General features: G+C 36.2%; 25 protein-coding genes and 3 pseudogenes across 28 annotated transcripts in view; 11 read left to right on the top strand and 17 right to left on the bottom strand.

Moving 5' to 3' along the window:
* Nucleotides 1-2,319, top strand: part of LOC149380244 (P-loop containing nucleoside triphosphate hydrolases superfamily protein) — a 4,663-nt gene extending 2,344 nt beyond the window's left edge. Inside the window, exons 9-15 of the mRNA XM_089602590.1 lie at nt 1-79; nt 189-305; nt 449-1,017; nt 1,097-1,232; nt 1,337-1,405; nt 1,495-1,632; nt 1,729-2,319. The exon at nt 1-79 is cut by the window's left edge and continues 3 nt beyond it. Of these exons, the coding sequence (XP_089458716.1) occupies nt 1-79; nt 189-305; nt 449-1,017; nt 1,097-1,232; nt 1,337-1,405; nt 1,495-1,632; nt 1,729-1,842 (1,222 nt within the window). The 3' untranslated portion in view covers nt 1,843-2,319. The remainder of the gene's footprint in view (nt 80-188; nt 306-448; nt 1,018-1,096; nt 1,233-1,336; nt 1,406-1,494; nt 1,633-1,728) is intronic.
* A 1,487-nt stretch (nt 2,320-3,806) lies between these two features.
* On the top strand, nt 3,807-6,082 carry LOC149380243 (F-box family protein). 2 transcript variants are annotated; one of them, XM_089602932.1, is made up of 6 exons: nt 3,807-4,135; nt 4,355-4,509; nt 4,594-4,681; nt 4,908-5,050; nt 5,126-5,256; nt 5,375-6,082. In XM_089602932.1, the coding sequence occupies exons 1-6, from the start codon at nt 3,954-3,956 to the stop codon at nt 5,498-5,500; spliced, it is 825 nt and encodes a 274-aa protein (XP_089459058.1). In that variant the 5' UTR covers nt 3,807-3,953; the 3' UTR covers nt 5,501-6,082. The 2 variants fall into 2 exon arrangements, with proteins under 2 accessions (XP_089459058.1, XP_089459057.1); XM_089602931.1 differs by having other exon boundaries at nt 5,341-6,082.
* A 494-nt stretch (nt 6,083-6,576) lies between these two features.
* On the bottom strand, nt 6,577-8,480 carry LOC149380242 (reticulon-like protein B5). Its single transcript, XM_089602933.1, has 5 exons — nt 8,239-8,480; nt 7,496-7,676; nt 7,244-7,385; nt 7,080-7,149; nt 6,577-6,989 (listed from the first exon to the last, which is right to left on the bottom strand). Exons 1-5 carry the CDS (start codon nt 8,417-8,419, stop codon nt 6,826-6,828), a joined length of 738 nt encoding a protein of 245 aa, XP_089459059.1. The 5' UTR covers nt 8,420-8,480; the 3' UTR covers nt 6,577-6,825.
* A 13,628-nt stretch (nt 8,481-22,108) lies between these two features.
* Nucleotides 22,109-23,762, top strand: MAKR5 (membrane-associated kinase regulator). The gene is made up of 3 exons (XM_089602406.1): nt 22,109-23,142; nt 23,263-23,325; nt 23,424-23,762. Exons 1-3 carry the CDS (start codon nt 22,386-22,388, stop codon nt 23,489-23,491), a joined length of 888 nt encoding a protein of 295 aa, XP_089458532.1. The 5' UTR covers nt 22,109-22,385; the 3' UTR covers nt 23,492-23,762.
* Nucleotides 23,763-35,011: 11,249 nt separating this feature from the next.
* LOC149380240 (late embryogenesis abundant protein At1g64065-like) lies at nt 35,012-35,790 on the top strand. Its single transcript, XM_089603695.1, has one exon. It carries the CDS (start codon nt 35,122-35,124, stop codon nt 35,761-35,763), a length of 642 nt encoding a protein of 213 aa, XP_089459821.1. The 5' UTR covers nt 35,012-35,121; the 3' UTR covers nt 35,764-35,790.
* A 5,010-nt stretch (nt 35,791-40,800) lies between these two features.
* On the top strand, nt 40,801-41,769 carry LOC149380239 (late embryogenesis abundant protein At1g64065-like). The gene has a single exon (XM_089603897.1). It carries the CDS (start codon nt 40,939-40,941, stop codon nt 41,584-41,586), a length of 648 nt encoding a protein of 215 aa, XP_089460023.1. The 5' UTR covers nt 40,801-40,938; the 3' UTR covers nt 41,587-41,769.
* Nucleotides 41,770-46,785: 5,016 nt separating this feature from the next.
* LOC149380238 (late embryogenesis abundant protein At1g64065-like) lies at nt 46,786-47,698 on the bottom strand. Its single transcript, XM_089603083.1, has one exon. The coding sequence runs from the start codon at nt 47,568-47,570 to the stop codon at nt 47,010-47,012; it is 561 nt and encodes a 186-aa protein (XP_089459209.1). The 5' UTR covers nt 47,571-47,698; the 3' UTR covers nt 46,786-47,009.
* Nucleotides 47,699-54,066: 6,368 nt separating this feature from the next.
* ABCG8 (ABC-2 type transporter family protein) lies at nt 54,067-57,376 on the top strand. The gene is made up of 2 exons (XM_089603080.1): nt 54,067-56,017; nt 57,146-57,376. The coding sequence occupies exon 1, from the start codon at nt 54,188-54,190 to the stop codon at nt 55,988-55,990; it is 1,803 nt and encodes a 600-aa protein (XP_089459206.1). The 5' UTR covers nt 54,067-54,187; the 3' UTR covers nt 55,991-56,017; nt 57,146-57,376.
* Nucleotides 57,377-59,043: 1,667 nt separating this feature from the next.
* On the bottom strand, nt 59,044-61,406 carry LOC149380236 (anthocyanidin 5,3-O-glucosyltransferase pseudogene; annotated as a pseudogene). The gene is made up of 3 exons (XR_016294158.1): nt 61,142-61,406; nt 60,981-61,042; nt 59,044-60,759 (listed from the first exon to the last, which is right to left on the bottom strand). The product of XR_016294158.1 is annotated as an anthocyanidin 5,3-O-glucosyltransferase pseudogene (transcript).
* LOC149380235 (UDP-glycosyltransferase 88A1-like) lies at nt 60,993-62,750 on the top strand. The gene has a single exon (XM_089603081.1). The coding sequence runs from the start codon at nt 61,040-61,042 to the stop codon at nt 62,561-62,563; it is 1,524 nt and encodes a 507-aa protein (XP_089459207.1). The 5' UTR covers nt 60,993-61,039; the 3' UTR covers nt 62,564-62,750.
* A 1,345-nt stretch (nt 62,751-64,095) lies between these two features.
* LOC149380234 (anthocyanidin 5,3-O-glucosyltransferase pseudogene) lies at nt 64,096-65,937 on the bottom strand (annotated as a pseudogene).
* Nucleotides 65,938-66,478: 541 nt separating this feature from the next.
* Nucleotides 66,479-68,380, bottom strand: LOC149380233 (UDP-glycosyltransferase 88A1 pseudogene; annotated as a pseudogene).
* Nucleotides 68,381-68,712: 332 nt separating this feature from the next.
* LOC149380232 (SNARE-like superfamily protein) lies at nt 68,713-70,211 on the bottom strand. The gene is made up of 4 exons (XM_089602935.1): nt 69,927-70,211; nt 69,741-69,855; nt 69,229-69,347; nt 68,713-68,914 (listed from the first exon to the last, which is right to left on the bottom strand). The coding sequence occupies exons 1-4, from the start codon at nt 70,148-70,150 to the stop codon at nt 68,863-68,865; spliced, it is 510 nt and encodes a 169-aa protein (XP_089459061.1). The 5' UTR covers nt 70,151-70,211; the 3' UTR covers nt 68,713-68,862.
* A 527-nt stretch (nt 70,212-70,738) lies between these two features.
* LOC149380231 (protein SGT1 homolog) lies at nt 70,739-73,979 on the bottom strand. The gene is made up of 10 exons (XM_089603138.1): nt 73,679-73,979; nt 73,080-73,149; nt 72,720-72,844; nt 72,495-72,612; nt 72,052-72,148; nt 71,910-71,975; nt 71,596-71,731; nt 71,431-71,516; nt 71,235-71,339; nt 70,739-71,123 (listed from the first exon to the last, which is right to left on the bottom strand). The coding sequence occupies exons 1-10, from the start codon at nt 73,836-73,838 to the stop codon at nt 71,016-71,018; spliced, it is 1,071 nt and encodes a 356-aa protein (XP_089459264.1). The 5' UTR covers nt 73,839-73,979; the 3' UTR covers nt 70,739-71,015.
* Nucleotides 73,980-75,970: 1,991 nt separating this feature from the next.
* LOC149380230 (Pentatricopeptide repeat (PPR) superfamily protein) lies at nt 75,971-78,927 on the top strand. Its single transcript, XM_089603074.1, has one exon. It carries the CDS (start codon nt 76,171-76,173, stop codon nt 78,838-78,840), a length of 2,670 nt encoding a protein of 889 aa, XP_089459200.1. The 5' UTR covers nt 75,971-76,170; the 3' UTR covers nt 78,841-78,927.
* A 56-nt stretch (nt 78,928-78,983) lies between these two features.
* Nucleotides 78,984-80,907, bottom strand: LOC149380229 (NADH-ubiquinone oxidoreductase-like protein). The gene is made up of 2 exons (XM_089603075.1): nt 80,478-80,907; nt 78,984-79,585 (listed from the first exon to the last, which is right to left on the bottom strand). The coding sequence occupies exons 1-2, from the start codon at nt 80,788-80,790 to the stop codon at nt 79,377-79,379; spliced, it is 522 nt and encodes a 173-aa protein (XP_089459201.1). The 5' UTR covers nt 80,791-80,907; the 3' UTR covers nt 78,984-79,376.
* Nucleotides 80,908-85,532: 4,625 nt separating this feature from the next.
* On the bottom strand, nt 85,533-86,847 carry WRKY27 (WRKY DNA-binding protein 27). The gene is made up of 3 exons (XM_089604114.1): nt 86,408-86,847; nt 86,215-86,325; nt 85,533-85,815 (listed from the first exon to the last, which is right to left on the bottom strand). Exons 1-3 carry the CDS (start codon nt 86,845-86,847, stop codon nt 85,533-85,535), a joined length of 834 nt encoding a protein of 277 aa, XP_089460240.1.
* Nucleotides 86,848-92,213: 5,366 nt separating this feature from the next.
* Nucleotides 92,214-95,422, bottom strand: LOC149380227 (Tic22-like family protein). Its single transcript, XM_089602372.1, has 8 exons — nt 94,905-95,422; nt 94,748-94,845; nt 94,588-94,667; nt 94,409-94,450; nt 94,202-94,332; nt 93,930-94,110; nt 93,659-93,837; nt 92,214-93,064 (listed from the first exon to the last, which is right to left on the bottom strand). Exons 1-8 carry the CDS (start codon nt 95,225-95,227, stop codon nt 92,584-92,586), a joined length of 1,515 nt encoding a protein of 504 aa, XP_089458498.1. The 5' UTR covers nt 95,228-95,422; the 3' UTR covers nt 92,214-92,583.
* A 749-nt stretch (nt 95,423-96,171) lies between these two features.
* Nucleotides 96,172-100,341, top strand: LOC149380226 (dnaJ protein ERDJ2A-like). Its single transcript, XM_089602373.1, has 11 exons — nt 96,172-96,424; nt 96,958-97,165; nt 97,282-97,377; nt 97,526-97,646; nt 97,741-97,847; nt 97,978-98,195; nt 98,286-98,463; nt 98,549-98,668; nt 98,903-98,989; nt 99,088-99,198; nt 99,348-100,341. Exons 2-11 carry the CDS (start codon nt 96,980-96,982, stop codon nt 100,176-100,178), a joined length of 2,055 nt encoding a protein of 684 aa, XP_089458499.1. The 5' UTR covers nt 96,172-96,424; nt 96,958-96,979; the 3' UTR covers nt 100,179-100,341.
* A 1,537-nt stretch (nt 100,342-101,878) lies between these two features.
* EMB1417 (Pentatricopeptide repeat (PPR) superfamily protein) lies at nt 101,879-103,719 on the bottom strand. Its single transcript, XM_089602213.1, has 5 exons — nt 103,470-103,719; nt 103,235-103,333; nt 102,988-103,131; nt 102,682-102,894; nt 101,879-102,586 (listed from the first exon to the last, which is right to left on the bottom strand). Exons 1-5 carry the CDS (start codon nt 103,551-103,553, stop codon nt 102,185-102,187), a joined length of 942 nt encoding a protein of 313 aa, XP_089458339.1. The 5' UTR covers nt 103,554-103,719; the 3' UTR covers nt 101,879-102,184.
* A 510-nt stretch (nt 103,720-104,229) lies between these two features.
* Nucleotides 104,230-107,989, top strand: LOC149380224 (uncharacterized protein At3g49140-like). 2 transcript variants are annotated; one of them, XM_089602573.1, is made up of 12 exons: nt 104,230-104,504; nt 104,588-104,681; nt 105,063-105,109; nt 105,202-105,427; nt 105,539-105,641; nt 105,719-105,786; nt 105,891-106,064; nt 106,166-106,291; nt 106,655-107,014; nt 107,238-107,390; nt 107,486-107,581; nt 107,656-107,989. In XM_089602573.1, exons 2-12 carry the CDS (start codon nt 104,601-104,603, stop codon nt 107,758-107,760), a joined length of 1,539 nt encoding a protein of 512 aa, XP_089458699.1. In that variant the 5' UTR covers nt 104,230-104,504; nt 104,588-104,600; the 3' UTR covers nt 107,761-107,989. The 2 variants fall into 2 exon arrangements, with proteins under 2 accessions (XP_089458699.1, XP_089458698.1); XM_089602572.1 differs by lacking the exon at nt 105,063-105,109.
* LOC149380223 (NAD(P)-binding Rossmann-fold superfamily protein) lies at nt 107,957-109,593 on the bottom strand. The gene is made up of 2 exons (XM_089602574.1): nt 109,199-109,593; nt 107,957-108,653 (listed from the first exon to the last, which is right to left on the bottom strand). The coding sequence occupies exons 1-2, from the start codon at nt 109,588-109,590 to the stop codon at nt 108,059-108,061; spliced, it is 987 nt and encodes a 328-aa protein (XP_089458700.1). The 5' UTR covers nt 109,591-109,593; the 3' UTR covers nt 107,957-108,058.
* A 394-nt stretch (nt 109,594-109,987) lies between these two features.
* Nucleotides 109,988-113,523, bottom strand: LOC149380222 (DNA primase). The gene is made up of 14 exons (XM_089602575.1): nt 113,413-113,523; nt 112,943-113,088; nt 112,668-112,840; nt 112,394-112,540; nt 112,233-112,284; nt 111,951-112,125; nt 111,748-111,830; nt 111,382-111,591; nt 111,114-111,230; nt 110,851-111,010; nt 110,653-110,760; nt 110,470-110,535; nt 110,205-110,389; nt 109,988-110,115 (listed from the first exon to the last, which is right to left on the bottom strand). The coding sequence occupies exons 1-14, from the start codon at nt 113,465-113,467 to the stop codon at nt 110,014-110,016; spliced, it is 1,779 nt and encodes a 592-aa protein (XP_089458701.1). The 5' UTR covers nt 113,468-113,523; the 3' UTR covers nt 109,988-110,013.
* A 2,646-nt stretch (nt 113,524-116,169) lies between these two features.
* LOC149380221 (transmembrane protein, putative (DUF3464)) lies at nt 116,170-117,034 on the top strand. Its single transcript, XM_089603378.1, has one exon. The coding sequence runs from the start codon at nt 116,338-116,340 to the stop codon at nt 116,911-116,913; it is 576 nt and encodes a 191-aa protein (XP_089459504.1). The 5' UTR covers nt 116,170-116,337; the 3' UTR covers nt 116,914-117,034.
* A 2,623-nt stretch (nt 117,035-119,657) lies between these two features.
* On the bottom strand, nt 119,658-120,826 carry LOC149380220 (heavy metal-associated isoprenylated plant protein 12-like). The gene is made up of 3 exons (XM_089604563.1): nt 120,679-120,826; nt 120,504-120,579; nt 119,658-120,409 (listed from the first exon to the last, which is right to left on the bottom strand). The coding sequence occupies exons 1-3, from the start codon at nt 120,682-120,684 to the stop codon at nt 120,105-120,107; spliced, it is 387 nt and encodes a 128-aa protein (XP_089460689.1). The 5' UTR covers nt 120,685-120,826; the 3' UTR covers nt 119,658-120,104.
* A 2,494-nt stretch (nt 120,827-123,320) lies between these two features.
* Nucleotides 123,321-125,245, bottom strand: LOC149380219 (DNA-directed RNA polymerases II and V subunit 8A-like). The gene is made up of 4 exons (XM_089603278.1): nt 125,002-125,245; nt 124,508-124,665; nt 123,798-123,883; nt 123,321-123,673 (listed from the first exon to the last, which is right to left on the bottom strand). Exons 1-4 carry the CDS (start codon nt 125,072-125,074, stop codon nt 123,541-123,543), a joined length of 450 nt encoding a protein of 149 aa, XP_089459404.1. The 5' UTR covers nt 125,075-125,245; the 3' UTR covers nt 123,321-123,540.
* Nucleotides 125,246-130,512: 5,267 nt separating this feature from the next.
* LOC149380218 (heavy metal-associated isoprenylated plant protein 12-like) lies at nt 130,513-131,477 on the bottom strand. Its single transcript, XM_089603757.1, has 3 exons — nt 131,444-131,477; nt 131,272-131,347; nt 130,513-131,171 (listed from the first exon to the last, which is right to left on the bottom strand). The coding sequence occupies exons 1-3, from the start codon at nt 131,447-131,449 to the stop codon at nt 130,903-130,905; spliced, it is 351 nt and encodes a 116-aa protein (XP_089459883.1). The 5' UTR covers nt 131,450-131,477; the 3' UTR covers nt 130,513-130,902.
* Nucleotides 131,478-133,769: 2,292 nt separating this feature from the next.
* Nucleotides 133,770-135,665, bottom strand: LOC149380217 (uncharacterized). The gene is made up of 4 exons (XM_089604113.1): nt 135,479-135,665; nt 134,581-135,396; nt 134,012-134,457; nt 133,770-133,940 (listed from the first exon to the last, which is right to left on the bottom strand). The coding sequence occupies exons 1-4, from the start codon at nt 135,648-135,650 to the stop codon at nt 133,770-133,772; spliced, it is 1,605 nt and encodes a 534-aa protein (XP_089460239.1). The 5' UTR covers nt 135,651-135,665.
* Between the last annotated feature and the right edge of the window lie 725 nt (nt 135,666-136,390).

Here is a 136,390-nt window from a genome sequence, read left to right as displayed (position 1 = left end):
TACACATGGATTGAGTATATTCCAAGAAGGAAAAAGTGGAGAGTCTTTGAAGATGGAGACTAATGCTGAGTCTTCAAAGGTCTTTTTCTTTTCAATTCTCGAGTGATATGGTTCGAGTTTGTTGAGATGTTTTATTAAATAAATAAATAAATAAATAAATAAATGTATATCTTCCCTTGGTTTCATAGGAGGGCGAAGAAGCTATCAGCGCGAAATCAGAAGGTCAAGGACCAGAAAACAAAGGCGAAGGAGAGAAATCCCTTTCTTCCGGTAAAAAGGACAGCGAAAACACGCCTCCGGTGAAAGTAAGAACTGAGCTTAGAAGCATTCTATCTTAAAACATCATTTAAGAAGAGACATCACATAAACGTTACTTGCGCCGCGTTAAGTATGACGAGGTGTCATCTGCTCAGTTTTTTTTTCTTACGTCGCCGTGTTACTTGCGCAGGAAGTTCCGCCGGACAACGAGTTCGAGAAACGGATAAGGCCGGAGGTGATCCCGGCGAGCGAGATAGGCGTGACCTTCGCCGACATCGGCGCTCTGAGCGACATCAAGGAGTCTCTCCAAGAGCTCGTGATGCTTCCGCTGCGGAGACCGGACCTCTTCAAGGGCGGTCTCCTGAAGCCGTGCCGCGGAATTCTCCTCTTCGGGCCGCCGGGGACGGGGAAGACGATGCTGGCGAAGGCCATCGCGAACGAGGCGGGAGCGAGCTTCATCAACGTGTCGATGTCGACGATCACGTCAAAGTGGTTCGGCGAGGACGAGAAGAACGTGAGGGCTCTATTCACACTCGCGGCCAAGGTGTCGCCGACGATCATCTTCGTGGACGAGGTCGACAGCATGCTCGGGCAGCGCACCAGGGTCGGCGAGCACGAGGCCATGAGGAAGATCAAGAACGAGTTCATGTCTCACTGGGACGGCCTCTTGACCAAGCCCGGCGAGCGAATCCTCGTTCTCGCCGCCACCAACAGGCCTTTTGACCTCGATGAAGCCATCATCAGACGCTTCGAGCGCAGGTATATATACATATAAATACTACGAGGTTCCATCTCAGAACCAGCCCGTGATACTGATCAAACCTCGGTGTGTATGCAGAATCATGGTTAGTCTGCCTTCAATTGAGAGCAGGGAAATGATACTGAGAACCCTTCTGGCGAAAGAGAAAGTCGAGACTCTAGACTTCAAAGAGCTCGCAGTGATGACAGAAGGGTATAGTGGAAGTGATCTCAAGGTACATCAACATTTCCCTTTTTTTTTTTAGGAAAAGCTTAATGAACCCACATTTGATATTTGTATTCATTTGAGTATGAGACTGAACTACTTTTTCGGGAACAGAATTTGTGCATCACGGCTGCGTATCGGCCTGTTAGGGAATTGTTACAACAAGAGAGGGAAAAGGAAAAGGTAACTTTTGAAAGACTTCATTTTCTGTGTGTAAAAATATTCTTCTCACATTGACACTCGAAAACATTTCGAAACGGTGAAAAATGCAGGACAAGAAGAAGAAGAATGATTTAGAAAGCTCTTCAACCTCAGAAGAGGCTTTGGCCCCAAAAGAAGAAGACAAGGAAGAGAAAGTAATCAGTCTCAGGACTCTAAATATGGAAGATATGAGGCAAGCAAAGAATCAGGTAACACATAATACCAGCAACTTGATCTACAAGCAATCCTTTTTCCTTTTCTTTCAATGGTCCATATTCATAAACAAACATCAACACAAATTGCAGGTTGCAGCAAGTTTCGCTTCAGAGGGGTCGATAATGAACGAATTGAAGCAGTGGAACGAGTTGTATGGTGAAGGTGGTTCGAGGAAGAAGCAACAACTAACTTACTTCCTCTAAAACAGTTTCGAAAAACGAATATTAAGATTTTATTGTGTGTGTGTGTGTGTTGTGAAAGGAATGTGAAGAAAGAGTATTCGATTTTTTAGTGCACATTGAAAATCTCTACCGCCACAAATCTTCACGCCTGAGCCAAGCTTGTTGGAGTGAAATTAGTATATCTACTTAGCCATTTATTTTATATAAGTACAAAGATGGGGTGTCGGAATTTATCTAGGCCGCCCTATAAAAACCAACATCGGTCGCATATCATTTTTCATAGTAGATTTTAGTAGCTGTGTTTCATTGAATGTCATTTTCTTTTCTGGTGTTGAAGTGGTCATGAGCCAGTGACCCCTTGTAGAGCACTAGTATTTTTGTAAATTGGTTCTATAGTGTTATTATCATTATTATTATTATGATTATTAGTAGTTGTTTTAATATTTGCGCATTGTTGTTATCAAGTAACGTTAGATTAATTACAATCAATCATGATATTCTCTCATTTTCCGAAAAGCAAAACAATTGTTACTCTTTCATCAACCAAATACTTCTTGTTGGGTGCTAGAAAATGACAATTAGTTGGAGGTGATCACCGTGAAGCTTAGATGAAAACTTGAGAGTTCCGATGTTAGAGTGAAGTTTGTGATTAGAGCACAATTTTTAAGTAGTCTTGTCTGTCTCCGACGACTTTACAAATGGTGGTCTAATGTCCTTGTCCTTTCGAGTCACCTTCTTTAGTGCATATAATTGAAGAAGAGGGAAAGGAGAGTTTGAGTACACCTAGCAACAATAGGCCACTCCTCTCCTCACACAAACCCGCGGATATAGTTTTTTTAATATATATGTATACAAAATGTGGAATTATCATTTCTCAAAAAAAATAAATGTGGAATTATCTATTTTTAATATATATTTTAAATTAGGAACAAATGCGATTTTATTAATGGACAAATTAAGGGTCGAATTCAAAAATTGAGACAATAAGAATGACTAGTTCAAAACAATATAATTGAGAGAAATAATAAAGAACATGCATTTTTTTCTCGGAAGAAATGAATTTATAGGATGACGAACACTCTTCGAAGTCACGCGTCGATGACTTCGTCCTTCGCTTTCTCTCGTTGTGCCATGCCACACTGCTTGGTTTAACAGCCGTGAAGAATTCGTCAACAGATCCGAGTCTTGAGAGATAACGGCGGGCCATGTGCTGATTTCGACTTCGCGGTTGCTTTTGGAAGAAGGCGAGCCAAATTCGTCTCAAGGAGATGGGTTGGGTTCAAATGGCTTGTCTCAGGTCGATCTGTACGCGGTAAAAGAATGACGAACGACAACAATGATGTAGTTTGGTATTTTCATATGTTGTTGGGCCGCACGGGCCTTCTTAAATTATCGAGCTTTTCGGCCCAATAACATTTATGTTTAGAAAAGCCGTCTACACCCACAGTAGCACAACTCACTCATGTCATTAAAATTTTAGCTCAAATTTCATTTAATTAAAAGAAGTAATCCACCAAGTAACTAATATCACACTATTCCACAAATACCCTCTCGTAGTAAATATATACTAGATTCGTAAATTCATTTACTAAATATTAGGATTTGATCCCAAATCCAACCTAAAATCAGAAAACGAATTGCACAAAAAACGCGAAGAACACACATAGATTTATAATGGTTCACTTTCAATGCGAAAATTATATCGACTTTGTTGTTGCAAATTCTTACTAAAACTCGAAATCACGAGAAAGATGTTTACAACTCTAATGTGCTCATTACTAACAATCGGCGCACATATTATATATATACATATAGGAAAATGCTAGGGCTAAGAGATAGAGTATTTATCGTTTGAAAAAAAATATTATTTTTAAAAGAATTTAAAAGCCGCTATTTTGAAAATATTGTACCTAAAACCGTTACTTTTGTTATTTTACGGTTTTACTAAATAAATACAACGCGATAAAATTAAGCGCATTATAATATTATATACATCTTACCGGCGTTACCGCCGAATTTCTTAACCAGTGGCCTCGAACCACCGCCATAAACGCTTGATTTCCGTAACCCCAGTTTCCAAAATCCCAAATCATCGGTGCAAGTGAGCATATTTGAGTAACCCTAATTGAACGATGTCGCTAATTAAAAGATACCAAAAGCTTGGTTACAGCGACTCTATCCCCAAAAATCACCGATATTCTTTCTGCTGCAAAGAGCTAAGCTTTCTTCTCCGACACGGTTATTCCCAATTTCCCAAGAATCTGCAAGCTTTGATCTTTCAAGACGTTCTCACAGCCTTTCGTCTTCTTGCCGGGTTCGTTAATTTTACTCTCTTGATCATTTTCCTTTGGTTTAGTAGTTAATTTGAGTACTGATGAGCGAAATTGAGTTAGAATGAATAAAAAAAGGATTCGTTATTAAAAATTCAAGTTCTTGACATGCTTCTCTTGGTTTTGGTTGCACAAAAAGTTATACATATAGACATGTGTGTATATATTGAAGTAAAAACATAAACTTGATGGTGCAATCCCAGAATGCAGACAAGAAACGCGGTTTCGGAGGCTCGTTTGCTTTATCAGAGCGTTGAGGCTTCGCTTCCGAAGCAGAAGAAGAGTTTGGGTGCGGTGGAGTTTAAGCAAGCGATGATTGCTCACAAGCGCCGCTGTAAAACCCGCCAGGAAGAAAAAGGTCCAACCCCTTTTATGAAATGATAATGAGTGTTAGTATATGGTTAGGCCAATCTGATTTGTAATGGGGTTTACTTTTTTTCAGGTTCCTTGGAGTTTCCACAAGATGTTCTCATCCACATCTTTGGCTTCCTCGATCTGAAATCCCTAGCTTCCGTTGCGTCTGTCTGCTGGTAAATAGAATGGAGTTCGAAAGAATTAATTCTCGCGGCCCAGAATAAACCAAATTAGAGTTTGGGATGTCAAAAAGCTTGTCCCATAAAAATCTGACGTAACATAGATGATGAATAAATACTAGTTAATATAGTTCCAATTTCCATTACGTTGTGTATATACTTTTTTTACCCTGAAATTAGAAGTGTGTCGAGTGACGTGTCTCGTCATGGATCGTGGTTTCAGGTCCTGGAATTCAGCGGCGAGTGATGATATGCTTTGGCGTGCTCAGTACGATGCCTTCTTTGGGAATTATGAGATTAGAGCTTATCAGACAGGTGGTGGAATGAGCAGCGATTGGAGAGAGGTCTTCAAAAGAAAATATAGAGGTATCGTTTGTTTCGACTTCTTTTCTCACCGAGTAAATCATGAAAATTTGTGTTTTTGTTTTAATGTGATTTTAGGGATTTCGAAGAAAAATTTGACATCGGGTAGAGGCTACTGCGGAAACTGCAAAACGATAGTTTGGGATGTTAACATGAGATGTCCGAACGAAAGTTGTAATCGCCAAATCAAGCTTGTCTCACTTAGTCAGGTATTGCCATTTTTTTTCTGTTGTATATAGAAATGATGAATTGTTGTGGTGCGATCCTTTATCGACACTTTTCTCTGTTCACAGATTCTGAGATACATTTCGGATGATTCTTTGACAGCGATCAACTGTTCGGAGGAAGACGAGAGTGATTCAGAGGAAGATTCACCGCGGGCAATGTATAAGCATTGGGCAATTCCATTTGCAGATCATGGGGTTAGTTGCTAAACTTGACGACGTTAACTAGTAAACAATATATTGGGATTATTGTTAATTCCATCCTCATGGCTTGTGGCCGGTAAAGTACAAAGGAGAGACCGATCGTGACAAATTGTCCGAAAAGTACCTCATTTGACATCATTAAGTTATATCTCGTTGACAATCCCATCAACTATTTATTACTTACATTTGCACATCTAGTATTGTATCTTGTTCTTGATTAGGTGGAAAATTTGGTCCGGAATTGAAAAAAGAGTGGCCAGCCTTCAGATGTAATATTCTAACCGAAAGTTGGTCAGTCCTTTTTCAACTCCGGAACCAAATCCCAATGTTCTAATAAATAAGATGTACAAGAGTAATAAAGAGTTTTTTTTTAATTGTCAATGAGATATGCCTTGTTGACGTCGAATGCGGGAGTTTTTTATCACTCTGTTACTATCGGCCCGTTCATCTATCTCAGGCCAAAAACAGTAATATATTAGTCTGTTACGGAGTTAGTATATAGTGGAAATGACTTTTTGTACCTTCTTTTTAAACTTCATCCCTGAAATGCTCGTATACTTTTTTTCATTCCGTATTTCTTTATTTTTACGTGATTTTCCTTCTTGTTTACTGATCTATTTGAATACTTTTAGTTTCTATTTACAATTTCATTTAACTTTTTCTCCGCAACTTTCATGTAAAATAAAAGTAAAACTATCTCACAATTAAAAATAAAGAGATATCTATGAAAGGTTTAGAAAATTTGATATATTCACAAAATCACCATCTTAGGCATTTTTATACCTCTCACTAGTATGTATAACCAACTCTGCTTTATTCGTAAAGATGAGAGATAATATATCGTTCTTCATTTCCAAGATTACTCGTTCTCTTTCTGTCATTTAATTAAATTTAGATTTACTAGCAGAAGTGGTGTCTCATTAAAGAGTCTGCCTTGTTTTCTTATCCCCGTTGCATAAATTTGTTTACAATAATCATATTTCTGACAATTTAAACCGATATCAATCAAAAGTCCTTGCTAATTAAAATACCATTTTTTTCCTTTTAACAAATATCATTAGTTTGTTGAGGGAAACAATTATATGTCCTCTCTCTATATGATTGAAGCTTCGAAAAGCAGAAATGTTGGCACTGCGATACACCGCTATGTATTTAACTGTGTGGATCCGAACAATCTGAAGCCAAAACAAAAAAATTAATAATAAACAACAACAGCAACAAAGGAAGCAACAGAGAGAGCCTATTGGAAACAGCAGATGAACAAATCTAAGACTAAACATGACGATTAACCAATGTCATCTCTGGCATTTCTGAACCTAATTATAAGCTTCGCAACTCTCTTCCAGCTTTCTAATCCTTCTTCTTCAAAGGGCCTTTAGGGATTTTACTCAACACCTTTTCGTCGAAAACATAGTAGTGCTTCTTGAGCTCGATCGTCGCCTTCTCGGAGTACGAGTCGACCTGGTCTTCGTACTTCTCGTAGAACAAGGGCACGGTGTGAAGCACGACAAATGCTGTTGCAGAGAAATCGAAATCGGTGTTATAAAAGACCCAAGACGTGTCACAGACCGTTTTAGATTGTGAAAAATTCAAGGAGGTCTTACTTATGTAGAACAGGGTAAGGAAGTTGCACCAGTTTCCAACAATGGACAGAACCCACAAGCCGAAAATAACCTGTTAAACAGCATGGAAAATATATAGCATCAAAGAAAATCCCAGCAACTGATCATATATGCTTATATTTCCAAAAATGTAGATATCGACTTACGCCAAAAAACTTCTTTGGCTCTTTCCCTGAAGCAATGTCTTTCAGTACACCCAATCCATAATTCACTTCGTTTCTCAGCGCAGAAGCAGCTTCGAGCACGCACTGTTCAGGGAGTTTAATCTCAGGGAATTGCGGCGGAGACCTGATTTAGGGACAGACATTGTGATGTAAAAAAGAAATCCCCATACCGTATAGAGTTATTTTTCTCCAAGGAAATCGACGATGTGAGACTCTAAATGAATGTAACCTTACTTTGTGATGAAAGTTGAGGCGTTGGACCACAGGAAAAGGAGAGCCAGAGATAGTATGCATGTATGACAGAGCAGTGTTATTAAATGATACTCGAGCAACTCGAAGAGCACCCACAACACCGTGGCAGCGCCAAGAACACCACCCGAGAGCTTCTTGTTCCTCCACAGGAATACATCCGCGGCTAAAAGATTTACCTCAACATGTCAATTTTCCAGATCATCAAAAAGAATTTCAATACGTACTACATAATGAATAATATTTACTTGTTTGGATTCATTTTGTTCAAGGTTCAAGATATAAATACACAATTAAACCATATTCAAATATCATGTTATTGAATTTGATTTATTTTTCTAGAAAAACAATATGATTCCTTGCACAGTATGAATTTTTTTTAGGAATTTGTGATGTTTACTTTTACGGTTCGACTTGGAATATTAACGTTCTTCCAACTAATATCCGAAGTTTTCATTTTGTTCGAGGTTCGAGTTATAAATACACAAATAAACCACATTCTATAAGCGTGTTGTTATCCACAAATACAATCACGATCTGTCATAACACATCCTTGCTAAGCCACTAATCTATAAAACGAAAGAAATTGAGCGGACAAAACACCATTATCGATCAAATTAGACACAGTGGAGTATTCCTGTTCCATTGCAATCACAAGCGATCACGCAAAACAAATCATATATATACGAATACTTGTGTATTTAAAAAAGGATGGGAAATGTACGGACGTTTTCCACCGCCGAGGACCTTGTGGACCGGCTTTTCTCGGCCGAAGAGCCTGAAGACCTTGGCCTGAGCAGCCTCGACCTTGGAAGGCTTATCATCGGCGTCGGAGTCCGACGAAGACGACGAATCGTGGCCGTGGATCTTCTCCGTGATCTTCTCAATCAGAGACTCTGGTTCGGCCATGATCTTTTCTCACTCGAACACACACACTAACACAATGCAAAGCGATTATAGAGAGAGAAGAGTGAGTGAGAATATGAGTGAGAGAGGAACGTTTATATGGGTTTTTAGAGAGAGAGTGTGATCAAATAAGTGAACGAATCTGAGCCGTTGAAAATGGTGATGATGAGTGCGTTGGGTTTGGTGGATTTAACGGAGACCGAGGAATGTGTGCATTTTGGGAAATTTTTACTGTTTCCAACCCTTTAGTAGCTGTACCTGTATAATTACCATCTTTCTTCTCTCTTTTTTTCTTTTTCTTAATACCTTGTTTTTTTAGAATTGTTTTCTAGAATTATTTTTTATTCTAAATAAAATAAAGAATTTTTGGCAATGTACTGTTTTCTATTTGGAAATATATCTGTGTTCTAAAGTTTGTCACATTAACATCACAGATTAGAATGATGAATGAACAAATAAATTAGTATATTTTTCTTACTTTTGAGTTTAATTTTTAAAGACGTTAAGACTTCCAAGAAATTCACAAACTATTGGCTGTAAGAATGTAACTATTATTTTTAATAGTCAATAGTTTATAACTTTTTTTTTTTTTCTAAAGTCAGTTTGATGATAAAAAATAACGAGTAATGATCTTATAATATATTTCAATATTCTATTGCCTTTTTCATGTGATACGTGACTTATCATGAATTTTGAGACACATTTTACTTTTATACAGATGTTTGCACATGGACTATTTTTTATTTTGTATCATATCTTAATTTGGTAACTTTATCTAAAAACAATTAACAAAAGAAAGGGAGAAGTACATAATTTTAATAAACTCTTGAGGAATTTTTTCTTAAAACTTTAATGTGGAATCTTCATCATAAAAACAAGAAAGAAAGAAAGAAAAATAATATAGGAAAATGAGTGGTGGGTAAAAATAGGGGATCGATGTGATAACATTTCTTTATATGAATCAATGCCAAGTACAAGTAATAAAGAGTCGACATGTAGAAGCATGCATGTATAAAAAAATTGAAATTAACTACAATTAAATGGAAAAATAACTGTCCCATTTTAATTGTAATAATGAAGCGCGTGGATATTCTTCTATATATAAGTGCACAGCGATTAAATAATGTACATTTATATGTATTTATAATGTATTTATAGGAGGGTCTGTTCATGACTACAACTACAAGTCGAGGCCCAACGGCCGTTTAATTTTAACGGCTGGTCCGAATTTCATCGTTACATGTGGGTTCCACGGCGTGCGCTTTTACTGCCACACGTGGCATTGGATCTGAGATTCGCCCATTCCGAAAATCAGAATCAGAATGTAGGAACGTCTCACCAAAAGACACGTGGCAGTTCCGGAGCTACACCGTTAATGGAACATGATGGGCGTCACTTCGATAAAAATACATACATATATATATATATATATATATATATATATATATATATACATACATATATATATTACAATACAAAGTAGAGGAACTTCTTGAACTCGCTCTACTCACAAAAGCATTGTTTGTTTAACTTTAATCAACCGTGTTTTTTTTTAATTTTTTTTATTTAAGAAAACTTTTTTTTTATATATAGAAAAAATAATGGTTAGATCATAAACATAAGTAGTATTCATTCGTATCGAATTTTTTTTTATCATCAAGATAAAAATATCTCCAAAAAACTTTAAATAGGAAAATGACACATATATATCCTATGTTTTAGTGAAATATCAAGTTTAATCTTTGGTTATCAAAAATATTGAATGTGTATCATCTGTTTAATTAATATGACGGAATTATACCATAAAATAAAGAACAGAACGAATCTTTTTTTTTTTTTTTTTTTACTTTTCATCAATGTTTACTCTGACATAAAAAAATCGAACCAAACCTCAAACCAGTGTCCCAACCCGAAATTCTCAATTTTGAAGTAAAAAATAACCCCTAAATCGAAATAGACTAATAAAACTCATACCTCATGTTGTCGGTCGTTTTCTAAAAACAAAAAATATGAAATTCGTCGCAACTTACGACGAATTCCACATAAAAAAAAAGTCTAACAGGCCAAGCCACAATAAAGCGCATCAAGGCCCAAAGGAGTCAAAAGCCCATTTGAAATTGGCACAAAATCTAAGCTCGAGCCCATCCGCCAAGAAGAGAACACGCACGTGGCGTGCGCTCCTCAAAAATCGGGCGCTCGCGCGCACTGCTCCTTGCTCTCATGCTCACCAAATCACGTCGCGCGCTTCATGCCAAACGACCAAAGGCACCTCCTCAGCTTCTCAAGCATTATAAGTACCCCTCCTCAGAGAGGGCATGTACGCACAAAATTCTCTCTCAATACAATTAGTCGATTCCAGAGTCGTGAAACGTTGTCGAGGACCCTTCGCACTTGCTTTTCACTCTGATCGAACTTGATTCTCTCAAATATTCTCAAAGAATAACGGTGCCCCCACCTCACGCATAGCAATCAGACTAATATTAAGCGTCGGAGCGCGCGCCGGAGGTACCGCCTCTGTGCCCCTCTAAGCTTATTTTCTTCTTCTTTTTACTTTCATGTCTCTGCGACGAAAGAAAAACGTTTCTTGAGCTAGGGGAGGAAACTGGTGACTTTCAAGTTTTTACAGACTCGGCTCGGGCGCGGCCACTAAGTCTGGCCTTGGGTCGAACCATCTGAAGCCTTCGACGTTGTCCAATTTTCAGCGACAACACCTCCCAAGAGGTGGTTTTCTTCCATGTTCAAATTACAACTCTGGCTGTATTCACCATGATTCATGACCTTCTGTCAGTCTGTATTCTCCATGATTAAATGATTGTCTTATCGTTTTTAAATAAATTAATATATAGGGTGCGAATGAATAAGGGTAAAATGAGGTTTACATATAAATATTACAGTCAACATCAATGAAAAGTCAATACAAGGAACATTTGTGGTACTTTTATCTATTTTATTGTATAATTTTGTCATTTTAATTAAACAGATGATACAAACTCGATATTTTTAAAAACTAAAAGTTAAACTTTTTCACTAAAACAATATATATATATATATGTTTTCCTTAGTTAAAAGTTAAACTTTTTCACTAAAACAATATATATATATATATATGTTTTCCTTAGTTAAACTTTTTCAAATTGTATATATATATGTTTTCCTTAGTTATTTTGGTTGGCCAATCACTCGTATTCTCTCACTTGCAAGGCTTCAGAATTACTCAATTGAATGATAAAATTAAGCATTAACATTGCATATACATTGGATCGGGTTTCAAATAATAGTTTGATTAATACAATATTTACTCTAATCCATTTCAATCCGATTATCGAACTAATTGCAAGTGGTCATATTCCATTTAGAAGTTAAAACTGCTATTTATATTGGACCCGACCGAATCTAATATATTATTTAATTTTTTGTATTAATTAAAAAAAAAATTAGATCTACAATTTGAGTTGAACATATTAACTGCTAAAAGGTTATTTTCAAGCCAATTTGAGTTATCCTTGTAGTTATTGTATAATTAAATTAAAACAATTTAAACGAATCTAAAACGGTTTAATCCGGCTTTATTGATGTTTTTATTTGGTCCGGCCGAATCCGGTCTCAATTTTAACTAGTAAAAAAAGATTTGGTTAAGATTCAACGTTTGTTCAATTTTAATTGATCCGTGTTTATCGAGTATTATCATTTAAAACCAAGGATTTAAATTCGTTTTCGTTGCCGTTTCGAGCCTCCTGATTCACGGAAAACCGTTATGTCGACGGAAATCGAAAGGAAAAAAATATGAAAATGGCAAATGAAATACTGTTTTCGATGGAAAACCGACGTTCCGACGGAAAACCGAACGCAAAATAAACGAATACATATATATTTGTAAATATAGTCTAAATTTAAAACACTTGAAATCATTACTACTTGCATCGTTTAAGTTAAAACGGAATGTCATGTGTCACGACTTGAGATGCCGAATAAATATTTTTTTTTATTGAATACAATTTCGAAAACTAAAAATGAAGAAAACAATTAATCAAAATAAAAATAGTGGATTGTATTCGACTGTTTGTAAATTGATGATGATCAGTGTTGTTTTACCCTCCATTGGAAAATGACCGAATTTTAGAACACAACACACACAGCCTTGCTCCTCCGCCGAAGTCCTCTACGCCGTCCTCATCATCAATTTGCTTCCTCTTGATCCTTTTTGTTCTCAATAAAAAAAAAACATTAGCAAAACAAAACAAACAAATTTTGCTCTCAGGCATTTCATCAAACACTTGGCTGCAAGTCCAACCCGGCCACATTTCGCGTAGAGCAAAAGCAACGACGCCTCAACAGACGTATCACAGTGAAAACTCTAGCTTCAAAGCCATGTAATGTATCTCAAATATTTTCTTCTCGATCGACTGATGAAGAAAGTCGCCGAAAATCTCCGACTATAGTCGTGTTCAATCCCAGCTTCGAAAATCTCCACCGAAGTCTCGTTTCGTCCGAAAGTCTGTGTTTGTAGTCGAAAATAATTTGATTTTGCTCTTTATAGTAGACGAAAACGACCGACATAGAGGATGGAAACGACACGCCGTTGTCGATTTTCGAACAACAAAACGAGGAAAAACGTCATCTTAGCTTTTTTCGGCCGTTTGATGACCGAAAACGACCGCGCCGCCGATTGTCGGAAAAATTCGCCGGCATTTTAAACACTGTTTATGTCACATTACCTATTGCACGGTAAGTTACTATAAAAGCGCGACACGCTATTGGAAAAAATGGTAGTAGTTGGCTGAATCGATTACCTATTTCAGTGTGCATATTTTTAGTATAGCTCAAGAAGGATTATGTGTTAAGTATATTAATGTCAATTATCACTATTAAAAAGTTAAATGGAAGGTTTTGGCTATCATGGGTTTTTCTCTACTTTTTTACGGTATCAAAATGCCTTTAAAATGTAGGTAAATTAATAAGTTATAATTAACAATAGTATTATGAAGGACAGCTTCTTACATTTAAATTGTCTTATTTTATGATTCGACATATGGTCAAAGATGCTCATGTTGAAAATATCATGGTTGCTTTAACTGTGTGAGAGTCAATGAAAAAACTGATTTTGGTGTTTTATGTTTTTTTTTTTTTTTTTGTGTGAATCTCTATTTTGTTCATACGGCACAATCGAGTAATAAAGATTAAGTTTTGTAATCGTGATTTTAATAATAATAAAAAAAAACCATTTAATATGAGAGTGAAACAATTGAACGAGTGTGTGTGTGTAAGTAAGGAATCTCATATTCGTTAAGGGCTTTGAGCTACAATTCAAATGTAGTGAAAAAAAAAAAAAAAAAAAAAAAAAAAAATCCCATTACTGAAACTCCTTTTTACCTGAGAAATTTCCCCTAAAAGTTTGAAATTTCATCGGTGAATTTCCTTTTTTACATGGGAATTACCCGTAGAAATAACTGTATCGGATATGTTACATATCTTACATGTTATTTCCTTAAGCATTGTTATCTATTATTATATCATTGACGTATATCTTGTTACATAACTTATTTCAATATACTATGTGATGACATCCTAACATATTATACAATATACTATGTGACATACTTCGACTATACATAAACATTTCTTACAGACTATAAATAACCTTTTTTATATAGAAAAATAGCTGAAACATTTTATTATAACGCTGCATATCCAAATCACCTGGGAGGATAGAGATCGCCGTCTTAGAGTCAGACTCGATTTCGCAAGAATAAATATTCCATCTCTTCGCAAAGAGAATATATCATTTTGGATAGCCGTTAAGTCTGCTACCAGAACTGTCGAAATCTGAATCCCATTTCTGCCTAATGTCAAATGTTGCTAAATTAGAAAAGAAAGTCTTCGAAACTTTCGGACGTTGATGAATATTATGGGCCAAAAGGCTTTAGGGGCCCAAAAGGCTTTTGTTAATTTGCATTTCAACGCGTGGGAAAAACAAGATTAATTACGGGGAAATGGTCATATCTAGTAGTCATTTTATTGTTTTTGACCAAAATATTGAGTTCATTGTTTTTGGACACTTTTAGTAGTGAGTTTAGGAGAGATAAATAATTCATACCCAGTTTGTCCTTTAATTTTTATTTTTGTTTATTCAAGCCCTGAATGTTCTCTCTTCTCTCAATACCTCGCGCATCCTCAGCATCTTCCTCTCGTCCTATAACTCGCTCCTCATTCCCGCCATTTCGCGCACCAAGCCCTCACACGCGCGCTCCGCCGATTTCCTCGCGCGTCGCTCGTCGCTGTGCTCCTTCGTAAGCTTCCTTCGAGCTCGGCGTGGAGATCGGCGATCTGGGCCTGGGTTGAGTCGAGCTCCGAGGCATCCATGGCCGTGGGTCTGAAGAACGCGAGCTCCCAGAATGGCATCCTCATCTTATCTCCGTCATCTCCCAAGCTCCGATCCGAGAACGACCTCGACGGAGCCCTAAAACCCTCCGTCCCCGCCGGAATACTCGCTGCGTGCAACAAGTCGAAGCTCTTCGAGAAAGCACCCCAACTGTTCGACGAAATTCCCAAGAGGTTCGAGTTTTCCCCAGACTTTCAAAGGCATTCCTCTTTATTCATCTTTTTTTATTTTTTTATTTTTGAACTCTATTGATGACTATTCGTAGCAGAACCAAAAAGAAAATGCTATATACTTCATGACTTGTTATTAATTTTTTTTTTTTGGAATTTGGTTATTTGTTGTGCTCTACACATTCCTTAATATTTCATTCTTCTTTTTTCTGATCTGGGATTTCTATTATGAAATTCTGAAGTTTGCGAATATTCTGGTTTAAAATATATGGCTCTTCAGCGATAAGGTGTTTTCCGGAGGAAAGACTACTGCCCACATCCATCACTCATCTTTATATTTGGAGATTTTCAAGTTCTGGAGACGCTGAACATGAATGAGCTATCAGGGAATGTCCTTTGCTGGAAAATGATGAGCTCAAGAAGCAGATCAGCGAACGGCTATTTTAATTAAAAAATTACTCATATTGTATGCAGTTAAATACATAAAATCAACTATTTTAATTTCGTTTATTTCTCTACTGATCTTATGGAAAAGTTTAGATACATGTGACTTTGATTGTCTCTGTTACTGAATTTGGATTTTTAGGCTAACCCGCATGTCAAGCCTACATATAGCTTACTATCTTGCTCTTGCTACTATTTTCTATCTACAATTTCGATAATTGTAGATATGTATATCTACAATTTCGATAATTGTAGACATATATGTCTACAAATTTCTAATATAAATATCGATAATTGTAGACATATGTATATAATTATACAAATTGTAGACATACATGTCTACAATTATAGAAATTATAGATATCATGTCTATAATTATTTAACTTGTAGACATAAACATTTACATTTATTATTTTAGGGGGTAACTATTTTAGAGGGCTTGTTTCTTTTTCTTAGTATAATTTTTTTTTTGTCTTTCTTGATCTGATTAACAGTAAAAAGATTTGTATTTTTATGAAGTCCAACTACTTCAAATTATTCAATATAGATTATCCGATACAATAACTATTTTATTACTCGCAAAAGAAAATTTTGGTGGTGACACAACAAAACAGAGAATATTTAACACTGGCATGAACTTACAAGGACAATAATTAGTGTAAAAAGTAACAAAAGAATAAGTATTAATTTGAAATTGTGTCTGTAAGTGAGTGTAAATCCACTTATTTAGAAGTTATTTAGAAACGTGATCGAGTTTACAACAACTTGTTTTCCCCAATACAAGTTATAAGAGCATACATTCGAAGCTAGAAACTCGAAACCAAGACAATGACAAAGGTCCACTATCTCGTCTTCGGGGACAAATCTCGCAATTCCCTGCATATGTCAAGAAAAAAAACATGAAACTCTACACAAACAGTCCTCATATCACCAAAATTAATCTAAGATTTTATGTAATTTATAAAACTAAAGTATACAATTTTTTAAATTGTAGACTTTTATGTCTACAATTCCTGTGACTGTAGCCACAGTTCATATAATTGTGGACTTACAAGTTTACAATTATCGGAACTGTAGATATAAATGGCTACATTCACAAGAATTGTAGACATAAAAGTCTACAATTGCAGAAATTATAGATGTCGAAACTAAAAGTCAACTACAGAAATATTCGTCACAGAGAAATTTTAAGGGAATTGAATTACTTGGCACTTATCATCTAACAGCTGCCCAACAACTAAAGGAGCATTTCCCGGGTTGACCTGTGACACAAAACAATAATAAGAACAAAAAATATTCACAATTTTGGTAATAATACAATCTTAACACAATATGTAACATGAGAGAGAGAGAATATGACTATCAACTGTCTGTATGGCATAAGTCTGCACAACAATAAAAATATACAACAAAGAAATCACTGATAATTTTTTACCTTTTGGACATATCCTTCAATATAACGAAGCATGTTGCTTGTATATAGATAGTGAGTAAGGTCGGGAACGAAACCAAAACGATCGCAGACATTGATCAGAGGGCGTGCATCTGGAAGCTTTGCTTCCATTAAAAAGTTTGTTGTCTTTTCCGCATCATAGAAGTTTGATTCCCGAGTAACTCGCTCAACCTCCTTAATCTGTCCAATTTTTGCAGCTACCTCGATGTACTTGAAGTGGATATCAGGGTCCTCACCACCAAAAGTAAATTCGATTAAAAAAATGATGTGCAGGCAGGCACCTCAAGTTATCTTGTTTCTCTCATCAAAGAATATAGAGGGTACCTGGAACTCAAATACGAGTCCAAGAAGAAGTATAAATACAATTACCCCAACCCTCTAAGCTAATCCACTCACTTTATTCCGTTATATAATTGGGTTCATTCATCTTTCTAACGCTATATCCTGAATAAAAAGCAACAGACACAAACCTGAGGCAGAAAGGTACACGAGAATGACACAATCCGGAGGAAGCTCCTCGCAGATGGTGGCCATAACCTGCCAACACAACACAAAATATTGATCCAAAATCCAACCCAATCAACAAGACTGTCATGGAAAGTGACTGACCGAAATCAAATGAGTGACTGTGGGGTGGTATAGAACGGCTTTGCGGGGATTGGGCGCCAGAGTCGGATCGGCCACGGTGACATCGACAAGGCCAGAAGGGCCAGAGTGAGCGACACCGTTCTCCGACGGCTTCTTCTTCATCTTCTTCTTCGGCCGGTGGATCTGAAGGCTGATCTAACGGCGGCTAAGGGTTTTCAGGGGGTTTTGGCTTGGGCTTTGAAGGCTTTCTGTAAATGTGCGCTCGTATGGCTTGTGTGAGTTGGTTTTTGGTTTGGGTTATTTTCAACATAAAAAATAAAAGTAAAGGGCAACATTGTACTTGCTCACATGACCAACTACTAAAAGTGTCCAAAACAAAGAACTCAATATTTTGGTCCAAAACAATAAAATGACTACTAGATCCGGCCATTTCCCTTACGTGAAAACTATAAGAGCTCAATGTTCTTGTACCTGGAAATTAGGTTTATGTACATGTGTGGAACTTTATTCTAGAATATGTTCTCCTGCCAAAGAACTTTGATAATAATATAAAAAAAAGTTATTAAAAGTATAAAAATAAAGAGGACATATGCCTAAAAAAATAGAATAAAAATCAACGTGTAAAAAAATAAAAGATTATTTACGTGAACATTGATGTATCACGGTGTTTTTTTTTCTATGTTTGTTTCGCAATTTTTTTTTTTAATAATAGAACTCATCAGTGTTCTTGAACCTTGAATTAGGTTTATATATGTACATATGTGAACTTTATTCTAGAATGTGTTCTCCTGGCAAAGAAGTTAAATAATTAAAAAAAGTTGGTAAAAGTTTAAAGGGAAAATAACACATTTATACCATGTGTTTTAGTGAAATGTCGAGTTTAACCCTCGGTTTTCAAAAATGTCGAGTTCATACCCCCTGTTTAACTAAAATGACGAAATTATACCCTGAAATAGACAACAGTGTCACGAATATTCTTTTTATATTGACTTTTCATTGACGTTGATTATAATATGTATATATAAACAACAATTATCTTTATTCATTCGTGCCATATATGTAATTTATTTAAAAACTAAAAAATAAACAACAGTCTCTTAATCGTGAAGAACACAGAAAGAGGCAAATGGGTAAACATCGATAGTTAATAGTCATCAAAATCGCATATTCGAACAGAGAATCCAGAATTTAGAGTTACAATTCGAACACGGAATGAAGTCATTTCTTAGGAGGTATGAGTTTTATTATTTAATTTCAATTTAAAGCTATTTTTATTTCAAAATTGAGAATTTGGAAGTTAGGGCACTGATTTAGATTTGATTTGGTTTTTCTTATATAAGAGTTAATATCAATGAAAGGGAGATTTGTGACGCTGTTATTCATTTCAGGGTATAATTTCGTCATTTTAGTTAAACAGAGGGTATGAACTCGACATTTTTTAAAACCGAGGGTTAAACTCGACATTTCACTAAAACACAGGGTATAAATGTGATATTTTCCCAAGTTTAAAACTTAAAAGGACAAGTGCCTAAAAAACAGAATAAAAATCAACGTGAGAAAAAAAAAAAAAAAAAAAAAAAAAAAACTATTTACGTTTACGTACATTATTGTATCGCGGTTTTGAGCATTAACAAGAAGGGCAAACCTAATTTGCATTATGAAACGAGGTCGGCGACTCAACACTTGGTAGACAACATAAATAAATAAATTAAAATAGACGCAAGCCTTTTTTTTTTCAACGATCAACAAGTTATTTTTTTCCTTCTATTTTTCGCACTATTTTATTATTTAAATTGGCAAATGAAGCACAAACGATTCGGTAAGCAAACACAAATACCCCACCAATTCGCAAAATTCTTTTAAGGAATCATTTGACCGGCCAACCGTTTATGAAAAAATTTAGTTGAGTGATTGTGACTCTCACACACACACAATCACAAAAGCCATAACAAGTGTTCGGAGGCTCTTGAATCTCGATGATCGATGATGATGAGCATATAATGGAGTTTTCTTTGAAACAGCCTGAGATGAAAACAAGAAAGAAAGTAAAATCGTGATGGTAAGTATTTAAGTTTCTTTACATTTGAATACACTCCAAAGAGAGAGAGAGAGAGAGAGAGAACGGATATATAGAGGTTTCTCTGTCACCGTTGTATTTAAATTTGTTGTATATTGTACTCGTTTGTGTAATAAATTTCAACTATTTTATTTTCTTTTTCGATGCCTGTATAAAGGGTCAGGAAGTTATCGCATCTTGGAATAGTAATGTGTATATATATATATATATATATATATATATATATATATATATATTAATGTATTATATATTTTTGGTGGGATCAAAATTGTTTGTTTGTAGCTTTTACAAATTGATCCACCAGTACAGTGACGATCGATACTTAATTTATCATTCATTTTTTTAGCCACATATTTCTTAGGCAAAATTTTAATAATGAGAATAGTAATTAGACGTTTTTTTTTCCCTGTAACAATACAAATTGCCCGACATACAGATAATAAAAAATTATTCGGCTAGACAACGTACGTATATTTAATATGGATGGATAATGAGTACGTATATATAATGGACCTAAGTCTATTTTTTAAAGTTTACAGTGCGCATTATTTATATATATATATATATATGTCAATTGTATATATATTGTGTATATATATTTTCCTAAGATTACAAAGCCTATATAATATATACCATAAGAAGTTTTTCTCTATATGACAAAGTCTTGGTAATTACGACGTGCATGCCACTACTAACGGAAGTCTATATTTTTTTTCTTTGAGAAGAAATAATAATAGCGCTCTCCAATAGACCATAATATAAATCTTCAAATAAAAGTAAAAGATGGAAAAGTAAAGCTAAAAAGAAAGATGCAAAGTAGTTGTTTAGGACCACAGAGCATATGATTCGCATTATAAATTATACTTCTAGGTCATATTTATACATATATATATTATCAATATATATTTCCTAAAAAAAAAATATTAATATATATATATTATGTATATAATTTGTTTGAAAAGGAAAGATAGGGATATATTTTGATGGAAATTGACTGTGATAGGGAATTTTGCAGTATTTCCAAGCATCCAAAGCAAATACAAGAAAACCAACAAATCTATATGCACGAGAAGTAACTTTCTTACCCATTTATTTTTCCCAAATACGGTCATGAAAAAGGATACATATAAAAGGTGATAAGTCGTAATTATGTTAACATTCAATTTGTCTTCTTCCACAAAACTAAAATTGTCATGTACCACATTCTAAATTATATATGATTATAAAAAAAAACCTTCTAAATTATATATATATATATATATATATATTGACTATTTTATATATATTTAAATTATACACACGCTCTAAGTAACATAAACACCTTATCTCAATCTTATTTTTTAAGATATACATATACATATGTATTGGGTGGGTAGTTAAATTAAAAATAACAAAAGGGCCTTTCTCTAAAATATTTTTGCAGCTCTATTCAACGTTTTCATGCCCTAATATTTCTCCAACTCCAAGTCAAACCTTTTATACATCTCAGCAAAGACTAGCAAGGTTTGGTACTCGTTTTTATTTTATTTATTATTTTACAGAGAGAGAAAAGAGAGTGAGAGATATGTGGGTCCATAGGTTGAACAAGCGTGCCCAGTTGAAACCAATTTCGTTGCCTTGTAAAGAACCCAATTCTCTGACTTAGCCCAGATCTTTTAAAAGGGTCTCTCTGCAAAAAGCAAAAGGCCTTCCCTTCCTTTGCCTTTGCCTTTGTCTTTGCTTTGCCCATTCTTTTTTTTTTTTTAATCTTTGAGTCCTCTTCTTTTTGGCCTTTTTCTCTTTCATTTTTCATTTCTTTTAAGAAAGGGAAATTTCTCGTCACCATCCCATATATATTCCCTATAAACCTTCCTACATCTCTCTTTCTGTATCGAAAGACTTTGCACCAAATTACACATGTTTACAACACAAAGTGGTAAAATTGGATAACCAAAAGCCTATCTATATATATAACTATGATATAAGATATAACCCACTACACTTGATTGTTTCTTTTGTTTCTCACTACTTTGCTTTCACGAGTTTCCTTAAAGAAAAAAGTCCCTCCCTAGCGCCTTAAAAATAAAAATTAAAAGATCATTTACACAATTCTTTTGGGTGAAAATAGTTAAAAAGGAATGATAAAAGAGACAATTTTTTCTCTTTGTATTTGACTTGAGATATACGTATATTTTCAATATATTTATTTGAGATCAACTTATTGTATTCTTTCTGAGTTCTGACTGAGCCTAGCTATGTTGACGGATGGTCTAGGTAATTTGGAGAATAAATTCCAGTTAACAAAATTTAGACAAAACAAAATTGATTACAAGCAATATAGTTATGGGAGAATTGACAGGGACCGTAGATAAAAATAAATAAATAAATAAACAGTAATAATAAGCTCTGCAAAAGACTTTGAATTCGTAAGAGAGAGAGAAAGCATCTGAATCCGTAGACTTATATATATATTTTAATTATTTTTCACACACAGGTCTCGAGTCTCTGCGATAGAGATAAGTAATAATACATAGCATTTGATTTGACTGACAAAAAGCCTTCTCTATTTAAAACCACGTAACGTTAATGAAGTCAGTTTTCCATATAAACTACAAAACCACATATATTCTACAAAAACATAGCACTCTCTCTCTCTCTCTCTCTATTGTAAAGCAAAAGAAAAGAAAAGCTTTATTTAAGCTCTTTCTCTTTTCTCATCACCATTTTCGAAGTCCTTAACCATCAAACGAAGTGCAATTTAGACACCGAAAAACCTCTCTTTTTTTTCCCTTTATCTTTCCCGGTCTATAAAAAGCCCACTTTAAACCCCTGAAAATCAAGTACGTCAATTTCTCTTTCTTTCTATCTCTCTCTCTGAAATGGAAGCTCTGAACTTCCTGAAGTTTTGGAAACCAACGGTTCCGTTTCCCACTCCAGTGATCGAGATTCGAAGCAACGCCGTAATAATCGACGAAGCTCACGAAGAAGAAGACTCGTTCTTCGACCTAGAAATATCTTCTCCGAAATTCGACGAAACCAGAGCTTCCTCTGCCTCAGCCGAACCGGCTTATCCGAAACCGTCGCTTTGTCTCTCTCCGATCAATCCGATTCCGAAACGGAGAGTTCTTCCTCTAGAGCCAGCTTCAAAGCCTCAGTCTCCGATAGCTATTCTCAAATCCGCTCCGAATTTCCGATCCTTCTCGTTTAAGAAATCAAAATCCACAGAAAGAGCTAGAGAATCTGCGAGAAGACTCAACGCCGTGGAATCGCCCAAATCCGACTCGAAATCGTCGACCTCCAAAGATGTGATACAGAGATACCTGAAGCTCGTCAAGCCTCTGTACGTGAAAGTCAAGGCTAAAGCGAAGAGCGCCGAGCTTTTCGCTTCATCGCCGTCAGTTTCGCCGGCGAATTTCGTGTCGTCTCCCAAACACAGGTCGGGGATTCGTGTCGTTTGCAAGCAGTTAGGGAAAAGCAAATCGACGACGACGACCACGTCTCTACCGTCGTTCAACGCCGCTCAAACGACGACCGCGTCGTCGTCGTCTGGCCGGAGAGACGACTCGCTGTTGCAACAGCACGACGGAATTCAAGGCGCGATTTTGCATTGCAAGAGATCGTTCAATTCCTCTAGAGGTAAAAACCAGAAAATAACTAATTTTAAATAACTGTTAAAACTTAAATCTGGTCAAACCAGTCAGTCAAAACCTTGAAAATAAGATTTAAATCTGGTCTCATTTTTTGTTTTTGTTTCAGATTCTTTTCATTTATCGCGATCAACCAGTGACTCGTCTTCGATCAAGTCTTGCTCTACAACAGGTACAGTTTTTATTCTTCACAAAGCTGAGATTTTAATCTTCTTTCTATGTTTTTTTTTACATATCTTATTAAATGTGCTCTCTTTTATGATATCGCAGACTCGTATCGAATATCGCACTCGGCGAGCGAGACATCTCACGATAACTCGGCGAGAAATTCAGTCTAAAACGGTGGTCGTAGTTTTATTCATTGATTTATGAGAACATAGTGTACTTTCTGTGAAATTGATAGCTACAGAAGAAAAAAAATCAGAAAAAGGAAAAAAAAGAAAAGAAAAGAGAATATAATTTGACTCTGCTTTTTATTTTTTATTTTTTTTGTTTTTTCTCATGTGTGTCTTGTTGTAAAAAGACAAAAAGGACAAGAACTAGCGAGTAAAGTGTTCTTTTTTTTTTTTTTTTTAGTTTTTTATTTTATAAATTTATTTATTCAGTTTACTGATGATGTGATTATTAAGGGCTCTCGTGTTGGTGTATTTGAAGCGACGGGTCATCATGAAAAGTATATATTGAAGATGGCTCTGCTTAGCAATGTTGATTTGTCATAGTTATTAAAGTATATGGAATTCTTGTAGAACGAGCTTTTTTATATATGTTTATTACTTTATTATTAGATCATTTCTTTAACGTGAAAAGTGATATTTATAGTGCGAATTTTATTTCAATTCACTGTTTTTTGCAGTAAAATAGTGTAAAAAATGACGTACTAAATAGTATATCAACAAATTTGTTTTTACACTATTTATTCAAACTATTTTGATGCAACCAAATTTTTAATTATAAATTTATATCTATTTTTTTATTTTGACCTAATTTAAATTTTAAATAATATATAAAAATAAATGATTTATCTATAATTAAAAAAGAGTAATTATGATAACATTAATGAAATATATAGCATTAATTAAACACAATGCATACCAAATAAAATACACACCGATTATAATACTAAAAATACATTCTCAAGTGTATGAATTCGTTCTAGTAAGCCGTTAAGAGTGGTGCTAAGAATTTTTGGAACTATTTTACGTGGGATCTATAGTTCTCGGTCCCTTTCTTATGCCTTCGATACCTCATATCAAATTTAGTTTTTTGTGTTTACTTTAATTTTTCAAAAAAAACACACAAAAAATAAGAAAGAAAAAAACTGTCTTAAGACAACGCTGAAATGTTCATAAATGAGATGAAATCTTCGGCCTTAGGTTGAACCTCCCGAAGTCTTCCACGTTGTCCGATTTTCGTCGACAACAGAAACATTTGCAAACATTGAACTTATTGATAATTTTGATGTAAACTTTCAAAACATGATTATTAATGAAGTGTAGTCTTATTGTAATGTTTTACTTATATTTCAAAACATTGATCTTGTTGTAATGTTTTTCCTTAAAAAAAAAGTTATTAATATAGATGCAATTTATTTTACATATTAGTACTTAGGCTTGGGCATTGGAAAGAAGTGGAAATACCACTTTCCGATAGTGTGCCTTCCATTGTTTAACGGAAACGGTATTTCCGTTAGACAATTTTTTTACTTAATGGAAGGGGTAATTTTCTGATTTTTAATTAAAAATAATAATTAATAAGAGACAAATAATACCAGCCGTTATATGTGTAATTATTAACGGTTCATAATTTTTTTAATTAAAAAATACAAATACAAATGATTAATGAAAGTTAACGGAATTAATGTCTTCTGATAGCCTTCTTCCACTTCCAGAACGTCATTGAACGAGTTCCTTCCGATACCGTTAACTATGGAAATGGTACTTCCGTGAGGCGGAAAAAAAAATGAAAGTCTTCATTTCGACAAGTCCGTACCGTTAGTCCACTCTTACGGTTTCTTTTAAAACTTTAACATTAAAATACTTTTCATTTATCATTTAAATTTAATTTTTTTTTATTTTTTTATTACATAATAAAAATTAATGAAAATACCAATTTTTATTAACTCTAATAAAAAAAAATTTCACTTTCGTTGAACAACAAACAAATTGGCTAATGAAAATTCCACTTCTCCGTTACACCATGAAAAGACGCATATTTCCACTTCCTGGCTAAAGATGAGATAAGTCTTTCTCTCAACCCATCAGAGGAGTCGCATCTACTGATGGTTGACTGGACTTGGAGATTCAAATCTGACTGCTTACAGTTTAAAAAAAAAAAAAAAAAATTACTGTCTGTTGCAGCTTGGCAATTAATTTGCTATAAACTCCATTATAATATTCTTAATTGCATTGACCTCCCTTTATCCTTTCCCAATTGCTTTATGAGGCCGCCTTTGAAGCAGTGGGAAAATGGCTAATAGGAATGGATTACTACATCTTGGGTTGCTTTTTGCCTCTCTTTTTGTTGCTAGTTGGTGCAACGTGGGCTAGCCAGAAAAGAGCAAGGAAAAAAAAAGAACTTTCTTTGTTTAATATTCAATTTTGTGTCTTTATTAGTTGAGTGTTCTTTTTTTTTTAGTTACTTATATATAGAGAGGGCTTGGGTAAGTGGTAGAGAGATGGACGCTATAGCTGTGTATTTTAAAGCTGAGTTTTTTCTAATTCAATCTTAGGGTATTTTAAATTTTTTAATTAGAAAAGAAAATAAAAGAAATGCTTAATTTTTTTCTTTCGACAATAAAGAAATGCTTAGTTGAAGTTGGGTAATTTTTTAAAAAAGTTTATGTAAGAGTATCTTAAACTGAAAATTTAAAATTATAACAAACTAGAAAAGAGATTTCCAAGCTAATATATAAACATGCGAAAATGTAGTAAGAGAATTAATGAATATGTTGTAATTTTTTTATACGATAGTCCTACGTAGTCACTGCTATGGCTAATATGTAATATAATAATGTCTTTGGTTGTTATAATTCTATAAATGAAGAAAAAAAAAAGTGAGAGAATTGAACATGGCATAAAAAAGTGGACACTTTTGAAAAATTTGCAAGCTTGAAGAGGACTGTCTATTATAGAGACATAGCCACATAGGCCATAAATGACGTGATGACTAATTCCCTGACCTACAAGCAAAAATGCCAAAACCAAAATTTCCAAAGCGTCATCATAGAGTATCATATCGCAATGACCAAATAATGCCAAAATAAACCTCAAGCCATATTCAAGACCCCACCCAAAGTAGTCACAATGCACCAACCAACACTTCAACTTAAAATAAAAAAATCTCCCTCCAAATATTTTCTTATATATATAAAAGAGACCAAGTCTCCAAGAAAAGACAAATAGGATATAGGAAGGAATACACATTTCTAAGCACAATGGTCCCTCAACTCACAAGATTTTTAAGGGGTCATCAACTGAATTTCACACAAATAAAAAAAAAGGGAGTTTTGAATATGTATATATCTGTATATGGGAGTTTTGCTTAGAGTGAAAGTGACTGGTTTTGGGCCATATTTATTTACTATGTTCAAGTCATCCATCTTGTATTGTGGCAAATGACCCGACATCACATTTAAGGTCGTTGATGGGTTTTGAACATGGTATGCTTTTGTTTTGCCTGTGAGACCTCTCTTCACACAATACAAATTCATATGATATGTGTTTGATGCTCTTGGTCAACACCAAGTCAACCGAGATCGCTGTCAATAATACATTCATATAATGCAACAACAAAACCCAATTGCCTAGTCTTGTGTATAGTTTGAAGTTGAACTGAATTTTCACATCTAGTGTATTTGTTTAGTGTTGGTTTCTAGCTCATATGAGGACACAACAATTGCAATCATTCTATGAGTTGTAACGGTAGTAAATGTGATTACTTATGTTTTATTTATTTATTTATAAGTGTTGTAAGCTGATTGGCCGTAAAGATAGTAAATACAAAAAATAAGAACGCATAAATTTACTTGAAAAGACTTAAAAGGTGGAAATAAATCACAGACGAGTGAAATAATTTTAACATTAACTGTGTCGAAAAAATGTTACAATTTTGTAAGAGTGTTAAGAAAAACAACAAGAAAAATAAAATGAAAAAAGTAACAGAGCTTTAACTCTATAATTAAAAATCGCGAATAAGATCTGTAATCTCGTTAGCTTATAATTTTTCTCGCGAAAATCATATTCGTTACAACGTGATCTTTTGGTTCCAATTGCCAAACATGAAACAATTTATTTTTCCATTCGCTAAATAAATGCAAATTATGCCATGTTTTTTATGCACTACTTCTAATATATGCATTAAATTGTAACAAAATATATATTTTAATATATAAAAATGATTATAAGCACAGTAATATAAGTGTTCATAACTAACTAAATGAATTAGCTCGAGTGGCAAACACCTTCACCTATACATGTTTAAAGTCGTAAGTTCAAGTCATAAGTCATAAATAAAGGATAAAATTTTCCTAAATGCAATTAAATTATGCCAAGTTCATGTCATAAGTCATAAATACAGGACAGAATTTTCCTAAAAAAACATAATTAATTGTCTATATATACCTTATATAAATACAAGTCTAAGCTAAATTGTTAAAAATATAAAACAACATTGAATTTAGTTGGTGCTAAATCCTAAGAGGATATTGACCTAAACATGAACATTTATGAACGACTTGAGGTCCTCTTCACTCTTCATTGATTGATTGCAGAACAATATACCTTTCAAGATCCCACATTGGGTTTCTAGAGCCTTTTTCTTTATCATCATTGTTTGAGCTAGAGACAAGCTAATATATGAACTCTTTGAAGTGGTGATACTAACAGAAAAGGCAATGATTCATTGTATCAACTAGAGAGCTTGATATGTTTTGATTAATAGTGCAATGTACCAAACAAACAATGAATAAACAGGGACAAGACACCGTGTCTTAATCCTAGGGCCATCAATTGGCCATGTTTCCTCTGCTGATTATGTATCTCATTGTGTTCTTTATTGTATGTCCACATCTTAATTTGACCATAAAAATTAATGGTATTATTACTTATCACCTTGAATATGTGTCATGTTTATCAATTTTCCAACACTTTTTTTTTGTTAGTTTATTTATATTCCATGTTGCCAAGAAAAACAACATTGTTAGGGAACATTATGATTGGAAAAAGAGTTCTTGCTTCTCAAGTTCATTGGACCTTTAGTAATCACCTTGTCAAAATATATAATATTGTATACATATTATTTATTTATTTATTTATTTTAACGCGTGAAAAACAGTGCGGAGTTCAAACCTCAGGAAATGAAAGTGTATTATTAAAATGAAATATGCATGAACTAGATTTTGAGGACATAGTCATATGTATAATATTGTAACAAAAGAATAATATTAGGATAATCTGTGTGTGACACATTTCAAAGTAACTAATTCAACATAATTAATGGATGATGATCATTGGGATCTTAATATATTGCGGAGTTAGGACAAAACTTGGTCGGGTATTTGTTCCTACAGAATCAGAGTGGAATAATAATAATAATAAATAAAAAAAAGCCTTGAATCATCCACAGAGAAAAATAGAACAATCCAAAAACAAAAAAGAATGATAAAGAAGATAAGAGCAGTTTTGTTGGATCATTATCGTACAACGTACTTGATGTTGTGAATGCATGCCATATTTAAGATCACATTTAAATTAGTACGAAACATATGCTAGCAAGTAGCAATGAATTATAAATCGACGTAATAATTGTCACTTATAAACAAAACGTCTTTCCTTCACAGACACACCAGAAATGATAAAAAAAAATATGGGGTATTAGACAGATGCAGTATGCGAAGCAATTTATGCAATAAAAATTAGGGGTTTAACTTTATTGATTGGTCATAATTAGTGCAAATTCTCTTAATTCCCAACTATAATCTCAATTCCGGAATTGGACCCATATACACTAAAATCAATTACTTATTTTTCAAATTAAATATTAAACTTGTCACTGAATCCCGTAAACTTAACACTAAATCCAGTCTCTAATGATAAATTTATGACAAAATCTAGTATTTAGTGGAAAAAATTTGATGATAAAGTTTTCTTTCTTTTTTTTTTTTTTTTTTTTTTTTTTTTTTTTGGCTAAAATACATCAAAATTATAAAAATTACAAGCCCAAAAGCTTTTGGCTCCTCCATGCCCAATAAAGAGCCCAGGCTTGAGGCCGGAAAAGGCCAACCCAAGTAAGACTTTGGATCGGTCCTTTAGTAATAGCTGGGTCAACTCGTCTTCAAACCATTTTGTTATAACATCTTATTCTTATTCTGAAAATACCCTATTTTCTGTATGCATTTATTATGTCCTTATTTCAAGCTTTCGACTTTGCATTTTTCTTATCATAAGAACACCATGTTTTTTTTACCTCATTGTTATTTTCAGTTGACACTCTTGGAAATAGAGTTTATGTAGCTATTAATTCTAATCTCGACGGTATTCTTGCCCGGATATTTGGCTCAGATATTTGTTGGCCGGTAGTTATTGGTTGATGTAACTAAATAGCCAATTTAAAATTATAAATTTGCAAAATAGTTAATGTTTGTTTTAATATAGTGAAATAGCCAAAATGTGTAGTAATCTGATTTTAAAAAAAATTTATCTCAAAATTAATTTTTTTGAAAGTGCTAAATTGGTTATAATAATCGTCAAAATTTTTAATCTTATCTGTCAAAAAAATTCTAAAAATATAAATTTGACTATTTTGTTGAAAAGTTGAAACTTTGACTTTTTGTATAATTTTTCTTATTAATTTTAATAGAACATTACACTCCATTAAAGACCGTAATTCCGATTCGGACGGAACACAATTTCCATTTTGTCTTGACACCCAGGTCCAGCCTGTAGGTAGCTTCAAAATTTGCTTAATAAAAGAATTTTTAAAAGGCCATCTGATAACATTTGTATTGAATACCAATTTCAAAATAAGAAAAATGAAGCTCTCGGAATCTAAATTAGAAAAAGCTACTAGAATATAGTTTGATGTTGATGTGAAAATAAAATAAAAATATATGTCTGCTAATCATATTCATATTTCACAGGCTTGTACCTTTTTTTTTTTTTTTTTGCTGATAATATAGGCTTGTACTTGTTTCTTTTATTAAAAAAAAAAAAGAAAAGAAAAAAAAGAAGGCTTGTACTTGTTTTACCAAAGACCGTCACCACAACCGCTTGACTTGGCCTGGTTGACTCGAAACTAACATATACATATTACATAATACATGAATATTCGTACTTCTTTATTTAATTTTTTTTTTTGCTAATAAGGCAATAAAAATACGGCACGGCATTGACGTTTTCAATCAGCTTTCTTATTGGGGGTTAATATCCACCTTATTTAATTCAAAAAAATCATTTCCGAAAATTTAAATTAGATTGGTAGAAATGAAGATCCAGCGTCTAAGTAATCTTATAGATATCAATGTCCTCACAAACTATTCAGCAGCTAATTCAGGACCACCACCACCACCACCACTGGCTAGCTAGTAGCTTGTTTTACAAACAGCAGCTGAAGATATATACTTCAATATCATTAATCTTTATATTTTTTTTTATCATATAATATATCAATATATCTACTATCAAAATAAAATGGACATAGTTTGCAATTATTCCTTAAAAAAATTGGAAATAGCATATATATATATATATATATATATATATATATATATATCATTAATCTTCATATTTTTTTTTTATCAAATAATATATCAATATATCTACTATCAAAATAAAATGGACATAGTTTGCAATTATTCCTTAAAAAAATTGGAAATAGCATATATATATATACAACGTACTTTTTCGTGCAGCTCATCCTGGTTCACGTAGTTTATTTGAATCCAAAAAAATATACAAATAATTATACTTTACTATGGTTGATTAAAATGTTCTATTTAGGACTCAGACTGTAGTTTATGAATGACGCCTCCAAAATTGCAGAAAAAAATGAAATAAATATATAAAAAGTTAAAGCTTATTGGATGTAGTTATTATCCACAATCATATCAGATTCCTAATAGATTCTTGGATGGTACAGCTAAAGCCTAGCAATTTTCTTCATCCTGATCACCCTCAAGAGTTTGACTTTCCCATCAATCTCACATCATCACATCTGAGCTTCACAATCCTAGTTCCGATATCTCTCTCAAGCTGGTCCAAAACCTCGGTTTGACTGGTCAAACTAGCCGAGCTTAGAACCGCCATGGTGTCGACTTTCTTGGTGATCCGAGCCCTGGCTCGCGACTGCTCGTCCGATCACTAAACCCTTGTAGGCAAAAAAAGCCATACCAGTCTCGTACTCGTACCTCCCATAGTTTCTGTTCCTTATGGCGAACCGAGCGTTCATGACCAAACTAATCACTGAATTAGGCCTCATCGAGTTTCGAAGGTCGCGTTATCGTCGCGTCCCTGAGGCTAAACCTAGGGCTTTTGAAGCGCACGACCATTAGGGCAAAGACGAGGACGACAGTGATTTGAAATATCGTGAACGTTGCGATGGAATATCGGGACGAAGTGATTTGGAATATCGGGAAGCGAGATTATGAATATTGATCTTTTCAGTTTCCATTATTATGATCTTTTAGACTTTTTGTTTTGGTAACTAGGGTTTCTATAGAATAGCATATTGGAATGTAATAATAAGGATCGAAATAAGATGATACTGAGTTAAAAAAAAAATTATAACTTACGTGTGGTGTGGAAGGGTTAGGTTATTCCATTTTGATTTTTTAAGGGTGACATCGATTGATTGATTGATTTTATTTTCCATGGTAGGGGTTTTGTTGGGAACTTACAGAAGTAGACTTTTTTGGGTGGTATAATAGGAAATTTCAAGTGATGTCATGTTGTTAAAGAAACTTCTACTGATGTGACGTAATCGTGCACGTCAAATAAATCTGTATGTTTAAGCTTCTTCGTGGTGTAAATGTAAACAGTGAGGTATTTGAAATTTCAACTTTAGTTGTGCAATGACGCAAAACACAGGAATATCGTGGCATGTCGTACGTGTATCATTATTCTTCGCGGACTATAATAAAACGACATTGATGTTACGGGCTGAATTTCTGTGGATACTATGAATCGGATCAATTGGAAAAGTCATCGTATTGAATCTCTTTAATCAATATTCCTTTAGCCACACTCAAGATGTAGAATGAATTAAAATCCATATTTATACTCTATTCGATCGTTGAATTTATAGAAATATCTTACGATTTTATTGAAATATATTATAGAAATATTTTCTGTTATATTTGTCAGGGTTTGCAAGTCTTTTTTTATTTTTTATTTTTTATATATATATATATATATATATATATATATATTTTATATGGTTCCCAACCTTTTAGGGCTACAATCTTGATTAGTATTTTTCATTATAATTGGATCATAACTCTATATATGCTAGTGACAATTTGACTTTTTTATGATTTATCTATGATTATTTGGTCCGTAATCTATTCAATTAATAACTCAAACATTTATTCTAATAATTTCTTTACCAATAATTTCATGAGTCGAGTTTAACCAACCAATCATAATCTTGCCTATTAATAATCAGAAAAGCCAAAATCAAAAGAACAAATAGTCTCTCTAACATTTTCACTTATTCAAATTCTGTTTTCTAATTGTCTAATTATACTAATAATCACATGAATAGAATTTAATCAGCCAATCAACTATTGACCTAAAATAACAAGAAAGATGTTTATTTTTCCTAAATAAACGTGGGCAATACCACAGGGAACTAGAAATAGGTTAATCGAGCTAAAAAGATTCAATCATCTCACCTCTTCTAGCTATAGCTCATTTAATTTTAATTTTTTTTTATTGATTATAGACCAGAATTTAACTAAATAAAAAAAATAAACATAATTACAAACTAATCTCACCAGATACTATTAAGCATATTTTTTTCGCCTATCCGTTTATGAGATTGGTGTATAAGAATTTTTTGTTTCGAACATTTGGTGGGTTTAAAACATTGACATGTAACATATAGGAAACTTATTATCTCAATAGTAACTATTGTTTAAAAGAAGTATATAATATTGACCTATTAACATAATTCAAGCTCACCTTACCAAATGAATGTCTCCCATAAAGCAGATCTTAAAGCTAATTGTTTACTCCCACAAAAAAAAAAAAAATCTAATTGTTTACAGGTAGTCGAAAAGCAAACTTCAAATGTCATTGACAAGAGAATAGTACTTCTTCTTTGACAAGAATGAAAATTCAGGCATGTATTATCTGGAAAATATTCATCATTCAAGTTAGATAGATGTCCTTTACTGCTTGGAAATAGAAGAAAGGTCATTGTTTGACACTTTGACTATTCACCTAATCAAAGTCAGCTATAATGCTTCTGGTCAATTTAATCAAGGCCCCACTTATATATTCATATTCATGGTATCAAACGACATATTGGTTTTTTTTTTCTGTCGTTTGTTGCGGAAATCAAACGACATGTATACAACGGCATGTAGTATTTTCACCACCTTGTTTTATTCCCTCAAACTAATTGGTTTACTAATTCCCCCCATTCCCCCAAAAAAAAAAAAGAATTTCGGATTGCAAATTGTTGAATACCCTTTTTCTATATCCTTGCATATTTTTTCATATTAATACTTTTATATTTTAATATATTTAACTCTAGAAAAGCAATATGCGTTTGAAAACAAATTTATAACGGAGCATAAAAACTTAGCGTAAATAAATTGGACAAACGTGTCCAAATCTCAATGTAAAACAAGATTTGTTTTGAAAGTTACAAGACATTTGTATGAAAAACGACAGAAGTATAACGTTCTTGAACGACATGTATTTATAGATTGATATTTATGACATCGTCCTGGGTCCAAATTACATCATGCTGATTAACAAATTAATTCGGCCTGATATTTATGACAAACCCATGTAATATTAAAGACTAATAAAACACTGATCAAAGTTTCTGATCAGTTGAGCGATATTTCAACCTATAAGAAATTACTCGATCAATATTAGATACGCAGTGGCTGAGCTCACAACACAACAGATGATCAGCGTTTGAAAGTTTGAAACTACTCGTTGAACATCAAGATTGAGGTCAAAGATTTGCCTTTTTAAAAAAAAAAAACTTTATTCGCTTTTTCAATTTATTCAAACCATAAGCAATTATTTTACTTGTCTTTTTTTGACAATACTCCTGTTGTTCCAAGTTTATTTTCCTGAAATATATAAAAATAGCACACTACTCTCTTCACTGATCAAAATTCCAAATGTAAAGAAAGAAAGAGAGAAAAAACACTCAGCTCGCAGAACGCAATTAATACAACGACAAAGTCAAAACTGGTATGCACAACGTTGCGTAGATTAATGAGCCAAATCTTCAATTTAATATGTGTGTGTGTGAACACATCGATGCACAAAATAATAAAAAAAACAAATTCACTTACGTCCCAGTCCCACTGCTTTTATTATTATTTTATTTCCCTTTCGAAATAGTTATCAAATATTTATACACGTCCACAAAAGAGCCAACTAAGCCACACTAAAAGGAGGTGTACGTTGACAAGTGGCTCTCCAAAAAAACCCTTTCAAACCCTTTTGCTCAAGCTTCCTGAATATTAGTATGTATGGAAATAATGGAAAAAAAAAAATGTAATGCACCGCGTTGGAGTGTGAAAAATATTATTATTCAAACCCAGGACTTTAATGTGGCATTTGACCCTGATAACCTATCTTCCACGCTATCTATCACTCTCTCCCTATAAATAGCTTCCCAAATCAGACCTTAATCCCCCAAACCAAACATCCACACAATATACTCGGAAAAAAAAAATTATTTACGTACCAAATCTTCTCATCACAAAGAGCCCTAGCTAGTTATTATGGCTACAGAGACGAATGTTATTACTCAGGTTCATCCAGATCAGGCAAGATCAAACGACATCGAGTCTAATAACAACGTTCAAACTTCACGTCAAGAGCCCAAGGATTTACACATGCAAAAGCGAATGAGACGGCTGGCTTACGTCACCGTGATCGTGTTGTTGCTAACGGTCGGATTTTTAGTCTTTGCCATGACCGTCATGAGGATCAGAAGCCCCGAGTTCCGAATCCGCGCCGTCCGCGTCGAGAGCCTCGACACAGAAAACGATGAGTCGTTGCGGCTGAGACTCGGCGCCGAGGTTTCGGTGAAGAACTTGAACTTCGGGGATTTCCGGTACGAGGAGAGCTCGGTGGAGTTCGAGTATGGCGGCGAAGAGATCGGCGAGGCTTCGATCGAAGAGGGAAAAACCAAGTCTCGGTCGGCGAAGGAGATGATCGTCACGGCGGAGTTGGAGGTCGAAACCAGCCCGGGGCTCGAAAACGACGTGAGATTAGGGCTTTTGAGTGTGAAGAGCAAGGGAAAATTGAGTGGCAAGGTTCACTTGTTGAACATGTTTAAGAAGGAAAAGATTGTGGAAATGAATTGCAACTTTGTCCTTGATTTGGCCAGGAAATCGGTCCATGATTTAAAGTGTGACTAGATATATAATCATCTATATATGTTATATGTATATTATATATATATATATATATATATATATATATATATATATGTAACATTTATATTTTGCTTAGCTGTTTATGTCTTTAAACAGACGTATAATCGCCGGTGTACTATTTTTTTTTCTTCCAGAGATAAATTGTATAATCTGTGGATTCAGTTTTTGAGAAGAATATAAGCTTTGAAGATAATTTTGTTTGTCGTATGCAATGTTCCTGAAGAAAAAAAAAAATTCATCCCCACCAGCACAAAGGTGATCTAATAACGGTACGAAACTTATCGGAAGGAACACTTTTATTTGTTTTTTTTGTTTCGTATCATTTTCGTAGTTAACGGTATCGGAAGAAACTCTTTCAATAGCGTTTTGAAAGTGAAAGAAAACTATCGGAAAAACATTTCTTCCGTTAACCATTTGTATTTATATTTTTTAATTAGAAAAATTCTGAATTGTTGATAATTAGACATTTAACGAGGGGACCCCTTTAACGAGTGGTATTATTTATCTATTATTAATTATTATTTTGAATTAAAATCGGAAATTACGCATACATTAAGCCAAAAACTGCCTAATGGAAATAGACTTGATGGATAAACACGTTTTGCGTGTCCCTTGTCCCTTCTATATATAATTGAAATTAATTGCACTGAATTTGACAGTGACTTGATGACATTAATGAGTTGCAGGAATTTGCCGGCCGTGAAAAATCCGTAAAATACACTATTAAGAATACATCTAGACGTAATGGAAATGTTCAATGCATGTTTTGTATTTCTTAATTAAATCAAATAACTATTTTTAACAATTTTTTTTTTCCGTAACACTATTTTTCGTCTGTCCATGCAATATTCTTTCTCTGTAGCCAATGATACGGATTTGGGTTGATTTGTGGATTGCGTGAACTGAATCTAAAAGAAATATGTGTTATCATTTTTCATCGTCACGTTGAAATTTATTGACGAAACGCTATATATAATAATAGTAGGTGCAACTGTGCCACACAAACACACACACATATATAACATTATTTAAAAAAGGGAAAATAACACATTTATACATTTTGTTTTAGTGAAATATCGAGTTTAACTCTCAGTTTTCAAAAATGTCGAGTTCATACCATCTGTTTAACTAAAATGACGAAATTATACCCTGAAATGAATAACAGCGTCACAAATCTCCCTTTCATTGATATTAACTCTTATATAAGAAAAACCGAATCAAATCTAAATCAGTACCCTAATTTCCAAATTCTCAATTTTGAAATAAAAATAGCCTTAAATTGAAATTAAATAATAAAACTCATACCGCCTAAGAAATGAATTCATTCCGTGTTCGAATAGTAACTCTAAATCTTGGATTCTCTGTTCGAATATGCGATTTTGATGACTATCAACTATCGATGTTTACCCATTTGCCTCTTTCTGTGTTCTTCACGATTAAGAGACTGTTGTTTATTTTTTAGTTTTTAAATAAATTACATATATGGCGCGAATGAATAAAGATAATTGGTGTTTATATTATAAATATTAGAGTCAACGTCAATGAAAAGTCAATAAAAAGAATATTTGTGACACTGTTGTCTATTTCAGGGTATAATTTCGTCATTTTAGTTAAACAGAGGGTATAATTTCGTCATTTTAGTTAAACAGAGGGTATGAACTCGACATTTTTGAAAACCGAAGGTTAAACTCGACATTTCACTAAAACACAGGGTATAAATGTGTTATTTTCCCTTTAAAAAACGACAACGTTAAAATAAATAATTAAATCAATAAAACAAATAAGCCAGCATCTCGATCAATTCACACGCTATCAGCTTATTAGATTTTAAAAAGAAATATATTCACACTGTCGAACATAAAAAAAAGGGTAATAAACTGATTCTTATACGAGTTTGATTGGTGGAAACAATAAAGATAGTTTATTATTAATTGTCTATATTTAGCTTGGTTGTTGTAACAAATAGTACTTACCTAATCAAGATTCTTCCATTCTCTTATTTTTCACGTGACGCGGATGATAGTTATAGGCGGAGACAAATTTGAGAATTTTTTTTTTTTTTTTTCAGGAGGGACAAATTTAGAAAGATCATATAAATTTAAACTAAAATTATAAAAAAATTAAGGTAAAAATTACAATTTTCAAAAGATAGATCCGCCCTTGACGATAGTAAAGTGTTGATATGTTGATCGAGTAAGTAAGTGTATGGTTACAAGGGTTGCGTTTCACATGACCCACGCTATATTATGATCACTATAATCAGACAACTATAGGCGTCAAATCTCAAAATTTAGGAGAGAAAAAAACGAAGCACATCACCACAAAATCTTAATTTTCCACGAAAAACAGTCGTCTGTAGAATGATTGTCATTTTTTTTTTATAAATTTAACAAGGCGTTAATAGTGATGTTGTTGCTCGTAGTTTCTATCCCACCTAAATTTAGAGGATCACGCTTAACAAAAAAATAAATATACCATGAGCGGACGAATCGCATCAGCATAAAACTACATTTCATTGGACATATATGATCGTCGAGAAGTTAGTGATTGTTGAAAAAAAATACACAGATATTTTGACATTATTGCGGACGGATATGGCTACAAAAGCGATGGTAGAATCAAGTTTTGACATTGTTACGACTTGATCAACATTGCCGAGTTGAGCAAAACTAATGGAGAAAATGGAGTTTAGTTTGATGAAGTCGTAAGGGTTAGTCGTTGTTATTTGGTAGATGTTCTTCTTAAAGTGAGAGGTGGAGATTTATGAGTGAGCCTTTAAATAAAGTAGGGTTCACATTTTCTTTATATCTTATTGATTTGTTCTTTTTTTTTAGTAGTTTCGGATTAAGTCTTGTCAGTGGAATCAGTTTCTTGACAGGACATTATTTTGTCGGAATTTGGTTGAAATTTATCGTCTCACAGCTCTTTTAATTTCGTATTTAGCCTCAAATCGTTCAGTTATATACGTTTAGGTAAAGTCAATCAGCAGCAAACATGCTCAACTGAAGAAATGGACAAATTCCCGTTCTATTCTGAACGGATTTCGTCCTCCGTAAGTGTATTTCGTTATTTTTTTTTACCCGCTATGACTTAAAATATATATAAAAAAAACAATATATTTGAATGTTAGATCTCGAAAATGAGATATTTAAGGAACAATATCAAAAGAAAAAAAAAATGATATAAATACATTGATATACGTGATATATACATTGATATATGTACCCTTCGTGGATGGATATAATAAGGTCTTATAAATTTCAAATACGATGGGTCTCACAAGTTGAAATAGTCTCAGAATAATGGGTCAATGTTTCATCGTAATAAAGCAAAGCATTGACGTATTAGTCAAACAAACCAGCAATAAATATATTGTAACGAGATAAATTTGGATGAAATCAAATAAAAAATTGGAAAGAAAAAAAATATATATTTAGCAAATTAATATTGCGCTTGTGGTTATGTTATAAATGCTCTATTACGAAAACCCCTTATGTTATTTTTATTATAACATATAACACGATTAATTTTAATGATTTTGTATAATATTATTAAATAGAATCACTCATTATTAGAAAAATATTAAGCACTAAAATAACACAATTTATTATATCTTTAAAAGACAAAATACAATACTTTTTTTTGTTTAGTTAGTTTTCTGTAAATACGAAAAATTATTTAAAATAGTAAAATATGATTACTGACAATTAAAATTATGTCCACTATTTAAATAGTAAAAATATATAGATCAACCTATATATGTTTAGCTCTTCAATAACATTCATTTTAATTTTATTAAAAAAAATCAACAAAAGAGATGTATGACGTTGATATTCTATCAAAATTAAGAAGATAATTATGACCAATTTGAAATTTAAAATTTGCTATTTTATGATTTAAAATGATATATTTTCTTTTTGATCGAATTTAAAATGATATTCTTATACATATTAAAGAGATAATAAGATTGGAAAAGTGATAGGATAGGACATCTGTCGAAACCGAAAAAAAAAAAACTAGTATGAGCGTGAAACAGTTAGTCAGTCACACACCGGTATGATGACGTCATTATTGGTCCAACTATGCCAACTATTCGCGAATTATTTAACCAAAAACCAGTGTATATCAAAGACTCAAGCCCTGATGAATTAAGCAACTGATCGGTTCAAACGATATATTCAAAGTTCAAAGAACAAGAAAATATTGAATAAAATTATATACCCAGTGACTGAGCACACAACACATCAGATGGTTTGAAATTAATCGTGGACATTCAAATTCCATGCATGCATGTCAAAGCTTTGCCTTTATCTTATGTCTCCACTTTTTCATATTTTTTCAAAGTACCTTAATTATTTACTCGTCATTTTTTTGACATTATATTGTAGTCTGTTTCATATTTACACTATTTGCCGCTTACTGCACAAAATTCCAAAATTTAAGAATCAGTAGTCAGCTTCAAGAATAATAGTCAAAATCGGCATGCACAACAGCATATATTATTAATTATTGTACACGTTGATGCACGTACGTAGATAATTGAGCAAATCTTTTTCAATATATGTATATTAGCAACGTCCGATCACGAATCAAAACAATTAACAGGTAAAACAAATTAGCAACGTCCCAGTCCAAACTCCAAATGCCTATTCTCCTATAACCAATTATTATATATTCGCATCAACAAAAAGACCAACTAACCCACATTTAAACGTATTCAAACCCCTTTAAATCTTTTTACTCGATCTTCACGAATATATAATTACTAAAGTAATAAACTAATAGTATATAATGTGTACCGCGTTTGAGTATGTAGCATATAGTCATATACTATTATTCAATTCAAGAAAGAAAAATTAAAATAAAAAATAGTATTATTCAAACCCATGGAATTGAATGTACGGCGTTGACCGTGTCCCCTAATTCAAAACTCAAAACGCAAATTCTATTTCCCTCTCTGTCCTCTATCGCCCTCTATAAATAGCTTCCTAGTTTGAGCTTAGTCTCCCAAAACAAACATCCACAACATACACAAGTACATATAAATCGAAAGGAGAAAATCTTCTCATCACAAAGAAAAAAACAAGAAAACCCTAGCTACTCAAATAGTATTGATACAAAGAAAAGCAAACATTCACAGCATAAAAAATTACCCTTATGGCTACAGAGATGAATGCTAATCAGGTTCATCCTGATCAACCCAAATCAAACGACATAGAGTCTACATATTCAGCCAACGAAATGTCTCATGAAGAAATCAAGGATTTACACATGCAAAAACAAATGAGAAGATTGGCGTACGTCACCGCAATCGTGATGTTACTCATTGTGGTCATTTTGGCCTTTGCCCTAACAATCATGAGTATCAGAAGCCCCAAGTTCCGAATCCACTCCGTCCGAGTCGAGAGCCTCGTCACCAGAAACGACACTTCGTTACGATTAAGACTCGGCGCAGAGGTTTCGGTGAAGAACATGAACTTCGGACACTACCGGTACGAGGAGAGCTCGGTGGAGTTCGAGTACGACGGAGGAAAGGTCGGCAAGGTTTCCGTGGGAGAGGGAAAGGCCGGGGCTCGGTCGGTGAAGGAGAGGATCGTCACGGTGGATTTGGAGATGAAAGCGAGTCAGAGCCTTGAAAGCGACGTGAGATTAGGGTTGTTGAAGGTGAAGAGCAAGGGAAAGCTTAGTGGGAAGGTTCATTTGTTGAACTTGGAGATTTTTAAGAAGGAGAAATCTGTGGAAATGAATTGCACCATCGTCATCGATTTGGCTACCAAATCAGTCCATGAATTGAAGTGCGATTAGACGAAGTTTATTTTTGTCGGATATATATACACATTTTTAACAGTTCTCTTCTGCAAAGTTTTATTTATTTATTTTTTTTTTTTAATTGTCTTTTAACAGATCTGTGTCCCCGTTGTGGGCCTGTGGCATATTTTTTTGTTTCCCAGAGATAAATTGGAATATACTTTGGATTCGGTTTTCATAAAGAAATATTATTTTGATTTATTCTTGATAATAATTTTTTTTTGTCTATCCAATACTAATGCGTCGCCTAAATAGAATTACCAAAAAATTACAAAATAAATTATCTATGAATTATAAATTTATCACTTAACTCTGAAAGTTTTAAATCTGCTACCAATTTGATTAAAAATAAGACAATTTTATCATAGATGGTTTCTCAATCTATAAATCATTCACGACTTCCACGAAGATTATGAAAAGATCCCACATTTAACATGGATAAAATGATAAATAAAAAATACAGAAAAGTGGTCTTTTTAGAATTAAATTGATCAAATAAGTAATCTTATCATTAAAGTTCAAAACTTGGCATCAAATTTTTTTTTTTTTTTACTATTGATTACGTGTTGACTATAGCCTGTTTTTTTTCAAGAATTTAATTGCTCAAAATTTGTCAGTTCATAGTAATGACTTCAAGAACATATGTAGATTATATTAATTTACCGTGACTACAAATCTGAAACTAGACCTATACGTAACATCTAATGTAATCACCTTAAACCGAGTTAGAACGGAAAATGTATATGAAATATCTGTAAATATTGATCATTGATTATAACAATTTTATTCAAACAAATTTCTTTTACCCCACCACATACTTTTACTTATTCCTAATAAGTAAATATTGGAAAATAAGTTAGGCAGTTCCCAGTTCACCATTAACTGAACCATTATCTAATAAAATATTAGTTTTTTTTTTTTTTTTTTTTTTTTTTTTTTTTTTTTTTTTTACAAAGATCACCCGGCTAAAATCACCAATCTTATGATTAATTTTAATCAGTCGCGGTAAAACAAACCGATCAAAAAAAAAAAAAAAAGGTTATAAATCTAAAAAAAGAATGAAGGATGATTAGAACGTAACTAAGCATGATTTTTGCGCGCGTCTTCTTTTTATATTTATAGTGAATGGTGTATAATTAACTTTATTAAAACTGTGTTTATTTTCTGCGATTGAATGGTAACAACTAAGAACTGTTATACTATCGTTTCGGGATTGATATGTGAATGTGCGTGTCATATATTAAAGAAAAAAAAAAAGCATGTGTATCAGTTTTTCTCACGTGGAAATTCATTGGCATAAACACGATATATGAAATATACGAGTACGAGTGCAACGCGTATCCACATACAGTGACTATACCTGTGAGTATCTCGATTGATTCACATTCCCAACAACATTTTTTGTTTTGTACCAAAAAAAAAAAAAAAAATTATATGTTTTGATAAGGAATATATTCACACTGTCGAACATATATAAAGCAGGTCTCCCTAACTCTTTTCATCAAATAAGCTCTACTTGTTTGTTTTTACTTTATAGTACTTTTCTCATAAAAATATTTAAATTGTTTTCGTGGAACCCATTTAAAGACTTGCTTATGATATTCAATGATTAATTTCGGCTCACTTTGTATCGTTGTGCACGATGTATATCTGTCCGTCTCTCCTTTGTCGTTGTTATATTATCACGAGGTACTTAAAGTATTCCATTGAAATGTGTATGATATGTGCATATATGTTGATCGGATAGTTTTTTAATAGCGAGCATGATTTATAGTTTAGTCATCGTAAGGATGGGACTTATGTAGTTGTCGTTTCAATAACTATAGGGACGTTTTTAAACCGACCCACATTATGTACTTATAATTTATCAGAAACAAACACGTTTTTTTTTCCTAGAGCTTATAAGATTATTTATTTTAGAAACATCAATAGTATAAGAAGTAACTAAAGCTTTATAAATCTTATAACATCGATTTACTTAATTTAAATTGATATTCTTTAACATGTAATGATAATACTTTAGACTAACTACTGAATTTTGGCTACTATGTATTTTTGAGTTGTATGCTTGTTTAATATTCATTCCTTTGGCCTAAGCCCAAAATAAAAAAATAAAAATAAAAAGCGAATGAGTTTAAGGTTGTACTTCGACCGGACTTGAAAGCCCATATTAATGAAATTAGCCTTTCCCTCCTAGAAGTCGAATTGGCCCTGATTAGTAACGAAATCTATATAATGACTAAACAACATAGCTTTTTATCCTTTAAGGCTTGTCTTTTGAGTTGTATGCTTGTCTAATATTCATTGCTTGGGCCTAAGCCCAAAATCAATAAAAAAAAAAGCGCATGAGTTTAAGGTTGTACTTCGACCGGACTTGAAAGCCCATATCAATGAAATTAGCCTTTCCCTCCTCGAAGTCGAGTTGGTCCACTTTGATTAGTAACGAAATCTATAATGACTAAAACAACATAGCTTTTAATGTGGTATTTGCATCTTATGTCACAAATTGGCAATCTAATAGCAAATAAGTCACATGCAAAAATTTTAGAAAGTTTTAGAGGAAGATGAAGTGGTTTTTAATAAGGTATTGTAAAAATTCAGAAGACATGGAGTAACTAATAAAAATATTAAATGATTAAAGAAAGTAATTTGAAATTTGCACATGTGACACGAATGTAAATACGTGACACAAATGCAATTTTGACAACTTTGTGACACAAATGCAAAAACCCGACGAATTTGTGACATTGACGCAAATTTCCCGCTTTTAATCCTTTAAGGCATGTCTCTTGGGCCTACTCAAAAGAAGTCAGTTGGGCCCAAAATACCAATCGGTCAAATGTGCCAGACTCACTTGGATTGACAAAGATCATGTAACGCATAACATCACTTGGAAGAACCGGTCTTTTCCAAGGACCCAAACTCGTTCATAAGGTCGTCACCCACTTCTCAGATCTAGAAGAATTTGCGTCGTGATAGACTTGAAATGAGAGAGATGATTCAGCCACGTACCTTCGGGAATGAAGAAAAATAAAGATAGTAGTTGCCTATAAATTCTTTTCATTTCACGAGAAATATGAATGATTTTTCATAGAAGGATTTTTCATTCAATCGTCCGGTTCGACTCTTCTATGATCAAATTGTTGAGCTCGACCAATTTAACTTTTTTTTGCGAGATTAATAATATTTATTATTTCTTTCAATTCGCCAATTTTTATAACTTATATTCTTCCGTTCATTTCATAAAATTTGTAAACAGAAGCTAATTAATCAAAAAATTTATACGACAAAAACTTGAGATCCACAAAAATATTCAAAACGACATCCCCAAACTGAAATTTTTTTGTGATTTTTTTAATTGATTTCAGCATCAACTAGTACCTTATCGTCCTTAAAATTACAAGTTGGTCTATTTACCTAGTTGTTATTAACATTTTGAACGAGCAAATATATTTATGTAATTTATCTAAATGCGCTCTAAACAACATAAAAATACGAAAGTGAAAGAGAAAATGGTCGATTTATCTCTCATTATTATTGAGTTTTTTTTTTGTGACCATTGGTTTCTACCAAGTTTTTCTTGGTTCCATTAACGAAGCTCTCGCTCTTAGTTCAAAATTATGTTGGCTTTTGAATGTACAAGTGAATTTAGGGACCTTGGAAACATCCAATATTTATTGTCTATATATATTATCATAATTTGAGAATATTACGTTCCCATCATCATAGCTAATTTTTACTTGTTTTAGCTATTAATGTACACGTAATTTTGTCCACGAATTAATAAGTCAACTTAGATAATAAACATGGACCATGATCGATTTTCTCATTAAATTACAAAATTTATTCTTACAATTTATTATTATTGAATAACAATTATCGGAAAAGGACTATGTAATATACGTTGAAATTTGGCAACGTACTAGGGAATATAAAGTTAAGAGCTTTGAAACCAAGTTAATGGCCAAAGTATTGGATTAGGTATAAGATACGTATGTTATAGTTTACAAATGAACAAAAGCACCCCGGCCAAGTCATGATAATTCTCTACTTCAATTATCTAAATAGAGAACTATGATTCTCACTAAGAACCACATGTTTCAGATTCAGAATTATATACTATTGTACACGGGCGTAGATATTGGACACCTTAAATTAGTATTTTTTTTGTACCTTTTTCTTTTCAATTAATTTGAGGACTAAAATTGAGTCAAAAAAGGAAGAAAAAAAACTATTTGCGCTAAATCAAAACAAGATTATATTAGGGAACTAATAGCAAAGTTAATGGAAACTTTAAATGAATGTTCTTTTAGCACCGGTGGCACGTTGATTTTTCGCGTTGCACAATTTAAGTTTTAATTTATTTCTTGCGCTCTCTAATTTTTTCTACATGTATAAACTGTCTATTTACCTTAGTTAATAGTTTGTATTTGTTTTTCATTAAAAATTGCATGTTATGAACTTATGATAAATTTCTAATGCGTATGTTCGTGTTCTATCACTAGTTTTCTCATAAATTGAGATTAATATACATATACACGCGTGTGTACGCACGTGTTCAACGATTTTTAGCCGTATGTTTTTTGTTCCGAATAAATTAATATGTGATATTTTCAGATACAAATAAAAAATGATTCATTTGTTTAAAATATGAGAGTCTTCACCAAAAAAATATAAACAAAAAGCAAAAGAGGTCCCTCAAAGAGAAACTATGATTCGAAAAAACAAAAGAGAAACTATGATTCGAAAAAAAAAAGAGAAACTATGATTCGAAAAAAAAAAGAGAAACTATGAATAAAGAATAAATACAAACTTGTCGTAAAATAATATTAGTCTGGAAGAAAACAAAGTAAACACATTTTGATAATAAAAAAAAGGTAAGGTAAAATTTTGGACAATTAAAAAGCGAATGTTATAATTTTTTTTTTTTTTTTAAATGAGGGCATAAATATGCAAAAAAAAAAATTCAATATTTTTAGATTACCTATCTTTTTCTTTTATGTATATTTGCACTGTTCAACTCAATGTTACTACAAAAATTCTGGGCAGCTAAGTTAGGGTACAAATTGTAAGAATAATAATATGCCCACAAGAACACTTTTTTTTTTTCCATAAAGAGGCCACAATATTAATTGAACTGTGAAGAATATAATATTTTTTGGCCAAAAAAATTAACGCCATAAATTAAACCCAACATAAGATGAACACACAATTACCACCACATTTTAACTACAACAGATTTTGCAAAAGAAAGCTTCACAAACAGAGATACAAGCCAAGCTCTTCTACCAAATAATAAATAAAAACAAATCACAAACCTTATATATAAATTAAAACCCCATTAAATAGAAGGAAAGAAAGAAATAAAGAAAGAACAAAACATTAAAAAAAAAAATGAAATAATTGGCACACGGTAGATTTTAGTTGCAAGACAAATCTTTGACCGTCTTGGAGGAAGTATTGACCACAAAAGTACAGCTCATCTGTGTCGATCTCCTCCTCCTGAAAATCTTGAGAACATGGATTTTCCCGGTAAACTTGGCGTGAGCCGTGAGAGTCAAGCTCTTGGAATTAAGGTCACTTCTCAAGTGTGAGTCCGAAGAGACCTTGTTCGAATTCAGCGATATCGAGACATTGAACTTCTGCGTGTGGCGAGCTTTCGCTCGGCCCTTGGCTATATTGGCCACGCCAACCTCGTTACCTCTGTACGACACGATGGCCATGGTTTCCTCGAACGAGTAGCGCCCGAAATTTGTGTTCTTGACCGTGACTTGCGCTGCAAGTTTCAGGTTGAAAGGGCGATCCGAGGAGTTTGAGTTCACTCTTAGGTGTTGAACGGACACCGAGCCCAAGCGAACTCTAGGAGTCCTCACGCGAAAAATGAGGACGAAAAAGAGAACAATGATAAGAATTTGGACTATAATTGCCGCCAAGATTAATGCTAAGCATCTCGTCTTGCTTCTACGGGCTTCGATAGCCATGGCTTATAATTCGATTCACAAAAAAAAAAAAAAAAATGAATGAGCTAAAAAAATGGGAGAGGAGAGAAAAAAATGGAGATCTTGATATTTTGAATTGTGAATTGGGTTGGTATTGTGAAGAGTGGGATTTAGTGTTTTATATATAGCCATGGTCTCCTCTATATGTACGTTACATATGTTTACTTTTACAAGGCTAATATATATAATATACTATTTTATCCGAATAATTAATCATTAGAACATGTTTAACGGTCATGATTAACTTAATGTCGCACAAAGTCTAAAAAGAAGCTTCGGACTGTAAGGTTCGAATATAGTCCTGAATGATGATTGAGAGCGATTTGCAGAAATCATGGGTAGTGTATGGTATAGGTCCAAATACCTTAACTTTACGTCCTTTTATTAATTACACAGTGACTACTATCATTATAAATTTATTACAGAAAAACTAAATTTTGCATGCAATATCTCTTTGATCGGCAAATTGATGTCTTAGATTAAGTAATGGATCTCAGGCAGAGTTGCATATGCATATATTTGTGTATCAAAATAATGCAAGTACTGAATTCGAGCAATATTTTTTTCCAATTTTCAGGGCATCATTTTAGCGTGGTAAAGAGCCGTAGGACCAACAAGTTCCTTAGCTTTCAACCTAATCTTTAATTGAGATAGAGGGTAGTACACGTTTGAAATATTCGTACAGCATAAATAATAAGCACGCAAAAAAATAAATAAATAAAGAAAAGAAGAAGAAGAAAGATTCTGAGGTAACGCTGTGAGTGAAGGTGAAGCAAAATTAGATACTTTGCCAGATAGTATCCGTCAGATTATGGAGTACCATGAATATGAATAGGATCAACTAAGAGCAACTTTAATAATAAGCTAAAAGAAATTATTTGTAAATATTTTTAATTTGAAATAAGTAGCTTAATAATTGTTTTACTTATGGAGCAAATAGCTCTAATAAAACCAATGGATCACACACCCCATATGCCACTGATGTGATGTTTTCAGCAATTTTTATTTTTATTTTATTATATATATATATATATATATATATATATATATAACAATATAAATAAAAAAACATTTAGGTGAAGGGAAATAAATATCAAAGAGAAAAAAAAATAGAATTTAATAAAGAAAATATAAAACTAACATATAGTCAAAATAATGTATGTTATTGATATAGTATAATATAATATCAGTAATTATGATTATAAAATACATAAAAAAAATTATACAAAATATATTGATGAGAGAGGGAGAAAAAAAAATACAATAAAAAAAAAAAAAACAAAAAAGAAAGGCAAAGAAAAAAGGAAAAAAAAAACAAAACAGAAAGGCTAAGGCAAAAAAAAAAAAAAAAAAACAAAACAAACAACCCGGAAAGGTAAAAAAAAAAAAAAAACCGTCACGTGTCGCTAGGCAGCGACGTCACGTGACGGCCTGTGGATGAGAGTTGGGAGGAGAGTTTGTATTTATTATCTATGTTATAGATATGTGAGATATACTCAAGCAAAGTGAGAGATATTGACTTATCATTGAGAACTATTATTGCTTAAATGTGTCGTGGTTTGAGAAGTTTATGTGTCAAATGAAGTTTATGTGGTTTGAGATATTGACTTACCATTAAAGTTGCTTCATGGAGTTGCTTATTTTGTTGTTTTCATAGACTTGGACATAGTACATCAATTCTGGTTCGTTAACTAAGTAGTACGGTTGATCTATTGACAAGAGGATAATAAAAAAAGTTAAAAACCTTACTCCATATTTCCTAATAAATGATAGATTATCAATGCTATTTGGTATAAATTGTTTTTGAATTAGTATCGGGTGCATATTATAATTCTTAAATGAATGTTAAGTAAATAATCTTTGTGAGTAACGATTAAATAATTATTTATATTATTTTAGTAAATATTTTTATACAATATTTTATGAAAAAAACTATCACTTATAAATCTTATTAAATTAATATTTAAAATTTAAATTTATTTATAAATGATGATTTTTTTAATATATATTTAATTTAAAATATTATTAATCATGGGTCAAGTTAGTTTTAAAGGTTATTTTACTTTAAAATTCAATTTACTTTAAAACATTAACGATCGACTATGTTTTTAACCATTTTTTAACAAAACATAATGTAAGTGTTAAAATCTTATGATAATAAAAAAAAGGTTTGCTATAAATTATTACCAACTAACAATTCATTATCACTCTCTATTAATGACCAATAAATTATGTACACCCTAAAAAATATCACGACGACAAAAATTAAAGTAAGTCCTATCACGAGCGCTTAAATTGGAATAAAACATATTATATTCATGGACCAATTTCTTCACCAGTGAAACTTGTCATTGTATTATTTTATCCAGCTTTCCAAACTGGCATTGCAGTAAAGGGTAGTGTTAAATTGCTTGGCTGTAAATATAATGATTTAAAATAGATATGTAGCTAACGCAAAAAGTAAAGCAGAAATAAGATAAGGCAAAGCAATCAGAATTTACATTTGGCTTTTTTTTCTTCCATTCTCTAACATTTTTTAGGCCATTCAATTCCATTTTTTTAATCTTAACTTTTATGTCTTTCTTCAAAGCAAAGAAATTCTGAATTCCCTATGTTCAAGTTTCGATGTTATGTTATTCTTTAGTCTTCATTTGCGAATATGGATTAGCATTAATTTTTTTAAGGGAAAGCAAATATTAGGAAAGTGGAATTATTTATTTATGGATCTTTTAGCTATATAGTCATTTGACTTAAAGCGTTTTGTACAATAGCCAATTTTTGTAAATTTTCTGTAAATAACCACATCAACTTATTTAGAGCATTCAAAAAGACAAAAAAAAATCTAAAATAGGTGAAAATATTTTTAGATTTTTCTTTTTCTTTTAGAGTGTCGTAAATAAGTTGAGGTGACTATTTACAAAAAATTGGTCATCTAGCAATCTTTAAACTTTCGGTGGCTTATTTGACTAATTTTTATTTATTTATTTATCTTATGTCAGCTGACCTCCATAGTTGTATCTATATCACTTAGCTCGGTCTTGTATCATTAATGAAGCTTGTACTGTTTCATTCATTCTAATGAGAAAATCCGATTACTCAATTCTCCTTTATTGTTTTTGTCCTCCGATCGATCATACTATACTATGACACTGGAGCTAATCCCACATTTTTTTCTCTCTAGATTTGAGTTTTTCCTTATGAGATTGTGACTTTCAGATATCGTACTTTGATTTCATGGATTCAAACAGGGATTCTCGGACCAAACACTTGAAGAGTATTGGTATGATCGTAGCATATCTTCTTTAATAGTCCGGTCCAGTCTAAAACCAGTCAAAAAACTAAATCAACAGGTCTAAACGGTTTTAAAAAAATTAAACCGGATGGAACAAAATACGAGAAAAATCGGATCAGATCAAACCAACTAAAATGGACCATTCCATTTTAAATCATTTCAGATTGTTTGAATTTGCATTGTTTTTACCAAAGGATTTTCCATTCAATACATATCCTTAAAGGAAAACGTTGAACCAAATTCTATCGACACACATAAAGACTCGGCATAGCTAGTCTTGGAGAAATAATCATAAAAACTAACAGCAATAATTTGAATGATCAAATTTGAAGTAAATTTTTATTTTTGAATGAACAAATAACAAAGAATTTTGTATATATGGTTTCCTACCGAAAATAAAATACAAAATTCTTATACACGCTCGAATAAATGTCAGGACAAAGTAATTACCGTCGTATGTTAAGAACTTTCCAAGGCGTCCAGCAAAATACTTCAGCAAAAATTCTTTAACATAGCCATTAGCCTTAAGCAGCTTAAAATTCTTTAACAAGGCATCGAATGAATCATATCTTCAACGACGTCGACAAGGGTGGTGAATGGTGGTGATCAGCACATCGGCGAAGAAGACTATGAGGCCTTAGGCGACAAGGAGCTTCGTGAAAGACCGAGGGAAGCAACATATATACGTATGATCGATCTTGAAACTCGGTGGATTACGAGACTGCGTAGCAACAAGACTCAATGTAGCCTCGATCATTTCCAAAAAACTGGCATGGTCGCTGAGTTATTAAACTCAATTACGACGGAAGTAATTGACCTCGGTGACATTTGTGAAAGACCGAGTCAAATCGATATTGCGACGAAAAAAAACAGAGAAAAGTAACCTAGCGTCCATGACAAGGCTATTTACTTCTTCGGTGTTGGAAAAAGCTAACAGAGACCGATGAATTTCAAGTTTCCAATAGAACAGTGTGGATGAGAAGTGTATTCTCACTAGAGTTTCCTATATGAAGCCAAATATATTGATGAAATAAATTGAACAATCAATACTGAAAACTTATATATTCTCTGTATTTTCTTTATATTCAAGCTATCTGCCTATATAGGCAGAAAACATAATCATAATTTTTTTTATTACAGAAAGTCATAGTCAAGAGTATGTATTTATGAAAGGGTGTCAAATTAAGAGAACACTAAAATAACATATATATATGTGTGTTTGGTAATCAACTCAAAAAGTGTTTTTGAGTTAAAAAAAAAATAGGAAACAAAAAGTGAAAATTGTGTTTGGTAAAATTTTTGGAAATTTTTTTTTAAAATTTTTGAAGTTGTTTGTAAAAGAGTAAAGAAAATTGAAAACAAATAAAATGTGTTTTTGGAAGAAAAAAATTTATTCTCTTCTCTCCTCCTTCTCCTCATCTTCTCTTTACATTTTTTAAAAAACAAAAATGAAAACTGTACCAAACACTTTTTTCAGTTTTTTCAATTTCTCAAAAACAAAAATGAAAACTGTACCAAACAGCTTGAAAACAACTGCAAAATAATTTTTCAGTACAACTACAAAAATTAGAAAATAGAAAACAAAAACTTTTTGAGTTAACTACCAAACAATATATATTTCTATTTTTTTGGTTGACCAACGTTATATATTTCAAATGGGAATTTGCCTTACTATACTATAGTGTGTTATTAAAACTTAATTATTATAAGAATATGGTGTCTAAAACTGATATCGCAAAATCCCCTTAAAAAAATATTATATCGCAAAAATAGTTGTTTTTAAATTATAGATGATAGTTTTTCTTAATTTTTATAATTTTTTTTATAAAAATTATTTACTTTTTTGAGCTCTATTTTACTTCGTTTGTGTTATATAACAATTCTCAATAACTGTTTAGAGTTTGATTTTTTTTTTCTTTTAAAATAATTTAAAATATTCAAAATTATAATACTCTCCTCAACTTTTACTTGTACCTATATATTTGAGTAGAAAGTTATTTTTTTTCTTCATCAAATGAGTAGAAAGTTAAATGAATTCATTAGAGCCCCACTATAATATTTCCGCTAGATCTTGGCGATTCTCAGCCTTGAGTTCCGATGTGTCCCCACTTAGAAAGGCAAGCAAAGAAGGAAATAGGGAGTATCTATTTTATATTGGTCGATGTAATGTAAGTGCGAGAGGAAACGAACACAAGTTGGTTATCACTTGTCAACTCATTTGTTTTGTATTGTGTAACTTTAATTTGCTTTGGAATTTGGATATATAGATATACATAATTACATATATACAGTAGCCATACTACAAGTCTCTCTCTCACGTATGCATGCAGAGAAACTTATACGGAGAAATCACGGACGTACACCTCAATAATGCTTATATTTGTCTTCAAGTCATAAAAAATCGCTTCGTCCAAAAAAATGACAAACATGTAAAAACATCTATACGTGAGAGAGAGACTCGTGAACTAACATAGCTAGGAATGGTATGGACGATCACTGCTTTACATCTTTTATTAACTTATTTTCTTGTTGAATATAAATTGCACTATTTCCAGTCAGGCATTTCCTAACATATATATATATATCTTTTTCTTATTCTTGTAGTTACTTACAACTAAAACTTATAGATAACAAATAGTCATTCCATATTTATGATGGTTTTGATCTAATCTACTATTTTGGAGTAAAATAGTCATCTTTAAATTATTGATTGTTTAAATTTTGATCCTTTTACCATTTTTTTTAATTTGTTATATAAACAACTTAAAACATATCCACAAACTTAAGTAACGTGTTAATTTATAAAAGATATGAGACATTAAAACAATAAAAAAAATATTATTTTAATTTATAAATAAATATATTTTCAAATATTTAGGTATTGAATTCCATTGATTTTTTATTTATTAAAAAGTCTAAAATAATATAAAATAAATAGTTTGTGAACCACTGGACTAACCACGTGTATTAACATATGGTTAATAGTTAATACAGATCAGATCTTCGATTTTCTTAACATATTTTAATCACCATGATAGCAAAATTATAGTTAGATATAAAACAACGATAGAAAATTAATATATTATAGTACAGACGTCTAGCCTAGCCAAAAAAAAAAAAACACATCATTAACTACGAATTCACGTCTCAATAACGTTAATAGCTGTAAGATTATCTCATCAACAACGAGAGCAACAATAGTAGTGATATCATAATAAACATTGCACTCTCTCTCTCTCTCTCTCAATACTATTTGATCACCATATCAATATCATCCTCATTTCCTCTCTCTCTCTCTCTCTCCATAATGGAACTCCAACCCGAAATCACGTCACCACCACCACCACCTCAACTGAAAACCTACGAACTAACCGCCGCCGGAATCTCGTACACAAAATCCACGGCGGCGGCGTCCCTTTTCTTCAAAGGGAGCACCGGGACGACATCGCGGCGCCACATCCTCCGCGACGTCAGCTTCACGGCGCACCCGTCGGAGATCCTGGCGATAGTGGGGCCGAGCGGGGCCGGAAAGTCGACCCTGATCGACATCTTGGCGGCGCGCACGGCCCCCTCGGGCGGGTCCCTCCTGCTGAACTCCGCCCCGCTGGCCCCGTCCTCGTTCCGAAAGCTGTCGGCCCACGTCCCCCAGCACGACGCCGGCCTCCTCCTGCCGCTCCTCACGGTGGCCGAGACCTTCTCCTTCGCCGCCCGCCTGCTCCTCCCCGCCTCCGCCGCCGCCGACGACGTCATCTCCTCCATCCTCTCCGACCTCCGCCTCTCCCACCTCTCCCACGTCCTCCTCGGCTCCCCGCGCGGCCTCTCCGGCGGCGAGCTCCGGCGAGTCTCCATCGGGCTGGGGCTCCTCCACGACCCGGCGGTGCTCCTCCTGGACGAGCCCACCTCCGGCCTCGACTCCCACTCGGCCTTCAACGTCGTCCACGTCCTCCGCTCCCTCTGCCTCTCCCGCCGCCGCACCCTCGTCCTCTCCATCCACCAGCCCAGCTTCAAAATCCTCTCCCGCATCGACAAGATCCTCCTCCTCCACGCCGGCTCCGTCCTCCACCACGGAACCCTCGCCTCCCTCCAGTCCTTCCTCCTCCGCCGCGGCTTCACCGTCCCTCCCCAGCTCAACGCCCTCGAGTACGCCATGGAAGTCCTCTCCCACATAACTACTATTCACCACGAAAACGATGCCCACGTCCTCGTCCCGGCCGACGAACCTCCTCCCGATCCTCCAACCCGAGACGACGCGGTCTTCTACCGGAGCTCGAGGCTCCACGAGGTCACCGTCCTCTACAGCCGGCTGTGGAGGGTCATATACCGGACCAGGCAGCTTCTTCTGACCAACACTCTCGAAGCCCTTGTCGTCGGGTTGGTCCTCGGGACGATCTACATCGACATCGGGTTCGGCAAAGAAGGGATAGAGAAGAGGTTCGGTCTCTTCGCGTTCACTCTCACGTTCCTTCTCTCGTCCACCACCGAAGCCCTGCCGATCTTCATCAACGAGAGGCCGGTCATCCTCCGGGAGACTTCCGGCGGGGTCTACCGCCTCTCGTCCTACCTCGTCGCCAACACGCTCGTCTTCTTGCCCTACCTCCTCGCCATCGCGCTGGTCTACTCCGTCTCGCTCTACTTCCTCGTCGGGCTCTGCGCCACGTGGCAGGCCTTCGCGTACTTCGTGCTGGTGATCTGGATCGTGGTTCTGATGGCGAACTCGTTCGTGCTGTTCCTGAGCTCTCTGGCGCCGAACTTCATCACCGGGACGTCGCTGGTGACGGTGCTCCTCGGCGCGTTCTTCCTCTTCTCCGGCTACTTCATATCCCAGGACGGGATGCCAAAGTACTGGCTGTTCATGCACTTCATGTCCATGTACAAGTACGCGCTCGACGCGCTTCTCATCAACGAGTACGGCTGTCTCGTGTCCACGTGTTTGATATGGTACGAAGAGAATAAGGAGTGCATGGTTACGGGGAGAGATGTGATGGACAAGAGAGGGCTTCACGAGACTCAGAGGTGGACCAATATCTACGTCCTCATTGGCTTCTTCGTTTTGTATCGCGTTCTTTGTTTGCTTGTTTTGATCAGACGAGTTTCAAGGTCAAAAAAGTGAATCACAAGTCAATTACTACTCTCTCAGGTCATTTTTTTTCCCTCTTTCTAAATTATATTATTATGTGGCTGTAAGTGTGTGCATGTTTAGATAATGAATAATATGATATAATATATATGACGTAGACCAGTCACAAAACTGTAGTATGTCTTCTTTTTGATACGGTGTTTTTTTTTCCCCTTTAATTGTCATCTCCCTCAAATATGTATTTTTTTAAAAAAATCGTTTTATTTTTGTTTGATTAGCGCAATAGATAATATCCGCTTTGTTTTCTTGTGCTCACTCTCATTGATCCAATTCCTTTTGTTTCAAGAGATAAATACAAATTACAATTTTGTGGTCACGGGTGGGACGATAGCTCCTAAAGAGCAATGGTTTCAGAGAGAGAGAGAGAGAGAGTTACGAGAAACAGAATCTAAAATAATATGGACTTCATTCACATGAACTTTCACTTGTCCCCTTCGGAATACTATATTATATGTGTAAACTATGTATATATAGACACAAAATAAACATTTTTGTTTGCTTTCTCTTCTCTTTTGTGATCACGGGTTTCTCTACATATGTTCCTTTCCCGTGAACCATTATTTCTTTTGACTTTAGCCTTTCCAAACCTGCCTTGTCGATTTAGAATTGACGTACAAGTATTTTTTCTTTTCCCATTTTAATGATACTAGTTCGTATGAAAAAATTACAACAGATCTAAGCCACTGAATTTTACGTTCAATTAAAAAGTGTCACATAATTTTCATTGTATGCCAAATACAGTTTACTACTTAACTTCAAATTGTAACCATATAGGACTTCAATTAATCATAGTTAAAATATAAAACAAACTATAAACTAAAGAACCTAACAAATGTTTTTAATACCCAACCATGCTGATAGATAAAATAATAGAGCTTGAAATTATGTGAAAAAAATATTCTATTAAGAAATTAATATAAAAATATTACTTGGAAATTGAAGTTTAGAACGTAGTAGTTAAAAGCAACCAGTGATTATGAGGCGGCGTTAGGGAAATAAATGAGTCATTGAGGGCGAGGCTAAAAAAATAAAAATTAACTACACAAGAATAATAAACAATAAATATATATGAATTGGAATGAAAAACAAGGGGATAAATAGTACTGATTTCTATATTTTGCTCTACAGCTTCGGTATCCTCAGGCCACTTCTGACTTGCAGCAAGAGAGCTTACAGATTCCCTTGGCTTTGCATAAATTCTTACCACCTAGAAATATAGAGCAAAAGTGTGAAGATTCAAGTACGATGTTACACAATAGATACCATTATGGCTTGAAGAAAAAAATAATAGTAATCACTTGCACTAGTTCTGAAATTATATGCTTTCGTAATGAGCCAGTTCATCAGCAGACTACGCAAAAAGAGAGAGATTATATTTAACCACGATCTCTGCCAGAGTTTCTGGCAGTGTCCATTAATCACCATTATAATATATATATATATATATATGTGTGTATATATAATATTGTCAAACAACTCTTTTTAGATTGTTACCTAAAAAGTAACAAAGCAAAGCACGAAGACATGGCCAATGCATGCACAAGCTTCCTATTTGGTTTCTAGTTTCTACATAGAAAAACCAAAGGTAAAAAAAATAAAAAAAATAAAGATTTCCCCGTTCCTAATGAATGTTCTAAAGCAGACTCGAGTTAAGCAGCTTGGTCAAAATTTTAAATTTAGTATTAAGAATACAAGTTCTTAGAATTGATATACCAAGAGCCTAAAAAGCATACAAGTTCTTCATTTTTAGAGCCAACCAAAACGGCTAGAGGAGATTACCTTCCAGGTCATTGAGGGCGAGAATTACAAGGATATCGCTGCTCGAGTGAGGAATGAGTCCGGGTAAAAGAAACAAACCATGGTAAAAAAAATATTGAAAAAATAAATAAATGAACTTCTAAGATTTTTTTTAAAAACCAACGGTTAAAAACATGGGCCGGCTAAAGAACTAGTCAAACTGGCTCTGGGGAATGTGGGGCCAGGACCGGGGGTTCAGGGCGGAGATAGAGACGCTGGGATCCATCACGCACCGCAACATCACGAACCCGCTGGTGTACGACTACATGAAGCACGGCAGCCTGGGTTTTGACTTCTCAATAGTCTCTGAGATGTTCGGAGAGAGGTGTGTTTTGAGAAAGAAATGCCCGAGTTTCAGCGTGTCGAGCTCGTCCACGCCGACCGTGATTGCCTCGTCTCCTGGCTGCACTCTCGACACTCTTGCCCTTCATGCCGCCACGTCGTCGTTGTACAGTAGACATTGGCTCTTCAATTCTTTCTTTCTTTCTTTTTTTCTTTTTTTTTCTTGTTCCCACATGTATGTACAGGGTGTAGTCTAAACCATTACAAAACATGTTGACAAAATAATGTGCATCAACGGTTAGTTGTTGCACAACCATCCCTTTGTGAGATATCATGAATCAATTTTATTAAATTTAGCGTGAAAATAAACAAAACTAGAGAAGAGAAAGGGGAAACATAATTTCTAACTTTGCTTGATCGAGAAGAAAAAAAATATCAGGAATTCGACTAACAATAATAAGTTATATATGTTTTCAACAAAACTGCATACTTAATTATGACGTTAAGTACTCATTTTAAAAGTATTCATTGATGGATAAAATAATGAAATGAAAGGATTATTCCAAAAGTATGATTAATTAAAAGGTTTTTTTTTTCTCATTGCCTATTAAGGAGAGTTTATTCTTTCCACACTATTAAAAACAATTTTCATGACATATTCGTCATTAAATGCAATTTTTTCATGACATGTATTCTCATAAAAGTAGAATTTAGTCTTTTTAATGAAGTTTTTAGAAAAAAAGGGAAAAAAAAAATCATTCTAGCTAGTCAATACGTTTGGAATAGGAAAAAACAAGTGACAATAGCTAGTTTTTTTCTTAAAAGAAAAATTAAAAAAACTATCACCCAGAAAGAAAAAACAGAAAATTTAAAAAGTTCCAAGTGTACTGAGAGATCATCGTAACTAAGTATTACCGATTTATTTTACCACGTCAATACAAAGGACCTTTAAAAGTCGCACACTTTATTACTGTAAACACAAATCAAAACAATGCAAACTGAAGAAAGCGAACTCCAATGCAATGCATACACAATGCTTGGAATAGACATATTTGTAATCCAAAAACCAGATAGGAGCCAAATTCTCAACCTTCAACGGTTTCCCATCCAAGTCTCAGTCAACTTAGTCAACGCCGCCTTAGCCGATCCGGCGGCACAACCCCGCACCGCCTTAACCCTCTCCCTCACCTCCATCGCCTTCTCCGAGTCCATTAGCTCCCCGACTCGCTTCTCCAACTCGGCTGAACTCACCAAACCGGTAGCTGTATCATACGTCACTCGGCCGATAGCCACGCCCATCTCTCCAACCATGGCCGCCGCGTTGACCTTCTGCTCGGCGTAGAGCGGCCACGCCAGCATCGGCACCCCCGCCGACACCGCCTCCAGCACCGAATTCCATCCACAGTGAGTCACGAACCCGCCCACGGCCCGGTGGCCCAGAATGCGGGCCTGCGGGGCCCACCGCTCGACCACCCGACCCCTCTCCCTCGTCCTCTCCACAAACCCCTTGGGTAGGGCGGCGAGCGCGCTGCTGCTTGGATCCCCCGGTGGGTCCCGCACCACCCAGAGGAAACACCACCTGCACCGCTCCAGAGCCGTAGCCGTCTCGCGCAGCTGAGAAGACGAAAACGCCCCCATGCTCCCGAAGCAGAGGAACACCACGCTCCCCTCGGCCTGACCATCGAGCCATTCCAAGCAGCTCTCGGCCACGGTCTCCTCTTTTTCCTGCCCCACCGAAATCACCGGCCCGACGGCGAAAACCGGCGGGGTTTCCTTCACGCACAGCCCGGCGGAGATGGCGTGCAGAGCCCTCTTCTCCAGAGCGTCGAACGTGTTGACCACGATCCCGCTGCACTTGGCGAGATTGGCCGACAAGCGGAGGAAACGGACATGGAGCTTGGAGGACCGGTCGTGGTGCACAGATGCCACGTCGGAGGCCCGGAGACAATCCGGAGGGAATCCCGGGGCGTCGAGGAACCGGTCCCCAATGTCCCGGAAGCTCTCGTCGGTCTCGCGGTGGAGTTTGGGGAGGTGGAGAAGGAAGGCCAAGGAGGCGGCCCCGCTGGTGAAGAAGAAGTAGGTCGGAACGCCGAGCTTCGACGAGACGTCCTCGAACGCTTCGTCGCAGAAGAAGTCGACAACGAAGGCCTTGAGGCTCGACGCTTCAGAGATCTCTACCAGGGCCTCCTTCACGGCCGGGTTGTTGACGCGGGCGAGCTCGAAGTAGAGCTCTGGGGGTACGATTCCCGTGGGGACTTCGTCGGCCGGAGGAGGGAGGCGGCGGAACAAGATAGCGGTACAGGCGGCGGTGACGCCGGAGATGTAATCGGCAATGGCGGTGGAGATGGGGTCGTCGGAGTTCGAGGGAGGAGAGACGATGAGGACGGTGATGGAGAAGGAGTTTGGGTGGTGAGTGAGAACCAGCTTGGCTAGCTCTACCATGGAGATTAGGTGTCCCATTCCCGGCAATGGGTATAGAACTATTGCGTCTTCCATGGTAGATTGGTAGCGTTTTGAGTTGGGGTGAGGTATATGCCTCTTTGTACGGTATATATATATATATATAATCATCATTAATGTTTTTATAGGTGGATCTGAGAAATATGTTAAAGTCCTCAGTAGGCACGTGCCACTCCTTAATCCTCAAACAACCCTTCTTTGCACTTTCAAAAAATTAATATGCAATTAAGGAAGCGAGAAATTCAAATGCCGTATACAAACGTCGGTAAGAGGCTAAGAGCAAAAAATCACAGTCACTACTGTAGCAAGAAATCTCTATCATTTTCTACAAAGTCCATAAAAAAAAAAAAAAAAAAAAAACAAAACAAAAAAACTCTACCTCGCAAAATTATTGGAAATAATATAACCATGATTAATAAATTACCTACTCTTGTCGTTTGGTCATGGAATTCGTGTAGCTTTTGCTTTCTTTTCTGTGTACATATGCTACAAAACAAAGATAGACAGCAACAATTGTTAGTGAGCAAAGAAAAGAGAGCATTCACTGGTAATCAAATCACAACAATGGAAGGCATAGTTCTGTACCCAACAGCAGCGATTGGGCACCTAATCTCCATGGTGGAGCTGGGAAAGCTCATCCTCAATTCCGAACCCTCACTCACCATCCACATCCTCATCACCAAACCGCCGTACGACGACGGCGACAGCGCCTCGGTCATCGCTGCCGCGGCCTCCCCGTCGATGGTGTTCCATCGCCTCCCTCCGGTCCCGCTCCCTCCATCCTTCGCCGCCGCCTCTCTCCACCACGAAGCCCTCACCTTCGAGGTCCTCCGCCACAACAAGCCTCTCGTCTCCGACGCCCTCTCCGCCATCATCTCCGGCGGCTGCGCCGTCAGAGCCTTCGTCATGGACTTCTTCTGCGGCAGCACGCTCACCGTCGCCGCCGACCTCGCCGTCCCTTCCTACTTCTTCTACACCTCCGGCGCCGCCTCCATGGCTTCTTTCCTCTACCTCCCGACTCTCCACCGGAGCACCGACAAGAGCTTCAAGGACTTTCCGGAACACGAACTCATTCACTTCCCCGGAGTACCGCCGATTCCTGCTCGGGATATGCCCAAGCCTTTGTCCGACCGAGACGACTTCGCTTACCAGTCATTTCTCGAATCCTCGACTTACCTGGTAAAATCCACCGGAGTGATTGTCAACACGTTTGAGGCCTTGGAGCCGAGAGCCCTGAGAGCCATATCGGACGGTCTCTGCGTTCCCGACGGCGTTCCGACGCCGAAGATGCACTGCATAGGACCGCTGATTCACGGAAAGACGAAGACGAAGGACAGGCACGAGTGTCTGACGTGGCTGGATTCGCAGCCGAGGCGGAGCGTGGTGTTCTTGTGCTTCGGGAGCTTAGGGCGGTTCTCAGCCAAACAGCTGAAAGAAATCGCGATCGGATTGGAAAAGAGCGGCGAGAGATTCCTGTGGGTGGTGAGGAATCCGCCGCCGGAGGAGAGCCGGAATCTTGCGGCGGCGGCGGCGGTGACGCCTCCGGATCTGGATCTGGAAGAGTTACTTCCCGAGGGTTTCTTGGAGAGGACGAAGGACAAGGGATTGGTGGTGAAGAAGTGGGCTCCACAGGCGGAGGTTCTGAGTCACGGCTCAATCGGCGGCTTCGTGAGTCACTGCGGATGGAACTCGGTGCTGGAGTCGGTCTCCGCCGGAGTTCCGATGGTGGCGTGGCCGCTGTACGCCGAGCAGAGGTTCAATCGAGTCGTGCTGGTGGAGGAGATCAAGATCTCTCTTCCGATGAACGAAGACCAGGACGGGTTTGTTGAAGCGAGCGAGGTCCAAAGGCGAGTCACTGAGTTGATGGCGAGTCCGGAGGACGGCGACTCGGTTCGTGGACGCGCGATGAAGATGAAAGATGAAGCCAGAGCTGCTTTGAGCGATGGCGGGTCGTCTAGGGTTGCGTTGGCTGAACTCACTGAGTCGTGGAAGACGACTCGCGCATAGTTACTCTGAGGTTAAAATTATGAATAAGAATTGGCTGGTGAAGACAAAATTTACGCTAAGAAGTAATTATTTGATCATTTTCCCAAAAATGAATTCTATTGTAAGAGTATCATTTGATCAGTGTTAATTTCTCGTCAAATTATGGGATTACTAAAACGACAAGAGGAAATTTTTAATTATTGATCCATTGGAGGTTAGTCATTTACATCAATTACACGGTTGGTTATGGTTAGGATTTGGGATTAAGTATCCAATCTTATGGTCAAAGATTCATCAACTTTCGAGAGAAAATATAGAATGTCGGGGCAGAAGAAATGAGTATGATTTTGACATGAGAACTACCATGCTGTACAATTATTAGATCATAAGTTTGGAATAACGTGTTCGAATCATTTTCATTTTTTTAAAAGTTGACTATTTCGAGCGTTTGGTAAAACATGTAACAAACATATTTGTGTACAAGTTAAAAACCGCTTTTGAATAATATAAGAGGGAGAGAGAGAGAGAGAGAGAGAGAGAGAGAGAGAGAGAGAGAGAGTTGAAAAGCAAGTGATTCGTTGTTTTAAAATAAAATTCGTTATTTTATTTTAATTCTTAAACTATCCTTGATCAATATAAAAAAATTCCACCAAAAAAAAAACATGAATTGTGAATTTAAAATTAATCACATTTTTTTTGTTCATAGACCACGTAAAAAGATTGAGCAAAGTCCTCAAGTATGTGATTTTGCTATTTTATCTTAAATTTAGTTTAGCAATAAAACTATTAAACCTGATATATATATATATATATATATATATATATATATAATAATAATAAAAAAATTAAAAAATCTCTTTCATGAATGAAATGCAAAATTATAAAAACTTAAGTTTTCAATTCATCTCCTCCAAACGTTGTCAAAATTTGAATCACGAGCAATAACGTACTTTTCTTCTTTCTCAAGTCTTTTAGTATCATGACATTTTTTTTTAACAAATGCTGAGATTACAAATTCAAGACAGGGAGATCATAGCGTCGGAATTCGATTTCCGATTTGGCATCACCTTTAGGGAAGCCCGCTAAACGTTGGATATCAAACTCAATAGGAGATTAAAGTCAGAGAGGCTTGAGATCAAAGTAGAAGAGTTGTTTAAAATTGGTCATCTCGAATTGACCAATTTTTCTCTTCTAATGGTACTAATGACCTAACAAGCCCGAAAATTGCAGTCATGGAATTGGCATCCAAAAAAGAATGTTGGCAGTCTTCATGTCCTTGTGCACGTGCAGTGCGAAGGATGGAAACTTGATCTCGTCGGAGTGAAAAGCATGATTGCATAGTAGTTCGTATTGTGTTTTTTTTTTTTTTTTTTTTTTATTAATAAGCTTCAAAATAGATTATTAAATAATTCATTTGGCAAAAAGGGTATTATTTGACATTTCAAATTTTTATTAAGAAAAAGTCAACATATGTTTTAAATTAAGAGATGTATTTTTTTAAGTAACATTGACTAATAAACATTAAACTAATAGATAAATTTAAAAAAAGGATACACCTTATTACCGTACACAAAAAAAAAAACAACAATAACAACATTTAAAAGCTGCAAAATGTTTGAAAATAGACATTTAGAACCCAACCACTAGATACGTCATAGGTCTGGATTCTCAACCTTCAACGGTTTCCCTTCCAAGTCTCAGTCAACTTAGTCAACGCCGCCTTAGCCGATCCGGCGGCGCAACCCCGCACCGCCTTAACCTTCTCCCTCACCTCCATCGCCTTCTCCGAGTCCATTAGCTCCCCGACTCGCTTCTCCAACTCGGCCGAACTCACCAAACCGGTAGCTGTATCATACGTGACTCGGCCGATAGCCACGCCCATCTCTCCGACCATGGCCGCCGCGTTGAGCTTCTGCTCGGCGTAGAGCGGCCACGCCAGCATCGGCACCCCTGCCGACACCGCCTCCAGCACCGAATTCCATCCGCAGTGAGTCACGAACCCGCCCACCGCCGGATGGGCCAGAACGCGGGCCTGCGGGGCCCACCTCTCCACCACCCGACCCCTCTCCCTCGTCCTCTCCACAAAACCCTTCGGAAGGGCGGCGAGCGCACTGCCGCTTGGATCCCCCGGCGGGTCCCGCACCACCCACAGGAATCCCCGCCCGCAACTCTCCAGAGCCGTAGCCGTCTCGCGCAGCTGAGAAGACGAAAACGCCCCCATGCTCCCGAAGCAGAGGAACACCACGCTCCCCTTGGCCTGACCATCGAGCCATTCCAAGCAGCTCTCGGCCACGGTCTCCTCTTTTTCCTGCCCCGCCGAAATCACCGGCCCGATGGCGAAAACCGGCGGGGTTTCCTTCGTGCACAGCCCGGCGGAGATGGCGTGCAGAGCCCTCTTCTCCAGGGCGTCGAACGTGTTGACGGCGATCCCGCTGCACTTGGTCATGTTGGCCGACATGCGGAGGAAACGGATGTGGAGCTTGGAGGTCCGGTCTTGGTGCACAGATGACACGTCGGAGGCCCGGAGACAATCCGGCGGGAATCCCGGGACGTCAAGGAACCGGTCCCCAATGTCCCGGAAGCTCTCATCGGTCTCGTGGTGGAGTTTGGGGACGTGGAGAAGGAAGGCCAAGGAGGCGGCCCCGCTGGTGAAGAAGAAGTAGGTCGGGACGCCGAGCTTCGACGAGACGTCCTCGAACGCTGCGTCGCAGAAGAAGTCGACAACGAAGGCCTTGAGGCTCGACGCTGCAGAGATCTCTACCAGAGCTTCCTTCACGGCCGGGTTGTTGATGCGGGCGAGCTCGAAGAAGAGCTCTGGGGGTACGATTCCCGTGGGGACTTCGTCGGCCGGAGGAGGGAGGCAGCGGAACGAGATAGCGGGGCTGGCGGCGGTGACGCCGGAGATGTAATCGGCAATTTTTTGGGACATGTGGTCCTCGGAGTTCGGGGGAGGTGAGAGGATGAGAACGGTGATGGAGAAGGAGTTTGGGTGGTGAGTGAGAACCAGCTTGGCTAGCTCCACCATGGAAACAAGGTGTCCCATTCCCGGCGATGGGTACAGAACTATTGCGTCTTCCATGGTAGCGTTATGAGTTGGGAAGAGATGTGTGTGTGTGATTGTCACATATATACATAATAATATCATTACTAATGCTAAGTATGGCATATGCACATCCACCATTCAAGCCTTCTTTCCCTTTCCAAATGCCCGTACATCCGTCGGTAAGTAGCACCAACTTACTAAATTTGACAAAAATAACAAAATAAATACTGTAGTTAAATAGCATATGGAAAATATATTGTTTGTATGTCTAAGATTTTTGCAGTGATTATAAATGGTTAATAGGTGTTTACATATCAAGATTAGGGCTCCACAACTTGGTGGAAAATATAAGTTCTTCTGCCACCAAATTCAAGAGTGACAGTTATATGTAGGAATTGTGAGTATGATAAAATTAAAATTTTGAAAGTTAAATTAGAGATGAAGGATTATTCTAAATTATTTCTTTAAATTTGAAGAAACAAAAATGGTCATTAGTGTCAACCAGGGAAACCAATGCCCTTTTTTTTTCGTCAAGATTTTGAAGGTAACGTTGCCCACATTAGGCTAAGAGAACCCTTTAATTTTCCAATGTTTTTAATGACTATCTGGCTATAGACTATAGTTGTGGAGTTTAAGCGAATATTTAGAATAATTTTTAGATATATATATATATATATATATATATAGATATATATACATATATATATATATATGTATATATTTGAAATAAATCTATTCACATATTGACTATCTAGCTATAGTTATGGAGTTTATCATCAAACAATTGAAAGTAGTCAATCATCTAGAATCATTTTACCACAACCAGATTTAGAGATTTCAAACAATTTCCTTTTATATTATTATCATTATTATTAAAAAAAAAGATCGCGATAACTTTGACCCAAAGCGGTCGTTTAGAATTAATTGAAAACTCGGAGCTTAATACAGTATAACATTGTAACACTATCACAGTTTAGTTTTCTTTATGTTGAATGGTAATCAAGTGTTATCATGCCTTCCACGATCGGGTAAGCTCAGCCAAAGCAACCCTAGACGACCCACCATTGCTCAAAGCAGCTTTTGCTTCGTGTTTCAACCTCATCGCACGCTCGCGCACCGAGTCGCCGTCCTCCGGACTCGCCATCAACTCTGTGACTCGCCTCCGGACCTCGCTCGCTTCAACAAACCCGTCCGGGCCTTCGTTCATCGGAAGAGCGATCTTGATCTCCTCAACCAGAACGACTCGATTGAGCCTCTGCTCCGCGTACAGCGGCCACGCCACCATCGGAACTCCGGCGGAGACCGACTCCAGCACCGAGTTCCATCCGCAGTGACTCACGAAGCCGCCGATTGAGCCGTGGCTCAAAACCTCCACTTGTGGGGCCCACTGCTTCACCACCAAGCCCTTGTCCCTAGTCCTCTCCATGAAACCCTCCGAAAGCAACTCTTCCAGGTTCGGATCCGAAGGCATCTCCGCCGCCGCCAGATTCCGGCTCTTCTCCGGAGTCGGATTCCTCACCACCCACAGGAATCTCTCGCCGCTCCTCTCCAATCCGATCGCGATTTCTTTCAGCTGTTTGGCCGAGAACAGCCCCAAGCTCCCGAAGCACAAGAACACCACGCTCCGCCTCGGCTGCGAATCCAGCCACGTCAGACACTCGTGCTTCGAGTCTCCGGAGCCATGAATCAGCGGGCCTATGCAGTGCACCTTCGGCGTCGGACCATCGGGAACGCAGAGACCATCCGATACGGCCTTGATAGCTCTGGGCTCGAGAGCTTCGAACGTGTTGACGATGATCCCAGTCGCCCTCGGGAAAAACTTCGCACTGCAATCCAGAAAGTATTTGTATGACGCCGCTTTCCGGTCCATCACCGACCGTGGCATGTCGGTGGCGGGAATCAGCGGCACTCCGGGCAAGTGAACGATGCAATCATGTCCGAGATCTTTGAAGCTCTTCGAGAAGTTGCGATGGAGGGTCGGGATGTAGAGGAAGGAAGAGAGTGCGGAGGCGCCGGGAGTGAAAAAGAAGTAGGGAGGGACGCCGAGGTCGGCAGCGATCGTGAGCGTACTGCTGCAGAAGAAATCCATGACGAAAGCATGGACGGCACGGCTGCCGGAGATGATCCCGGAGAGGGCGTCGGCGACGAGGGTTTCGCTGAGCCGGTGGAGCTCGAAGATTAGGGTTTCGTGGTTGGGATAGGAAGGTTGAGAGAGGGAGACCGGAGGGAGGCGGTGGAACGTGATGAAGGGGACTCCGGCGGCGACGGAGGCGATGTTAGGGGCGGCAGAGTCGCCGGAGTTGAACGGAAGGTCGGCCATGAGAATGTGAATGGAGAGTGAGGGTTTGGAAGAGAGGATTAGTTTTGCAAGCTCAACCATGGAGATCACATGCCCAATGGCTGGTATGGTATAAAGAACTATTGCTTCCATGCTCAACCTTTGACTAATGAAATGTTTGTGAGATATAATGTGTGACTCTTCTATCTCTTATAGCAATTCTACACCTAGAATATCACTTCTATTAGTATTGTAAAAAAAAAAAAAAAACATGGTGTGTAGGTGGACACGTGAATCCTTTACTAACAAGCAGTCAATAGTCAATTCTTCTAATCTGGATTTGTACTTTTCTAGGCGGGTCACGGTTAACCTGGTTAACCAGACCACATTGGACGGTCAGCCGTTGGGTTTATAAAAAAAAATTATAAAACAAGTACTACAGTTAACCAATGGCCACAAATTATTGTTTTCCTTCACCAACGAAAAAAAAAAAAAAAAAAAAAAAAAGTTAATTTTAACCGTACAAAATAAAAACTAGCCGACCTTAAGTTTCTTGTATGGTTTCGTTTCGTTTCCACTAGAGGATTGGGACCACTACAGGTCGTTCCGCCATCAAAGAACGATTACCAAAAAAGAAATATAAATAAACATAAGAACTTGATCTCCCTTTTTAGTTTATGGCCATGTGAGCTCATATTGTCTTTGGGGTATCAACAGAGTATAATTATTTGTTTATTAGACTCGCCAGACAGAAGTATTCCATGAACCTCACCGCGATATTGTTCCTCGGAAGAATAAAAGTGAAGAAAGGAGTGGCGACTCAGCATCAATCTTGGACATATTTAAATATAACAGAGAAAAGATGTATATTTCCATTTCAGCATATGATCAGAAGTTGTTATAACCGATAGTCAGCCAAAGAAAGGGGCGTACAAACAGATCTAACCGGCAGATTGGAGACAATAAATTGTGTCGCAGAAGCGATACGACGGATTACCTCTATGCAATGCTTCTGACGTATTGGTCAAGAGACGTATCGAATAGCTCACACCTACACAGAAATCAAACAAAACCATATGAGCATTTCAACTTGTTATGATCGAATCCTAAAGAACAGAAGAATTCCCAACTAAAATGCAGCCAATAACTCAATGACTCTGCTTATAACCGGTGTCGATATTACACTTTAAAGTTAAAACCCGCTAATTCTGAGCTGGTTTCCATTTTCGCAAGGTAAACCAGACATAGAGTAGCCGCGTATAACTTTCGAAACTCCAACAGAACAAGTTAAGCCCAAACCGAAGTCACTAGATCACTGTTATATAATTTGTTAGTGTCAAACTATGATAAGGACAGAGAGTTTACTTGATCGCAGATCCAGGCGTATAGAGAGGATTCTTGACAACATATTCCACATACAAGTTGTAAATGTACTTCAAGGAATCTCTTAAATCACCGGTCCTCGGATGAGTAACCAAGATAATCTGCACATGATGAAATTGTGCTAATATCATATAACGATACGCATTATTATCATAAAGACTGATTAAGACACCCATTTCTGTGTAGAAATCACTTCAAGAGCCTTTAACAATCCTTTATAGTCAATGCAAGGATCTATAAGCAAGTTATTTTTTTAAGTAAATTAAACGCACAGGAAAATTCACATGTACAAGTTCATAGCTTGTACATAATTCATACGCATTATCACAGCTTGTAAAATTTCATAGCTTAACGAATCGAAGATTGCATCTTTAAGGCCACTTTAAATCCTCAATTTCCAAACAGAGAAAGGGGATTCAGAAAGAAACAAACAAAAAATAATAATTTCAAACGTATTGTTACTGACAGAAAAAAAAAATAGAGATCAATCAAACCTTGATTCCAGAAGGAGTTTCCATGAAACTGAGCTTGTAGGTATTCGTACGGAAGCTGTGAAAAGAGCAACCTTGACCGGGCAATTGAGGCACTCCGAGATTTCCTTTATCAGCACTGAAACCAGACAATTAGAAAGAGAAGCGAAACCAGAAAGTGATCTGAGCGAAGAAGAAGAGAAAAGGTACTTCGTGGGGTCCATCTTGGCGGTCAAGGACTTGAGAGAGAAGAGAAGACCGAACATGAGCTTGTGATCTTGCTGCTGATTTAGGGTTCGCAGTGGGCGATTCCACTCCCTGTAAAGCAGGCAAACGCCGTTGCGGTTGAACACGTACATCATGTGCGCGTTGTTCCCACTCGCCGTCGGCAACGGCGGCGACGGGCTGATCTCCGATCCCCCGAAGAATTGCATTTTTTTTTCAGAGATCTCTGTTTTATGTGATGCCTTGTAGTGGATTTGTCTCTTTTTATACGGCCATAAAAAACTTGTGACTTATACTCGTTTCTTATAGACGACTTGTCGTTTGGTATTATTCTTAATTTCTTATTGGGTTTCGAAAAGACTTGCTCTAATTTTTTTTATTATTATTATTATTACGATTGCGCCATTTTTTTATTTATTTTAGCGGTATGTTTAATGCAGCATTCTATACTTATTGTCAAACTAATACTCATCTTTTGGTTAATCCAAAAGATGAGTATTAGTTTGACAATAATCCATTTATTGTAAAAGAATAGGCAGCTAATCCATTTATTTTTTTATATATCAAATAGGAGAAAAATATAAAAGAGGCATACAATTATTGTAAAAGAATAGGCAGTTAATCCATTTTTTTAGACGATTTTTTTTTTTTTTATAAACATAGACGATATGCTTTTAAGCTAACTTTTCTATCAACTCAATATTCGATATATAAACACTGATTACAATGAATAACCCTTAAACTTCAATATTGAAGAATTTTCTTAATGTGATCACATTTGGTTAGATTGTCTCAAAAAAATCAAGCATTCCCTTTTGGAGCATACTCTTAACTTATAGAAGAAATGCCAGGATATAGTCCCATGGTAACAAAACAAGTTAGGCGCTAGTTTTATGGTACAATTCAATTGTGCAAATCTAGAAAATACAACAAAAGCATTTCATAAAAACACAAAGCAGTGTCTCAACCATAATAAGAAAGTTTCAAACTTTTAAGTACTGCTCTCAAACAAAATCAAACTTTCGAAGGAAAAAAAAAATTAAATAAAATATTGAACATCACGCTTGCTCAACACTAACTTTCCCACTTTTTCAACTCCATTCCATCCGGAGGACTTCCCTCGACCTTCTTCGTTCCTACTTCTTTCCAATTTGTCGACAGCACTGTCCCGTTTGACTCCAGCTGCGCAAAACAAAATGCCATGTGACAAGAACGAAACTTAACGGTGGTAATTTTATTTTTAATTATTAGATTCGAATCACTTAAGATTAAGATAGACACAGCTCGACTTACAAAAGATTTACTCATGGCTCTTCTCGTGTCCTCGTCGGCATCCTTGTATATCTCCCGGAAAAATTTATTCAACGCTGCGTCCCCATCAAGCTTCTCATCTTTCTCCTGGAAAACAAAACCCGAAACAGTTGACGGGTAAATAAAACCCTCGAAACTATGAATTTCATCAGCTTAATTGAGAAGGCGAGATTCGGACCTCTTTCTTGACTTCAGCTTCAAGCTTGTCCCAGTCTACTCTTTTGGGTTTCGAAGATGGGTATGATGGTCTTTGAATTGCAGAAACTGAATTCGTGGGCCGAGAATGAGTGACACGAATGTTGCATTGATTTAAGGATAATCGTGAAGGTAAACATTTACTCACCTGAAGCACTAGCGGTCTGTTGGACACCACCGTCTTTTCTGAATTCAAGACACGCCCAGTGAATGTTTTCAGCTTTGGCGAGGCGAATCTCAACTTTAGTACCCAAAACATCGTGCCTGCACTTATCTGGTATGATCTGTTCCCCGAAATTTAACGAAAACGGAAAGAAAAAAAAAATACCAGTTAATTATTATAGTAGGGTAGGGACAAAAGAAAGTTTTACAAGAACGGACATCATATCTACCACATAACATTTCTTAGATGGGTATATATTTCTCTACTTGTTATATCAGTCAATGGCTCGAAGACATTACCTTCCCAAACAAGCGAGTCTGAAAGTGATATTCATCTTCGCCGGGACGAGCGATAAGAACACTTAGCTGCAAACAAAAGGAAACAGCTGTTTCAAAAGACCTAGGAAAAAGGATTGATCAAGGACGTGTATAAAAATCATACTATTTGCTCGCCAAACTCGACTGCGACATTGTCGGCTGGTACGCCCTTGGCAAATACAGTTACAACCACTTCTTCTGGCTTCTGGTAAAACTCATGCCTGCAAAGGTTTTTTTTTACAAGATTCAATATGATCTCATCAGGTTACAAATATATTTCCAGAACTACGAATACTTTTAACGATATCTATCTTCCATAATACTTCCACGAAAAGCAACCCCATGGGGTTGGTTGAGTGGTAAGGGTGATTATGGGACCTTATCAGTCCCCGGTTCGATTTCCCTGGTACCCAACAGTTGGGCCTCATGGATTTTACTCGGGTTTGACCCGGACACCACGGTTATATTAGATATAAACAATTAAATGAAAAACAGTGGGAACAGTATGCAAAAGAAGTGCGTACAACCCAAAAGCAGAAATAAAGGACGATCACAAGTTTCTCTGACCTGTATTTTGGTTTGGGTGGAGTTACTGTGACCTGATCGGCAAGTACCTTCAGAGTCTCGACGGGCTGGGCATCTTTTGTTGTTTCAGCCAACTGCTTTTCCATAGCGGCAATCTCCTCTGAATAAATATGCAAAATCACAAACAAACGACGCCGTTTTAATCATGAGAAGCTAAAAACATCTAATTACTAAGCTTCGTAGACTTTGCCATAATGGACTACTCACCTGATATGCGTTCATCGCATTCTTTGATCATAGTAGTGAATCTCGAGTCCCCCGGTTGCAAAGAAGCACCTTTTTCCAATGCCACCTTAGCAGTCTCGTATTCCTCTAGTTTGATGCAGGCAGTTCTGTAACCAGGCATAGCAAGAATTTACAATTATTCTAAACCTCGTTAATCACGAACTTAAAATACATCACAATGCCGAAGGTATACATATGGTCTCATCAATGTTAATGGAGACTCTACACCGTACAAAAACTGGGAAAAGGGGACAAGGGTTTTGACATCTTAATATGGAAAAGGGAAGAGCTTTTGAATCTCTTATCCCTAAAACAAATATAAAAAAATAAAAAAATATGTACCCTTTTCTTAAGTAAGCTTTTGAATTCGAAGGATCCAACTCAATCGCTTTGTTTGCATCTGAAATAGCCTCTGCAAAAGAATATCGACACACGAAGAATTACGCCCAGATATTCCACAGATTTTCAACCATACCAAAAATAATATATAATAAAAAAGAAACGCAGAGATGAGATTATTTATCCTCTTAAGCATAATTCTTATACTAATCACGTAGATGACTTGAAAACGCAGAAGTGCGCACAAAATCAATTCTTTATGGCTATGGAATAATATGAATACCAACATCACGAAGGAACTCTAGGCAACCACTTGTCAGACACGAAATCATGAAAATATATATATTATATGTTGAAAAAATCATACAAATTTTAAACATCGTCAACACTTCGTAATTTCCAAGATATGCAATCTAATCGTCACAAGACTGGAGTTTAGTCCAAAGAAGGTTCGCGAAGTAAAATTGGTACTTCAAATCAAATAAAACACGACAAGAATTGATTCAAGACGAATTTATTGGAAGAAAAAATAAATTAAGAGACTTGACTTTCTCTACTGAAAAACATTCAATGGAGATTGAAGCGGATTTCCTTTGAATTACCAGTGTAATTGGAGGACTTGATGTTGGCCTGAGCACGGTCGACGTAGAGGTCAGGGTTGTTCGGGCTCAGAGCGATTGCTTCGGAGTAGAGCTTGACGGCGAGTTCGAAGTGATCGTCGATGAAAGCTTCTTTGGCTTCCTTCTCTAGATCGGACGCCATAGCCACCAGAGAGAGCGAAAGATAAACGAAGGGACTGGAATGTAGAGAGAGAGAGAGAGAGAAACAAAGTTGAAAAGACTTGAGAACAGAGAAGAGACGACTATTGAGATGGCTACGAAAGATCCCAATCCCTCATCCAATGTTAAATGAAACTAATTAGACTTATATTGGTACTTTCCTTTTATATTAATTTTGCTAGTGCTTTTGGGAAAATTAAATATTTTTAGTTCGTACATAAAATTTAAAATTTGAGTAATTTGTTCAAATAGTCCCTTTATTTCAAGCTTTATATTGGCCCATAACCAAATTAAAAGTAAAAAAAATAAAAAAAAAAATACTCCCAACCCGAATTATTGATTTTGTATGGAAGTTCTTCGAGTTCCCAACTCAATAGCAACGTCGTGGCTCAGTGAATTTAGTATACCGATTTCAATCATTTTTTTTATACAGGTTCTATTAAATATGAGGAAAAATACATTTGATTACAGTATAATAATACAAAGCACACCGTAAACTTAAGTCCGAAAGAACTTAACGCTAAATATGGATAATCGTTCATCTTGTGCATACTTCCGATAACGAGAAAAATAAAACGCACATTTAACTTCGAGCACTCATAAAGCTCTTTCAAAATGCTCATATTGGTAGATGGAAAGATCCATTCAACCGAGATCCGATGATCATAAAGAAAATTCTTCAGCTTGTATTCAGTGACGGAGCCAGAAAAACCCACCAGGGGGGTTAATTTGAAAAAAAAGTTTCAGGGGGGCTTGATTGTAAAATTTTTATAAAAATTGGGCCAAAAGTATAAATTTTCAAGTAATTTTTTTAAAAAATGAGCAAAAAATACAAAAAAAAATTGAGGAGTGGCTTAAGCCCCCCCTGGGCCTATACTGGCTCCGTCACTGCTTGTATTGATCAAAGTCTAATAGAAAATTACGACCGAGATGGGGGATGACGACTAATCTGTCTCCCATCAAAATCACAATAGAAAAAAACCAACCACGAAAAAGAGTCACCAACGATACCAAAACTCAAAACAAAAAACAAATAACCAAACAAACAAAGCATACGGTTTAAGAAAAAAAAATAAAGCCAAATTTCAAATATCACAAGTTTGTCGCCGCCTAACCTCCAGCCCCTGACACTCCTCGCCGAGTACTTTGTCATTGTTAGCATCCTCATGCTCTCTGACGCCCGCTGCAAGGCACCATCGTAACATGAGAACCGCCAATGGTGGAAACACCGACCGAGGCCTCGAGGTTTATGTGTGGGGTAGAGTTCGACCCCATTAAATAATTTGATGTTGAGCTGCCAGAGTCCAATGATCACCAAAGCCCATTTCAACAAAATGGCTTAAACAATTAATAAACGACATTTATTTATTGAATTCTGTTGATTATTGTCGTACGAATTTAACAAGACAATAGGGTCCGGCCCAACTCCATTCACGAGCTCATAATGTAGCAGCCAAAGACCATGACAAAGTCGACGTCAACGCAGGAGATGTGATCTCGCCTTGAAACCCGAAGAGTTGATGATTTCTACTGAGGCCATTCAAATATAGGAACGACGTGGCAGAAAAGAGGCGATGAAGGACGAAGTCGCCAACACGTGTCTTCGAGGATCTCGCATCTCGTCGTAATAGAAATTCTCGATGGGGTATCTATAGGAGCCAAGGGTTTGGTGATAAGTACATTGTTGGGTGGTGGAGACAATCAGGTGATCTTGGCCGAGTGAAGACGGCCGGATGGTCTTAACCGAGTGAAGACGACCCAGTGGTTTTGGCCGAGTGACGACGGCCAGGTGATCCTCTTCTTTGGTCGACCAGGTGGTCATGTTTATGGCTTTGTCTTGAAGATTTGTCAAAGAGTCTAGATTGAAAACATGCTTTGAGAGCTCGTTTGAGAGACAATCTTATGAATGTTGATTCAGAGTTTGGCGCATGAGTTTGCTTGTCTGCTCGAGCTTTGTGTATGAGCTTGATGTGTCATTATTTTTTTTTTGTATTCGGGATGTTATTTATAACATGTGAAAATAACGGCATAACAATCCTAATTAAAATTGTAATCTACCTGAAAAATACAATGTATGCAGACAAAAATTTAACTAAAATACGGAAGATACAGATAATATTTTCCTATTAATCATATAAGGTATATAATTTTGTGACTCATTTTCCTCTTAAATATAAAACACAGAGGGCAAGTAATAAAAAAAATGCTATGACACAGTCACACACGCATCACTATGTTTTGAGGCAAAAACATAGCAAAAGAACCATCATTGGACGTCATTTTATTCATTTCAAAGAATCGAAGCATCGAGTGTTATGTCCGTAGCAAATAGAGTGGCCACCAAGCTCTTCACCAACAGAAACGAAGTCCAACACAGTCTCGAAGACACGTGCCTGAGGATTCTTCTCTCACTATGCAGATCATCATCATCAGAGTCACTGGAACAATGTCTATGCGTTCACAGTCCGATCACCAAACTGGGTCTCCACGGAAACCTCTATCTGTGCAACAACCTGTTGACTCTCTACGCAAAGTGCTTCGGACCCGAAACCGCACGCCACTTATTCGACGAAATGCCTCACAGAGACGTCGTTTCATGGACCGGCTTGGTCTCGGCTTACTCGAGGAGCAGAAAGTCCAGCGAGGCGATTGAACTCTTCGGCTCGATGGTGGTCTCCGGCGAGAGGCCGAACGAGTTCACGTGCTCGAGCGTCTTGAGGGCTTGCTCCGATTCCGGAGATCTTGCCGAGGCTGGTCGTGTTCACGGATACGCCGTGAAACTCGGGTTCGGGTCCAACACGTTTCTCCTCAGCTCGCTGATGGACTTCTACGCGAAATCCGGTCTCGCACTCGCAGCTCGTAAGGTGTTCGGAGACATAAAAAGTAGCGGGGACACTGTGTCTTGGACCACGATGATCTCTTCTCTCGTCCAGGCTCGGAAATGGCGATCGGCTCTCAGGCACTACGCCGAGATGGTCCGAGCCCGAATCTCTCCGAACGAATTCACTTTCGTGAAGCTATTGGCGGCACCGAGTGATCACGGGAAGTTACTTCACACCCATTTAATTGTCCTGGGAATCAAGCTTAGTCTGGCTCTGAAGACCGCTCTCGTGGACATGTACTCGAAGTCCCGGAGGATGGTCGAGGCCACGAAGGTCTTGCACTTGACGACCGAGAAGGACGTGTTGCTCTGGACCTCTCTCATTTCAGGCTTCACCAGTAGCTTGCGAGTCAAGGAAGCTATTTCGGCTTTAAATGAGATGGAATCTTTCGGGGTAAGACCGAACGGCTTCACATATTCGAGTCTCCTGAAGGCTTGTTCGGCGGTCTCGTCGCTTGAGCTCGGAAAGCAGATTCACTCCCGGGCTATCTCGGCTGGCTTGGAGGACAACGTTTCGGTCGGAAATGGGCTTGTCGAGATGTACACCACGTGTTCGAGCCACGGTGTTGACGATGCTCTGAGAGCGTTCTGCGAAATAGCCTCGCCGAACGTCGTCTCGTGGACTTCTCTCCTCTCCGGTTTGGTCGAACACGGGTTCGAACGAGACTCGTTCGAGTGGTTTTCGTGTATGCGAAGCCGAGGACTGGAACCGAATTCGTTCACGATCTCCGCGGTTCTCCGGGGTTGCAGCGTGGTCAAGTCTCGGAGTCAGACACTGAAGCTCCACGGGCTCGTGATCAAGTCCGAACTGGGGTCGGATATGGCCGTGGGGAACGCCCTCGTGGACGCTTACGCAGCTCTCGGGATGGTCAACGAATCGTGGCGAGTTCTTAGCTCGATGAAGCGGAGAGACGTGGTCACGTACACGGGCTTAGCCACGCGGATGAACAAGTCGGGCCAGCCCGATAAAGCCCTCTCGCTCATCAAGCCCATGAGCGACGACGGTGTCAAGATGGACGGGTTCAGCCTCGCCGGATTCTTGTCCGCCTCGGCCGCGGCATCGTCGGCGGAGACCGGAAAGCAACTCCATTGCCAAGCGGTCAAATCGGGTTTCCGCGGCTCCAACTCAGTCTCCAACGCGTTGATCGACTTGTACTGGAAAAGCGGTAGCGAAAGCGACGGTCGCAGAGCCTTCAAAGAGGTATCGGAGCCGGATATAGTGTCGTGGAACGGGTTGATATCAGGGCTGGCCTCGAACGGGCTCGTCGCGGAAGCTCTCTCGAGCTTTGACGACATGAGAATATCGGGGTTCGAACCCGACTCGGTCACGTTCTCGTCGCTGCTCTTTGCCTGCAGCCGCGGCGGTCTTGTTGACCTCGGGCTCGAGTATTTCCAATCCATGAAGATCAGGTACAGAATAGCCCCGCGGCTCGATCACTACGTCTGTTTAGTGGATCTACTCGGGCGAGACGGGCAGCTCGAGAACGCCATGGAAATGATCGGCCACATCCCCTTCGAGCCACACCCTTTGATCTACAAGACGTTGTTAAGCTCTTGCAGACTCCACGGAAACTTACTCATCGGAGAAGACATGTTCCGAAGAGGCGTTCAGCTCGACCCGAACGACACGTCATTCTACTCTCTCCAGGCCAACTTGTACGACGACTCTGGTCGTGCTGACCTGGCGAAGAAGACCCGCGATCTGATGAGAGACAGAGGGTTGGTCAAGAACATGGGACGGAGCTGGATAGAGGTTAGGGAAAGAGTTCACGTGTTCGACGCGGGTGATCGGTCTCACCCGCAGATGGACGAGATCCACGGAAAAATAGTATCGTTGACGACCGAGCTGAGGGAACTAGGACTTACGACGAGTACAGGCACGGAGGGTTCGGCTTATCACAGTGAGAAGTTGGCGGTCACGTTCGGTCTTCTCAACAGGCCGCCGAATTCTCCGATACACGTCAACAAAAACATGAGGATTTGCAGCGAGTGTCACAACTTCATAGCATTGATTTCTGGGCTTGTTGACAGAGTGATCACCGTGCGAGACGGGAACCGAATTCATTGCTTCAAGAGAGGTGAGTGCTCGTGCAGAGGCTGCTGAGTAATCTCTCTGTTAAAAAAAAAAGGACTGGTGATAGGCTGATAGGTCTTGGATTTTTAGAATTGTACTCGTTGTCAGATCTATTTTCAACTCAGTGGCAGTGATTACTGATTAAACACAATTGCTTCTTGAATATCCAATACTTGAAGAACTTAATAATTTGCATTGTAGTAACATATAGTTTATGAGATTCCATCTCTTTTACAGCCACACGAAACGCTTTGCCATGACTCCATGACTACTTACTTTGCAGGTTGAAAGTAAATAATAATAATTTAAAAAAAAATGATAAATTCTAGAAAAAAAAAAAAAAAAAAAAAAAAAAAAAAAAAACGTGGCGTCTTTTGGATACAATGCGATCAACCACAAAAAAATCCAAACACAAGAGAAGTGAAAAAGGGCCTGTGAGGCGAGTCAAATGCGCATTATTAAACATGTCAAGCTTCTTGTCCCGTTATCAAACTCGGTTCAATCTAGCAAAGAGCATCTGAGGGGAAGAAAAAAAAAAGATATTGCAGATCCCGGGCTAAATTAATTTACTCTTTCTTTTCTGGCTCGGTGATGGAGGAGACTTCCGGCGGAGGAGGTAGCGGCCTTTTCGAGGAAGCCGTGAGGTCTTCGAGCGTTTTGTAAAAGTCTTGGGGAAGAGGACCGGGTCGGTGTATAGGAACATGTGGTGGAACCGGAGCGTTGTTTTCCACTATCTCGACTACATGGTCTTCAGGGACGCCCCACGGGTCCCACTCTGAAAACAAAACCCACGTCTTTATCAGTTTCTAAGTCACAGTTCAGGCAGCGAAAAAATGGAAACACGGATTGAGAGCTATACAAGAAGGAACCGAAACACAATGCCATAGAACCTAAAAATCGTGAATCTGCACGGAGCTCTAATTTATATTTATTAGTAGGATGTTCGTTGTTCAGACTATCGCAGTACATGTTTGGGATGAAAAGTGCCACCTTGTGATTTCCAAACCTCGATCCAGAAACCGAAAAACGATCAACTGATATAGGTATTTCCAATTTTAAGTAGATCATAAATTCTTATCCAAACGATTAAATGCAATCACTACAAATGTGTAAATTAAATTCAAGTAAGCCTTCTAAATCATTCGCATTAACCTATTTGATAAGCTTAAATCGACAAACACAACGGGGTCAAAATGCAGCGGTAACACAAAAGCAACAGCAGGCAATTCAATCTTCTTTCGAGTTATTCAGAACTACATGAACTTTTCTTCTACTGGAATCACAGTCCATGAAGAAACACAAATCAATTCTCTTTCAAAATATCATTCTGGCAGTAACTTAAGGTCTCTGAGCAGTATCGATTCCCAACGTTTCTAAGACAACAATCACGTTTCTAATTGTCTAAGTGAACATTCATCTTCTCAAACTCTTCCCATTTTTGTTTATCAAATCCCTGATAACAAGTATCAACTTTAACATACAGGGAAAAAAAGATTGTCTTGACCTGAGAGAACCATAATCAAAATAAAATTTTCAAATTTATCTAGATACGTCTAAATAAAAAAATCTGGTAGAAAGCTGTCTCTCTCAAATTTCAATCAATATATGGCAACCTCTACCGAACAGAGACGACATTGCAGAATAAAAGTATTTATAAAGGTACTGACCGATCATCTTGGAGATGAGAGTGAGCTCGTCGCGAGCCTCCTCGATGAGTTCCTCGACCTGGCCGCAGGCGATCCGCTTCTCGATGACCTCCCAGTCGTTCTCCTCCTGGCACACCTTCAGGCGGTGGCGCGTGAAGCTCTCGACGGCCTTCCGGTATCCCTCGTCCTCGGGAATCGCTCGGACCTCGTCGAGAGTCTTGCTGTAGAGCTCGATCAAGACCTCCCTCGCGTTCGGCACAACGTCCAGTCCCACGATCCCGGTCGTCGGCTTCACCCTCGCCAACAATGGCCGCGCAATCGCTCGCAGAAACATCTCTCTTAGGGTTTCGACGAATCTCTCTCTCTCTCTCTCTCTATCTCTCTCTCTCTCTACTGGACCGTGAAGGTATTGAATCGCAGCAAGGAAGGCCTAAAGAAGAAGAAGAAGGGCTTAGCGAGGAGAACTGCGGTGGTGTTGGAATCAATTAGGTGCGCTCGGATGTAGTTTAGTGATATTACGTAGCGAATCTTTATTCGCCACGTCAAATATGACCAAGAAAAAACGTTTGGGCTTTGATATCTGACCCACTCAAAAGCCCAACCAATAGATTACTACGCCCACAAAACAGAAAAATGTCTAGACTGATATATAGCAGAGTAAAACATCCTAGTGATTATTGCTTCTCCATAGCCGTTTTTCATACTTTATTGTAAGAATAGCAAACTTCAAATATTTATTGCGAAAATGAGGTTTTTAAAAGGGCATTCTAGCGAAATAACCAAAATGAAACTATGAAATTTGTTTTTAGCCTATGTTTCACAACTTTTAGGGAAATAACCAACATGATTATGTAGCAATAATTAAGGTATTATTTACCCTTATTTATTAATAAATTCGTCATTTTCTCTCTCTTATTTTTTTCCGACACTTTTTTTACATAAAAACTTCAAAAAACCATATCTATCTCATATGAACTCGAAATTGAGTGATTCTAAATCCTACGGATTCGTGACACCGAGATCTTCAAAAATAGATATTGTTTTTGATGAAAAATAATGTTTAATACCATAGATGTAGAAAAATCTACTTTAAATATGGAAATAACGGAAATTTTTTGAAATTATAAAAAAAATGGAAATGTAAATATGATGCATTAAACATAATTTTTCATCAAACACATTGGGTCTATTTTTGAAGATCTCGACGCCACGAATTTGTATGATTTGAAATCACTCAATTTCGAGTTCGTATGCGAAAGATACGAATTTTTTAAGTTTTGATGCAAACAAAATTATTTGAAAAAAAATAGGAAATAGAAAGTGACGAATTTAGTGACGAATTTATTAATAAATAAGGGCAAATCAGACATTAATTATTGCCACATAAGTCATTTGACTATATCCCTACAAATTGTCAAACATAGGCTAGATCCAAAATCACATGTTTAAAGTGGCCTAGTTAGTTACAAATCTCTTTTTAAAATTGAAAACAGTCATTTTTCTTCATTCTTGTACAATTTTTATTTTTTAATTTATTTACTGTTTTAGGATTAATTTACTAATTACTATTTCATTTTTAAATATAATAATTGGCTAGCTTTTGAAAATAATTACTTTAAAATAGTCATTGTTATTTTTATAATTTTGACTAAAATATATAGATTTGTAGATGTTGTAGCTCTATTTACCTAAAGGCGATATAATTGGTTAAATATTTTTTTGTGAATCACTCTAAACATTACAAAAAAGAAAAAAAAATAAGAAAAAAACAACACGATTAGATCATTGACAAATAGCATTAATCGCTAAGCAGTAGTGGAGTTTAAGTCGATGCGAAAAAAAAAACATAAAAAAACGACAAATTATATAAAATCCCCCGAAACTCCTGCATTGATCAGAGCTTGCCCTTGATATTTTTTGTTGTCAATCATTTATCACGTTTTCACCTCTTCTTGCTAAAATAAATTAATTAAAAGTTATTACATGAATTGTGTAGTATGATTTAGTTTTTATTTATTTATTTATTATTAATTAATTGATTTATTTGGATATCTAGTTTCCTTTCTCTTATTATTTTTTTACTAATTTAATTTTGAAAATGTGGGCTAGTAACTATAGGGTACTATGGTCTTTATTGAATCGTTTATTTTTTTTAATGACTAAATTACAAAATTAACGAAACGTTAGATAGTTTGCAAAATCAACATCTGCAAATATCTACTTTGCTAGACTGCCCATAAATTAACATTGGTATAGGGTACTTTACTATCATTTAAGTGCTTTCTATTGAAATATTGGCCAACACTTGTTGTTGCCTTTGCTGTATCGCTGAATATGATTTTCACCGACAATATATGTTGTCGTTGAACGTACATTGGTATAGGGTACTTTACTAGCATTTAAGTGCTTTCTATTGAAATATTGGCGTACACTTGTTATTGAATCGTTTATTTTTTTTAATGACTAAATTACAAAATTAACGAAACGTTAGATAGTTTGCAAAATCAACGTCTGCAAGTGTCTACTTTGCTAGACTGTCCATAAATTAACATTGGTATAGGGTACTTTACTATCATTTAAGTGCTTTCTATTGAAATATTGGCCTACACTTGTTGTTGCCTTTGCTCTATCGCTGAATATGATTTTCACCGACAATATATGTTGTCGTTGAACGTATATTTTATATCAGGAAAATAAAAAAAAATAAAAAACAAAGCAACAATATACATATAATAAATACGATTAAGACTTTTATAGCAAACATCATAGACGTATAATGATGTGACGGTCAATGGCCAGATTCATATGAAATGTGTCAATCATAGACGTTATTGTTGTGACATAATCATAAAAATTAAAATGAATAAAGTTTATCGTGTTCTTTGGAAATTCCGTCATACCGAGTATAAAATGTTGAATGGTCGATGAGAAATAGAGTGCATAAACGTATAAAAAACTAAAATAGTTGCCTTTCACGCCATCTTTTAGAAGGAAATAAGCTTTTTTAGAATCAATCTAAACCAAATTCGAGAGCGAAGAGCGAGGCGACATTATCGGAGAGAAGTAATCTTAAAAAGGTATGCAAAAGTTATTTATTTAATTTACCTAATCTTCTATCGATAAGAATAAGTATTCGAGGATTTTAATTATCGGAATTCAATATTTTGCAATGCTCTCATCTCTAGAGTAATTTTCATTCTCTCTAAATATAATGACCATCTAATATGTAGTATTGGTTATTGAAATTAAATAATTTGATTTAAAACAATTAAAACATACTAATTTAAATTCAATTAAATTGTTGTAGTAATTTCAATCTAATATTGTTGTTTTCGATATACCAATTTACTCAATTAAAACAATAAATAAAACATCATCAACTAACTGATCCGACGAAGTACATAATATTTAAATTCAAAGTAAATAGCCAATGAGGTTAAATTTCAATACAACAACTTAATCACACCATACTCTTGTACATTCTCCAAGTAACAACCGTATTTGACATCGTTCATCAAGATACTTCTTTCTCCGATTAAATGAATTTTTAATTTAGTTGTATTTTTCATTATTCAGACACACTATAATTAGTTATCACACGCAATTAATCTCACGTGTCACTAGAGAAGCCGGTCCTGCATGTCACCGATAGGCAATGACGGAGCCAGCATAGGCCCAGAAGCCCCCCTTCAATTTTTTTTTTTTTGCACTTTTAGCCAATTTTTCCTTGAAAATTTATACTTTTGGCCCAATTTTTATAAATTCTTTACAATCAAGTCCCCTGATTTTTTTTTTCAAATTAGCCCCCCTTGATGGGCTTTTCTGGCTCCGTCACTGCCGATAGGCCACGTCTCTGACAAGAGAAAACAATAGTAATATATTATAGTCCCAAACACTCGTTCAATTAAGTTTCCCATGATGTTCATAGTACTTTATAGACAAATCTCGACTCATGTTTAGAAAGAATAATAATAATAAAAAAAAAGATAATAGATAAATCAGCGTCCGCTGTTATTCTAATATAAGTGGGATTCACTGATATGTGATCCAAACCTCACTCATATCATCATATTAGTGGGCGCTGATTCTTTGATGAAAGTCATTTTTGTTAAAAAGAAAAATGTAACACTCGTCGAGCAAAAATAAAATAAAAAATGTAACACTCGTGTTACTTTTCAATTTTCATGCAGCACCCATTCTTCAGCCACGTGGCATTGACCTAGGAAGCTGGTATTTGACACTTCCACTAAAAAGTGTAAAAAGGCCGTGAAATTGATTGTTTTTTTATTTTCTTATCGTTCGGTCTCAATTACTTTTTTTTTTTTTTTCTTTTTGTTTGTTTCTATATAACTGTTCAGGTGGAAAATGAGTTTCTCAATTCCCAATGACTGACACATAGTCACATAACTGACAACCAAAACCGTTTGCTGACGTGTATGATTTACCTGGATTTTCAAACACACAGAAAGAATCATTTCGAAATCACAACCATGTCGAACCTTCTTGAGCCAAAAAAAAAAAAAAAAAAGCCGTGTCGAACCATAAAATATAATATATATATATATATATATATATATATATATATACATATATCTATGTAATATTAAAGTTTGGTCTCTTATACTAAATTTATGCGTTATAACATAAAAATTCTTACTAGTACTGTAAAGCTCGTCAGAGTCATTTGGTCTTGCAATGCCTGCTCATTCCACTTTGGAAACGTCAAATATAATATATATGTATATACAAAATTATAGTTCGACACTGGCGTTATATTATATATCATATTTAATTATATATAAGGATATCAAATTAGGGAAAAAAGCCGGTCAAACCATTTAAATTAAAATATAAAAAAGTAACATACAAGAGTACAAACCTACATTTATGGAGAGAAATTAGATTTCTTCATCTATCTCTCTCTTCTTTATTTCTTTCTAATTAACACAAACTTATAAAACATTATATAAAACTAAACCATGCACACATTAAGATAAACTAGATATCTAAAAGCCAACCACCTTACGGCGGCTCTCCGGCGACTCCCTAATTACCACCACCCACGAGAATCGAACCCTAGTCGAAGAAGAAGCCATCGAATAGGTCCACCTCATCAAGATTAGCGAAAAGTTGATCCTCCTCTTCTTCTTCCATTGTTTTCTCCGGGACTGATACATCTGGGGGCGGTGGCAGAGGCAAGGTGACAGAGGGGATGTGGGGACGGTCTTCGTCAGAGGAGGAGCGAGCGTGACGATGTTCGCCGGAGAATGTGACAACATACAAATCTGGGTTTTTCTGGCTCCGCTCGACTTGTTTACGCGCCGGACACCCTCTCCAGCTGCTGCACCGATAGTAGTTCCTGGTACAATGTCAGCATGCAAAATGTGCGTTAAAGTTTTATGATCCGAATGAATTCGACCCGCCATGCCTAAAAATCTGAAATTGTCTAATAAATAATTTAATTATGTGTTCTTATTTTTCTCTTAGGATTTTATCACATTCTTATGACATTTTATGCCGTTAAGAATCCCATATATCAAAATGTGGATCGACAAAATTTTATAGAGTCATGTGTTACTCTTCTCTTTGTCAATTGATCTTGATATCGGACCTTAGCTAATGTCACGTCACGAATTGTAATTATTTTTTCCGGACTTTGATTTTTGACGTTAAATATGTGTTCTTGATTTGTATTCACAATCAATTTTACACATTCATCGATTTATATACATATGATTTTTGGTTTCATATACAGAACCTTGGGTGTGGAGAGCCTTTGATGGGCTTTTGGCCGTATTTACGCCAAGACCAAACGTCGGAATAGAGACTCTCCTTAGTCATCGTGCGAACCACTTTCTTCATATTCTTCCTGTAAAATTGTAATTTTAAAACCATGCAACAAATAATATAATACATATCCAGGGAAAAAAAAAATGACGCGATATTATCACCTTTTGATTTGCGGCCTATAAAGGAGATGCTCCGGTCGCACGTCGTTCATCACGCGCCTAGAAACGGCACGCGCGTCAGGGTTGACGGCCTTTTTCGTCTCGGGTTTGGCGGCGGGTTGGTCGGAAAAGCTGAGCCTCGTCCAAGCGCCGCCGAGATCGGAGAGCTTATCGGCGGCGAGGGAGACGGTGGTGGAGGAGGAGGAGGAGGAGGAGGAAGAGGAGACGGAGGAGGATTGCTGAGGTGGCGGTTTGTAGAAGAAGAACTGCTGTTGAAGCTCCTTGAAAGCGACGTCGTTTAGAAACGGAAAGCTTTTGGTCTGGGTGGGTTGGGATGATGACGTGGCGGAGATGTGATTGAGGCCATGGGTTTGGGCGGTTATGGGCGGCGCTGTGAAGTTGCAGCTTCGTACCACGGCGTTGAGGTCCCAATCTTCAGACATTTTTGGTGGGACCGAGTGGAGAGAGAGAGAAAGGACTGCGCTGACTTTGGGAAGTAGAATAAGTGAGAGTGAGAGAAAGGAAATGGTGGATAACTGAACTTGACTACTGGGTTGGGTTGGTGAATAATTGTTTATTATTTATAGCCAAACAGGCAGGACTTAATATAATAATATTAAACTAATTAAGAATAAAGCGATGCGTTTTGTTTTGTTTGTGTATTGTTTAATTTGATTTTTTTTTTTCTGGAAAGGACCCGTATTTTTCGCTTCGCCATTTTGGCTTTGACTTTTGTTGTAATGGTCAAAGGGAATTCACCGCTGGCTTCATTTGGTGCATGTTTTTGTTTGTATTTAGGTTTATTTGCAATTTTGGCGCTTGTAGTTTACACACTTTAGCTAATTGATCCCTATTAAGTTTTAAAATTTCATTTTTTTTATGACTGTGACATTTTTACTAGACATTTCAATCAATTTCTGATTAAATCGGAAATGTACAATGTACGTGACCTTATTTCTAAGATAATATATGTACAAAAAACATCACGTAATAAATTTTTTTTAATGAACTTCAAGTGTGCTGCCTGCAATTTTTTATTACTAAAACTTTATATAGTTTGGTTGGTAATGATATTATCGGGTGAACTGAGATTTAACTATGAAAAATAAGATCACAGCTGAGATTTTGTATTTTTTTTTTTACAGGAAGTCGACAAAAGCTCTAGGTGCAAAAGCTTCAAAGTACATAGACTATTTGCGCCGGAAAAAGGGATCGCAATATGTTAAAATGCGTAAAAGTTGTAGACATAATTCATCAATGATCAATGAGCCTTCCGAATGATAGTACAATTAGATCGTCCAATATAAGGTCCATAAGTATAAATAAGCATTTTTTTTAGTAATTGTCGAGAAAACATCACAAGTTCACAACATATCATACATCTTGAATTAAAATTTTCTACAAAAAAAGGTCACTTAGTTCATTAATATTTAATTTTCGAAAATTCTAAATTCAAAATTAAATATAAAAAGAGTTCATCATCGTTTCCAATTAGTTCATGTAAAATAAAACTAAAATACAGTATGTAATATAGTACTTGTGAACAAAAAACATTGTTTATTTTAACTTTTATCCCAAAAAAGTCACGAAAATTTGAATATATTTACACGTAACTCCATGCATGATACAGGTTTACTTACTACCTATAATAATAATAATGAAACTTCATGCGACTCTGCATGTCAAATTTTCTTTTGGACACAAAGTGTAGGTCGTATAAATTTAAAATAATTTTACCATTTACTTTGTTTAATCCCAATAATGATATATCACTGTCTTTTGAGAAATAAAAAATAATACAGTTACTTCTCCATGTAAATTATAGAGTTACTTACTTACTTCGTAATGCTTATTTCCTCAAAAAATAAATATCGTATAATTTATTTTATTATTTTTTTTTTTTTTTGCTTGAAAGGAAATATAATATTATTTGTATCTCGCAACACTGATTGATTAAATAACACTAAATTATATGGGAGATGGGAACGGGACCCACCTGAAACTCACAATGGGACCTGCACAGATAAAAAAAACACCTGGCTTTATCGTCTGCCACGTGGTGATCAAATATTTGGACCTTTATGGGACCCACTTAGCTAGAGGAGGTCCTTGTTAGCTTTGTTCAATTCAAGAGCTCTATTTTCATTGGTGCATGCTTTACATGGTAAGCCTTTGTGTGACAACACGATTACGTATCGAAATTATCAACGAAAATTGACGTAAACACTTGTTTTTAGCTCTTAATTTCGAGTAAATACTTCACATTTAAAAAAACAAATGCTTTTTGGAATCACTTTGCATGAAATATTAGAACGCTCTGGTTACTAACGATACAAGTGGTTGCAATGCAGCGATTTCTTTTGGCTGTTATATTACCATGTGTTGCTTAACGTGACATCTTTTTCATTTTTTTTTTTCTTTTTCTAAAAAAACATTTCAATGACCTCTTCTTTTAGAGTCATTAAACGCTCGCATTTGAGGAGAGAATAAAAAACGTTTTTTTTTTCATGCCTTGTTATTAGCAAAAGAGTTGCCTTTGATAAAGTGCTTAAAGAGCAACAAAATCGGGCTAATTAATGACATACCAAAGGTGGAAAAAGGGTTTTGAGTACATTATCCACTGAAAAAGCATAATTTATTTTTACTTTTCTTCTTTTTGGATTCTGGGCATTAAATGAAATGAAAGGTGGCGAAACGCGTTTTTTATGACGAATATGGATCAACACTTGTGCATCTAAATACTAACGTGTGTTGCCCAGTTTTATAAATTCATGGTTTGTGCACTTTTATATCAACGTTGGTCTAAAATTACAGCAAAAATGATCATAATACTAATTAAACGCAAGTCTAATGGTTTATAAAATTGATGATGAAGCAATATACTTGATTTCATAATAGAAATGTCTCAACATACAAATATACAACGACCGACAGTATGAGGAGTCACGTATGTTATAAAAGTCTCACATATTATATTTTTAAAGGTGTGGGGTTCCATGGAAGCGTGTAACCCACAATCGAGAATGGGCCCCGCTCTGATACCATCTTAAAAGTGTGGGGTTCCATCTAAAACTAAGATTGATAATTAGAGGAGTAACCTATAAGTCTTATAAAGAGTCCGATGTGAGACTTTTGATATATATATATATGTTATCTTTGCTGACATGGAAAGTAAAAAGTTCCTGGAAAAGAAAAAGAAAAACAGAACTGTCTACCTTGATCGTGATCGCTTTTCATTGGATACCAAAAAGAAGGATGAAGCATATTTTCACCTTAGTCAAGGCACGTGGCTAAATTAGTCAAGCTTTGGAAAGAAAATAAAAATTATATAATAATATTTTTATTTTTCTATCGCCATACCTCGACAGCTTGCTGAATTCTAGTTTATTTTAATACAATAAACTCTAGAAGACTATAAATTGTAAGATATATTGCCTGCTGAAATAAGAGTATGATATATCCGTTTTTTTTAAAATAAAATTAAAAAAATTAATAAGAGTATGGTATATTACTTCAAGCTTAATAATTACCTTAAAAGTGACATATTAACGTTAAAAATATTAAGCATATAGTGATAAGTGGCTTATAACGTGTAAGGACTAGTTGATGCTTGATCGGACGTCGGAAATGGGCTCCGATTCAAGTTCAACAGCATGCTTACACGGTGGGGACGAGGGTCTTTTGGTCACTGTTGGAGACAAATTTAGCTAATAAGTTCATTTTGACTTTGATATTTAACCCTATAACATTGGAGGAAATCATATTGGACCCGTTTGGTAGTTAACTCAATTTTTTTTTTATATTTTCTAATTTTTGTAGTTGTACTGAAAAATTATTTTGCAGTTGTTTTCAAAAAGCTGTTTGGGTACAGTTTTCATTTTTGTTTTTGAGAAATTGAAAAAACTAAAAAAACTGTTTGGTACAGTTTTCATTTTTGTTTTTGAAAAAATGAAAAAAAAAATGAAAACTATTTGGCGGCGATGGTGAGGCTCGGTGATGATTGAAGAAGATGGCCATATTTTTTTTTTTCAAGTCTTGCGCGCGGGTGAGGAGAAAGATGAGAGAAGAGAATAACTTTTTTTTCCAAAAACACATTTTATTTGTTTTCAGTTTTCTTTACTCTTTTACAAAACAACTCCAAAAAATTTTAAAAAAAATTTCCGAAAATTTTACCAAACACAATTTTCACTTTTTGTTTCCAATTTTTTTTATCTCAAAAACAGTTTTTGAGATGCATACCAAACACACCCATTAACTCTCGTTGTAACGAAATCCAAAAGGTGTGTTAGATGTTTTGCTCAACCTAAAAGAAAAAAAAAACATGATAATGAAATAACACTTTTTATTTTTATTTTTACGGAAATTCAAAGTAAATTATGAAACAACAAACTTTAATCTCGCACGTATGTGTAAAATCTCGTATGTATGTGTAGTATACTAACAAGTAAACATGTCAAAAGAGATGGAAAGCTCGTGAACCACTTGGTCCAACCCTCTTTTAAGGAGTTGATGGTCTTTCCGACCTTTTTTTTCATAACAGGTCAAGCTGAAACAAGCGTATTGAAGATCCTAGTGTATCGAGCCAATTTGTACCTATAAAAAACTCAACTCATGGACATCACAGACCAAACTTTTTAAAAAGAAAACAGAAATATTTTTTATTATATATATATATATATATTGTTTTTTTATATGTAAAAGTATATTTCACACCAAAATTTAAGTTTTTTTTATTTTTATTTTTTTTTTATTTTTTTTATTCCTAATGGGTTTTGGTTTGAACAACTTTTTAATTAAGATTTTGTATAAATTTAGGATACACAAAAAAATAAATTTTAAAATAAAGTTTTCAACATTCCATACATAAAATTCTAAATAGAGTACAAATCAATACACGTGTTATAGAGAGTTCTCAAACAAAGTCACACTAAATAAAGAAAACAAATACAGATACACGTATAATAGGGAGTTCTCACACAAAACAACAACATCAGCATTAACAACATCTAATTAAATAAATTACTACCTAAGTTCGGATAAAAAACAAAAAACTCATTTCAAAACAACATCAACATTAACAACATATAATCAAAAATTACTTCCTAAATTCGGATGAAAAAAACCCATTTCAAAATCAAAACAACATCAACATTAACAACATCAAATTATTAAAATTACTGCCCAAATTCGGAATAAAAAAAACCCGTCCCAATCAACATTAACAACATCATCAAATTATTCAAAATTACTACCTAAATTCGGATTATAATAAATCAATATCAACAATCCATTCAAAAATACTCAACAATCCATTAAAAAAAAATATTCAAATTTTGAAGCTTACCCCGCGGAAGACGCGGTACACGGCGAGATTTGAGCAGCTTTACGCCTCCACCGGATGAGAAATGACCCTCCCGTGCGAGATCCGGCGAGATCTACACAGATTTGGTCTTCGGTCGCGCGAGAAACGAAGCTTCAGCTTCTCTTCTTCTCATGCGGAAAGAACGCGGAAATGAGGGAAAAACGAGCAAAATAACATTACACCCGGACGAGAAACGAGGGTATTCATAACGCGAGAAGTTGCACGAGATCTCGCGAGATTTAGCTAAAATTGCGAGATATACTCGTACCTCTCTCGCAGACTTCCAAAATGCGAGATCTCGCGCGAGATACCCCCATCTCGCGCGAGATTTTAATCCATGGGTAAAGGCAAGTAAATTTTTTATAATTAAATAGAATTTAAAAAAAAAATTATGCTATGGCAGACAGAGATGAACGAGGCTTGTATTGAAATGACAAGGGAAACTCATTGAAGCAGTAAATTTTGTTTTACTTAATGATAAACTCAAACACAAAGCCTTACGTCAAGCAAGAGAACTTGTCATATAACATCTTGCTCAATTTATTTTACAATTTTCTCATGCAACCACTTCAGTTCAGCAAGTAATCTTCTTAGCAAAAACCCCTACACGCTTGCTTTACCAACGAAAAGATCGCTTAAATTTAAGGAGGATAAAAAATTTCCTATGCACTAGTTTGGTCTAATTTTTGGTAACAACATCCCACGTTATAGTTTTTTTTTTTTTTTTTTTTGACATAGGACTCGATCCTCATGAATAGTCTATTCACAGCACAGCAAAAAAAAAAAAAATACCATCATGAAGGCAAAAAAAAACTCTTCAGCTTGCTCTGCGAATCCACCGCGCCGATTTATTGCCGCTCTTTGCGAGGTTGCCCGATTGGTAATCCCCGACGTTGGCAACGAAAAGCGGGTCCCGATCTTCGGCGCGGAACTCGTCGCTCAAAGCGTTGGTGTCGTTTCCCTGATCGATGTGCTCGAGCTCGTTGGTCAAGTCCTTCATCGTCCGCTTCACCTTGGCTTTGCTCATCTCTCCCATCTCGCCCGTCGACACTCCCACCATCGTGATCTTCGGGAGGAACTGACTCTGCCATTCCTTTGGGGGAGGGGCTTCGCTCTGCTTCGGACCGAGCCAGTTTCCGAAAGGAAGCCGTAAATCTCGTACGCCCATCTCGGTGGTTTGACTTTGACCGAGGAACCCCGGCGCCCCCGAAGACGGCACGAAATCTGCATCGCGGTTTTGGGCCTCTGAGTTGGCTATGGACGGGGTCGACAAGGCTCTCAAAGCCGAAGCTGCGCTCCTGTAGTGGCACAAAAAACACAATATGATATATGAAATTATGGGACAAATCAAGAGTTTAAAAGGTTGCCGAAAATTTGCTTATCAGTGGATATCGGCAGGCAAAAGCCGCTTGTTTCGCTTTGTTCCTGGTTTTTCGCCGAAATTCTGGCGAAAACCAGCAACTTTCTGGTGATTTTTTTTATTATTATTATTTATTTCCATGGGAAACAAATGAAAATTTCCGGCCGCAAACAAAAATTGGTGACATAAAATATTCTCGTCGACATTCCGATCAGCCAGACATTTCCATAAAAGAGATCTATCGGCCAATCATCAGCAACCAGCATTTCATCCCTTGGGACAAAACCTCATGAATAGTCCTTGAAATTTGACATCTTTTTTCAAACCCAGCCTTCATGTTAAGAACATTATCATCTATAATTCCCTGGAGGTTTAACATGTTGAACTTGTAAAGGACTAAACTTTGTGACACAAAACACTTTTTCAAACATCAAGGACGAAATTGAACATGTTTTATACTTTACAAGGTCAAGTCGAAAAAAGAGGTCAAATTTGTCCGAAAACACATATACTGTGTATATATGAAAAGTACCTTTTCTCGAACGAGTCGACCATATAAGGGAATTTCGGCTGAATTCCCATTGCTTTACGTAACCACTTGTTGCCGAGGAGTACTCTATCGACGGTATAAAGGAGTTGCATTTCGGCAGCTTTTGTGATGACGCTCAAAGGTATTCCCGGATTGCCCATCTCTTCCATTGCTTCATGTACCTGCCCCAAAAAAGTAAAATTTTCCAGTCACGCAATCACCGATTCCTAAAGTTCTTAATTGGGGGAAAATAAATTTTTTTTCGAGTTTTCACCTCTGGAGGCTCCCACAAGTTATCGCCCATTTCCTCCATCACTTCAGCCGAGATGTTGTCGTCGATCACGTCCCGTCTCCGCTGGACGTGACGCGTCTGAATCATGGAATTGAAGTGCTGGTCAACGGACTCTTCTAGAATGTTGTCGAGCATGCTTTTGTCGAAGAAGTACGGCGTGTACCTGAACAAACATATAAACATAAAAATCAGAGGCAATGATAAAATATAAAAATAAAAATAAACTTTATAATGATTAAAGAAAAAAATTAGACCATTTGATTCCTTCGGTCGTTGCGATTGCGATATCCAAATTATGGGCGCTGAAGACCGGAACACCTTCGACCTTTTTGCAACCGTCGTTCGATTGAGGCATCGTCCTGAGAAGTTTGTTGGCTTCCTTTACCTGCAGAACCGAGCATCAGTTTTTTCACTACGTATCGCAATTTCGTATTCACTTTTCGAGGATTTCTGTTTCAAACCTGTTTCTCATTCGGAACAAACTGAAACAAGTGAGGCTTTTCCTGCCAAAAAGGAAAAGGGAGAACCGTTAGCGTGTACAAATATCGAACAGCTCAACTGCGAAACCCACAAGACTGCAATCGAAAACATATTTGAAACAAATGGTCACACACACAGTCATAGATTTTTGATGGAGTACCTTGAAGTGCTCATAAGCTAGATCGAGCCGACAAGCACCGACCACGCCGCTCGGAATATTCAGCCGTTTGACATACGAAACTACAATCAAATAGCAGAAAGATAAGAAGAAATAAAATACAAAGAGATTAAACAATGAAACAAAAATCGTCATCACAAACCTGCATCGCCTAAGTCAAGGAAAAAGCGAAAGACAGGACCTTTTTTCCTCTCACTCCTCGTGACCGTCGCAAACATCTTCTTAAGCCACTCTGGCGTTCTTCAAAATTCAACCCAAAATTATTCATACCCAAAATAATAAACAATCAAAGAGCGAACCTTTTGGAGATGAAAGGGACGTCGAAGTGGGTAGAGACGGCCATGAGTCCGGTCCCGGAGAGGTCGCACATGCTGAAAACCTGACCCACGAACGCCGGTCCAGACCCGCCATTAGAGCCCGTTTTCGCCACCGGAATCCTCACCGACGACGGTAATTCCGCCGCAGAGGAAACCGGAGCCGAGGCGGTGCCCGGAGGCGGCGGCGGAGGAGGAGGTAGAGCTCCGTCGAAGGCGGCGGAGAGAGGGAATGGGAAGCAGAGGCGGGAAGGGGCGTTGAAGGTAGAGATGGTTTTGGGTTTGTTTGATGTGGTCGGAGAGGCCATGAACCACGAAAAAGGTCGGAGCTTTGGGTGTGAATGGTCAGTATTTGGTGGAACGCAATGTGTGCGACAAGAAGAGGAAGAAGATGAAAAGTGAAAAATTAAGGAGAGATAAGGGAAATAATAAATAAGGGAAAACAAAGAAAAAAGAAAGCAGGGATTGAAGAAGAAATCTTCTACAATTTTACCGTCTCTCGATCTCGAGTCTTTGTTGAAAATGGGACTGAAAATGGTTTATATTTGATATTTATTTATCCTTATTCTTAAAGCACAAATTACTTTTATCTTTATCATTTTTTTGCACTATCAACTCATACTTTGACTATATATTTCAATTTAAACTATATCCTCCAAAACAAACTATTTTAAAATTGTTTAAATTTGTCACAACTTATATACGACTGTTTTATATTTTATTTTTATAGCCTATTTAAATCAATTTCTTATATTATATTTTTTTAATTTTTTTATCATATTATTTTAAACCTAGATGAAATTAAAATTATACCCACGTAGTATATTGATTATTGTCAAAACTGATAAGTAATTTAGTTTGAATTGCTGGCTATTTTATACAGGTAATTACTGGCTATTAACCTTATAAATGTAAAACTCTCTTCCCTAAAAGTGTATAGCTTTCATGAGTAAATATATCTCTTTTGAGAGTGTAAATTTGGATAAAATGTTCAAGCAAGCAGATTATGTTTCAATAACGAGACCACATAAAAAGTTTGCATAATTAGATCAAATTTCCCATGTAGAAAGTATATAAATATCTGATTCGATTGTATGTGCATATAATAATTGTTTTTTTTTTTTTTTTTTCTATAGTGAAAATGATGTTTTATTTTCCGCCTTATCATTCTTTCAATAATAAAAAAAAACACGGATATTAATGAAATAAATAGATTAATAAATAAATAGCATGGATATCATATCATATGTTGAAGAGGGTAAAATGGGAAAATCGCACATGAAGGAGACGAAAACCCTGCAGGCCTGCTATTGAATCCAGTTTTTGGATCTTGAACAAAACCCGATCACATTTACCTAATTTTACATAAATATCACATTTCTTTTTTGTTTTTATTTTTATTTTTCGTTCTCTCTCCCTCTCAGTCTCTTCGTTCATATATATCTATCTTTGACGAGACAGCCATAGTACAGACAACACGGATCGGAAGCTCTCTCTCTCTCTAGGTAATACCTTTCCACCTGAAATCCGTCCATTCTATTTAATCGTTCATAATTTTACACGATCAAATCGTGAATTGGTGTTGATTCTGAATTTAACGTTTGGGTCTGAATTAATTTTATAACTTTAGTCGTGGTCCGAAAACGAGTGCGCGATATTCGACTGATTGCTAGGTTGTTTGAGCTTATGGTATGCTAATTTGGGGATTAGTATATATTAGAGCAAAACGATTCTTATCTGGTGATTACAATTGAGCTTTTAATCTAGATGTCTAAGGACGATTCTCAATCAAGGAACAAAGCTTAGACCATGGTCTCTGTTTTTGCGTTTCTTCGTTTGGGTTGAGATTGGGTTTGAATTTACAGCAAATTGGAAGTATATCATGATATTCCTATTCAGTGATCATATTTAGTAATATGGCTGTTAAGTTTGTGAGCACAGAGATTGATGCATTGAATGTTTTATTATTTGGGGCGACCCATTGACTCAAGGCATGTTGTTTTCAGAGCTATTTATTCAGCTGCGTTGTTTCTGACAGTTCTTAGGGCAGAAAGGCAGCGATGGCAGCTTCGGAAGAGAATAGTTCGCTGTTCCCAATTTTCATTTTGACGATAATGGCATTGCCTTTGGTGCCTTATACGATATCAAAGTTGTGCCGGGCTGCCTCGAAGAAAGCAAAGAGTATCCACTGCCAGTGCTCTGAATGCTCTCTTTCGGGAAAGTATCGCAAATCCATATTCAAGCGGGTGAGATTTCTCTGCGTGTTTTTGTTTGTATTTATGGTCTTTATTGTCTCCGTACAAATCACGAGCCGCGACATTTTTTTTGTTCTGATTATGTTCGTTTCTTATGTGATCTGTAGATCTCAAACTTCTCAACTTACAGCAACTTGACACTAGTGCTTCTCTGGGCTGTCATGATTGTGCTGATCTATTATATTAAAAATACGAGCACAGAGGTAAGGACTTCCGAAACTTTTGCCTAGGATGAAAGTTTACCTTGTGATCGCTTTCTTAATTTTGTGTGTCTGAAGTTTCTTTGATTTTTTATAACTTTGAAATGCACAAATAAGTTTGTTTGAAAATTTTGTGAACCCGTTTTCTCAGAGTCAAGTTTTCGAGCCATTCCATATTCTTGGATTGGAACCTGGGGCTTTAGAATCAGAAATAAAGAAGGCGTATAGAAGACTCTCTATCCAATACCATCCAGATAAAAATCCCGATCCAGGTTGAAGATGTTTTTGGTTTATGTGCACTTTAATGTACTGTTATTATCGACATAATGCGTTTCTCATCTCCTTTTTTTTGCATCATGTTTGCAGAGGCCAACAAATATTTTGTTGAGTACATATCGAAAGCTTATCAGGCTCTAACTGATCCGATATCTCGTGAAAACTTTGAGAAATATGGCCATCCAGACGGTAGGCAGGTAATGAAAATGTACCTTTTTGCAAGATAGAAAATTTCCTTGATGTTTCCCAGAAGATACAAAATAAAAAGAATGTTGGGCCACTTTTTTTTTTCTTCCCCAAATTTAAGATGAATTGCTTATGAAACAGGGTTTTCAAATGGGCATAGCTCTTCCTCAATTCCTTCTTAACATAGATGGGGCATCGGGCGGAATACTTCTACTCTGGATTGTTGGAATTTGTATTCTATTGCCTTTGATGATAGCCGTAATATATCTTTCCCGGTCAGCAAAATATACTGGGAATTATGTCATGCATCAAACACTGTCTACTTACTATCACTTCATGAAACCTTCATTAGCTCCGATGTGAGTCTCTTCTATAAGAAACGTCAATGATTACAAAATAAGCGTTGTAAAACTTCTGTTAATTTTATTGTTTATGATTCGATTACGCAGTAAGGTCATGGACGTATTTATAAAGGCTGCTGAATATATGGAAATTCCAGTTCGTAGAACTGACAATGAGCCACTTCAAAAGATTTTTATGCTAGTACGCAGTGAGTTGAATCTGGACCTTAAGAACATCAAGCAAGAGCAGGCTAAATTTTGGAAGCAGCACCCAGCTCTTGTTAAGGTAGTTTCATGCTCCCAGATCGAATTAGTGGAAACCGGAAAAGTTTCACTCAATCATAATTCTTTTTCTTTTTTTCTTCATTCAGACCGAACTTTTGATTCAAACTCAATTAACTCGAGAGGGAGCAACTTTATCTCCTTCTCTGCATGCCGACTTCAGACGTGTCATAGAACTCGCACCTCGACTTCTTGAAGAACTAATGAAGGTGATCTTTTCAGTCTTTTCTTGCACTCTACTATGCATAGTGTTTTTCTTAATTGGCATGACATTCTGTATTGTTACCTCATAGTGTGGTTGCATTTGATAGAGTTCGGAAAATACTGTTCACAGTACGAGATATTTTCTTCAACAGTGAATATCTAGAGCGGCAAATTTTGTGTATATGATTCATGAATATTTTCGCAATCCATGTGTTGATTTTTGCTATTTATATTTGCAGATGGCAGTCATACCACGCACGTCTCAAGGGCACGGATGGCTAAGGCCTGCAGTCGGGGTGGTGGAGCTTTCCCAGTGCATCATTCAGGTACAGTGTCTTTTAAAGATGATGATACCAAGTAATCTGTTTTTTTTTTCCCTTAAACCCAACTCCTAACTCGGTTTCACGTAATGGCATTCGTTCAGGCTGTTCCTCTCGGCGCTAGGAAGTCCACCGGAGGATCCAGCGAAGGGATCGCGCCATTCTTGCAGCTGCCACATTTCAGCGAGGCTGTTGTGAAGAAAATATCTCGCAAGGTAACTCGAATCAGAAACGCTTTGGAAATTTTATCTTGGTCGAGAACAGAAAGACGAGAACTTTTGGAATCCATTCATTTCTTTTCTTTTTCGGGATCAGACGTAAAATGTGTGATGTACTGATACGCTCTTTTTCTCTTTCGAAACAGAAGGTGAGAATGTTCCAAGATCTTCAGGACATGACGGTGGAAGAGCGTGCGGAGCTTCTCACCCAAACGGCCGGTTTCTCTCCGGCGGAGGTTGGGGACGTGGAGATGGTCCTGAAGATGATGCCGTCTCTGGCGATCGAAGCGACCTGCGAGACCGAAGGCGAAGAGGGAATCCAAGAGGGCGACATCGTGACTCTCCAAGCTTGGATCTCTCTCAAGCGCGGGAACAACCTCATCGGAGCTCTCCCACACGCCCCGAACTTCCCGTTCCACAAGGAAGAGAATTACTGGTTCCTCCTCGCCGACACCGTCTCCAACAACGTCTGGTTCTCCCAGAAGCTGAGCTTCATGGACGAGGCCGCGGCCATCACCGGCGCCTCCAAGGCCATCGAGGACGCCATGGAAGGCTCCGGGGCGAGCCCCAAGGAGAGCAGCGCCGCCGTGAGGGAAGCGGTCGAGAGGGTCAAGGCCGGCTCGAGGGTGGTCATGGGCAAGTTTCAGGCCCCGGCCGAGGGAAACTACAACTTGACCTGTTACTGCCTCTGCGATTCTTGGATCGGCTGCGACAGAAAGACTCCGCTGAAGGTGAAGGTGCTGAAGCGCACCCGGGCCGGCTCTCGGGGCGGCGGCGGTTTCTTGGCGGAGGACGGACCGATCGCGGCGGAGGACGGGATCGAGGAGGAAGAGGAGAACGAAGAGGAAGAGTACGACGAGGATTACGAGAGCGAGTACAGCGAGGACGAGGCCGACAATCAGGGCCCGGCAGCCAACGGAAAGAGCAGTAAACAAGCCTCGAGCTCCGAAAGCTCGGGCTCCGAGGACGAGGAGTAGAACATTTATTTGTTTCCTGTTCTTTTTTCCCTATTTTGGTTGAAAAGAATCCCCACCAATAGTTAATACTTCTTTTGCACTTCTTTTGCTTTTTTGAGGATAAACTTTGAAATTTTACAATTCATTTTGAGCCTGTTATAGTTACCATGTCATTAACTCTTAATCGCTCTCGTCTTTTAGGTCTCTTTGAGTTCTTTCTATGTTTCTACTCTCTTAACCAATGATACCTCGTGAGTGATTGATACAAAATGTAGGTCTTAGAATTTAATCTAAATAAATGCATGTTCCCGTGAATAACAATTTTGGTATTATCCTCATCTCAATTCATACATTCTCATTCAGAAACGACGGACCCAACAAAGAAAAAATTCATCAAATAGAAGAGTCTAAAAAAGTAGCTCTCAGCCTTCAATATAAAAACACTTACGCATTCGATAATATTATGCACAAATTAAAACACGTCACTGTTATTTAATCCTCTCATGCCTGCTCTATGTGCTCTACTCCGTCTTAACGTTGTTCCTCTTGAACACTTTCAAACCTGAGTTTGACAGTTTTAATATGCGACTAACATAACGAATAATTCAAACTTAATATAAATAAAAAATTGCCCTTACAAATTAGAGCTGTAAAAGTTGACTGGAATAGTCAAGACATAGACTACGACATTCTTCGGCTCTATGTACTTAAATCTTTGTTCACAATCGCTCTAGTCTTTCGCGTCTCTCCAGTTCTTTTTGGATTTGTTGTAACCCATGATGGCATGTGAGTGATTGATATGAGGCAAGATATCAGGTCTTGGAGAGTTTAATCTAAATAAATGTGTATGTTCCCTTGGAGATTGGAAAAGAATGGACTTAGAGAGAGCAAGATAAATAACTGAAGGTAAAATCGAATTTTCAAAAATTTGTCAGAGTCAAAATCAAGGAAAACGCAACAAATGGAATATTTGTTACAGAATTATGTATTTTTAAGTATACTTTTGTCATTTTCAACATGATCAAACGTGACATTTTCGAAAATCAAATGTTAATCGCAGCAATTTACTTAAACCACACACACACACATATATATCATTTTTCCATACTAAAATTATAACCATTTAGAATTTTTTTATACCGAAATTCATTAATTGCTCTTTATTTCAGAACTAGAACTAGTCATTGAATATAATTTTTTTTTCCTTCTATTTTCTCATTTCATTTCCTTTTTTTTATAGGGCACTGTAGCTAAATTGCTTTTTGAAACATTGAAATTGCATTTTAGCAAATGCTTAGTTAATAATTGAAAATTAGCCTCTTGAATTATTGACTGTTAAAAGGGACAAAAAAATTTCATTTGACCGATTTTAAATAAAATAATAATGACATGATTTATTTTTAACTTAATAAATATTCCACTTAATTTTTTCTTTTTCTCTTTTTCTCATTCCATGCATGTCTACAATTGTTAACAACAATCTTTTTCTCATTCCACTTAGTTTTGCTTTTTTATGTCTAGTGATTTATAGTAAAAAAAAAATGTAGGTCTTAGAGAATTTAATCTAATTAAATGCATGTTCCCATGTAGAAAGAAAAAAAAAATTATACGTGTTTTAGAAATGTTTGAATTACAGACTAGCCTAGTTATCCCTGATTAATATTCCTTATTATTTAATTTTTTTTTAAATAATATCCTAGTTTTAATTATGGAAAATCGGAAATTTAATTTTCTAGCTCTTTTTTTTTTTTTTTTTTTTCCACGGTTTCTTTAAATAACTTGGGATTTTAGTCAGCTGTTTGGTATCGCTTACACTCTTTCCTATTACAACAAAGATACAAAAATCTACCCAATGTATGGTTGAACCATATCCTAAGATCAATGGAACAAACCATCTTGATCCCATATTACCTCTTTCACAACAATCGTTCATTCTTGAGATTGATGAGACAGTAATTTCGAACCTTTGCGCGGTTCTTCTCGGCATATTATCACAAGTACGCCTAGTCGCCTTGAACACCTAGCCCTCAGTTCGGCTCAACCCTGACTTTCATATCTTTACTGGAGATTTCATTTTCTTCTAATGACTCATTCGATTCCAGCTCTACTACTTCACCAAGCTCAAGCTCAACACTACGTTCCTCGGAATTCGCTTCACCAGCCTCTAGCTCTTCTTCATCGCTGCCTTCGACTGATTCATCGCCCTCGCTCGAACCTTGTTCACCGCTTCTAACGTATATACCCTTATTTTTCGATTTGACCTTGATGCGCTTTCCTCGGATGTATCGATAAACCCATTTCACAGGTGGATATTTTCTGTTCAACTTCTCGTACTTGTCGAGCATGCCAAGCTGTCGGAAAGCACTTCCCATCATTGTGACTATGGAAACGCTCGGTTGAACTCCCAGCTCTTCCATGTCAGCAAATATCTACACATAAGAAAAAGCGGAGAGATCCGAGGATTGGATAAAGGCAACAAAAAAATTATCGATAAAATGGGTCTCAACCGAAACGATGGCAAAACCTCGAACATCTTGTCGTGCATGCCTTTGTGATGATAAATGGCCATCATTTTGTCGAACAAATTGCGAGGCGTGCTCTCAAGATTCTCGGTGAACAGTTTCGTCCAAAGCTCTTCGACTTCATCGAGCCTCCCGTCCTCGGCCAAAGCGTTCAATAGAATCGTGTACGTTCCCATTGTTCTTCCTTGACCTTTGCTCAGCATCCACTTTGTCACCTATAGATAAACTGATTTCTTCAACAGATTGGCCATGACTTGATAGAAGAAGAAAAAAAAAACATAATTCCATGGGAATGAGTTTTAAATCACCTGAATAATTCTCTTCCATTCTCTTTGCTCTTCTAGTCTCCGTATCGCCTTCTTCACTGTGATCAAGGGAAACTCTAACTCCCAAGCAATAAAGGAGTCAAGAGCACCGTATATTTCCTCTTTCACATTTGACAATCCCTTGATCTATAGAAATAAAGTCCCTGAATCTCAGAGTCTAAAGAAATACCTAGCTTGGTTTAAAAAAAAAAAAAAACTTGTGCATTTGGTGTACAGAATCTGGGCTTACACATCGAAGAAGCTTTTGCGACTTCGAAATCGTCCCAATTCTTTTGTTCACTTTCCATACTCGAGGATATCTTGGTCTTGGGCCTCTCGCAGCACATACCTTTCATTCCATTTAACCAAAAAAAAAAAAAATTTAGAATTCTCACAAAATAGGAAATATACATGGTTTGCTAGGTAAAGTAAAATACACAGATAAAAGTTGTTCTAAAGCTGAGCTAAAGAAGAAAAGCTCTTACCACTACACCGTTTGGATTCCTTGAAACTTCAACCGAATCGAGCCTTCCAATAACAGCAGGGAAACATCTCATTGCTATCATCATCGTGAACGCTCGGTTCACGAGAAGACACGCGGAGGAAAGTTCGAAGCTTTTATTGGCGGAGAAGAAAGACTATGGCTGAAACAAGACTGAAGAACCGTGGAAAGTGTGTATATACTCGAATTTCTATCTCACAGTTCTCACTCAATCTCAGTTTCTCGGTCGCCGAACTGGTTTTTAAAAATTAAAAAATAAAAAATCTTAATTTATTGTTTTCGAAGTTGATTTGTTTGAGTTGAAACCAAACGACACCGTTTATCTGTTTGCAGAGAGTCGTTTACTCTCTGATCGAATATGATGTCGTTTATTGGAAATATGTCGTTTTCTATTAAATGCCACGTTCTGCTAATATGTTCAAAATAAAAATCAAAGTAAGAATGCTTGACTATTTATTAAGATAATTTCTGTAGTAATTTCCCACATATTATAGACGTAGTAAGAAATTTTACGGTGTCACTCAAAAAAATAAAAATGCCTGACTATTTATCAGGATAATTTCTGTATAATATTTCAATATAAGTTCAAGAAAAATAAAGTCATTGTAAGAAGAAAAATAAAATCAATTTAATTTGTTTACAAAGAAACTTATGGTCGCTTCTTTTTTTTTTTTTTTTTTTTTTGGAGAAACTTACGGTCGCTTTCTAAAGCATCATCAGATATCTATCTAGATGGTGTTTTATTCATATTTAGCACAAAGATAGAATAAAAAAAAATATCTTGTGATGGTGTGTGAAATCCAAAGTGAAAAAAGGAATATGCGAAAAATTGGAAATATATTGAAAAGTTGTGATTGGTTGAGAGCATTATAGGAAGAGGATTGCGAGCAATCGCAGAATCCAAACACGGCCTCATCCTCAATCCTCTCTTTCTCTCTCAGACTCTGAAAGAAGAACACAGCTTCCATGATGATCGTCGATTCAGTAATGGCCGTCCGATTCTCCGCTGCCCTACCCCGTACGCATTTCGAACTCCTTGCCATTTCTATCAGATTTTGTTCTACGTTCACAGAGACAACTCTCTTCGCTTTGTCTTCGTAGATTCTCGTCCGCCATGGAGTTCGGAGGAATTCGCCGGAGTCTTTCACGTGGCATCTTGCCGGCTGCCTCGCGCCGGCAATTTCGACTTTCCCTGGTACTCAAGCTCATTCTTTTTTTATTTTATTTTTATTCTTATGGATTGGTGATTTAGATTTTTGTAGCTGTATTTTTTTTACAAAAAAAAAAGTCAGAACTTTACAATGGAAAACACCTTGACCTAGCTAGACTATGCAAGATGATAAAAGACTTCATTTTTATCACTTTCTTTGGCGGTGTGTCTTGAGTCTTGACATAGCTTTAGAAGCAAATTGAGGAATAAATAATCATGTACCGTAGTCTGTTATGAAGCAGTATACAGAAAATTCACGTGAGGTTCTTTTTAGATTGTCATGTAAATAAAAGTACTCCCATTACTTCAACGAATCGTAGCCGGTTTCAAATCACTCAAACCGTTGAATATAATTCATGATTCTAGTTTTTTTCGGAGCTCGAAATGGGAACTGTTTCATACTTGAAGATGGGGTATGATCACTGGTTCTCCTTTTTCCTCTCTCATACTCGCTCGGTGAGTAAAGATTAATGTGTGAAAAGATAGATTGTTTTCAAATCTACAGGTGCAGGAATAGACTTCTTAGAACAAACGGAGGTTCTCTCAGAAAGCTCAACCTTATAAAGACTAGGGTTCAAGCATCGACAAAACGTTTAGGTCCCGGTTCTTCTGATCCTAAAAAGCAGAATGACAAGCGGCAATATCACCCTTCCGAGGATATCGCTAAATTAAGTCCGGTGATCGGTGATGCTAGCCTTACTTCTGAAGAGACTGCCAGGACGATCATTGAGGTGAGATTTATCATTTTCTTTCAGACCAACGAAACTGATATCCGAAGTGGCGTCTTAAGATTCTGCATGAACATAGTTACATAGATGTGTTTTGTATCTTATTTTACCTAGGTAAATAGCAAGGCGACGCTCATGTTCTCGAATTTGCTTAACGATGAACTACGTGAGAATATCATCTGGCCGGAGTTGCCTTATGTGACCGACGAACATGGGAGTAAGTGAAGTCATCATTATTTATTTTGAAACTGTTATAACTCATTTGTGATGTTGATTTGTTCTAGTGCATTGCAGATATATATTTTCAAGTGAAGGATGCTGAAGATACAATGCAGGCTTTGACTTCGGAAAATAGCTATGTGGTATTCGCACCGACTCTTCAACTATGTCTTATATGTTTTAATCTTGGCTGTTTCTAAATTATCTATTTCGTAACCTTTTGCCATTGATTTTTGTCATGTTGCAGCAAGTTTTTATTGGAATGGACACCATGGAAATGATAAGTGATTTGGAGTCATCAGGAGCAGAAATCGATTTTGGAATCGAAGAGATTGAAGGCGACGGAAATGATACTGAAGGCAGCGAGGACAATGACGATGACGATGAAGACGATGACGACGACGACGATGACTATGATGGGGTTTGGCACTATTTTCTTATCTTGCGTTCAGTATTCATCAGATTGTTCTTGAGCCTCGGTTTATACCATTCCGTTTAATTTTTATATCCATATACTTACAGGATTGGGTTACCGTTCTTGAAGACGACGATGGAGAAGATGACGAGGACGAAGAAATCGGAGACTGGGCAAAGCTGGAGACTATGAGTTTGTCTCACCCAATGGACTTTGCCAAAAAAATATCTGAGGTTTGTTCCTTTCACTGACTACCTTTTTCATTTGGATGGTTTGCACTTTTCTCCTCCTATAACATGTTTCAATATGCCCCTACAGAAAAAGAAAGAAAAGATAAAAGACTCATTCAGTCCCTGAATTTTATATTTGTGATATATATTCCCTCTATAAATTTGGAAAAATACAAGCTCTTAGCATTAATCATACATATGATGTGTGGTTATAAATCAAGAAAACAATCGTAAATTGCCAAATTTCCAAAATGCCAACTTACAGATTTCTTTCTCTGTGTCCAACAAACTTTTAGCATCAATTGTACATTGATGTTATGCTGTCATTTAAATTGATCCTTTTCTTTTTCTTTTTTTATCTTTTAGGTTGTTTCGGACACCCCTGTAGATTGGATGGAACAACCGCCGGCTAGTCTAGCTATTCAAGGCGTTGTGAGACCGGCATTTATTGAAGAGCACTCTGTCATCCAAAAGCATCTGTCCAACCAACAGAGTGTCGAGGCTGACTCTGATCAGGCCGGCCGAGAAACAGAAACTGGCGGAGATGACGAGGAATCAGAGCAAATCCCTGCTAAAATCAACGGTCACAGCCAAGAATTAGAATCTTCTGGTGATAGTTCTAGCTCGGTGGATGAATCAGAGAGCGATGAAAGTAGTTCAAGCGGGACTACATTTTACAAGCTCGAGATGATCAAGATTCAGCTGTATTCATCTCATGGGCATCAGGTATTCAATTTTTTAAAGTTTTGGAAGTCGGTGTGTTTGATTGGCATTGGTAGTCTATTAATGGACATTAAAACCAAGTATGAATTCTCGGAATTTGATGTTTGTAGAACAAGTAAATAGGCACAGGCACAGTGAGATTGTGTCGTAATAACTTGGTCGCTTCTCCTTGTTGAGCAGTTGATTTATAGAATCACGGTATAAAATATGTCCTGTTTCTTCATAGACGGAAGTTGAAGTAAACGAATTCATGAGAGCTCAACCCGATGCCATTGCCCATTCGGCGGCAAAAATAATATCACGCCTGAAAGCTGGCGGAGATAAGATCACACAAGCTCTCAAGTATCTCTGTTGGAGGGTAAAGGGTATTCAAGTAGAGGTAAGTACTAGAACTTAGAGAATCACATTTCTCTAATTTTTAATGTTATTTTTATCCTAAAAAAAGAAAAATTCATGTTGGTCAATGGATCACAGGAAGCTGTTATAATTGGTGTGGACTCGCTTGGATTCGATATGAGGATTTGCTCAGGAACACAAGTTCAGACGCTACGATTTGGATTCGATGCTCGGGTATTTTAACCATCCTCGAAACTGAAATTGCCATATTGATTGTTTTGAACTGACTCGAGTTGCTAATTTTCCAGGCCACTTCGGAGTACGGCGCCGAGAGACAGCTAAACGATCTGCTATTTCCGAGGACCCAACACAAGACCCAAAAGGTCAAACAAACTAACCAAACTGACTGCTGAGATTGCCAATTTATGAAATTGAAATTAAAGGTTGTAATGGAGAGAGAGAGAGAGAGAGAGAGAGAGAGAGGAAATGGTCTCAAGCTCGTGTATTTTTTCTTTCTCGGTTGCAAATTCATTTTTATGACCAAGATCAATGCCAAAAAAAAAAAAGCTCAATTCTTTGAACCTGTTATGCCATCAAGACTAAAAATCATGGAAGAAGAAACAAACATTCTTAATCTCTTAATCTCTCAAAAAAAAAAAATGCAACCAAACATGTAAAAAATAATAACATAAAAAAATACTGTGTGGGTAGTTAATTCTGGTGTACAAAGGTCTCATAAACCAACTGAGCAGCAAGAATATCAACCAGTGCAGAGCCAACAGACTTGAACACGGTGATCTCCTCGGAATTCCTTCTCCCAAGTTTCTCACCCTTAACAAGCTCAACGAGGGTCCCGCACAAATCTCTCTCCCCAATCACGCCCCTCTCGAAAGCACCGACCAACTCGCCGGCCTCGACGAGAGCGGCCTCGTTGTCCACGAAGACCCTCCCGATCCTCAAAGCCTCGTCGTCGCACTCCCTCATCGCCGGCTTGAACGACCCGACGAGATCCAAGTGGGCCCCGGGTTTGAGCCCGCGGCCCCGCACCAGCGCCGCCTCCGAGTTGGTCGCGCAGCTCACCACGTCCCCGGCCCCGACCGCTTCTTCGAGGCACCCGCTGCTCTCGAACCGGATCTTTTCGTGGCCCCGGGACCGGCCCAATTCCTCGGCCAGCTTCGCGGCCTTGTCGACGGTCCGGTTCCAAATCACGACGCGCTCGAGGCCCGGGAGAGCCGCGATGTGGGCCCGGATCAGGTGCGGGGCCAGCGACCCGGCCCCGATCATCACCAGGACTTTGCTGTCTTGCCTGCAAAGATGTGTGTAAAAGTATAATTTATTTGAACTGATTTCTTGGTTAATAGTTAACCGGGTAATTGATTTTTCAGGTTATTCTAAAAAAAAAAAAAGAAAAAGGATTTTGGAACCTGGAAAATTGATTGTATTCGCGTTGTGTTGTTTCGATCGACAAAAAATTGATGGAAGAGGAAAAAGGAAAATGTGTAACTAAAGTTGATGTTTCGTTTTCCTTGAAAAAAATGTAAATTTGAAAGCAAATTATCAATACTTAGTAAGCACTAATCTTTTAATCTCAAAATTTCTACGGCTTTGTTTTTTAACAGAAATTTCTACGACTTTAAGACACAATAGAAAATTTTGATTTTTGTTTTAATATTTTCCTTCAAATCTTAATTTTAAATTCCTGTTCCAAATATATAAGCCTAATGGTTTTTTTTTTTTTTTTTCTTAGAGAACACTGTTTTTGACCCTTTTTAACCAATCAGATAAAGGAAAAAAAAAAAATGAATTATCCGGTTAAAAAGAAATTGGTAATGTATGAGCATGTTGACTTGCCTGGCGAGGAGGCGAGAGGCGAGACCGGAGACGCAGGAGGTTCGGTAAAGAGTGAGCTCTGTTCCGTCCATGGACGCCAACGCCTGGCCTGTCCTCGAGCTGAACAGCACGTAGCTTCCCTGCACTCCGGGCAACCCCACGCCGGAGTTCTCCGGGAAGTGCGTCACCAGCTTCACTCCGATGTACGGCAGCGACGGAGACTCGGACCACGACGGCATCACCAGCAGCGACGACGTCGGAGACACCGCGTGGCTCTGCCGGTGCGGCGCGGCGAGGCTCTGCGAGGCTGTGGGGAGAGACGCTTCGAAGTGGTCGATTAGTTTCCGGTGGGTCAGGATCGAGTTCATCCATTCGGTGGTTATGAACGCAGGGGATGTAACGATGGAAGCCATTGATGAGAGAGAGAGAGAAAAGTCGAAGACTTCAAAAGCTGATGGTCACGAACGACGGAGCTAAATAGAAAACAAATAGTCGTTTGTTAGATAAAAGAAATACATATATATGTGTGTGTGTGTGTGTGATGGCTCTCTTTTGACATTTCCCAAAAGTGCTCCGAGTCAGTCAACTCAAAATAAAGACGTTGCATTTATTTATTTTGACACATAAAAAGAAAACCCAAATGTGACTACTATTCTAAGTTCGTTAAAAAGACTTTCATGGTAAATTTGCATTCGTTGGAAATGGAACAGAAAACAGCGTTGGCATATTTCAGACGCCTCATGAGTTGTGTGACTTGTGTCCCATATAACTCAATTCTCTTTCAATAGTGTTTGGTAGAAGATTTTGTAGTTTTTTTTTTTTTTTTTTTTTATCTCTTAAGCTAGTAAGTGAGAAGTTTCGGCCAGGAAAGCTGTCTTTTCCGCGGCAAGCCACCAACTATCATCCTCGTCATCATCTTCCACGTCATCAATGTCTCCCTGTGTGATTTCAAAACATCAAAAGAACATCAGTGTTCCATGGCAACATTATCGAACAAGGTTTCAAAATTGGACTTTACTAAACTAACCATCATGCTGAGCTGCGATAAATCCTGCTTCTTTTCGACCTTATCCGCGAGCCTCGCTGCTTCAAGCCACCACGAATCCGGAGTCGAAGAATCGGCGGCGTTGCTTGCATCGTCGCCACAGCCTTCGCTAAGAACTGTTTCGGGTACAAATTCCCAGGGAACGGGACGCAAGGGAGATCGATAACCTGGTTCCAGACGAGGAATAAAATCGAGTTTATTATTGCTCACTGTTTGCAACAGAGAAAACTTGGTTTTTTGGGATCACCTCTGCAATCTGGGTCGTGGCATTTCTGGTAATAATCTGCCCGCCTCAGGTCAACGACGTACATCACTAAGAAACAAACGAACGCAAGGAAAGTAAGTTTTACAGCGGTTTACAGATATGCTTAAGAAGATATTACTTTTTAAATAATAACATAACTAAATGGTCATGGAAAAAAGGTATTACCGTGATTACTTTTATGTTGTCTACCGATTCGCTCACAGTATCTGTTTCTCGACATACTGTAAACAATCAGCCCATCCTCCGGGAAAAAGATCCAAGAAGCAATTTTTCCTGAAATACCAAAAAAAAAAAAATAACCGAATGTAAATTAGCATATAGTTGACTAAACAATTCTTCTGAAAGCCGAGAAGGCTAAATCACCTGATACATTCCCAATAGTAGCAACGGTTTCTATAAAAGCGTCCAAAGCTGGAAATGGGGATTTTCCCATTAAGCATGCTGTTGAAGACTCGATTCTGCGGCCTTTTAGTTTGAGCTCCTGAGGCCAATCATAACACTTTCTAGAGCCATGGTTGTTGACCTGTATTGGAAATAGTTGAGAAACTAGGCGAGCAAAAGCACAAGTTTTTTTTTTTTTTTTTTCATGAAGTGAACTCTCTACATCATAGCGAAAAACACATTACCTCGGTATCAAATTGAAGGGTCTTCATACAAAGAGCATCCGTTTTGCAGATCAGAAGCTTCTCACAGTCAGCGTCCATATTACAGATCAAGGATCTCATGAACAAGTCCTCTTCGCGCTGATGTACGTACAAAATAATATATCAAAAAGTACACAATGTAGTTGGCAACTAAGTCCGAAGAGAAAAGAGATAGCTTTACAATGCCGCGACATTCAAGCTTGTTGTGAAGCCATAAATCACAATATTCCTCGCAAGAAAACCATCATACCATATCCTTAGCATTGTATCGGCCAGAAGGTAAAAGCACAGAAGTCTTTCCCGCTTTTGATGATAATGCCAATCGAAAACAGCGGTTTCTGGTATAGACAGCAGTGTCGACAAAAATGTGACCATCAGAGTCTGTAGCTGCCTCTTTTCTGATAAAAAGTTTCTCTAATAGCTTATCCTCTTCTTTTCTGCTTAATATACGCGAGCATATCTGATACAATTCCACCAAACAGGCCTAATGATTGATACTTGGTAAAGATTCAGATTTTGCAAAACTCCACGTAATACTTTTGTATACAATCCAACATCAACCAATTAATATTCTTTTGTCGAGTTATATGTTCTATTCAGTTTCGCCAAGAAATACCTCATTGACAAATGCACCTGCATGTAAGTTGTCTTTGAAAGCAGTCTTTGGTACGCGGATGATTAAATGCCGAGAGAACTTCGCTGCAAAGGAAAATATATGCATAAAAGATGTCTTCTGCTCAAAAATCAAATAAAAATTATGTAATTCAATATAATGAAAGTATTTCCTCAATGTAAAGCTCAAATGGTTTGGTATCATACCATCAGTGGAGGAATCGAGTTCCAATATCCATTCACGATGTCCTTGAATCGTGTATTTATCAAGCAAGGCTTGGAAGATGACAGATATGAGAAGGTCAACCATTTCATCGCCGTCTCTATCTGCATTCTCTTTTGTGCTGAACTCCAAGTCAAAGTAAAGATGGCACGGTAGACCCTGAAAAGCAAATCGTATCAGTAACAAACAAATACAATCATAATTTCCACATATCAGTCTTTTCTTCTTTTCTGATTTTTGAGACATAAATGGTGTATTATAGTCACCTCCTGAATCACTTCATAATGATGGCGATACTTGGATTCCATATTCTTATACCTGACAGTTGAAAGAATAAAAAGTTACAGCACAAACATAACTAAAGAAGTGCTCTAATTGCCAGTCATGACAAGCCCAAAAAAAAAAAAAAAAGTGAAAAAAATATTACCTTTCCCAGAATTCCGTATAAGTTGAAACAAGAAACCTTCTTTGTCCGGTAACGTGATCTTGATAACTGAAGACGCGAGCATTTTCATGGCCTTTAGCGAACCTCATTGCTTCCTCTTGACGTGGAAACGTAGACCATATCTTTTTACTGGAAAAACCCCATAAAATGAAATAAAAATCAAGATAAAAATAAAAATAAAGACTAGTCTATAGAGTCACCCACATTAACATTAAACACAGTATAAGTTCAAGACTCTGAATCGCGATACAAATACCTCGTGCTCGATCTGCGCTGTTCGGCGCAGTCCTCGCGGATTTCGTGAAGCAATCTTAGAAACAATCGCGATGGTCGTTTTGGGGGAACCCCGTGCGGCGATCCATAGAACACCACCGGCGAAAATTTCTTCTCACTGCAAAAGCTAGGAGCTTTGGATTTCGTCTGAACACTCTTCGATCAATTTTTTGAAGGAAAAAAAAACGTTTTCAGCAAACAACAATGAGAAAGAAAGCTCTAGCATAATCATTGAATAACTGAATTCAAAAGTAGTACTTTCTCTGAAGAAGAAGAAGAAGAATTTGAGGTGGCCGCCTTTTTCTGTTCCGGCGCCGCCGATCCCGGAGATAAAATATCGGATTTCCCTGGAATTTCTTGCTTCAATTTGCTTCTGCTTCTTTTCCTCTCTCTTGTGGCTGATTCTGAAACACCCAAGAAAAAATTAATATTGTTTATCTTATTTCCTTCGCCGACTTGCGCGAAAATCAGACACAGTGATAGAGCGAAAATCAATCCAATGATACCACAAAGCCAATTAAGTCATCCGATACAATAATGAGATGTAATTCAGACACGGTGTAACTAGATGGATGAGAAAATTAAATTAATCTCGAATCGAAATACTAAACTTAGAACTCTCTGCAACAATCATAAATTAAATATTAAAAAAAAAAACCCATTGGTTTTCCTTGGGTTTTTTTAGTGTAGCCAAACGGAAAACAGAAGCGAGGAAGGAAATGAATTACCAGGAGGTGTAATGCCGCACTTGAAGCACTGAAACAGTCGATCCACATCGTCCATGGCAATTTCTTCTTCTTCTTCTTTTCTAGGATTTACTTCTTTGGTTTATTCACTAATTTCATGATAGTAAACTAGCGGGAAACTGAATATGTATATTTTTTATGAGAGGGAACTGGGAAGCCACCGGGACCTTCAAAAGCACAATAAGTGTGTCGTTTTTGTATATGTATGTCGTAGTTATGGACACAACAATGTACCTCAACTCTAACGATGTGGGTTTCTTTCAGATTTAACCTTTTTTTTTTCTTTTTTTTAAGTTGTGGCCTTTTATGTCCTATTAATAGTTTGCCATTAAACCACCACCCAAATTCAATGTTTGATGAGAAACGGGAAATTTGTTTGATACCGGTTAAACTCATTCAAAAATACAAATTTCTCAAAAACTTCCACAAATACTGATTTTATAATTGAAATTGTAAACAATTTTTATCCTTAATAAAACCATGAACAATTAAAAAAAATTAAGCAATAAACAAGAAGGAAAAACTTTTAAATTAATGAAAATAGTTTTCCAAAACGGTAGATACTCAACATTTTATGGGATTAAAAAACTTTATTGCTACTTTCTGAAAAAGTTTTGAAAATAAAAATTTGTGAAATTTGTTGTAAATAGCAAAGTTTGTTATTCTTATTGGGGGAATAGCCCAAGTTTCATTTTATTAAGTAAATAGCTCGTATTTTCGGCTCAGACCATAACGCCTTTGGTAAATTCTCGAATAGGTTAATTTAATTAACCTACTGGAGTGAGTTAGGTTAATTAATTAACTTATTGGTTGAATATTAGTTTAGGTTCTGATTTTTTTGTGAGTAAAGTTAATTTACTAAATGATTGAATTCGGAATTAGATTAATTAATTGAATGCTTTGAATATCAATTGACTTAAGTTATGATTTTTGTAATTTTTTTGTGAATTTCAAATCCTTCACGAATCAGTTAATTAATTAACCTAACTCACTCCAGTAGGTTAATTAAATTAACCGATTCGCGAATTTACAAAGTGCATCTCCTCAATCCCCTCCATCGCCGCCGATTCCTCTCCCCCCGCCGATTTTCGAGTCAATCTGAGCCGTTGATTCTCCGAGCATAGCCGCCGCCGGAGCTCGACGGAATCGACGCCATCTATGGCAGATCTTGACGGCGTTTATGACGGATCTCATCAGCGACGTTAAGGATCAGCAACGAGGATGGACGACGCGGCGGCGTGAAATGGATCGACGGCGATCGGCGGCGTGAAGTGGATCGGTGGTGTGAAATAGACGAAGATGAGAACGAGTTTAGGTTTAGGTTATAGGAAAATTGAGTTTTGCTCTTATATATGAGAACGAGTGGGACATAATCGAGCCACATGTCGCAACGCGATCCCGATCCACCATAGTCAACCCCGAACATGATTTCCATCTCTTTTTTTTAAAGACTTTTTTTATTAATGTCTCAATTTGGAGTTGTACTTTACTTTATTTCTTATTTAGTTAGTTATGTTTGTTATGAATTTTTATATTTCTCATTCGTGACGTTTTAGTCACGAAATCCACACTTTTCGTAACAAGAAAGTCACGAAATCCCCATTTTTCGGGGTGTATAAGTCACGAAATCCCAATTTTTCGTGACATAGAAGTCACGACAATTGAATCGAAAGACAACATAAATTAAAAGTGAACTAAAAAGAGCGTACGGTCCCAATTCGGATACATCTATTAAATTTTGGGCTTTCTATGACACTTATGTTCTCTCATTCTATGGTGATTATTTTGTGTATGTGCGAAAATATAGTATTGAGCCAAAATCGTGCAAAAGTCCATTTAGGATTAGTAAGCCTAATGAACAAATAAATCATTTCATACCACACAATACGAGTTAAACATATTATAGACCTCAAGTTACAGACGAGTCCTGATTTTCTAGTTTTTTGTCATTCAAAATAATATTTTTTTAATTAAATTTTTCATATAAAATTTTTAAAAAAATTATTTATCAACTTAGATAACTTGATAATTTTATTAAAAAGATTAATTAAGTTATAATATCAACATAAAATACGAACAAGAGTTAAATTATTTTGGGTTTTAATGAGTGAGATTCTTGGACTGTCCGAGTAAAATTATGCTTAAATACAATATGTACAAACTATATACAGCTTATCCAAGTCTTTTTTAAATATGTTAAGTTATTCAATTGTTGGATTTCACAAAAAGAAAGTATGATATTTTTTAATATAATAAATATTAAATATCATAAAAACAATACTTTCTGACCACTTTACGAAAAAAAAATATCACGCGCATAATAGTTTAAGGACTATCTCCGTTTTTTTTTCTTTTTTTAAAAACTTATGATATACGCAGGACCGGCCTTTGGCTAATGCGGGCTAGGCCCAGACCTAGAGCCCTATATTTGAATGGGCCTCAAAAAAATTTCTCTATTTAATGTTATTAAATTTTTTTTAGAGTTTTTTTTCTTCTCTTCTCTATAAAAGGAACGAGCCAAACCATTGATTATATTTTTTTTGTTTAAAAATAATTTTTTATTGTTATATAAAAGTCTCAAAATGTTTATTCGCCTAGGCATCTCGAATGAGTTCGGGCCGCTGGATATACGTAGTTACAGTGTTGAAGCTTATTGTATTTTGTTAAATACTAAATGTTATTGGTTTACTTAGTTTTAGTCTCCATTCGCAAAAAGCTATAAAAAAAAAAATAAAATAAAAAAAATCTAATCTAAAAATACTAAAAGACAAAAGCCCGACCGTTAATATATCCACCATCCATTTTCGTTCTGCTTCCTTAGGATAAGATTCGTAGCCATAACACAATCACAAACACATTTTACATAATTCTCCGATTCATCATCATTAGCCAAAGACGAGGAGAGCCATGAAAACGCTCATTTCATCACCATCTCAACTACGACCACATTACCATCCCAAAACCCTAGTCACCCTCTCCCCGAGAGCCACATCTCAGAAGAGTACCCCGAAAAAGCCCGCCGAAAAATCACCCCCCAAAACCCTAAGCGCGAACCCCAAGGGCTTCACCGGAACCCGCTCGGCGGCGAGGGACGAGTTCCCGCCGGCGAAGTTCATGATCGCCGAGGAAGACCTCGCCGGAGACGAGGAAAAGCTCCCCGAAGTGGTGGTGGAGAGGCTGACAGCGAGGATCTTGGTCTGCGTGGGAGTTCCGATGGCGTCGGGTTTGGCGGCGCTGAAGATCTTCGGGGAAGCCAAGCAACGGAATATCGAGATACCGATTGGGGTTCAGTTAGTGACGATGTTGTTCACGTTCGGTTTGTCGTCGCTTGGGTTGGCTTACGGGGCTTTGTCTTCCAGCTGGGACGCCGAGAAGAAAGGCTCGCTTCTCGGGTTTGAAGAGGTTCAGCAGAACTGGGTTGATATGTGGAGAGAAGAAGATGAGTATAATAGAAATAAAACTAATAATAGTAATAAGCAATAATCTATTAGATGTACTTTGAACGTAAAGGCACGGTGAATACAAAAGTACTATTTATATCTACTTCTTTTTTGTGAGGTACCCCTTTTTTTGTGTGTATATGAGCATTCCATCTCTACAAAATTAGAAGGAAAAAAAATTAGAGCTCTGACTGCACTATATATATGAATTTAATAAATAAATAATTAAAAAAAAATAACTGTATATACAAATTTGTCTTTTTTTGATATATTATTCTTTAATTTATTTTACAATTACAAAGTATAATGTTATAGGACCTTAGATATATATAGGGTATTATAATAATTATTATATTGATAAATATAATTTTAAATATATATACTAATTAGTTAGCTAGCCTATAACTAAAAAAGAATTAGTAGGGGTGAAGTACCGAGGTTTTTGAAATTTGACTGAGGGGGAATTTTTTTAGTTATATGAAAACTTTTATATATCACTATTATATTTGATTTCGTTTCTATTTCAATGAATACAAATTATCATCAACTCGATCGTATCAAATACATTTTAAATTTCAACATGTAAGATTTTGAATTTCATTATATGGGATTTGAATTATGTATAGACTTCAACAATGAGCAATGAGGTAATGATACTCAACGTGAACAGTTAGTACAAATTTGTCTTAATCAGTCACTTAGTTGGAAATATCAATATTTTATGTCTGTTAGTTAACAACCTTTGTGGATAATATTTTATGTTTATATAGGGATGCATGCATTGGTTATTATTTTATACAACTTTTATATAGTAGGTATCTAATAATATATATGTATAATGTATGTGGATATTATTAGATCTGGAAAAAAAAAATGACGATTAGAAGTTGATGTGTTGAATGCTTAGCTCCTCATGTGACCAACTTGACGTGCACAATGTTCGATGGTACTACTCGAAGTCCCCAAAAAGAGTAAAATCACTATGACTATGAGTCAATACATTGAATTTAACAAATTTAATAGAGAATTAATTAGAAGAAAACATTAGTTTAGATTAATAACTATATCCGGCAATGTTCATGGCTTTTAGCTGTAATTTATTATATTATACACTTATGATATAATCGTATAAAGAGGGTCTTTTTTTAATGTAAAAAGTCTACGGGTGAAAGCCGCCATTTTGGATTAAATGACGAAAGATACAAATATAAAAAGGAACGCCTTTGCTGTTTTAATTTTTACGCTGAAAGTCTATAAAGAAATATTTATTTAGGAAAAAAGAATTATACTTTTTTGAATGCAAAAAGATACTTTTGTTGTATTATACTATTATCTAAGAGCATGATATGTCCTGTACACACGATATAATTAAATTCAGTAACATGATTACATGAATAGTCTCCCATTCACATTATTAACAATAAACTGAATTAGAGTATACCTCGAATACTAACTACCCTGTTGAATTAAGATTCCTTTTTAAAATAATTTGTAATGGTAATTTAGATTGTTAAATCTATAATTTGTGGTGCGCGTACTTCACAATCTGGTTGAATGGCCATTTAGTCACCAGTTATATCAACTCTAGTTATTAAAAATAAAAATAATCATCAAATAGCAAATGATCCCAGACCACCCTTTATACATTTAAATACAATTTTAAATGTTTTTTTTTTGTATTGGTGACGTCTGAATTTTTTGGGTTTTTGACATATTTGTATTTAATTATGGTAATCCTTAAACTCTCAATTCTTGACACCAATGGAATCTCTATAAAACTTCTATAAAACTTTAGATGAAAATTGGCATGTGCAAAATACATGACCACTTTCAGAGGCTATTGTGGTAGTTTAATTTTAATTAAAAGAAAATTATATATATTCTCCCCCTTCTTACGGTCACTTTGCTCTTATTAATATTTGTGTAAATTTGAATGAAATTTTGATGGACTAATCATTAATTAGTGCCAAGATTTGAAAGTTGCAGGATCACTAATGTAAGAAAAAAATCGCACCAATGTGTCACAATCTAAAAATTTCAGGGGCAACAACTGAAAATAATTAATTCTAAATTGCACTATAGGCCACTGGTTATAAACTTGGAATTGCGCAAAACTAAATTGAGGAAAGCGGAAGCGTAGAATAAAAGAGAAGATGTTATGAATAATTTGTTGCAATTAATAGCTTTTTTAGTTTTTTTTTTCAATCTTAGTCAAAATTTCATTTTATTAAGAAAATAGTTTATCGGTCGAAATAAATTAAATTAATTAATTTAAATTATTTCGGTCTAATGATTTATTTTTTCAATAGAATAAAATTTAGCTAACTTTTAAAAAGATGATAAATTATTAGACTACTGCACCTCAAAAATCTGAATTTTAATATTCATCCGATATCCGGTCACTGTCACACTAATAAATTGAATTCGAACTAGGCGTATTGGACTACGGCACTATTCTCTACCTCTGCCCTTGTGATATGCATTGACTTGAAAATTGATATGCGTAGATATAGACGTTTAATTATTGTTGAATAACTAGTTTAAATATTATCATTTTTTTTTTTTGCTAATATTAGAGTTGACTAGTCACTTTCCTGTAGTGTTTTCTCTTTTCCTCTCTTTTTTAATTACCACCCTTACTATACATCTCGTGCTACATTTAAATTATTATCACACAAGCTCAAACTAAATGACGTCTTCTAGATTTCGTATTAATAATTATCTTCTTCAACATATCAATATCAATCCAGAAAAAGAAAAAAGTCCAGAAATTAACCGCTTGAAATATCAATAATAAGATCACGAAAGGAACTTCAATTATATTATTAATCTCAATTCAAACATTGGAGAGAGAGAGAAAAATATATCTGAAAAAAAAAAAACAACTTCGGAAAGCATTTTTTTTTTTTTTAGCAGGGCACTATCGGCAGGATTACATGATATATTAGCAGTGCAAAGCGCAGGTGACACTACCGACCAAAATTACATAGTAGGTGACACTATTGGCCAATATTACATACTTATTAGAATAAATCCTATGGGACATGCATTTTGCATCCCATGAGGGCTTGAACCCATGACCTCTCCGTCGAGGTGAGTGTGAGATTACCACTAGACCAAGATAGCTACCACACGACAGCGAAAGCATTATGTACAACGATTAACCCAAAATCACATATAGCACACTCTCTTTAATCAGAATTTTAATATATTTATATTAAAAAAAAAAAAGACTCAGCAAATAACACAAGCATTTGGATCTTCGTCTGCTCTGACACAGTAATAGGTTTGAGGGTATTGAGAGCTTGCGTAATAGGGTTGAGGGAAGCAATGGATTATTTCGTCTTTTGTTGGATCTTTCTTTGGCTCGTCTTTCTTGGGCTCTGCTTTCTTGGGCTCTTCTTTCTTTGGCGGTGGTCCAACGGATATTATGTCCGCGTGGCAATGCTTTCTCAATTTGCTCACCAATACCACCGGATCTAGATCTCCTGTCACCGTCAGCTTCATATCCTTCGAGTCCATGGCGATCGAAACAACACCTATTTTGATATGATCAACCACAAGGTCAGATTTGATTATCTCAGTCGATAATATATATATTATGTAATTGATACAGTTAGCTTTCAAGTATACCTGAATGACCAGAAGCGATTTTCATGACTTTCTTCTTGGCTTTGTCATCGTGGAAGTCCAATTTCATCACAATCACCTGTTTGTTAACAAGAAGATGCGATGAGCTAAACAGAGAAAAATTCTGTATATATAAAACAAAATTTTACGAGCATGATGTATAAAACTATAGTCATACCTTCATTGTATAGTCGAAAGAAGCTTGAAGAGAAGTGCTATACGAGAAATATAACAGTAGAAGAAGAAGCTGTGTTTTGATTGGGTATTGAATGTTGTTTTGTTTGTGAGAGAAGCCAAGGAGGTTTGCATTGTATTTATATTGGCGATGCTCAAGAGTGATTTGGTTCAGTCAACTTTTAAGTCAATGGATTTGAATCGGTGATGGTGTAAGTCGCAGATCTGATCAACGGTCCTGATTTTTTAGACACACAGTGGGACCCACTTCCGTATAAAGCGACGACGTCTCTAAGGGACTGGTTTTCGTGGAAAGTCTCTGCTTGCTGAGGAAGTTTCCAGGCCCTTACAAGTTTCTGCTTACCTTGTCTGCCACGTGGAGGAGGAAACACTCAGTCAATCTGAATATAAAAATTCCCAAATTAACGTTGAAATATTTAACGTACGGTCATTAGAAGTTTTGATTAAAAACAGAAATGTTACATAATATTACTAAACTTTCCAAATTCACGTAGCAATATTTAACAAACGGTCATTAGCTGAAGTTTGATTAAAAAGAGAAATGATACAAAATATGACTAAAATTTTTGAATTCACGTGGCAATATTTCATGTTCGGTCATTTTTTTTTTTTAAATTCAATTTTACATCATGTCATCAATTACATTAAACATTTAAACACAATATATAATCTTCAAACGTCAATTTTGCGTTTCCTAAAGATCGAACCTTCGCCTTCTCACAAAAGTCTCCTCACGGGCAGGAGATCTTGCCACCCAAACTAAGTCTTTGAGGACGTATGGTCATTAATTGAAGATTGATTAAAAAGAGAAATATTACAAAATTCGACAAAAATATACTATATTTGGTTTTTATTCGGAGATTCTCAAAAAATTTAAAATATGATCTTTTAGACTAAATTTTCTTTAAAGCCTAGAAGCTTGCTGCTGCCGAACATTTATCCAATTAATTTGGTGACGAACCATAAAATCATATATTTTCAATTGATTATGTATATAAAGATATTTTAGATAAAAAACATTACGTTTTTGAATTTAAGTTTTGGGGAAGTTTTTAAATCAACGATGAACGACGTCAACATTAAATGTGAGGTGGGAGGCCAATGACGGTAATCTTGTATCGCCTCTAAGAATTAGAGAAAGTGAGGAGAAAGATTGTCCATGCTTTGGGAAGGACTTGGTAAATGTAGATGATCCAAGGAACCAAGGGAGGCACAATGAAACTTGAAGGCCGTGGCTGAGCTTGGACGAGGCCGACGCCCCTCTAGCATCAGATTCGGGACTCATTTTGCATTATGGGAAGAAGAAAACCTTTTTCTAAAAAATAGTACGAGATTTTTTTTTTTTTTTTTGAAGGTGAGACGGAACTGAGATCCTTGTTTAGTTCCATTTTTTTTTACCTTATGTAAGTTACTTTTGAATTGAATGAATTAAAAGAAAACTATAAGAAAATATATATGTGACTAAATATGGTATTAAGAATTTTTAGTCCCATGGAAAACGGTTTTCATTTGGACAATTTCAATCCTATCTCCCACATAATATAAGATCTCATTTCTCATGTTCCATATATAACCAGCTTTTGCGGGCATACATCCATATACTACCGCACGTGAGATTTATTCAAGAATTAATTTTAGCACTAATTTTTTATTTGTTGCTTAAATGTTACAGAATGGCTTGTTTGATAATATTAAAATATGTTCGCCCCAACTTCGTGCACATCTACGTCATATTATGTTTTGGACTGGTATGCAAAAATGATAACTTAATAAATGCCACTACAATCTTCAGCTATTAAACCTGCTCGGATCATAGGGAGAAGAAGAAAAAAATGAAGAAGCAGACAACAAATAAAGAACAGAGGGTGATGAGGGAGGAGGAGAAACAAAAATCTCAATTTTTTACAAACTTTTTACTTATTTATTATCATTATCGCATCACGTGTGTTTAATTTCTATTTAATTTTGGACGGAAGTAGCAACTTTGAAACACTTCTTGAGTCGATACTAAGTGTTGGACAAAACTCGGCAACACTACTAAGTTTTGACCACTCGTGAGTTGATTCGGCAAAACTGTGTTTCTTGGTGGGGAGTGGAGGCTTAGGGAGAGACTGTTTCCCGACCCACGCTAGACTTCAACGGATATGGATTTTTGTGTCACCACTTGTGCGTTTTGTCTCCATTCACCACCTGTTTTTCGAGTCCCACAACGCTCATCGGCTTTTGGATAGTGCTCGCTGATGGAATTCGATGCCATGGAGGAACGAGAGAATCTGATGCCGAGCAAATCAAATGTGTGCGAAGCCGTTTCAAAGAAATAAGAGGATTTGCTGTGGTGTTGTCGTGGAGGGTGGCAATAAACAAATCATGGAAAGTCTATATTCGAAACGTAACTGTCCAAGTTGGAGTTTATCGCCTTTTCTTTGATCAGATCATCGAGTCTTAATGTGTTTTGTTTAATTGGTTTCCTAGGTATTTAAATACAGTAGCGCATGCTCTGTGTAAAAACTCTTCTGACTGATGTCCCTGTTTGTGTAAGGAACATCTTAAGCAGAGAGGCTCAGTAATGAAATTAACGTTTGTTAAAAAAAAAAAAAAAAAAAAAAGTGTTTGACACGAGATAACTGGTACTGGAATTCAGGGGATTTTATATAATTTACCAAGTCATATATGTAGATAAAGAGCTCAACACGAATTTAGCCGCGGCAGAAAAATCTAATAATAGGCTCTATGGATGGAAGCATTACAACATCCTTTGGAAAAATTGGATGAAAAAGAAAGGTAAAAAAAAAAAAAACCCAGCAATCTTTCTTTTTCCTTTGTCTTGTTGGGAAGGGTTTGATCTCTAACTCTTACCAAAGTTATACGGGACCTTCCTGATAAGCAGAAACAACTTCTGGTCTTGCTTGAACTTGGAACAATGGACTGGGTCGCCTTTCAGCAACATTTGAAGCCCGCCAAAGGACACATAAACTCCTCTGCAAACAGATTTCCGAATCGGGAAAAAAAAAAGTTACTCGAGACACATAAACGATGTGAAATTAATCTCTTTTTTTAAACAAACCCAAAAGAAAAATACAACGAACCAAAATTGTCACGTACACTTTGTAGTCAGATCCTGAACCTTCTTCGGTCAATTTGTAAAGCAAACCATGCATGATGTACTCAAATTTGTCAGCCAGAGATTTCTGACGATAAGAAGAAAAACATTAATACTCGATTTCAAATGCTAACGATCCCAAATTCAAGTCAAACCTCGATCGACTTTGTTAATTCAGATAAAATAAACACGTATCGCTCAGCCTAATTGTTCTCTAAATTTAGTGCTTTGCCACTTGATATCTATCCTCTCTGCCTCTCTTCCACTCACTCGGTAAATCAAGCCTTAATAATAATAAAAAAAAAAAGTATATACATGTACATGAATGTAAAAGCTATGGCAAATCAAATTCGTTTGATGAATTTTAAACTAGGGTGAATGTTAAAGCTCCCAGCTTTAAATTAAAACTCGATCTATCTTTCACTTAGATAAAGGAACCAAGTATCTCTCAGCCTAGATGTTCTCTGAATTTATTACCTGACCACTTAATATCCTCTCATTCTCTCTTCTACTAACTCGGTAAATCAAGCTGTTAATAGTCATACTAAAAGGATTCAAGCCACTGAAGTTCAAACTCGTTTTAGATGGAGTTTCAAAATATCACCACCACATTCAAATATTACTCATTTCATTCCAAAATGATCTTTATAAATTGTATACGAGCATTCCATCGTATTAAAACAAGAGCAAGAACAGAACATTGTTGAAGTACCTGAGATTCATTGCTTTCGACGGGCGCTCCGTCCCAATTAAGCGTTGGAGACAAAACCATGACGAACCGATCGCCTTTTTTCATCGGATAGATCTCCGTGTTCACATCGAGATGCAACACCATGTCCTTCTTCTCGCTCTGCGCCACGATTCTGGTAACTAACATAAGAAAAATCCGTTTAGCCCAAATCTTCAGCAAAAACCCAACTTCTAGGCTTGATCAATCTCTATCTATATACATACATACAAAAATTACGTGTGCATATCAAGCTTCTCACTACACATGGCATCGAAATTGTTGTATTAACAGCTATTTCCAGAAATTGTACTTTTTCTATGCATTCTCGTCGTGCTTCTTAGGGTTTAGGGGTTACGAACACTCTAGCTCGTCGAGAATGGTGATAAATTGGGTATCACATACTTTAATAGATAAAAAAGAGCATCACACATATACACAAAACACACACAAGTATATAGACACGATTCACGAACTACCTTTATCAAACTTCTCGGAGTTTGGGTTTACGGCTTCCAGTGAGAAAACATCGTCAAAGAGGAAGTCCACCATCTTTTCTAAATACGAATATATTCTCAAGCTCTGAGATTAGTCTGAGAGTGTTGTCTAGAAAGAGCACCTGGAAACAAATCAATAAGGGAAAAAGACGATCAATATTGGTTAGTTTCACTCATTTCATAAGACCTTGCATGAATCAGGGCCGGCCCTAGCCGTAGTCCAATTAGACAAGGGAAAATAACACATTTATACCATGTGTTTTAGTAAATTGTCGAGTTTAACCTTCGGTTTTCAAAAATGTCGAGTTCATACACTCTGTTTAACTAAAATGACGAAATTATACCATCTGTTTAATTAAAATGGCGAAATTATACCCTGAAATAGACAACAGTGTCACGAATATTCTTTTTATTGACTTTTCATTTACGTTGACTATAATATTTATATATAAACACCAATTATCTTTATTCATTCGCGCCATATATGTAATTTATTTAAAAACTAAAAAATAAACAATAGTCTCTTAATCGTGAAGAACACAGAAATAGTGTAAACATCGATAGTTGATAGTCATCAAAATCGCATATTCGAACAGAGAATCCAGGATTTAGAGTTTCAATTCGAACACGGAATGAAGTCATTTCTTAGGAGGTATGAGTTTTATTATTTAATTTCAATTTAAGACTATTTTTATTTCAAAATTGAGAATTTGTAAGTTAGGGCACTGATTTATATTTGATTTGGTTTTTCTTATATAAGAGTTAATATCAATGAAAGGGAGATTTGTGACGCTGTTATTCATTTTAGGGTATAATTTAGTCATTTTAGTTAAACAGAGGGTATGAACTCGACATTTTTGAAAACCGAGGGTTAAACTCGACATTTCACTAAAACACAGGGTATAAATGTGTTATTTTCCCATTAGACAATGTCTAAAGCCTCAAATTTTTATGTGAAAAAAAGCCTAAATATTTTTCTTCATTATATTAAAAAGGCCTCAAATTTTTAGAATAAAAGGATTTAGGATAAAAAAAGCTATTATGTCCAAAACTTAATTATTATATTATATATATAAAGAGGAACCCATTTTTACTGTCCAATCAGTGTACGTTCACGGTCAACTAAAAATTACAAAATTGTCTTTTCAGTCTAATAATATTTGCAACCCTGCCACTCAAACTTTAAAATTACAAAATTGTTCTTTCAGTGTAATGATATTTACAACCTGTCACTCAATCAAATTTACATATACATTGACAGTTTTCTAGATAGTACTTTTTTATGCTCAGACACTTTAGACAGTTTTGTATATAATACTCTTTTTCTAGATAGTTCAATGCATATCCAGAACAATTCATTGGTTTTCTATATATACATGTTCAATCTGCAAAACACATCATCGTAAACCTCTCTCCAAAACACTCACGATAACATCTGTTTCAAACAAATTTCTAGAAAAAAAAATAAATAAATAAAAAAGAAAAAAAAAACTCTTTAGAAAATCATAAAATCAATCACTAATCACAAAGTCATAGCCATCTCTCAAACACTCAACCACTATAACATCTCTTTAAAAAAAAACCTTAAATTATGTACATACAACTATTAAAATGCATCAATTATCCCCACGGCAACGCGCGGCTAGACCGCTTGTTATATATATAAAGTAGAAGAATTACCTTTACTCACAAAACAATGTCCAGTATTTTTTATTTTTAAAATTTTCTTTTTATTTTTAAGAAAAAATAAGAGATTTGACCTAGACACAAATAGTGTTCGTATCGATTTTTTTAATAAAAAAATATTAAAAAATATCTCCAATAAACTTTAAATACATTTTTTCAAACTTAAATATTTATGTACATGTCTCTATATATTTCTTATTTTAGACTAAAATATATTAATAATTTCGCAGCAACGCGCAAGACATACTACTTATTATATATATAAAGTAAACGTGACGTGAGCAAGGAGAAGATAATGAATGGGGAATTCTCTTCCATTCTCTTTCCTTTTAGGGAAGATAAATTTCTCTTCTCCTTAAATAAGGGAAGAGAATTCTCTTATCCTTGCAATAAAGAGAAGAGAAGAAAAGTAAAAAAAATGTCTTCTCCCCCCTCTTCCCCTTTATTCCATTGGTTGATTTTTTTTTTTTAAATCTGAGCCATTGGATTGTTAACCGTTGGAGATCCAATGACACAGATTTTTTGACCGTTGGAGCCCAAAAGTTACCTTTTTTACCGTTGGACCCCCAGAAAATAATACAAAATTAACCCCCTCATTTTTTTCTCTATAAATACACAATTATTTCTCACAATTTTTTTCCCACAAATCACTCTCAAACTCTCTCATTCTTCTAAATCTCTCTCAAAAGTTTTAAAATTCATTTCACCACAAGATTTATTATATAGTTATAAATTTTATCATATAGTAATAATTTTATTATATACTTCAATATCTCATAAATCGTCTAACTCATCCCGATCCCATCATCCACCTCCTCTACCCCAAAACACGCCTCCCACAATTCATCCACCACCCCATGATTCCCCGACCATCCAATTTCCTTAAAATTGGTTAGGATTAAACCAAATTCTTAATAACTTGTGTAACCACCGTATTCCTCCGCCACAAGTGAAGGGCTATTAATAAAATTACGTGGTACCGACCACGTTTCCCTTAAAAAAAATTATTAACACACAATTAAATAGAACAACACACTTATATGTCATGAAACAATTACACACACAAGTAAATGACTTTGAATTTCAATCCCTTCGATTAAAAACACTACAAATAAAATAACATTAAAGAATATTATATTTGAATATAAAATATATTTAATTTGTTTTTTAGGGGAAGAGAATTCTTTTTTAAGAGAATAGAATTTCTCTTCCCTTTTGTAAGAGAATTCCCTTAAAAAAAGGAAAATAAATTCTCTTCCCTTATTGTAGAGAATTCTCCACCAAAAGAGAAGAGACCAACTCTTCTTTCTTTTTTACTCCGTTTAATATAAAGTAGATGAATTCTTTCTAGAGACAAAAATATTGTTCAATGAATAGTGTTTTTTTTAATAAAAAAAATAAGAGATTGAATTCTAAACACAGATAATTTATTCGTATCGATTTTTTTTTTGACATGACAGTTTATCACTATACATAATAATATATTTTTGGGCCCCTCACACTAAGCACACATGGCATCGATATTGATGTGGTCTAGGTATATATATATATATATATATATATATATATATATATATATATATATATATATATATATATATATATTTTCTCCTTTAATCTCTTGTCACACTCACACACAAAGAAGCATTTGCGGTAAAAGTGAGACTACGAGTCCAACCAATATAGTGGGTGTATTCGTATTTGAAGGGTCTTCTAGATAAATAGTAGTTGGTTAAAATTTATGAAATTAATAAAAATAGGGGTTATCCTAAACTATAACATCCATACTAGTTTAGAATTAAAATCCAATATGTCTAATTTAATCCAAAACTATGATTACCTTGTATTTTTTGGTACAAAATAACCCTAAATAAATATTGATTTCTTTTTATTATCGTTTTATTTACTCTCTCTCTCTCTCTTCCTCATTGTGCTTAGCTAAGAAGGATTTCACATTTTTTAGTGGCTTCATACGCAAGGACGATTTTTAGAATTCTGAAAATTCTGTAAATTTTTTTTGAAAAATCTGGGAAATCGTTGAAGATTTAAGGGATGACATCGTTGTCTTTTTATTGATATCGATGTCAATTAAAGACAAAAATGTCAATAAATCTTTAAACGAATTCGTAGATTTTTTTTTCTTCCGTTTTTTCGAGATTTCAAACTAACACAAGACGTATATGCGCCCGTTCTTCATATTAAATGAGATAATTAGCAGAGAGGAAGAGAATTAGCGTTTTTTTTATTGCTATATTTATGGGGTTATTTTTGGATATTAAAACTGTTGGCAATCTTTGTCTGTTTTGGTTGAAAAAGCGAAAACAAAGATTGTTTGTTAATATTCATAACTTATGATTGAAACAATGGAAAAAAGTAATTATTGACTAGTTAATATTATACAAATATGGACTATTTATTGAACATGTTTGTCAAAAGTCGCCATTCGTTGACCAGTTTGAGTCGTATATAGCATTACATGTCAAATATATCAATTTTAATTTTTTTCTTCTTCTTTCTAATGTAAGTTTACACAATCGATTACATCAACCATTAACACAAATTGCAAATAACCCTTTACATGTCTGTGCCAAGTGTTCACCCACTTATTGACCTGTTTGAGTCGTATATAGCATTACATGTCAAATAAATCAATTTAATTTTTTTTTCTTTCTAATGTATTTTTTTTTACAAGTTTACACAATCGATTACATTAACCATTAGCACAAATTGCAAATAACCCATTACATGTCTGTGCCAAGTGTTCACCCACTTATTCACCAGTTTGAGTCGTATATAGCATTACATGTCAAATAAATCAATTTTTTTCTTTTTTTCTTTTTTCTAATGTATTTTTTTACAAGTTTACACAATCGATTACATCAACCATTAGCACAAATTGCAAATAACCCATCAAGTTTATTGTTGTGAGAATTTAGTCCGACTATATTTGATGTGCTTTTGTAGTGGGAAAATGAAAACTAGTCCATGCAAACATTAGCTAATGACAAAGAAATACCTACGAAGCAAGAAGAAAAGATGCAACCAATATTTTATTTTTTAATTTGATATTTGGGAAAAAAGAAAAAATAATTTTAATATATAGTTATCTTAAATGCAGTATGACGTGTACACTCGAAATACATAAAATTAGGTAACATGAAAAGTCTCCCATTCACATTACTGATAGTGATCCATGCAAAAAAAAAAAAAAAATAGTGTTGATTAAATAATCAAATCAAATAGCAATCAAAGCCCCCTAATGTATCCAAATAATCTTTTAATCTTGACACTACCAAATTTCCATATTATAGACGAAAATTGGAATGTACAAAATATATGCCCACTTTCAAAAGCCATTTTGATTGATTTTCTATTTATTTAATAAAGTAATATTATATATATTCTTTCACTTCTTCAGGTGTCGATTTGCACTTAATATTAGTGTAAATTTGAATGAAATTTCTATAGACTAACCATGGATGCCAAGATTTGTAATAAGTTGTGGGATAACCGATTTTCAGAAAAAGAAACGCACCAATATGTGTCACAAGTGAAAATAATGTTCTAAATTATTGCACAATAGGCCACCGGTGAAAAATAATATTTGGAATCGCACAAAATTGGATTGAGGAAGGTAAATGTGTAAATTAATGGAGAAGATATTCGAACAAACCTCAATAATCCAACTTTTAATTTAACTCATATTATTCTATCTGAAATGTGGTCAATGTCATACCATTATTTATATTCAGGGCAGTGGTATATATATTGAGTATTGACTACGGCACTACTGGTCTCTCCCCCAGCTTACAATATGAATTGACTTAAATGCAAATATATTGACTTGACTTTGAATATTCGAGTTAGGGAGATCACTTTACGAGATACAATCTCAAGGCACTTATAAATTACTATCACACAAGCTCAAGCTAATAAATTACTATCAATATGAATCCAGACCCATAAATAAAAATAAGGTAAATGTTAATAGCACAAATCAACCGAGTTGGTGAATATATCAATAAGATTATGAATAAGCAATTCTTATATTATTACTCTCAGGTATCAAGTATCAACTTTGAGAAGAAGAAAAAAAAAACCTTGAAAACAACACAAAAATAACTCAGTAATTCGAAAGAAAAAAAAACACACTTAGTAATTATCTTTAAACAAAGAAAAAGAAATTATATAGAAAGCTCAGCAGATAACACAAGCATTGGAATATTCTTCTTCTGCTCCAACACAGCAATATAGCGGAGGCTGAGCCGGAGGGTAGTGACGAGGCTCGTAATAAGCTTGAACGAACTCTGGTGGATCTTTCTTTGGCTCTTCTTTCTTTGTGGGCCCCACTTTGATTATCTCTGCGTGACAATGCTTCCTCAACCTGCTCGCTAATCGCACCGGATCAATATCTCCGGTCACTGTCAGCCTCATTTCCTTCATGTCCATCGCAACAGAAACAACACCTGAGAAACATACCACGTTTGATGATCAAAACACAAGGTCATATATTTTCATTAATTATCTCAGTCGATTATATATATTCTATAGTGAACTAAAAAGTACCAGAATGACCAGAAGCCACTGTCATGACTTTCTTCTTGATTTTGTCATCATGGAAGTTCAGTTTCATCTCAACTACCTGTTAACATGAATAAAGAAACAATTCATCGTTATTAAAATCAGAGAAAAAATAAAATGGAAACTAATTAAGGAATATATATAAAATTATTCTAACCTTCATTGTTGTATCGTGGCGTAAAGGTATATATATATATATATATATATATATTCAGCTCTCGTAGGCGAACAAGAGTGTTAATTGGATTGGGTATACTGTTAAATATTTGTGAGAAAAACTTGGAGTGCGTATTGGTATTATTTATAGGGTGGAATCAAACTCTCGAGTCAATGAGTCAATGAGTGTTGTAAGGTCTCCTCCCAAAAAAAAAAAAACAAAAAAAACAAAAGAGTGTAGTACTTAACTAATAAGTAAGGTCATAATAACTACCGTCATTATCTTCCCGCGTCCAGTGTGGGACCTACTCCTTTGAAATATCGCCGTTTGTTGTGGCGGAAGGACGGACCGCGCTACAACGAAATGAGCTAAATTTATTGAAAGTTTTACTCTCTTGTATAGCAAGTACAAGCCACGCGGAGAGGAAGACCTTATTCATGTATAGACTATAGAGAGATACATGTGCTAGTTTTTCAGGTGCTGTCTTTTACCTTAAACGATGCGTTTCGTCCAGTTTTCATATCAAATGATTGTTGTTTTTTTTACATGTGCTAGTTTGCATGAGTTCTATTATAGACTTAAATCAGCGAACGTGCAAAATGTTCCCACAGTGGGGCCGGAATATAAGATATGTATTCCCACATAGCAGTACGTCCTGAATAGATGTACCCGCCATGCAATTTCAATGAGAGAGAGAGAGAGAGAGAGAGAGAGAGAGAGAGAGAGAGAGAGAGAGAGAGAGAGAGAGAGAGAGAGAGAGAGAGAGAGAGAGAGAGAGAAGAGGCACACCATGTTTTTATTTTATTTTATATACATGATAAATAATGTATTATATAGTGATTTATATAAAATAAAAGAGGAAATGGCGGCAAAAATACTTATATTTTTCGTTTGGATACATTTAAATACCTATACTTTTTTTTCGTCGGGATAAATACCTAATGTTGACATTTGCTTCCTCCGTTACTACCAGTTCTGTTAAGTATAAACGTAAAGACACGTGTCTATATCCTATGAAAGCAAAAAAAAATTTACCAAATATTTTATTAAAAAAGGAGGAATGAATTAATTGTTTGTCTGAGTATTAAATAGAAATTGAATTTATTTCAAACCTACTCAAATATTAAAAGCCCCAAACTTCTCAGAAATCGTCATTTTTTTCAAAACGCCCAAAACGCCCAAAACCCTAGATCGAAAGAAATCATATTCGAACCAGAATCTTCAACTTCAAAATCGTGAAATAGTTGTTGTTGGAACCGTCGATCGATTTCGATTTATCTCAGTCTTCATCTTCTTCTTCTCACTCGTCTTCTTCATCTTGAAATCGCGAAATCGTCATGGAAGAGGAAAAGTGGAGGTATTCGTGTGACTGTGGCGTTCCGCCGGTTCAGTTGTGTTCATGGACCAGTGCAAACCCTGGTAGGAGGTTTTACACGTGCAGGAAAAAAAAGGTACGCAATTTTATTCTGAACCTAGTTGTGGAATACATTCATTTTTTTTCTTCTTTTCATTTGTTTAAGTTTTGGTTCGTAGAATGAAAGCGGGTGCACTTTTTTTCGGTGGAAAGATCCTGAAATGTGTGCAAGATCCAAGGAGATAATTCCCGGATTGCTGAGGAACAAGAACAAGCAGGACTCTGAGATGAAGTTGCTTCGAACTAGGATTTTCAGGCTACAATTTGTTTTAATTATTGTTGGTCTTCTGAGTGTGGCGTTATGTGTAAAGTGAAGGAGTGTAGTATCTTTTGTAATGAATGTGAAATGAAGACTTGGTTTTAATATGAAAGCTCTGTACTGTGAAATGAAGGCTGTGTACTATAGTACATTTGAAGGTTGTGTACGCTTTTGAATGTGAAATGAAGGCTGTGTACCTTTTGTAATGAATGTGAAATGAAGACTTGGTTTATGTATTGATCAATGAAATGAATTATATTTGATTATGTACTGTGATATGTGTTGAATCTGAAAGAGGAATGCTTGTTGAATCTAAATTACATATTGTGATATGTGAACAAACTACACAATATTTTCCAAAAGAAACTGTACAAGTTCACAGTGCACATTTCCAAAACAAAACAGAAGTAGTGCACTAATATTTTCCAAAAAAAACTGCACAACTTCACACTGCACATTTCCAAAACAAAATAGCAGTAGTGCACTAATATTTTCCAAAAAAAACTGCACAACTTCACACTGCACATTTCCAAAACAAAATAGCAGTAGTGCACTAATATTTTCCAAAACAAACTGCACAACTTCACACTGCACATTTCCAAAACAAACTGCACAACTTCACACTGCACATTTCCAAAACAGACTACACAATTTCACAGTGCACTAATATTTTGCAGCTGAAATGAAGTATTAGGGCATGGACGTGGCTGAGAAGATGAGGTGTTGGACTTGGATTTTTGTCTCGCCCGTCGTTCATTTCTTTTCACAGTCTCTGGGGTAGGGTTACTCTTGGGTGGTCTTCCTCTTTTCTTTGTTTCTTTTACCTGCAACGAGTTATGCTATGTGTTATGAGTGTGAACAAGTGAAGTGAACTGTGAAATATGATACGGGTTACCTTCTCGACACTCGCATTTTTGCAAGTTGGTCTTGAATGTCCAGCTTGTCCACAATTGCTACAATGGATGACTTGTCCCTTCCTAGTATGCTTCTTATCAGAATTCCCAGGAGGTGGCTCGTCGGAAGCCTTGGTCCTCTTTTTTTTTGGTCTGCCCGGTAATGCTATATCCGGTGGTGGTAAAATGTGATTTTTTCCAGGTTCCGGCCATTTGTCCGGACTGCTCATGGGCTCTATAATGCCACTATACGCTGCAGTAAACGCCTCCTTTTTATACCAATCGTCGATGAATTCCATGGTATCTAGTCCGGATGCCCAAATACAAGCCAATGCATGAGGGCAAGGAATGCCACTTAGTTCAAACCCCCGACAAGTGCATTGTTTGGCCCTCAAGTCAACGACAAAGGTCTCAGCTCCAAGAAAAGTGACCTGAAATTTGGCATTACCTACAATATCCAAGATTATCACACTTTCAACAATACTAAAAAAAAACAAAATTAATCACACTGTCAACAATACTAACTCAACTAAAAAAAAACAAAGTTAATCACACTTTCAACAATACTAACCTGCTAATGTAGATTGACAATGTCTTGCCATATTCTTGTGTTTCTCAATGATCTCTAATACTCGCTTGCCAACTGGGTAATGCCATTTCTCAGCTAAGTTTCTTTTCGTTGCAAATCGACACATCAACCAAAATCTGATCTTTTCGAGGAGAGTCACTATCGGCTTGTCTCTTGCAGGCATAATAGCTGAGTTGAAGCTTTCACATAAATTGTTTAAAAGCATATCACATTTCACTGTTGTTCTGAAATGTGATTTGCTCCACTCTTTCGGATCTTTCTTCAACAGCCACTCATAAGCCTTTACATCATCTTCTTTGATAGCATTCATTTTGTGATCGAAATCTGGCTTTGTTGTTGCTCGTGCACAAGACCATAACATTTGTTTTAACAGCAGCCCACTATGCTCTTTCTTGAAGTTTGCATGCAAATGACGAACACAGAACCTTATCTCAGCACCGGGAAACACGTCACCTAAAGCTTTCTCCAATCCTTTTTGTCGGTCACTCATCATTGTGAACCGACTTTCATTCTGAACTTCGAGATCCTCATGAAGAAGCTTCATAAACCATGTCCAGGTCTCTGTGTTTTCCTTCTCAACCACTGCAAATGCTACTGGATATTGAGAATTATTTGGATCAATCCCTATTGCAGCAAGTAACATACCTTTACAGTAGCCTTTCAAGAAACACCCATCGAAGCCTAACAACGGTCTGCAACCCTTGTTGAATCCATCTTTACATGCTTTGAAGCATATGTACACTCTCTCGAACACCCTTTTCCCGTGATCGAGGTAAGTCTTCAATAATGCAGTGGTACCTGCACATATACACACCACAATTAAACATAACATATTATGTGTGACTTAAACATAACATATTATTATCCAACTTAATAATACCTTTGTTAGTTAGTGTTAATTGCTTGCAATAATCGTCTAAAATGGCGTATTGATCCTTCACCGATCCCTCTAATGCTTCTCTAGCTTTGTTTTTTGCCCTATAAAACTTGGTCTTGGAGACGTTGCTGAAATTCTGTGCGCACACCATACTCTTGAAACTTGTGTAGTCCATACTCGGATTGAGACGAAAATGCTCCAAAAAATGCGACGCTAACCACCGACTTGTCACGAGCTTGTTATCGAACACAATACCACAGTCGTGTTTGTCTACTAAGGTATTAATCCTAATGGTCTTGTTATCAGAATTCTTAACCTTGGCATATATCACCCATTGACAACCTTTTCCTCTACACTTTGCACGTAATCTATTTCGGTCGTTGAATACATACTTGAAGTCCCTATTGTTCTGAATAAATACTTCTTTTAGAACCTTCCTCACATGATCCATTGATGGAAATTCCATACCTAGTTTGAAATTAAAGTCCTCTAACCTTGACCGTGGATTGTACTATTTTTTTCTCTTCCGACTTGTCTCAGCTTCATCGTCGCTACAGAGACTATCCAACTCGCTCTCATTCCACGAACCGTCCGACTCTTCCTGGGCATCGTGGACGATGTTACAAACCTCGTTCACGGACGACCACCATTGATGAGGTTGAGTTGTGTTTTGAAGGTCGACCTCGTGCTCACCATCGTCTTCATACTCTTCCTCGCCGAGTTCGAATTCCTCTTCGACATCACTACAATCCTCTTCAGCCATCGTCGATTCCAGTTTAATTTTCAAATTTCTGATTTGGGGCTTTAGGGTTTTGTTTTGTTTTTTGTTTGTTTTCTGAAATGAATATACTGTAAAGTGTAAACTAATACCAAAATAACGTATACGAAACATAAATAACCAAAAAACATGAAAAT

The sequence above is a fragment of the Urtica dioica genome, chromosome 12, assembly GCF_054948205.1.
Source record: "Urtica dioica subsp. dioica isolate 48M chromosome 12, U.dioica_male_clone48M_v1_H2, whole genome shotgun sequence".
Lineage (NCBI taxonomy): Eukaryota > Viridiplantae > Streptophyta > Magnoliopsida > Rosales > Urticaceae > Urtica > Urtica dioica.
Note: the sequence above shows the minus strand (reverse complement) of the source record. Positions and strands in the feature narration are given on the sequence as shown.

What these genes read in the sequence shown, in the direction of transcription:
- LOC149380243 (XM_089602931.1), top strand. Translation starts at nt 3,954, where the DNA reads ATGTCGCTAATTAAAAGATACCAAAAGCTTGGTTACAGCGACTCTATC. An exon ending in TCCGTTGCGTCTGTCTGCTG is followed by an intron (nt 4,682 to 4,907) that starts GTAAATAGAATG and finishes TCGTGGTTTCAG; the next exon opens with GTCCTGGAATTCAGCGGCGA. An exon ending in AGCTTGTCTCACTTAGTCAG is followed by an intron (nt 5,257 to 5,340) that starts GTATTGCCATTT and finishes CTCTGTTCACAG; the next exon opens with ATTCTGAGATACATTTCGGA.
- LOC149380242 (XM_089602933.1), bottom strand. Translation starts at nt 8,419, where the DNA reads ATGGCCGAACCAGAGTCTCTGATTGAGAAGATCACGGAGAAGATCCAC. An exon ending in AGCCAAAGAAGTTTTTTGGC is followed by an intron (nt 7,150 to 7,243) that starts GTAAGTCGATAT and finishes GCTGTTTAACAG; the next exon opens with GTTATTTTCGGCTTGTGGGT. An exon ending in CCTTACCCTGTTCTACATAA is followed by an intron (nt 6,990 to 7,079) that starts GTAAGACCTCCT and finishes TCTCTGCAACAG; the next exon opens with CATTTGTCGTGCTTCACACC.
- MAKR5 (XM_089602406.1), top strand. Translation starts at nt 22,386, where the DNA reads ATGGAAGCTCTGAACTTCCTGAAGTTTTGGAAACCAACGGTTCCGTTT. An exon ending in ATCGTTCAATTCCTCTAGAG is followed by an intron (nt 23,143 to 23,262) that starts GTAAAAACCAGA and finishes TTTTTGTTTCAG; the next exon opens with ATTCTTTTCATTTATCGCGA. An exon ending in CAAGTCTTGCTCTACAACAG is followed by an intron (nt 23,326 to 23,423) that starts GTACAGTTTTTA and finishes ATGATATCGCAG; the next exon opens with ACTCGTATCGAATATCGCAC.
- LOC149380240 (XM_089603695.1), top strand. Translation starts at nt 35,122, where the DNA reads ATGGCTACAGAGACGAATGTTATTACTCAGGTTCATCCAGATCAGGCA.
- LOC149380239 (XM_089603897.1), top strand. Translation starts at nt 40,939, where the DNA reads ATGGCTACAGAGATGAATGCTAATCAGGTTCATCCTGATCAACCCAAA.
- LOC149380238 (XM_089603083.1), bottom strand. Translation starts at nt 47,570, where the DNA reads ATGGCTATCGAAGCCCGTAGAAGCAAGACGAGATGCTTAGCATTAATC.
- ABCG8 (XM_089603080.1), top strand. Translation starts at nt 54,188, where the DNA reads ATGGAACTCCAACCCGAAATCACGTCACCACCACCACCACCTCAACTG.
- LOC149380235 (XM_089603081.1), top strand. Translation starts at nt 61,040, where the DNA reads ATGCTACAAAACAAAGATAGACAGCAACAATTGTTAGTGAGCAAAGAA.
- LOC149380232 (XM_089602935.1), bottom strand. Translation starts at nt 70,150, where the DNA reads ATGCAATTCTTCGGGGGATCGGAGATCAGCCCGTCGCCGCCGTTGCCG. An exon ending in GCCAAGATGGACCCCACGAA is followed by an intron (nt 69,856 to 69,926) that starts GTACCTTTTCTC and finishes GTCTGGTTTCAG; the next exon opens with TGCTGATAAAGGAAATCTCG. An exon ending in ACGCCTGGATCTGCGATCAA is followed by an intron (nt 68,915 to 69,228) that starts GTAAACTCTCTG and finishes ATTTCTGTGTAG; the next exon opens with GTGTGAGCTATTCGATACGT.
- LOC149380231 (XM_089603138.1), bottom strand. Translation starts at nt 73,838, where the DNA reads ATGGCGTCCGATCTAGAGAAGGAAGCCAAAGAAGCTTTCATCGACGAT. An exon ending in TCGAGTTTGGCGAGCAAATA is followed by an intron (nt 71,976 to 72,051) that starts GTATGATTTTTA and finishes TTTTGTTTGCAG; the next exon opens with CTAAGTGTTCTTATCGCTCG. An exon ending in AGACTCGCTTGTTTGGGAAG is followed by an intron (nt 71,732 to 71,909) that starts GTAATGTCTTCG and finishes TTCGGGGAACAG; the next exon opens with ATCATACCAGATAAGTGCAG.
- LOC149380230 (XM_089603074.1), top strand. Translation starts at nt 76,171, where the DNA reads ATGTCCGTAGCAAATAGAGTGGCCACCAAGCTCTTCACCAACAGAAAC.
- LOC149380229 (XM_089603075.1), bottom strand. Translation starts at nt 80,790, where the DNA reads ATGTTTCTGCGAGCGATTGCGCGGCCATTGTTGGCGAGGGTGAAGCCG. An exon ending in TCTCATCTCCAAGATGATCG is followed by an intron (nt 79,586 to 80,477) that starts GTCAGTACCTTT and finishes TTTTGTTTTCAG; the next exon opens with AGTGGGACCCGTGGGGCGTC.
- WRKY27 (XM_089604114.1), bottom strand. Translation starts at nt 86,847, where the DNA reads ATGTCTGAAGATTGGGACCTCAACGCCGTGGTACGAAGCTGCAACTTC. An exon ending in TATAGGCCGCAAATCAAAAG is followed by an intron (nt 86,326 to 86,407) that starts GTGATAATATCG and finishes ACAATTTTACAG; the next exon opens with GAAGAATATGAAGAAAGTGG. An exon ending in AAAGGCTCTCCACACCCAAG is followed by an intron (nt 85,816 to 86,214) that starts GTTCTGTATATG and finishes ACATTGTACCAG; the next exon opens with GAACTACTATCGGTGCAGCA.
- LOC149380227 (XM_089602372.1), bottom strand. Translation starts at nt 95,227, where the DNA reads ATGGCCTCTCCGACCACATCAAACAAACCCAAAACCATCTCTACCTTC. An exon ending in GTCCCTTTCATCTCCAAAAG is followed by an intron (nt 94,846 to 94,904) that starts GTTCGCTCTTTG and finishes TGAATTTTGAAG; the next exon opens with AACGCCAGAGTGGCTTAAGA. An exon ending in CCTTGACTTAGGCGATGCAG is followed by an intron (nt 94,668 to 94,747) that starts GTTTGTGATGAC and finishes ATTTGATTGTAG; the next exon opens with TTTCGTATGTCAAACGGCTG.
- LOC149380226 (XM_089602373.1), top strand. Translation starts at nt 96,980, where the DNA reads ATGGCAGCTTCGGAAGAGAATAGTTCGCTGTTCCCAATTTTCATTTTG. An exon ending in AGCACCCAGCTCTTGTTAAG is followed by an intron (nt 98,464 to 98,548) that starts GTAGTTTCATGC and finishes TTCTTCATTCAG; the next exon opens with ACCGAACTTTTGATTCAAAC. An exon ending in TTCTTGAAGAACTAATGAAG is followed by an intron (nt 98,669 to 98,902) that starts GTGATCTTTTCA and finishes TTATATTTGCAG; the next exon opens with ATGGCAGTCATACCACGCAC.
- EMB1417 (XM_089602213.1), bottom strand. Translation starts at nt 103,553, where the DNA reads ATGATGATAGCAATGAGATGTTTCCCTGCTGTTATTGGAAGGCTCGAT. An exon ending in AATGGAAGAGAATTATTCAG is followed by an intron (nt 102,895 to 102,987) that starts GTGATTTAAAAC and finishes GTTTATCTATAG; the next exon opens with GTGACAAAGTGGATGCTGAG. An exon ending in TGCACGACAAGATGTTCGAG is followed by an intron (nt 102,587 to 102,681) that starts GTTTTGCCATCG and finishes TCTTATGTGTAG; the next exon opens with ATATTTGCTGACATGGAAGA.
- LOC149380224 (XM_089602572.1), top strand. Translation starts at nt 104,453, where the DNA reads ATGATGATCGTCGATTCAGTAATGGCCGTCCGATTCTCCGCTGCCCTA. An exon ending in ATTCTCCGCTGCCCTACCCC is followed by an intron (nt 104,505 to 104,587) that starts GTACGCATTTCG and finishes TTGTCTTCGTAG; the next exon opens with ATTCTCGTCCGCCATGGAGT. An exon ending in ACGACGATGACTATGATGGG is followed by an intron (nt 106,065 to 106,165) that starts GTTTGGCACTAT and finishes ATATACTTACAG; the next exon opens with GATTGGGTTACCGTTCTTGA.
- LOC149380223 (XM_089602574.1), bottom strand. Translation starts at nt 109,590, where the DNA reads ATGGCTTCCATCGTTACATCCCCTGCGTTCATAACCACCGAATGGATG. An exon ending in GCCTCTCGCCTCCTCGCCAG is followed by an intron (nt 108,654 to 109,198) that starts GCAAGTCAACAT and finishes ACATCTTTGCAG; the next exon opens with GCAAGACAGCAAAGTCCTGG.
- LOC149380222 (XM_089602575.1), bottom strand. Translation starts at nt 113,467, where the DNA reads ATGGACGATGTGGATCGACTGTTTCAGTGCTTCAAGTGCGGCATTACA. An exon ending in ACTCGATTCCTCCACTGATG is followed by an intron (nt 111,831 to 111,950) that starts GTATGATACCAA and finishes TTTCCTTTGCAG; the next exon opens with CGAAGTTCTCTCGGCATTTA. An exon ending in ACAACATAAAAGTAATCACG is followed by an intron (nt 110,536 to 110,652) that starts GTAATACCTTTT and finishes TTTGTTTCTTAG; the next exon opens with TGATGTACGTCGTTGACCTG.
- LOC149380221 (XM_089603378.1), top strand. Translation starts at nt 116,338, where the DNA reads ATGAAAACGCTCATTTCATCACCATCTCAACTACGACCACATTACCAT.
- LOC149380220 (XM_089604563.1), bottom strand. An exon ending in AATCGCTTCTGGTCATTCAG is followed by an intron (nt 120,410 to 120,503) that starts GTATACTTGAAA and finishes ATATCAAAATAG; the next exon opens with GTGTTGTTTCGATCGCCATG.
- LOC149380219 (XM_089603278.1), bottom strand. Translation starts at nt 125,074, where the DNA reads ATGGTGGACTTCCTCTTTGACGATGTTTTCTCACTGGAAGCCGTAAAC. An exon ending in CTCCGAGAAGTTTGATAAAG is followed by an intron (nt 124,666 to 125,001) that starts GTAGTTCGTGAA and finishes TTCTTATGTTAG; the next exon opens with TTACCAGAATCGTGGCGCAG. An exon ending in TCAGGATCTGACTACAAAGT is followed by an intron (nt 123,674 to 123,797) that starts GTACGTGACAAT and finishes ATCTGTTTGCAG; the next exon opens with AGGAGTTTATGTGTCCTTTG.
- LOC149380218 (XM_089603757.1), bottom strand. An exon ending in AGTGGCTTCTGGTCATTCTG is followed by an intron (nt 131,172 to 131,271) that starts GTACTTTTTAGT and finishes TATGTTTCTCAG; the next exon opens with GTGTTGTTTCTGTTGCGATG.
- LOC149380217 (XM_089604113.1), bottom strand. Translation starts at nt 135,650, where the DNA reads ATGGACTACACAAGTTTCAAGAGTATGGTGTGCGCACAGAATTTCAGC. An exon ending in TTGTCAATCTACATTAGCAG is followed by an intron (nt 134,458 to 134,580) that starts GTTAGTATTGTT and finishes TGGATATTGTAG; the next exon opens with GTAATGCCAAATTTCAGGTC. An exon ending in AAAATGCGAGTGTCGAGAAG is followed by an intron (nt 133,941 to 134,011) that starts GTAACCCGTATC and finishes AACTCGTTGCAG; the next exon opens with GTAAAAGAAACAAAGAAAAG.